This window comes from Oratosquilla oratoria, chromosome 19 (assembly GCF_046742065.1).
Source record: "Oratosquilla oratoria isolate Oo_2021 chromosome 19, ASM4674206v1, whole genome shotgun sequence".
In the NCBI taxonomy this organism is placed as follows: Eukaryota; Metazoa; Arthropoda; class Malacostraca; order Stomatopoda; family Squillidae; genus Oratosquilla; species Oratosquilla oratoria.
This window is the reverse complement of record NC_134795.1, coordinates 21,712,941-21,850,068: the sequence shown is the minus strand read 5'-3', so window position 1 is coordinate 21,850,068 and position 137,128 is coordinate 21,712,941. Positions and strand designations below refer to the sequence as shown.

Sequence of the window (137,128 nt, the reverse complement as noted above, 5' to 3'; positions counted from 1 at the left end):
TGTTAGCCTACGACAAAGGAACAAAGTTTGTTCGTTTGCTTGCCAAGAGACGTCACGATTGTTTCGATTAAGCTGCTGCTGTGTTGGCAGTTAGGGTCAGCAACCTGCAAGAGTTTATCACAAGGCTGGTAAATGTACGTATATACCCGTAAGCCACCAGTCCCACAGATGAGTCCTTCATTCAGTGCCCGACCACGTGCGACCTAGAGAACTGGTGGCACTGGAAGGTCTTCCGAGCGATTTATGCCTAAAGTTACATTCTATTTTTTCTAGTGCATTTGCTCTTTATGAGTTTACGTCAACAAACCGCTTTTTATCTTATTAGTGTTTATTGTGTATATTACTTTTTACGGGTTACAAAATTGTTGATATATTCAAAAGAGTGTCACTGGTACCAGTGTCCCTTTCAAGAGCTGTGTTATGGGAATCGTGGAGGTCGATAAATTTATTCATTATGGTTACGAGGAAAATGAACTGTTGCGCTTATCCCCCTAGAGACATAACCGTACGTAATACAAGAACTGCAAAGACTCGATTCACTGACGTAAGAAAACGCAACCTTGGCCGTTGGTGTAGATTACAGTGTTATGTCTATCCACAGTACGCTAATTCATCTTCATCGTTTTCCTGCAGGTGGCCAATCGGGGATCCGCGTTGGACGCGATGGACCAGGAGGTGCAGGACGCTCGGCGGCAGATCGAGAAACTGCAGAAGGGGGAGAGCTCTGCCCGACACCTCAACAGTCAGCTGACGCAGCAAATCGTAGGCATTCTTCATATGTGTGTCATTTGTTTGTATCTATAGGCAAAAAGACATTTTTACCTGCCATCCATCTTCCGTGTTGCTGAACCATGAAGGTAAATAATACAAAATGGTTACAAAACACTAGACAAAGATGTTAGGTAGAAGGATGAAAGTCACGTATACACTACTCCACCCTCCCTACTGTACACCTGGCTGGAAAGATCTGCCTCAAGGAGCCAAGGGCTGGCTAGACCACTGCGCAAACTATTGAAAATAGATATTTCCCAGTTGCCAGAGATTGAATATTAACCTAAGGGCTCATCATAATTGTATCTAACTGTATATGGTGAAGATCTTGGTAATATGACTGGATACACACATATACCTTGCGAGAGCGCATGCACACGCACGCACGCACTCACAAAGATACAAAAAACAGAAATAAAGATAGAAAAAAGTACAGGGTGATGCAAACTATCTATGTTTTCGTCAAATGGACTTTCGAAACTGAGCTGGGAAGGAAAAGCTTTGAATATGAATGGGAATATATTGATCACCTGAGTTAGACATAAGAACATAAGAATAAAGGAGACTGCAAGAGACCATAAGGTCTACACTAGGCAGCTTCGTTTTGTGGATGACGTTCATCTCATTTCAGAAATAGGGGAAGACTTGCAACATATTATGCTGATTGATCTGAACAAGGAAAGTCTAAAAGCAATTTTAGAGATGAATTAAGATAAATCAGAGTAATGTTCAAAATAAAACAATCGTAATCGATGGCGAGAATCTTAAAGGAAAAGATGATTATAATTATTCATACCAAATACTAAGACTATCTAATGATAATACAAATCACATAGGAATACGTAGCACAATTGGTTGGAAAATGTTTGGTGAATATAGAAACATCATGAGAGGCTCTCTACTTGTATGCATAAAACGCAAATGTTATAATCATTGTATAATCTATACTATGATATATGGATATGAAACAAGGAAACTGACGTAGGTGATGGCGACAAAGCTAAAGAGCTCACAAACTACAATGGTCAGAGAGCAGATTGGGATGAAATAAATATAATGGAGGCGATAAAGGGGTTGACCTGGAATCGTGCTGGTCAAGAAACCAGAAAGGACGATTCTAGATGGAGCAAGCCTATTACTGACTGGACACCGAGAGATGGCACGTGTGGTAGGAGACCAGGCAGAGCAGAAGGATGAAAGGCAAAAATAGAAAAAATTGCAGCAAAGATGCTGCTGGGGAAGTCGGTGCAGTCGTTTGGCTCATCTGAGAGTTTGGGAGAAGTCTTCGATCAGCAGTTGGTTCTAAATGGCAGAATTGCTAATCACTCTACTTTGATCTGTTTTCCACAGGACAACCTGGAAATGCAACTCTCCGTTCGCGAAGACGAAGTGAACGATTTGCGCGATTCTCTGGAGGCGATGCGCAAGGCCAACAAGGACGAGCGACGGCAGCGCGCAACGAGGGCTTTCAAGGTATTTTTGCGATATTTTCCCACAACATAAGGTATACTGTTTATATATATATATATATATATTTATTTATATATATATATATATATATATATATATATATATATATACATATATTTCTTTATCAACCACAATTCACTTTAATTCTAAGCCATCTAGGCGCATGCAGAAATTGTAACGGTACGCCCAAGGACTCGAACCTATGCGTCAAGAACGTTACCAGTGCCGAGTAACTTAGACCAATACATCATCAAGGGATGGTGTATTGGTCTGAGACACTCGGCACTGGTAACGTTCTCGCCGCATAGGTTCGAGTCCTTGGGCGTACCGTTACAATTTCTGCATGAGCCTATATAGCTTAGAATTAAAGTGCATTGTGGTTGATAAAAATGTATCTCTAAACACTGGGACCCATTCAGTGTTGTATATATATATATATATATATATATATATATATGTACACATGCTGGTACATTGTGACAAGTTGATGAAGGTGGGAAAAGAAGCTTCACTCCAGTCACATTCCTCTGAAGAAGCATAGAGCGAAACCGGTCAGGAATAAACTCAGGAACTCGGGACTAGACCCGTGACTTCTTTTTCCACCTTCATCAATATGTACGCATATATCACCCAAGGTCCAGAGAATAATTTGGACCTTCAGTAATCAATGATGTTTCCGTACACACACACACACACACACACACACACACACACACACACACACACACACACACACACACACACACACACACACACACACACACACACACACATACATGCATGCATGCATACACAACATCAGGGTCTATCCTTTGCTTCTTCAGGTGTCGGAAGGCATTGCCAAAGAACGCGAAAGTCTGGTGTCGCAGCTGGACATCCTTCGCAACATGAACTCGCAGTTGCGTGACGAGTTCGATGTGATCGAAAGGTCGCCCCGACCCACGGCCTCCGACCAAGGAGAAAGGTAAGGAAACCTCAGCTGAGGAGCGTCTGTCTGGGCCATTAACACCTCCAGTATAGTAGTAGTCAGGGAGCATAGTCAAACAATTGTTCATTTTGTGATAAAATCATGAAATTAGGCACATATATAGAGTTGCATGTTGTAAACGTTTTCAAATATCGGGACACTTGAGATGAAGCTATCTCATGAGTGACCAAGAAACGGATATTTTGCTTGCCCCGAAGGTTATACAAAGTTCGTCTTCATTTGACAGTGACAGAACTAGCCTCACTATCAGAACTACCACATCTATATCTACAGTTCAAACAAGGATCTGATGGTGGCCGTGCTGAACAGCGTGGCATGCATGTAGCATTAAGCGAGTATCCGCCTCTTCATGTGTACATGGAGCAAGTGATCCTGTACTCTCTAGGGCTGGAGCAGAGAGTACCTGCTGTCCATCTTTCACCATTAGCACCTTTCCACTACCATCATCAAGGGAGTCAATGATTGCCTCCGAAAGTAAATGGAAGAGTTCCACTTTGTTACTGTCTACACGCAAGAAACTCTGTTAATTTCTTGGAATGGTTGCTAACTTGTCAACTTGCCTTCTCACACCTTTGCAGCGTTTCTCTCTGGCTGTGGATTTCAGCGAGTCAGGATTGTAGTTGTCCCATACAAGGTCAAGGCGTGAGCAATGTTGAAGCTGTCCTTGGATATAAGGAATGAAAAATTGGTTTGCATATTCCTCAAATGCCTTGGCTGTACCAGGTTTCAGCATCGAAGGAAGAAGTCTGCTTTTCCTGGTGTTGCTATTTTTGCTTGTACTAGAGCTTGTGTCCAACCACTTCCTTGCAGCCAGTCATCTCCTGTTTTCAAAGCTGTCATTTCAATATGCAACCCACCAAACATCACAACAAATTGATCTTCCCCATATTTCTGTGGCCACTTCCATTGTTTTACCAGAGCATACAGTGGATGATCGAATGTCAGAACTGAAATCTGTCATGGAGTGAGATACTCCACTGCACTTCTGACTACATCCACGGAGTGCCTCATCATTGCCATGGTATGAGCACTTTCTTGGAACAGGTGTAGTAGAGCAGTTGGGGTGACGATGTAGGTCCCTGCTCATGGTGGCTTGCATGATATGCTGACCATGATGTATCTTCTCATTTCTCCCCTGCTTCATCTTCAAGAGTACACCTCACACTCTTCGGCATTTGTTCGGCTTGTCAGTGTTTTTCTCAATGCCACCGCTCTTCAAGGAGGCTAATGATGTCGATGGTACAGGTGCTCCTTTAAAATGAGATACAATTGGTGATACTTCTGTGTACAAGTTTGGCAGCTGATCAACATTCTTCCTGCTCCCATCACCTCCTATGATGACAATGCCACTGTCTACCCCATCACTTTCAAAAATTGGATGTTGCAGCAATGAGATTCCAGTTCCGTGAAAAGAATCCTTGGCTGTGGTGGCAATGGGGTTAGGGTCAATGTTATCAACAGCCGCAGTTGTGAACAGCTGGCCACGCATTGTTGGAGGGCAAACAACCTACTCCATGTGAAGGCGTTGATACACACTATTGCCTATTTCTACTGATAATCGTTGGGCACGCTCATAGGAGCTACTGAAGCCCAGGTTGAAGAGTCGCTTCACCAGCTCCTTGCGAAGTTGTACATGTCGCAGCATGCCAATGGAGATGGGAAAAGCAGTTTCTTACGTGGTACTATGCCTGATGGATGAACATTCTTGGAATTTTGCAGATGAGTTTCCGGATGAGATTTCTTGCAGTTTTCGTTTGTGCTTGACCGCATTTTAATCATTCTATAGAGAATTGAGTGCACTCCGAAGAAAATGTCTCTCAAAACTAGTGGCATATGGTGGCCATTTTGGGTAAATGGCTGCCGTGACTGACAGAGACATAATTTCAAGCGCCTCAACATCTGAAAATGATGATGACATATTAGTCTACATATCTGCCATTTCCATGCTTTTATCGCAAAATGAACGATTGTCTTGAATTTTTGAGTAATGTCCCCTGACTATAGCAAACTCTTGAGCAGTGGTTCTCAATCGGGGATCCAAAGCCCCTTGGGGTTGGGTTTCGTAAGTCCTTCCAGTTCGGTCCACAGGTCAAAAGCCAGTAGTAGTTGGTGGATGGTAAGTGATTTTTTTTCTGTTGAAATGATTCGTAAGAGTTTGAGAAAAAGTACTAATTAAGCAAGCAAGCTGAGAAACACTATAGGATTTAGTCTAATGCTAGTTTCATGTACTCAGATGGGGAGGGAGGCTCGATTTCTTGTGACCTTCCCCAGCTTGACATCCAAGTTAGCTCGATATCTTGTTTTTCACTCACAAATATGACCCAATTACTCTGAGTTCTTAAGCAAATCTCTTGTTCCACTCCTTATGCATTGGTGGCCTCGAAGTGAACAGGAAATTTGGTTTCCTGTTTGTCTTTGCCGTTTCTTTCATTATATTGTTTGTTTCTCTTTGGCAGGTGCAGCGACATTCTCGCCATGGGAAGTAATGACGACCAAAATTCCGCCTTCACCGCCACTCAGACGACCGAGGAGACCTCGTCGACTACGACATCTTCGAAGACCCCCTTACCCACCTTAGGCAGGCCCGTCCCCACGCCGCGAACCGCTGTACCAATTTCACTTGCTCTTGTGCCTGGACGACATGCCGAGAGTGCGGACGAGACGTCGCTACAGTCTCAGAAGTTGGGGTGAGAGAATTCGCGTGGCTATGGTGGAGGTTGCTTTGTTTGCGGTGAAGGTATCTGGTGTATGTAGCGTTTGAGCAAAGCTGATCGGTGAGACATGCTGGATAAAGGATATAAAGAAATGAGGTCTAAATTTTGACTGCAAAAGAAAATATATCACGAGATTAGTACGTTGATATGAGGACCACCCATTTTTCTTTTTTTTAATTTTCACATCAAGCAGTTTTATCTTTTTATACTAAACATCTCTTTTCGTCCACGTGATTTTTTTTTTATCAAGGAAAAAATAATATATATAGCAACCTTTACTATCATTCAGTAGCTTTTGAGATGATATAAATATTTTTTGTGTGATTAGGTCCGATTACAAAGGTTTTCATAACTTCGCAATCAGAATACCACTCAGACTGAATCTCTCAGGCAAGAGGAAAAAGCTGTTGTCCAATCGCGACTGATAGACAACGCTATCCAAAATTACTTGATAATCTTGTGGTGTGTACGCGATGAAAATAGACCTTCAGGAGTAACTCCCCACCTCCCCACCCTCCCTTGCAGTGCGAAGTCTGTCCTTGAGCTTGTCCCCCGGGCTAGGGTAAGACTGCTTGTGGGCGTTGCTTTGTTGGAGAGGCTGATCGACATTAGCCTTAACTCCTACGATCTGAAGGCCATTTCATTTATTCGAATAAGACCGTTTGGTGTCGGCCAGGATGGCATGTCCCCGCGTAGTATGAAACTGCACCTGTAGACTGCTGGAGGATTCATTGCCAGTGGGTTTCTTCAGCATTCACTCCCGGGACTTCTCCTCAGATAAGTAAGATTCAGACGAGAGGACAGTATGTGAAGACACCATCAATCCTTTCAACTAGTTGCAATGGTAAAGTACACTAAAAGGGGACCTTTCGTTACATAACGAGGTTGGAGGAAAAAAGGAAAAAGAACGAAAAAAACAAAACAAAAAACACTAAGGTGTTTGTCCAGTTGAATCCCAAGACTTTGAACTGAAGTGCATTCCATCACCCCTGTGGGAACTTCATTCCGTTCGATCCGAAAATATTCTTCGTAGATTTCATGGAGGTTAGCACCAAACCCTTTTATTCAGCCGAGGGCAGAAACCCCAAGCTGAAATGACTAAGTTAACCTCGATCAGCTCCTTCGAGGCTTTGAGCCGGTGACACTCTGTTGTTGACAATTCTATTCAGTTGAGGTCAGACCCCAAGGCTGAAGACGGTAAGGGCTCATCAGTGTCATAAAACGTTCTGCCTCGTAGCATCAACCTACAACATAACTTACATCTGCGACGTCTTTCGAAGATATGAAAATATGTGCGAACCTCGCTTTCTTTCTTTCCTTCATTATATCCTTTTATTTCTTTATTTTTATATTTTTTCATGCTCTAATATACAGAAATAAAAAGAATAAGTTTTGACCATCCATTAAGTCAAAGGCTATACACTATCTTGAAAACCGTGTCACAAAAAATATGTACAAATTATATGCTCAACTATACCTTAATATTATACGATAAATATGTAATATTGCTTGAAGCTTTCCAGAAGGTGTCGTCTCGATGCCTAATAAAAACCGTGTATGAAAAGGGTAATTATCTTTAAGTGTTGACATAGCTTGAAGTCGTGACTTGTGTAATAAAGATAATCCTCAGAAGTATTAAAGACATGGCAACTTATATTTTGTTATTGTAGTTTTTATAATTTATTTCTACCAGGGTTGTTATTCTATCTATTTATCTTTATATACACCAAAAGGCATCCCACACACAAGGGAAGTAACCAGTTAAGACATGTATCCATGCTCCACTCTTCCCACACACATTTGTTACCCTTTAAAAAAAAAATCTATGAGCTTCTCGTTGGATGCAGGGCCATCTCTTTCTCTCACCCACTACCTGAGTCAGAAACAATGCACCAAGACACACCACATCCACAGCAGGCAGGGACCTAACAGCTGAAGCTGGTTCCCTCCCACCACCTCATTTAGATGATGACCCTTCCTATTCATCCCCAAACTAATGGAGAGGACGAGAAATGCCTTCGGTCCGTGTGAGTTTATCACTCACATCCATTCTCCACTCACACCTCTCTCTTACCCCCTCCTTCCCCTGCTCAACAGACATCTCCCTTTTACCTAAGACTCCCTTCATCCCATCCATCTATCTCGTTTTCAGTCTTCCTCTGAAGTTCACTACCTTCCATATTCTTTTTGCTAGACTTTCTTTACTCATTCTTTTTACTTGACCAAATCATCCCAGTATCATTTGATCAACCCTATCTGCTAACTTTCTTCCCACCCGCTCTCTCCTCCTCATTTTTCACCTGTCCAGCCTTGTAATCCCCACCATACTTCTCAAACTTTTAATCTCAAACCCATTTAATTTCCTCCCTTTTTTCTCCCTTACATTCCAAGTCTCTGCCCCATACAGTATTGTGGGCACAATCATCCCTTCATGATTTTTTTCATTAGTGTGGTTAATAAATCCAAAAATAAAACTGTTCCTCGAAAATCATATCTCAGCAAATTCGACTGCCATAACAAATCCGTCAATCAACATCTCTATGGTAATATAAACTTGCAACGTTTTTACTCAAATGGAATTAAGGCCATGCAGGTGTTGCAAGATGATTGAAAGAAATATTCAATCCCTTAGATGTTCAGCGTGCACACGCACACACTCGCGCATTTTAGCTACGGGACGTCAGATCACGGCCTCTCCAGAAAACTCGCGCGGGATCTATTGTGTCGTACCTCATCCGCGGTCATTCGGACGAGCCCGAAAGGACACCTGCAGCTGCCATTGCCAACTGCAAGTCGTCATACGACCGATATATTTTTCTATATGTTCCATGCTTGTATATATATAAAACCTATGCATGAATAGTGATTGTCCACACTCATTTAATGTATTGTACATTGTAGAAGTAGATTAAGCTGTAGATAGTAGAGAATAAATTGTACATAACATTTTAATTGGCAACAGCCACCATTGGAATTGATATACAAAATAGTACCATTGGCAACCGCCAATGTTTTCCTCGTTTAATGATTTGAGTTGTAGATCAGTTTAGAAGGATATACTAAAGAAAACAAACAACAATTTCGCTTGTCTCAACGCCTCTAAACCCAATGTAGACAGGTTCACTCCATAGAAATTTATAAAATAGTCCATGAAACGGATGGCATTATTGATCCTAGTTGGTTTATATATCCCGAAGACAATACCCAAATCCACACAAAAATATCGGTAAAAGAAAAGAAAAAAAAAACGTGAGAGCAGATACGATGGCCACAGAATGTTTTTCATTTTCTGAGCAAGCATTACATAAAGGCTACCGGAAGATATGGCAGCAATGTCAGGAGATTTGGTCATACCAGAACGAAATCTTTAGGCTACAAAGTATTCCCCTGGCTTGAAAATGCTCATTAACGAATCTTTGGCCTGTTGGCTTGGGAACAATTACTGAACCGAATAAAGGTCTGACGTCAGTCGAAATGAAACACGTGAAAAGTTTATAGTGTAGATGAACTTAATGCCACTGGTAGATCCTCAGTCCAACAGTGATATCCATATCTAAATAATTACAAAAATATATATATATTCGACAGGACCCAGTTGTACGTTTCACTTCCTTACTCAGTGCAACCCAACTTGGAGGATATTTATTAGATGAGATATAACTTTGATGATTTCCACTAATTATGCACATACCCTCACGGGAATAAAAGAAAAATGTTGAAGAACTAGATGTTTGACGGATTTTTACTTATTTTATTTTATTTTACTTTATTCTTTTTCATTTTATCTATCAGTTTATTGATTTATGCTTTAACTATTTATTAATTTTTGTTTATTTATTTATTTGTTTATTTATCCACTTATCTATATATCTATTTATTTTTTACCTACTTATCTATAAATTTACTTATTAATTACTTAGTTATCCAGGTATTACTGTTTTCTTCTGTATTACACGGTGGCCAGGCGTTTTCCTTTTGAGCAGTCTGTCTTTCGTCCTGTGTCACCTTAAAAAAAAAAGAACGCTAATTTGTTCTTGTATTAGTGGCCCATCTAAAGGAATATATAGGTTATCTCACGTACACCAAAACAGGGACTACTCATGGCCACAGTAACCAACGACGCATTTATATTCTTAATTGTATTTTATCTGCTTCATATAATTGTGGCATTACACAATAAATGTCAAAATGTTATGATGCTGTGTCCTTCATTTTTTCATGTTTAGAAATGACCACCTATAGACAAAAATACGTACACACATACACACACGCACACACACACACACACACACACACACACACACACACACACACACACACACACATCACAAACACACACACACACACACACACACTACACACACACACATCACAAACACACACACACACACCACACACACACACACACACCACACACACACACACACACACACACACACACACACACACACACACATATATATATATATATATATATATATATATACAGGGTGCGGCAACATAACTTCCTTTTTCCAAAAGGCAATAAAACAAGATGTATAAATCAAAAAGGTTTTAATTTTGTTTCATAATTATAGTATATATTTAAAGTTTTGTTTCACACAGTTTTGAAAATCATATCAGGTAGGTGACGTCCCCCATTGTCCATACACTGCATATACCGATTTCGGGTGTTTGCCATGACCCTCACCAGCGTATCAGCGGGTATATTGGCAATTTCTTCTCGGATGTTGGCCTTCAAGTCTGGTAGGCTTCTCGGGCGGTTGACATAAACACGGGATTTCAAATATCCCCACAAATAAAAATCACAAGGGGACAAATCGGGGGAACGGGCTGGCCACTCCAAATCGCCCCTTATTGAAATGAGGCGCTCCGGAAAATGTTCCCTCAAAACAGCCATCGATGCCCTTGAAGTGTGAGCCGTTGCTCCGTCCTGTTGAAACCAAATATCCCCTAGGTCCAATTCTTCAATTCGTGGAGAAATAAAAAAAAAAAAAAAAATCCTCCAACATGTTTACATACCGGTCTGAATTCACTGTCACTGTGACCTCATTTTCTTCAAAAAACCAAGGACCAACAATTCCAGTGGAGGAAATTGCACACCACACTGTGACTTTAGGTGAATGCAAAGGCCTTTCATGCAATTCATGGGGATTGGTGTCAGCCCAGTAGCGCATGTTTTGTTTGTTGACGCATCCAGTCAAATGAAAATGTGCTTCATCACTAAAGTAAACAATAGCGTTTTCAGGAACGTTTTCGAGAAGTGCCTCACATGAGTTCCTGCACAATCGCCATCTTGTAAGGATGGTAATGAAGGTCATCGTGAAGTATTCGCCTCACTGAACGATCAGAAAGTCCAAGGGCAGAGGCATGTTTGCGCGCAGAACGCCGTGGGGATTGCAAGACTGAAGCTCTCACTGCCTCAATGTTCTCAGGTGATCTGATGAGCCGAGGTACTCCAGTTCTTCGTCGTGTAGTACTCCCAGTTTGCCTGAACGTAGTGACCCATGTAACAATTGATTTCCGGTCCGGAACAGGGCCTCTCGGGGCTACATTGAAACGATTTCGAAAGGCGCGCTGGGTTGCAATAACAGACTGACGATTCGAAAAGTAAGCTTCGACGGCAAACACACGCTCCTCACTACTCCAACGCATGATAGCGACTAACTGTATTTCCAAGAAAACTTTCAGAACGGCCCTGTCAAATGAAACCACGCCCACCCCGCTACTACTTCTACAGCCAGATTGCCACGCATTATAAAAAAGGAAGTTATGTTGCTGCACCCTGTATATATATGTATATATATATATATATATATATATATATATATATATATATATATGTATATATACATATTGGAAATTGGTATGTTATAACACATATGTAAAAGTTCACTATTAACCCACTATCGGAGAAAAAATGACGGAAGTACAGGGAAACTGTATATTTCGACTACTATCTGTAGTCCTCTTCTGCTGAAGAGGACTACAGATAGTAGTCGAAATATACAGTTTCCCTGTACTTCTGTCATTTTTTCTCCGATAGTGGGTTAATAGTGAATATATATATATATATATATATATATATATATATAATATATATATACAGTACACACACACACACACACACACACACACACACACACACACACATATATATATATATATATATATATATATATATATATTCTTGTATAGAGTTTCAATACGTCTAACTATAGACTTGGCTTCAGGAGGTAAGTTTGCTATCGCTGGTCCAAAGGACATGATTCGACCTCATAAGGGAGAAGAGTAGCGTTTTACTGGAGCTTGACGTTTCGTACACTGTGTACATTTTCAAAAGCAATGACAAAGGTCAGAATACATAGACTTATATACTAAAAGAGAGGATCATAGTGAACATAAAGAGAACCAATAGGAAATTGTGGTGTGAGGGAACCTATGGGAGAACAGAACGCCGTATACGGGTCAGCCAATTAGGGGCTTGGAACGATGCGTCAGGGAGTAGGGGTCATCAGTCGCGTATTAGACTTCGGGCGAAGCACATCTCTCCTAGCGGACGGTATGACCATGAATTCCTGTGACTGAAGGTTGATGGTGGGCATATTGTCTCGTATGAGGAGGGCCTCGAGGATCTGTAGCCGTCTTGTATCTTGGGCCTGTCCTATGATTTTAGTGTTTTCAGCCATGGTCTGTCTGGTAAGAGTAGTGTTGTGGTGAGATTCTGTGTGTGTCTTAGGTGTACAATTTTGTAAGTGTAATGTAATTCTTCTTGAGAGTTTAGTTGTGCAGTATCCTATGTATGAAGAATGAAGGGACTCACAGTTCCCTTGTTTACAAGAGAATTCATACACTAGATGACTGCGTTGCAACTCAGAAGGAGCGGGGAAAGGGTTATTCTTTAGTAGGAAATTCGAAGTTTTCTTGTTTTTGTAGTAGATGACGAAGTCCACCCGGTCGACAGGATTGTCAGGTTTGACATGACGTTTGATGATTTGCCTGATGATTCTCTTCAGTTTTGTACTCTGTAGTTATGTGGGATTTGTAGAATAATTTGATGTTTTCGCCTGAATTGGGGAGGACTGGAGCTTGGTCGTACCATTTGTTGATTTGCCTTTTGATGACCTTGGAAATGTCTTGGTTGGAATAGCCATTATTTACTAAAACTTGTGTGGCTCTTTCAATTTCTAGATTAGCACTTTTCCAACTGTTGCAGTGCGTGAGAGCCCTTCTGATGTAAGCACTGATGGTGGAGTCTTTTAAGCGTTGGGGGCACTCGCTTTTCCCATTAAGACATAGGCCCGGGTTGGTGGGTTTGGTGTATACGGAAGTGTTGAAATGTGTCTGGTTCTGTGCTACGAGTACATCAAGGAAAGGAAGTTTACCGTCGGCACTGGACTCGATTGTAAAATTGTAACAATCGAGTCCAGTGCCGACTCCATTGTGGGAGGTGCCCACGATTCTACACGAAGGTATGGATAAGAAGACCAGAAAATCTATAGAAGCTGCGTACATCACCACTCGTCCGAATATCAACAATAAGGCTGGGAGCTTCACCTGGGCCAAATCTTCAGCGAATATAGCGCTTCATGATTGGCTGTCTCAGCGGGCCAATCAGAACACAGCGCTATACGCTCGCACACCCCCTTGAGCCATAAGACGGGTTTATAAACTCTGTATGTTTCTAGTATGCTCATTCCTTTGAGAAAGTCGTTAGACGAAACGTCAGGAATAAAAGCTTCACCTCCAGTCCATATTTCCTTTACCGTGTCTATACAATAATAGAAATAAAAGAAACATACAAAAATACAAAAAAGGAAAACAAAATATAAAGTAATAAATTACACACACACACACACACACACACACACACACACACACACACACACACACACACACATATATATATATCACAACTAACACCACAGTCGGACGAAAGAAAGAGTTGCGTAAGCGGAACTATATATTTCGATTGCTACCTGCAATCCTCTTCAGTAGTACAAAGTGGCAGGGAGGAGGCTATCTTATGTAGCAACCTCTTACAAAAGAAAGGGAACACGAGAAAATACAGAACATCACTGCCCCAGCCCTAGTTGACCTGAGGCTGACACGAGGTCGGGTCAGGGGGAGGGGGAGGAAGCTTGTTGACAATATTTTTGGTGATGAATAGTCCTGAAATGATGTCTGGGGTCCATTGACCCTTGGAAATATTCATCGTGGGCAGATAATCAATTAATGTTGATTCCACCATTTTCCTTCTGAACCCACACCCCGATTTGTAAATGAGATCAGATTTCTCCCAGTCCATCCGATGATTAAATTTATCAACGTGTTGAAACACTGCTGAATTTATTTGGCCATATCTAATCGACCTTTTGTGTTCATTTAATCTTGTCGGTAGGTCTCTTCCCGTCTGGCCAATGTATGAAAGGTCACAATCTTTACATGGAAGGGAGTAAACACCTGGGATATGTTCTTCCTTCAACCTCTGGTGAACATTAACAACTTTTTTATTAATAGTGTTAGGGTAGTTATGAATTAAATTTACTTTCTCTTTGGGAAGAAACTTGGACAATTGACTGATGGACTCTGAGAAGGGGATGACTAGGGGATTTTGTCTCTCTTTCTTTAACTTAGTGGAAGGGTGTTTGAAAAAACTTGCTCTGGCTTGACTAAGGGCTTTATCCAGAAACCAATGAGGGTAGGCTAATTTTGTTAATTGGGACTTGATGGAAGTTAATTCGTGTTCTAAAAATTGGGGGCTACAAATCCTAAAGGCTCGGAGAAAAAGTCCCGAAGCTACACTCCTTTTAATGTGATCTGGGTGATGACTGAAGAAATGGAGGTAACTACCTGAATGAGTGTTCTTTCTAAAAACAGTAAAGGCAAGCTTATTCCCATTCTTCATGATTAAGATGTCTAAAAAGGGGATTTTATCATCTTTTTCCCATTCCACTTTGAACTTGATGTTGGTTGTTAAATTATTAAGTTTATCTAGAAAAATATCAAAGGGACCCCAACTCTCATCCCAAAGAGTGAAAATATCATCAACGTATCTTAACCAAATCATACCTGGGGGTTTAATTGTTGGAAGAAGAACACTCTCAAAGTATTCCATGTAAAGATTAGCCAGAACAGGAGAAAGATTCGAACCCATGCTACAACCAAACTTTTGCCTGAAAAACCGATTTTGAAGAGGTTGAAGGAAGAACATATCCCAGGTGTTTACTCCCTTCCATGTAAAGATTGTGACCTTTCATACATTGGCCAGACGGGAAGAGACCTACCGACAAGATTAAATGAACACAAAAGGTCGATTAGATATGGCCAAATAAATTCAGCAGTGTTTCAACACGTTGATAAATTTAATCATCGGATGGACTGGGAGAAATCTGATCTCATTTACAAATCGGGGTGTGGGTTCAGAAGGAAAATGGTGGAATCAACATTAATTGATTATCTGCCCACGATGAATATTTCCAAGGGTCAATGGACCCCAGACATCATTTCAGGACTATTCATCACCAAAAATATTGTCAACAAGCTTCCTCCCCCTCCCCCTGACCCGACCTCGTGTCAGCCTCAGGTCAACTAGGGCTGGGGCAGTGATGTTCTGTATTTTCTCGTGTTCCCTTTCTTTTGTAAGAGGTTGCTACTTAAGATAGCCTCCTCCCTGCCACTTTGTACTACTGAAGAGGATTGCAGGTAGCAATCGAAATATATAGTTCCGCTTACGCAACTCTTTCTTTCGTCCGACTGTGGTGTTAGTTGTGATTTATAAATGTGTTACTACATTTCTCACCTGTGATTGACCCACCACGATGGAGCTTCTTTCTTCTATCAACAACATTTTTCATCACTACCCCGACCTCAAACATCCCTACAGACGTTTCGAATCTTCCTTGATCGCAAGCAAGAAAAGGAAGAACCAGAAAACTTTTCTGTCCAATTGTTTGGCGGAACAGGTTTGCCCCCGGTCGTTTGGTTTCCACAAACACAAGCAATTGGGTTACAGTTTTCCCACTTACATCAGAGCCTTTTTATCGGATCGGATTCAATTGGCGTCATTAGACCTTGACAACGCTTTTCTTCACCTTCGGTCCACCACCAGAGAACTTCTTTTCCATTGCCGGGATGAACACGTCTTCAAGTCACTTCTACACAGAGCCCAACAACAAGCCAGTGTCGTAAGTGACAAACACATTGTGATCCTCAATAAGAAACTTTTTAGGTTATGTAATAACAGCATTTGGTCTAAGTTTGCTTCTTCTGATAATGTCGTCAATCTTTCTAGCACAGTACTTTCAAAATCACAATTAGAAGTGTTAGGTCTTGGTTTGAATTTTGCTTTAAAACCGGAAAAACACAATGCTATGGACTTCCTGGTAGGTTTTGATAAGTTCTTGTCCCATAATAATTATGATAAAGACCTATTATGTCTCAAAGGCGTGCTCTTGAACAGCATTTCAGATTGTTTCAAGGACAACAATGGTCTACCCAAACGTTACCAAATGGGTATAGAAGAATTAAAAAAACTAAGTAACATAATTATCACCAAGGCAGATAAAGGGGGTAAAGTAGTTGTTTTAGACCTAGACTCGTATGTTGAAAAAGCTATGGAGCTTCTTAATGATCAAAATACATACGAGAAACTCACCAAAAACCCCTTAAAAGACATGGCTGCCTCTTTTAATAAGCAAGTTCGTAAGATCACCACTAGTGAACAAGTGTCCAAACTTAAAGTTTTTACTCCCAAGCTCCCTTATTTTTATGGCCTCCCCAAGTTACATAAAGAGGGTACCCCATTAAGGCCCATTATTTCCAACAGGGGTTCTTGTTCCAGCAAACTCTCTAAATGGCTTGCGGGTTTATTATCACCATTTGTGGGCAAATTTTCCAATTCCCATTTGAAACATTCAGAAGATTTCATCCAGAAAATAAAGGAGATTAATATAGTAGGCCGTCGCTTATTAAGTCTTGATATTATCTCATTATTTACGAACATTTGTGTTGATGATGTTTTGTCCTTTCTAGAAACTAAGCTACAACCATTCCAAGACAAATTCCCCCTTCCGGTTTCCAAAATCATTGCTCTTGTACGCACCTGCGTGTCATCTAATGTCTTTTCCTTTCAAAATCGGTTTTTCAGGCAAAAGTTTGGTTGTAGCATGGGTTCGAATCTTTCTCCTGTTCTGGCTAATCTTTACATGGAATACTTTGAGAGTGTTCTTCTTCCAACAATTAAACCCCCAGGTATGATTTGGTTAAGATACGTTGATGATATTTTCACTCTTTGGGATGAGAGTTGGGGTCCCTTTGATATTTTTCTAGATAAACTTAATAATTTAACAACCAACATCAAGTTCAAAGTGGAATGGGAAAAAGATGATAAAATCCCCTTTTTAGACATCTTAATCATGAAGAATGGGAATAAGCTTGCCTTTACTGTTTTTAGAAAGAACACTCATTCAGGTAGTTACCTCCATTTCTTCAGTCATCACCCAGATCACATTAAAAGGAGTGTAGCTTCGGGACTTTTTCTCCGAGCCTTTAGGATTTGTAGCCCCCAATTTTTAGAACACGAATTAACTTCCATCAAGTCCCAATTAACAAAATTAGCCTACCCTCATTGGTTTCTGGATAAAGCCCTTAGTCAAGCCAGAGCAAGTTTTTTCAAACACCCTTCCACTAAGTTAAAGAAAGAGAGACAAAATCCCCTAGTCATCCCCTTCTCAGAGTCCATCAGTCAATTGTCCAAGTTTCTTCCCAAAGAGAAAGTAAATTTAATTCATAACTACCCTAACACTATTAATAAAAAAGTTGTTAATGTTCACCAGAGGTTGAAGGAAGAACATATCCCAGGTGTTTACTCCCTTCCATGTAAAGATTGTGACCTTTCATACATTGGCCAGACGGGAAGAGACCTACCGACAAGATTAAATGAACACAAAAGGTCGATTAGATATGGCCAAATAAATTCAGCAGTGTTTCAACACGTTGATAAATTTAATCATCGGATGGACTGGGAGAAATCTGATCTCATTTACAAATCGGGGTGTGGGTTCAGAAGGAAAATGGTGGAATCAACATTAATTGATTATCTGCCCACGATGAATATTTCCAAGGGTCAATGGACCCCAGACATCATTTCAGGACTATTCATCACCAAAAATATTGTCAACAAGCTTCCTCCCCCTCCCCCTGACCCGACCTCGTGTCAGCCTCAGGTCAACTAGGGCTGGGGCAGTGATGTTCTGTATTTTCTCGTGTTCCCTTTCTTTTGTAAGAGGTTGCTACTTAAGATAGCCTCCTCCCTGCCACTTTGTACTACTGAAGAGGATTGCAGGTAGCAATCGAAATATATAGTTCCGCTTACGCAACTCTTTCTTTCGTCCGACTGTGGTGTTAGTTGTGATTTATAAATGTGTTACTACATTTCTCACCTGTGATATATATATATATATATATATATATATATATATGTATATATATATATATATATATATATATATATATATATATATATATATATGTACATATATATATATATAATATATATATATATATATATATATTAGGGATATACAATACAAGCGAAAGGAAATCGTGAAGGGCAAGCACGCTACACTGGGATAGGTTTTCTCAAATTCGCCGTTACTCCCCAGGAAATACACTCGTCGCCGGTGAAACGACTTTGTATCAAGCCAGCGACTACTCTTTGAGATTCGGTCAAGGAGTCGAAACAGCATAACTTGTGAACCTCAACTTCGGCTACACGAGTATGTGCTACGTTTCTCTGATATTGACTGCACTCATGGAGTTGTTTCCATAGCCTTCTCTTATAATTGTATATTCACTTCTTATTCTCTTTAATTACTCATTTTACCTAATATACCATTTTTTCTTCACATTCTCTCCTTCCCTCTCTCTCTCTCCCTCTCTCTCTCTCCCTCCCTCCCTCTCTCTCTCTCTCTCTCTCTCTCTCTCTCTCTCTCTCTCTCTCTCTCTCTCTCTCTCTCTCTCTCTCTCTCTCTCTCTTTCTCTCTCTCTCCTTCTGTCTCTCTCTTATCTCAAACGCTAAACCATTCTTTTTTCGACATCCTCTACCACTCATTCTTGACACAATTTTCCACGCCCGAATTGTAGTCTTTTGTTAATTAAGGGTGAATTCAATACTGCTGTTGTGGCAGTAATACCTTGGTAATTTGTTGCGGCCCTGCCGGCCTCCTTTACCTTTCCAGGCAGGAACGACCAGTCTCTTTTTACAGTCAGATAAAACGGTACCGGACTGCTACATGGCAGACAGCACCCGCGGATCATGCCCCATTTCCCCAACCTAAAATAGCGACACTTGTCCACAAGGATTGTCCACATGGATAGAAACTCTGGTGAATTATACTTCACAAGAAACTACAATATTTCATCTCCGGATTTAACCTTACTTATAGTCTCTCTAACTTCAGAAAGAAAAGAGTTTTACCTTTTGACAGCGTAACAACTATTATCCGAACACCAAACAAGGGATACTAGCCGCATGATTAGCCATTACAGAGAGTCAAAATACAACTACACTGTTCGGACAGTGCTTACCTGGTTTGGAAGCTCGGTAAGCAGGCCGGTTAGTTCTACGGATTTACTCTATAGTCAGCGCAAGGAGAATTGGCCGATAAGGCGTGGCTAGGAGATTTCCCGGTGTTGCCACATATGGGCATCCATGGCGAGAACGTGCGTGTGGATGCAATGTTTTCTGAATGCAGTGTGAGGGGGGCGGGGCCAGAGATTAGATGTAGTGGCAACGTTGCTCTCGCATGCACTTATGCCATATCTACACTTAAAGAAACGAAACCTTTGTATAGAAAACATTGCTTTGATTTTTATCTCAGTGGTGGTGTGTGACAAAAAATTATAATATAATCATATGAGGCAACATTATAAAATTATAAAATAGAATTATATAATAAAATAAAACTATAAAATAATTATATGTGGCACCACAGGGGAACTCCCAGTGGTCCGCCCTAACGGCCAGATCTCAGTGCATAGGGTAAATCCCAGCCAGTTGTCCTGTCCAGGGCCAGTCGTGATCTGCGCCAAGAAGGAAGGCAACTGACCACGAAGGCTGTGACAGTTACCACTACATCAATTTTTGGTCGTACAGTAATATTTATAATGTGAGAGATACATTCGATATTAAACAAAAATGTATACACTTATGACACATAGAAGGACATAGCATATTTTAATAATACATGGTGAAAAATAAAATATAAGGATAATTCCTTCTGTGGACGGACCAGGTGTCCTAAGAGGTCAAGGTCAGGTCGCCCTAATTCCATTGTTAATTAAGTGGGATTTCGGTCAGGTTCTGGTTAGACCTAACGCTCAACAGCAGTTTGGTGGTGCTGCTGCGACATACGCGATGTCGTCTGGCTTGATATCTACCTTCTCGTAGTGTGACGTCCTGTGACGTGTAATTGTGACGTCCTGTGACGTCTAATATATCTTCTTCCAGCACAACAACAGAGTGCATTTTCCTTGAAGGATAGGGTGTTCCAGGACTGAAAAAGGCAAATATGATACCGATCTACAAGAGAAGTAAGAAGGAACATCTGAATTACACTAGACTCCTTCAGCGCTACAACCAAGATATGCAAAAGAAATATTTGGAGAGAGAGAGAGAGACCTGTGGTAGATATTCCATCGAATTCAGAAAAGAAAGTTCTAGAATAACGAATCTGCTCAATCTTATTCGAGAGTGGTTGATGAGCTACTGGAGAAGGATATCGATAAAGCGCCAGACTAATGTTTAAGCTGAAAGATGTTGAAGGGCTTACAGGAAACGTACAGGAAAGAATGAAGGATTTCCTGAGAATCGGGGCTTCGTGCGGTTGGCATAGGTGGGGAGGGGGCAGCGAGAGGAGGAGACTTAGTGATCTTCCTGAAGCTTGTGCTTTTCTAGGTAAATACAATTAGGTCAGTAGACACACACATATATGAAGAAAATTTTGAATTGTTACAAGAGCTAGACAATATATATATATCTCTGGAGCCATTTGTAGAAAAGAAATCACTACAAAAAAAAAGGAAAATATCATCTGCAAGGTAAATGTAAATACAGTGGTCAGATCTCACATATGGAAATCTAACTACCCCTCTGATATTGACCTAAACATTTGAACTTCTACATCTTTCACTGTCGCAAATGCTCGTCTCCACTTTTAGATAAACATTTATCTAAATCTAGTCTTTATATATATATATATATATGTATATATATATGTATATATATATGTATATATGTATATATATGTATATATATATTATATATATATATGTATATATATATATATATGTATATATATGTGTATATATATATATATTTATATATATATATATATATATATATATATATGCATCTTTTCAACCACATTAATTAATTTTACACAATCGAGACTGACGAGGAGCTCGATGGAAGCATATATACGGAAACTGATACGTGGTCAAGCTAATGAATCTAACCCAGCTCAGGCGTAACAAGTGACACTGACTTAGCCCATTGCGCAATGGGCTAAGTCAATGTCACTTGTTACGCCTGAGCTGGGTTCGAGTCCTTAGCTTGACCACGTATCAGTTTCCGTATATATGCTTCCATCGAGCCCCTCGTCAGTCTCGACTGTGATGTCATGGAATTAAAGTGAATTAATGTGGTTGAAAAGATGAAAATCTGTTCACTGGAGACCATTCAGTGTATATATATATATATCATATATACATATATATATATGTATATATATATATATATATATATATATATATATATATATATATATATATATATACTCGATGCTGCAAGAAACATTGTCATGGAGTGCAGGTCCAAATATCATCATGTGATCAATATGTTTGTAAGACGTGAACTACTTACATAACTTGCCTTTATCTATTGCAGATCATCCGAAGTTTTGCCTTCTCCTGATTGTGAATACGATGACGATTATTTCACGGTAAGATCTTATAGACATTTTAGAAGATTGAAAGTAATTTATATTAGTCTTTATTATCAGCGAACTTCCTACTGCATCTATCTGTTCCCTCCCCCCAGGCCAATAGGGTAAATTGGGATAACAACCGATTTGATCACCGACCTCACTTTTGATACTTATGCGACCTTCAGTCCGCACGTCAAGGAAAACAAACCTACTAAAACCAATCGCAAGCACGGGCTTTGGGCAACAGAAAGAAACTCTAATCACAGATTAAAAACAATTCATAAGACAACACACACGATTAAGTTTCCACAGTTTGGTTCCCAACAATCTACAAAACAAACGTAGACACTTTACAAACTATACAAAATAATGCTACAGCATTCAACCCATCTCAGTCATCTCACCAAGTCATACAAGCACAACCAACTTACACATATACAACCGACCACCAGTTCCATACAATACATGAAAAAAACATTTACACCTAGTTTACAAAACAAGTTCTTCAAGACAGGCCATCAACCTCAATTCATCCCCTTCACCCTCAGCCGATAACAGCCCCACATAAAAACCTTTCGCAAGTTGCTTCTTCCATATTTTTGTTTTTACTCACAACAATCATCAACCTAACCCCCATTCTATTTTTTTCTATCTCACCTCCAGATGGTGTAATTATTATTCCCCAGCTACAGATCAACATTTCTTGGAAACTTATTTCTTGTTAAATGCAAAACATCAGGTTCATTAATCATCAAATAGTCTCTATTTTCCAATCTTGACAAAAGTAAGCCACCTACGTTCACATGAGCTACTTTCAGTTTTCTTGTAGTGCTGTCTGCATTATTAGATTCTCTTCTCTTTGTGTGCCTTCCTTTGCTTTTGTAATCAAATAATTACTCATTCTATACAGCAGTGATGGCCTATTCTTCCACTCATTTCCAATATCTTGCATTTCTTCACACTGAAATTAATTTTCCATTCCCAACTCTAATCATATGAACCTGTTCAGGTCTTCTTGTAGTACCTTACATTCTTCTATGTTCTTCTCTTTCATGATCTTTGTCTTAGGTGCGCGCGCGTACGCGTGTTTGTGTATTTACCTAATTGCACAAAAGAAAGGAGCAACGCTCGTTAGGTCCCATCTTATGCTTTCCTATTTATCATACTTAGTCTCAAACTCATGTACAGTTCCAACTTAATCTATATCCTTGATTTTCAATTATCATATTTAGATTTGAACTCTTGTATTGCTCGAGCTTGGGCTATATCATCTAAGCTGTTACTAGTATTTATGCATCTATATAGAAAACTGCATTTCTTCACATTCTTTAGGTATGTAATCTTCCTTGAATTGTTCTTATGACCTCTCAAAATCCTCCTATCCTTAATTAAGAGATTTCATCTGTCAATAGTCTACCCCTTTTGGGAATCTGAATACTGTAATCATATTACCTCTTTCTCTTGGATCTCTCAAAGTTGGCAGACTCAGTGCTTTTAGTCTTTCCTCATATGATTGATCTGCCAGGCTGGGAACCATTTTTGCTGCTACCCTTTGTATTCTCTTGAGCTTTATCAGCGTGAGGACCATACCACTGACATATTCTAGTCTTGGATAGATCAGGGTTTCGATGAGTTTTTTAATCATCTCTTCATCCATACAGTGAAGAGTCATTTTAATCTTCTGTAGCAGTCCTTACGTCTCTCCCTTAAACTTGCTGATATGTGTGTCAGGTGATAAGCCGCCTTTTATGAGCAGCCCCAAATCTTTCTCCTCTTTTGCTTTTATAATGGTTTCTCTTCCCATGGAATATTTTACGGGTGGTATTTTGCCACTATTGCCCCTTGCCAGTACTTTGCATTTTTTGTATTGAAATTAATTTCCCATTCTAAGTTCCATGCAAAAATAGTGTCTAGATCTTTATGAAATAGACTACGGTCCTCGTTATTCCCGTGATTTTTGCACCATCTGCAAACATATTGTGACAGCTTGTAGTACCTTCCATTATGTCGTCATTGGCATAGACAAGAAAGATCATTGGTGCAAACACTGAACCTTGTGGAACTCCGCTCGTTACTGCTCCCCACCTTGACATTTTATACTTCACTACTGTCCTCGTGTATCATTCCTTCACAAAATCTTTCATCTATTCTAGTAGTTTGCCTCGCAGTCCTCCAAGGTTGTCCAATTTCCACATAAGTCGACTGTGAGGTAGGCTACTTTATCAAAATATTTCTTCAGGTCGAGGTACACACAGTCCACCCACCCCTCTACCTCTTGCAGCACACCAGTCTTGAGTAAAATATCTAAAGCTTTGACACACACGACCTTCCAGATCTGAAGCCAAACTGACTGTCAGAAATTCATATCTTCAAGGTAATTGGTCCATCGATCTTTCACAATCCTTCCACATAATTTCACGACTGTGCACTCTCCTTACTTCCATCTTTGTGAACTGGTACCGCATTTGCCCTTTTCCAGTGGAGTAGCATTATGCCTTCTTTCAACGAACATCTACAGTAAGACTGTGTATCTTGTCCGCTCGTTGATCCCTACAATTTTTAAGTACTGTATCCAGTTTGAGATTCCGTCAGGTCTTGAAACTTTTATCACATTCAATGATCTCATAAGATTGAACACTTGTGTGTGTGTGTGTGTGTGTGTGTGTGTGTGTGTGTGTGTGTGTGTGTGTGTATTTACCTAGTTGTACCTAGTTGTATTTTACGGGAAGGGGAGCTATGCTCGTGGGGTCCCGTCTTCATATCTCATTTTATCTAAACTATTTTTAAATTCATGTATTGATTTTGCACACACCACTTTCTCATCTAACTTGTTCCAACTGTCTATTGCTCTGTGAGGAAAGCTGTTCTTTTTAAAATCTCTTCTATAGCTGTCTTTTTTTATTTTCTTTCCGTGTCCTCTTGTATTTCTGTCATCCCATTTTATCAGATTCTCTCTATCAGTAATTTCTATGCCTTTCATGATTCTGTAAATAGCTATCAAATCTCCTCTCTCTCTTCTTTGCTCTAGTGTCTGTAGTTTAAGTTTTTGTAGTCTCTCTTCATATGATAGTTTTGAGAGTGTTGGTGCCAGTTTTGTAATTGCTCTTTGTATTCTTTCAAGTTTTTTTATACATTTTTTTGTACTTGGTGACCATATCGTTGCTGCATATTCCAATCTTGGTCTTATCAGGGTGATTAGGATTTTCCTCACCATTTCTTCATCCAGGTATGTAAATGCCACTTTGATTGTTCTTATTAAATTATAAGTTTCTCCAAAAATCTTATTTATATGTTTCTCAGGTGACATATTATTCATAACAATGACTCCCAGGTCCTTCTCATTTTCTACTTTTTTTATTCCTTCTTCTCCCAAATTATATGATCCTGTTATTCTGTTTTTGCTTTTTCCAAATTCCATTATACTACACTTTTTTGTATTGAACTCCATCTCCCACTTCCTACTCCATTCTTGTACTTTATTTAGATCTCTCTGTAGTGATTCACAATCTTCTTCAGTTTTCACTCTTTTCAGTAATTTTGCATCATCTGCAAAGAAGCTCATATAGCTTTCAATTCCTTCATCCATATCATTAATATATATAGCAAACATTATTGGGGCCAGAACTGTTCCCTGCGGGACACCGCTTATTACTTCATTCCATTTTGAGTGCTGATCTCTTATCACTACTCTCATTTTTCTTTCTTGCAAAAAGTCTTCCATCCAATTTAGCAATTTACCTTGTATTCCTCCTTCATATTCTAATTTCTTAAGCAACTTCTTATGTGGTACTTTGTCAAAAGCTTTGTTTAGGTCTAGAAATGCACAATCAGCCCATCCATCTCTTTCTTGTATTATATCTATTAGCCTTGAATAGAAACATATTAAATTGGTGACGCATGATCGTCCTTGTCTGAATCCAAATTGCCTTGGATTTAGTACGTTGTTTTTTTCCAAGTATTTTACCCATCTACTTTTGATAATTCTTTCACATATTTTTGCTATTGTACTTGTTAGAGAGACTGGTCTATAGTTGGTAGGTTCTTCTTTATTTCCTCCTTTATATATAGGTACTATATTTGCTTTTTTCCAATCTTCTGGAACTTTTCCTTCTTTTAAGGAACTGCTTATTATGCTATGTATTTTGTCTGCCAGTTCATTCCTGCATTCTTTCAGAATCCAGTTTGCTATTTCATCTGGCCCATGCGATTTTCTGACATCAAAATTACCCAAGTGTGTCAATATTTCATTCTTTGTTACTTCTATTTCTTCCATAGGGGGGACTTTTTCCTTCCACTCAATCTCTTCAGGTTGTATATTTTCCCTTGTAAACACTGATTTAAAATGTTTGTTCATAATTTCTGCCATTTCCATTTCCTCAGTGTATTCAACTCCTCCTTGTCTTAATTTCTCTAAGTCTTGTTTGTTTTTCAGTTTATTGTTTACAAATCTGTAGAATAGTTTTGGTTGATCTTTACACTTTTCTATAACATCTTTTTCATATTTTCTTTTTTCCTCTCTGCACTTTTGTACATATTCATTTCTATAACCAGTATATATTTTCCATTTTTCAGGTCTTCTGTCTTTTTTCCATCTGTTCCAGGCTTTGTCTCTTTTGTCCTTTAACTCCCTACAACTTTTGTTGTACCAGCATTTTACATATTCTTTTTCTTGTTTTTGTCTTGGGACATACTTTTCCACTCCTTTTTGTAAATTTTTGTCAAAATATTCCATTTCTCTTCCACTGTTGTTTCTTCTTTGTATATTTCTTCCCAGTTTTCTTGTTGGAAGAATTCTCTTATTTTATCAAAGTTTGTTTTTTCATACATCATTCTTCCTTTTCTATATTGTTCGTTTCTTTTCATATATTTTTCTTCATTAAGTTCCAGTTCAATCAATATGTGGTCACTTTTACCTATTGGTGTTTTATATTCAATCTTGTCCACTATTCTAGGTTCAGATGTAATTATTAAGTCTAGCCTCGATGGTTCTTCTTCATTTCTATACCTAGTGTTCTCTTGTATCCATTGTGTCATTGAATGGTCAGTAATCATCTCAAGTAGAGCATTTCCCCATGAGTCATCACCACTCTTTACTGTCATTTCTTCCCAGCAGATTTCTTTGCAATTAAAGTCGCCCATCATAACTATTCTTCCTCCGTCTTCCATTATTTTAGTTAATGCTATCTTTGTGTCCTCTAACATACTTTTATGTTCACTCTCCTCCCATGAGGCTGTTTTCGGAGGCACATAATTGATCACAAATTTTCTGCTCTTCTTATCTCGGTCTTCCACTTCTATCATAATCATCTCTACTGTATTCTTTCCATATATGACACCTTTCACGTTTATATCCTTCTTAGTCAGGAACATAACTCCACCCCCTTGTTTTTTCTCTCTGTTTCTAATCCAATAATTGTATGTATCATGTCCTACACTGTTGGGTGGTAGTGGGCCTTTTAATTTTGTTTCTACAATTCCCATTATGTCCGGTTCTTTTTCTTTCAAATAATCATTCAGTTCATTCAATCCTGTTATCAATCCATCTATATTTGTGTAAGACACTCTTAGTTTTCTGCCACTTCCATTGTATTCTCTGTTTCCCTTATGTTTTTCTTTAGTATGTCGAACTGCTTTATTTTCATGTTCACTACTCTCCAATAGAATCTCTCTTTCTCTGACTCCGTTCTTTCCTCGTTTTTTGCCTTAGCTTCAATTCTTTTCTGCTTTTCTGCCTCTCTTTCCTCCTTATTCATTTCTCTTTTTATCCATACCTTTTTATATTGATCATTTGTTGCTAGTTTCCCTGTCTTGGATAGAATTTTCTCTGCTGTTGTTTGTGACCTGAATTTAATCTTAATTGGTCTGGTCTTATCTGTACTATATTTTCCGAGTCTGAATTTTTCCTCAATTTCCTTTATAATTTCTGGTTCATCTTCCTGGACTAATTTTAATAAACTGCTTACTCTTTCATTTTCCTCCTTGATTCTTGCGGTTCTATCTGGGTTATGTTTCTCTTCCATTCCTAATATAATTATACATTTCTTTTTGTCAGCTAATTCTCTTACTATATTCTCCTTCTGTCTCATCACTTTAATAACTGAGTCTTCATTATGTTCTTTCAATTGCTGTTTGACTATGTCAGTGAATGAAACCTTATTCCCTTCTTGAGTTATTCTCCAATTTTTAGCTTCTGTAGCTATTTTCTCTCTGTTTTCATTACTATTCTTCTTCAATTTCTCATTCTCCTCCTTTACATTTCCTAACTGTCTTTTTAGGTCCTCTATTTCTTCAGTTAAGTTTCTGTTAGCCTTCTCTAGTTGTTCCAACCTTTCAATTCTTTGGAAAATGGAGTCTACGTTACCTAACTTACGCTCCAAGTCCTCGATCACCTTATCAACTCTCTCCTCTAGTCTTATCAGTCGGGGGGGGGGTTGTGTCCCCCCCACCCTCTTTAAATCCCTGGAACATATTCTCGTCACTTTCTTCTGTATTGCTCCTCTCTATACTTCTAATCTTTACATTTTTATTAGACATGTCATCCTCACTCAGTCGTTTGTTTACCTTCCGCTTGTCTGGCTGGGCCAAGTCTACTCCCTCCTCATTTCCTTCCATTTCCCTCAGTAATCCCTCCCCTTTTCCTCTTTCCCTACTTTCCCACTACTCCACGAGCAATTTCCCCCCCACCCTGCAAAAACACTAGGCACTTCTCTTTGCGTTGGGATCCACAGACTTCAGTTTTCTTCAGAACGTCATCCAAGCCGTCCATTCGCTGAAGTGTGTGTGTGTGTGTGTGTGTGTGTGTGTGTGTGTGTGTTATAAGATTAAAAAATTATGTACAGACATAAGCAAACGATATGAGAATATTCTACCGTCATCATCACATTATTTTTCCTGCTATGCCCTTGACCTTAAACTAGACTCTAAACACAAGTTACGTTTACTCGTTTCCCCAGGGAAGTCCCGGAGGTGTGGACTCTCATTTGGTGCTGTTGGGGCCCGGAGGAGGACCACACTTGATCTCAGATATTCCCCAAAGAGAGCAAAGCCTCATGGATGAGATCCTGTCGAGACCTATGTTGTGCTCTCAGTGCGGAGGCCAAATGGGTGAGTTACCTGCATAGATTTTTTTTTTCTCTTTCTCTCCCGCTCGCACAACGTACCTTGTCGTATTTCACTGTTTCTTATTCTAAAAATATTCTACTTCGTCCTTCCTGTGTCTTATTTCACTCATTTCTACTTATTTTGCAATTCAATCAGTATTTGTGGTGTCATTTTTCTTTAGTGGCGCTTGTGTTATACTTCTATTTTATTGGAAGTACAGAAAAGTATATTTTTCTTTATATACATATATCTAATTTGAGACTAACATATATACTATAAGTTTTTTGTTTTTCAATTTTTAGATAACTTTTCCATAGAACTTTGTATTAGACATAATGTATTTTAGTGATCATTGTTCTATGGGAAAATGAAGGGAAGATCCAGAGGAGATCTCGATGCGTCACTTTCCTTGTCTCGCCTTCCGCAGAGTCCCGTCTTTACCTCCCAAAGTTTTCCCATACTGAACCTTGTAGAACTCCGCTCCTTACTGCTCCCCACCTTGACATTTTATACTTCACTACTGTCCTCGTGTATCATTGTTCTACATGTTTATTAAAAACGACATGGTATTCTGTAAGTGTAAGGACAATAGCTGTGTTAGTATGAATAAAATAAATTGACCCACTGACGGTGGATTTTTTTTTATGGATATCTATTCTTGTGAAAAATGATGTGATGAACATCGAATAACAAAAATGAACAAAATCATTGTATACAGAATAGCTACTCTTTTCAAGTAGGATGTAAAAGATTATTTCCAACGTTTTTGAACTTCGTTTATGAACTATATGTTTACTCTTATAGTTAGCTTTATGTATTTACTGTATACTCTAGTCAAGCCTATAATGTGCACGACAGTGGATCATGGGCTGCTGTGGGAAAGTTCAATATGTATTCCACTCTGGCGGATGATGAACTTCGGGGAATCGATAAAGAATTTCTTTATTTGCAGTCAAGTATGCGATAGTGTACACAGAAATAGACTGCAGAATGTAGGAGTAAATTTAACTGTTGGTAGATAATAATCAGAATGGTTAAAAGGTTATGTAAAGACATTAATGGCGATATGAGGGATTACTTCCGAAATAAAATGAATATGTTTAAGCAATGATTAGAATTATTAATCTAATTCAGACCTACAAATCCACTACTATAAGATTTTTAGTACAACATTTCCACATTGTGTGCACTATTCATCATTATTTTCCATTTTAGGAGACTACGACGATAGCAATACCACTGGGCAAGTCACTGAATCTGATGACAAGGCTTATGAAAGCAAGGAAACCCAGTCTACAAACATGGAAGAGGATACTAACGACGAAGAAGAAGCAACAAAATATACGGACACAAACCAATATCTAGAAGAAACAACTGGGATGGAAGATGGCGGAGATGACAAACAAGAAGGGATGTATAAAGTACTGAATGAACATGACTTCAGTACTTCTGCGATTTGCCCCGTATGCAGTCGGGAAAGGTGAGACAATATTTTAGTGTTTACCTCGTTTTCCTAACTGTGGTATACAGTAAAGGATGAACGCTCGTGGCCTGTCTCATACTCACTAATTAGCATGCTTCGCTCAAAATTTCTTTTGTGTATTTACCTTGGTTAATTTCCCTTTGCTAATTTTCAAAACTTACGAGTTACCTCATTTGTTGTGATTTGCGATTTAAATCTTAATGGTCGCGTTCCCTTTATTTATTATTATCATTATTATTAATACTGACCTAACCTAATCACATTTTCTTTGTTATATGCGCACTTAAGTTAGCTTCCAATATCATGGATATAATTTCTCTTGCCTATTACAGTTCCTGCTCACTCCATTCGAACCACGAAGTAATATAGGTTTCTTTCCAACATTCTACTACAATGACTTCCTTTTTATCTACAACATCCCTGAGAAGACTTTCTTTTCTCTAGGATGTGTGTGTGCCACCATGCTCATATGTTAGATTCACGATTGACTGTTTTATATTCCCGGATGAAAGCTCAGAGCTCATGTATGGCACGATCAATGGGTAATACTTTGACCTTACACACACACACACACACACACACACACACACACACACACACACACACACACACACACACACACACACACACACACACACACACACACACACACACAATCTCTTCAGGTTGTATATTTTCCCTTGTAAACACTGATTTAAAATGTTTGTTCATAATTTCTGCCATTTCCATTTCCTCAGTGTATTCAACTCCTCCTTGTCTTAATTTCTCCAAGTCTTGTTTGTTTTTCAGTTTATTGTTTACAAATCTGTAGAATAGTTTTGGTTGATCTTTACACTTTTCTATAACATCTTTTTCATATTTTCTTTTTTCCTCTCTGCACTTTTGTACATATTCATTTCTATAACCAGTATATATTTTCCATTTTTCAGGTCTTCTGTCTTTTTTCCATCTGGTCCAGGCTTTGTCTCTTTTGTCTTTTAACTCCCTACAACTTTTGTTGTACCAGCATTTTACATATTCTTTTTCTTGTTTTTGTCTTGGGACATACTTTTCCACTCCTTTTTTGTAAATTTTTGTCAAAATATTCCATTTCTCTTCCACTGGTGTTTCTTCTTTGTATATTTCTTCCCAGTTTTCTTGTTGGAAGAATTCTCTTATTTTATCAAAGTTTGTTTTTTTCATACATCATTCTTCCTTTTCTATATTGTTCATTTCTTTTCATATATTTTTCTTCATTAAGTTCCAGTTCAATCAATATGTGGTCACTTTTACCTATTGGTGTTTTATATTCAATCTTGTCCACTATTCTAGGTTCAGATGTAATTATTAAGTCTAGTCTCGATGGTTCTTCTTCATTTCTATACCTAGTGTTCTCTTGTATCCATTGTGTCATTGAATGGTCAGTAATCATCTCAAGTAGAGCATTTCCCCATGAGTCATCACCACTCTTTACTGTCATTTCTTCCCAGCAGATTTCCTTGCAATTAAAGTCGCCCATCATAACTATTCTTCTTCCGTCTTCCATTATTTTATTTAATGCTATCTTTGTGTCCTCTAACATACTTTTATGTTCACTCTCCTCCCATGAGGCTGTTTTCGGAGGCACATAATTGATCACAAATTTTCTGCTCTTCTTATCTCGGTCTTCCACTTCTATCATAATCATCTCTACTGTATTCTTTCCATATATGACACCTTTCACGTTTATATCCTTCTTAGTCAGGAACATAACTCCACCCCCTTGTTTTTTCTCTCTGTTTCTAATCCAATAATTGTATGCATCATGTCCTACACTGTTGGGTGGTAGTGGGCCTTTTAATTTTGTTTCTACAATTCCCATTATGTCCGGTTCTTTTTCCTTTAAATAATCATTCAGTTCATTCAATCCTGTTATTAATCCATCTATATTTGTGTAAGACGCTCTTAGTTTTCTGCCACTTCCATTGTGTTCTCTGTTTCCCTTATGTTTTTCTTTAGTATGTCGAACTGCTTTATTTTCATGTTCACTACTCTCCAATAGAATCTCTCTTTCTCTGACTCCGTTCTTTCCTCGTTTTTTGCCTTAGCTTCAAGTCTTTTCTGCTTTTCTGCCTCTCTTTCCTCCTTATTCATTTCTCTTTTTATCCATACCTTTTTATATTGATCATTTGTTGCTAGTTTCCCTGTTTTGGATAGAATTTTCTCTGCCGTTGTTTGTGACCTGAATTTAATCTTAATTGGTCTGGTCTTATCTGTACTATATTTTCCGAGTCTGAATTTTTCCTCAATTTCCTTTATAATTTCTGGTTCATCTTCCTGGACTAATTTTAATAAACTGCTTACTCTTTCATTTTCCTCCTTGATTTTTGCGGTTCTATCTGGGTTATGTTTCTCTTCCATTCCTAATATAATTATACATTTCTTTTTGTCAGCTAATTCTCTTACTATATTCTCCTTCTGTCTCATCACTTTAATAACTGAGTCTTCATTATGTTCTTTCAATTGCTGTTTGACTATGTCAGTGAATGAAACCTTATTCCCTTCTTGGGTTGTTCTCCAATTTTTAGCTTCTTTAGCTATTGTCTCTCTGTTTTCATTACTATTCTTCTTCAATTTCTCATTCTCCTCCTTTACATTTCTTAACTGTCTTTTTAGGTCCTCTATTTCATCAGTTAAGTTTCTGTTTGCCTTCTCTAGTTGTTCCAACCTTTCAATTCTCTGGAAAATGGAGTCAACATTACCTAACCTACGTTCCAAGTCCTCGATCACCTTATCAACTCTCTCCTCTAGTCTTATCAGTCGGGGGGGGGGGTTGTGTCCCCCCCACCCTCTTTAAATCCCTGGAACATATTCTCGTCCCTTTCTACTGTATTGCTCCTCTCTATACTTCTAATCTTTACATTTTTATTAGACATTTCATCATCGCTCAGCTGATCGGGGGGTCTTTTGTTTACCTTTCGCTTGTCTGCCTGGGCCAAGTCTACTCCCTCCTCATTTCCTTCCATTTCCCTCAGTAATCCCTCCCCTTTTCCTCTTTCCCTACTTTCCCACTACTCCACGAGCAATTTCCCCCCCACCCTGTAAAAACACTAGGCACTTCTCTTTGCGTTGGGATCCACAGACTTCAGTTTTCTTCAGAACGTCTTCTAAGCCGTCCATTCGTTGAAGTGTGTGTGTGTGTGTGTGTGTGTGTGTGTGTGTGTGTGTGTGTGTGTGTGTGTGTGTGTGTGTGTGTGTGTGTGTGTGTGTGTGTGTGTGTGTGTGTGTGTGTCATCGTGGTCTTGAATCACGTATTGGACTCGTGATCGACAGCTCAGCTATTACTCTCCCGGATGAGAGCTCAGAGTTCATGTATACCCGATCTATAGTTATTGCTGTGACCTCACACACACACACACACAAACACACTCACACACACACATACACACACGCACGCACACACACGATTCGGTGGCACAGTTGGTAGAGCGCTGAACTGGGAAGCAGAAGTGCTCCCAGTAACCAGTTCGAATCCTGCCCAGGGCCGAAATTATTTCGGTATCGCTGTGCCTCGGGTCGTTACTCTGACTCTCGTGGGCGGGGAGTTGGGTGTGTGTGTGTGTGTGCAAGGTCATAACATTACCCATAGATCGGACCTACGAGCTCTGAGCTCTCTTCCAGGAGGGAAATAGCTGTCGATCACGAGTCCAACACGTGATCCAAAGACCAAGTGAATACACACACACAAAACTCCTTGTCCACGAGAGTTGGAGTGCCGGCATGCATTGCAACGAACAATACTAAGATTATTTCAGCCCAAGTCGGGAATCGAACTCAAACCCCTGGATTAGTGGTTGTGAACAGTACCACTGTCCCTTCGAGCAGTGTGTGTGTATGTGTATTTTACCTAATTGTATTTACCTAGTTGTATCTTACGGGAAGGGGAGCTACGCTCGTGGTGTCCCGTCTTTGTATATCGCAATGTCTACAGTAGTTTGCTCTTAAATTCGTATATAGTTTTTGCACACGCTATTATTTCGTTCAGTTTGTTCCAGACATCCACCACTCTGTGTGGAAAGCTGTTTTTTTTCAGGTATCTTCTATAACTGTCTTTTTTGAGTTTCTTTTCATGTCCCCTTGTTATTCTCTTGTCCTGATTTAGTAAGTCTTTTCTATCAAGGACTTCCGCGCCTTTCATGATTCTATAGATGGTTAACAAGTCGCCTCTTTCTCTTCTTTGTTCCAGAGTCGGTAGTCCCAATTTTGACCATCTCTCCTCATATGACAGTTTTGAAAGTGTTGGGGCCATATTCATAGTTGCTCTATGGATTTTCTTTTTAATTCTTTTTAGTACTGGGTGTCCACAGTGTCACTGCGTACTCCAGTATTGGCCTTATTAGTGTGACTAGTATTCTCTTCACCATTTCTTCGTCCAAGTAGGTAAAAGCCACCTTTATTGATCTTAGCAAGTTGTAGGATTCTCCGACAATTTTATTTATCTGGTTGTCAGGGGACATGTTATTTGTGATGATTACTCCCAGTTCTTTTTCAGATCCCACTTTCTTTACCTCATTTGTACCAATCTTATATTGTCCTGATATTCTTTTTTTACTTTTTCCAAATTCCATTGTGCTACATTTCTTGAAGTTGAAGTCCGCTTCCCACTTTTTACTCCATTTTCAAATCATGTATGTGTGTGTGTGTGTGTGTGTGTGTGTGTGTGTGTGTGTGTGTGTGTGTGTGTGTGTGTGTGTGTGTGTGTGTGTGTGTGTGTGTGTGTGTGTGTGTGTGTGTGTGTGTGTGAGCGCTTGTCTATGAGAGAGAGAGCAAGGGAGAAAAGGAGACCCATCGTCAGGGATCCCTTGTTTTGTCTGACGCCTAATTTTTCATTCCAGGTATCCCGTGTTCATCTCCATGCCCTCTGTGTACGACCCCTCTTCTCCTACATTATACTCCACTACCCTGCTGATCTTCATCACTGGAGACCAAGGTCAATCATCCGAATCTCAGCGTTTTGTGCCTCAGGAGTTTAAGATATTGCCTACAGTTAGCAAGAACTCCTTATGTACTCAGACGGAATTCGAGTTTGGTAATTGCTCAACGGAGTCTCAAAGTGTAGTTTCCCAGGGACCTGAGGTACTGCTCTCTGCCAGAAATGTGACCTTCGGTACTCAAACTGAACTCGATTTGTACGAATTTCAAAGAACCACTTTGGGCACCCAGACAGAAATTGATTTCTCTGATTTGTTTAACGGTTCTCAAACTCTCGCCCCCCTCAAATCGGAGGCAGCTTCACATGTAAACAAAGCCTCCCTGGGTACTCAGACCGATGTCGATTTTCTTTCATTGTCTAATGCTCCTCAAGGTCTGCCTTTGGTTGAGAAAAATTCCATAGATACACAAACAGAACTCGATTATTTTTCCTCCTCGAAAGCCACCCAAATTTTTGTTTCTCAAGAACCGGAGGGGGCGCTTGCTGTGAGCAAGCACTCCCTGGGTACTCAAACGAACTTTGACTCTTTTCCCTCCAAACACGAGAAGGTCTGTAGGCAACTTAATGTCATAGAGAAGGAGGTCCTGACGTCAGACCATCTTGTGATCTCCGATGAAACAGACGCAGAGACATTTGACCACGTACCTGAAGAAATGGCTGACCGTGTATCTTTCACCGATTTCCTCGAGGAGCATCTCTCTGAAATCACTTGTGATTCTCGCACCTTTAGTGACAACGAAGACACTGCCGTGAATCAGGGCAACAATATTTTCCACAATATCACGGAGAAGGATGGGTCTCTTGCAGAGGTCAAGGAGACCAAGAATCTCATGAACCTGAATCGTATTAGGGAAGGCAAACCCGACGACTCCAAATCATTGCCAGAGAATGTACATATAAATCATGAAAACAATGGCAACAACAAACTCGAGGAACTTGTGAAAAACGAAGCAAAAGATGCAAAAAAGAAAGTAAAATTTGACGTTAAAAATACTATAAAGGAAGATGTAATAACAGAGCCTGTTGATGGAGAAATAAATAACAAAAAGATGAACACTCGTGTTGAAATATGGGAGAAGGCTGACAATGAGAGAAGCGAGAGAAACACAGATGTGTCTACTGTGAAGTTACCATCAAGTGAAGAGAGAAATTCAGAGAACACCCAGGTTAATGCCAGTTCTAGCGAGGACTTATGGGGTATTGGAACCGCACCGCGGATGTTCAAGGTAGTCTTCCTTGGAGATTGCAGTGTTGGAAAGACTTCCTTTATTCACAGGTAAAAAAAAAAAATAATAATAATAAAAAAAAATGGAAATACTTATTTCCAGCTGAAAAAATGGTCCGATAGCAATAATAAAACAAATGACTTATAGTGACAGGGTTAATGCACAATAGCCACCTCACAAATTCTATCCTAGCTGATGTCAAAAAAAATGATTGAGCTTAAGAGGGTGCACCAAGAAAGAATGGAATGAGATCTATACTTTCTCACATTATCCAAGAGGGCATAAGAATTATTCTTCTCATATGGCCTTCCTTCAGCTAATTGGATCAATTTGCTACTACCTAGTTGGAATAAAATTTGTTAAAAAAAAAAGTTAATTTCTTCCGTGGTGTGCCGCCTACAATTTATTGTGGCAAACGTCAAACGACTTTCATTCATATGAATGGAGGGCCCAGGTCTAAATGGAGTCTCGATCATACAGACTCCGTTTAAGCTTAGTCCTCCCTGTTTGTTGTAAAGTAACATCGTCTGATATTTGCCACAGTGAGCTCTATACAGTAGACCAGAGTATTGAAGAGGATAATGGGCTCCTGTATTACGAACGATGATTCACAATTTAAACATTTCGCAAGAAGTTACTAGTATCTAGATGATGTCAGACTATTCTGTTCACCGATTTGATTATCTATAGTAGGCTATAAAAAAAGGGCTCAAATCATTTCAGTTTAATTGAGGGAAATGGAAACATACTTCTCAACAGCACTGTCCATTGATAGGAGAAACACCCGGAAAAAGGCGATCGCACATGGTAGCTCCAAGCTTAGATTCATTTAGACAAACAAACGGCGATATGCTGTAAAATCCATTCTTCTTCGTCTGTGTTGCGAATCCATGTGCCCATTGCAATCTAAACGATTGGTTTGCATTTATTGTTTTTCATATTTTCATTTGGTATAATAACATCTTTCTTTACAATCTAAATGTTTATTCACTACAGAGCATCAACAGGGGTTTTCGGAAAGAGTTTCTCATCCACAGTGGGGGTCGACCTAAAGACAGTAAGCGTGGACGTCGGGCGGACGCGGGTCGCTCTCCAGCTGTGGGATACGGCGGGACAAGAACGGTATCGCTCTCTCACAAAACAGTACTACAGGTGAGGGTGCAAATATGGAGGTCAATGAACATGAAACTATACAAACCCACAGATACATGAAACGATTTTAAGGAAGTAAATATTCACGCTTACACGAACACGACAGATAACTTGGTATTGAGAGAAGGTAAGTCTGAAGCAATAAATCTCAGAATTATAACTAAGGAGAAAGATAAAGGGGACTTGATAGTAACATATGTCTCCCCTAAAACGGGGGCATAAAGTGAATCCAGAAAATTTTGTTAGACATCATTTTTCACTTATGAAAATGATTTAACAGTGACATTATAAACATGGTAGGTGACTTCGACTGTAAAGAGGTGAACTGGGAGAAGCAGAAAGCAATTGAATGTTAAGATTCTTGTGGTCATAATCTTTAATACTGCTATGAATAAAACAATGGTCCACAGGGTCAAGAGTATGGCAATATTAAAAGACGACGCTCCGGCGAAATTAGAATTGTTGCTTAAAAATAATCCAATGATACCAGTTCTTTAAAGTATATATTCCCTATAAGAAAAGATGATCATGTAGTGTTTGAATGTTAGTTGGCAGAAGATACAGAGCCAAGAAATAAATTATACAGACAAGGCATATACAATTTTGGTAAAAAGGGTTGATGAAAGAATACTGGGATGGCTTGGGCACAGAAAAATGAGTGAAGAAAGAATTGCAGTGTGGAAGGCAGAAGTGGATAGAGTGAACTTGAGGGGAAGACTGAGAATGAGATAGATGGATGGGGTGAAGGGAGTCTTGGATAAAAAGTGAGTGCTTGTTGAACAGGGAAGGGAGAAGGCAAAATATAGTATTGGGTGGAGAATGGTTATGGATGAATAATAAATTGACGCGGCGCGAAGGGAAATCTTATCATCTTTATCTATCCGGTAGGGGACGAGGAGGGAGGGTCACCACGTAAATGAAGTGGTGGGGGTAAACCAATTTAGGCTGTCAGGAACTGCTGTGTATGTGTTGTGTCTTGCTGCGGTGTTTTTGACCCGGTCAGTTGGGGGGGGACAGGGATAGCCCTGCAAAAACACCTGGTTGAAATGAAAATACCATGGAAATTCCTATAAACCTGTCTTAAAAGACCCAGCTCACGAGCAGCATAAACAGCTGCGGATCGGAAAAAAAAAATACAAATTAGTGCTTCTGACCAGCATGAAAGCTAAATTGTGTGGAGGGAATGTGAAATGCTAGTGGATTATGCTCCATGAAAAAGAACGAGCATCTTGGCAGACAAACAGTTTAAATTCCACAAATGGAAGATTATGCATCGAAACTGTTAAGCTTTTGTTGTAGAACATTTGGTGGATTGTATGTACGTATATAGATCTAGACAAGCCTTTTGTTAATGTACTTTACAAACTATTAATGTGAAAACTGAAACACATTGAAGGACTTCCTTATCTCCTCAGACACTCCACATGACAATCATCTAGCCCAGGTGCCTTATCAGCTTTCATCTCTTTCAATGCGTTTTGCATCTCCTCTTTTGTTATAACCTTACCATTCTCTTTTCCAATCACACTCATTTTCCTGACGCGTCCCACTGCCACAAGGTCTCACTACAAACCTCTACATTCAACAAAGGCCTGAAATACTTTATTCATCTTCCTCCTTCCACTTTCACTTCCGCAGTATCTGTCATTTTGCACCTTCTAGCTTTTCCTTACCCAACTCACCACTTATTATTTTTCATTTCCTTCCAAAACGTCTTCTTATTCTTTTTAAATTTCTACCCCACGTTACATCTGTTCTCCTCTTGGTCTTCCTCACATTTCATTTTTCATCCGCCCTCTTTATTCTGCACCCCTAATATAGCTTCCCATTTATTTTGTCATTTGGTGATTCACTTATTTATTTATCTATATACTCATCTATTACCCCAGGTTATTCTCGTCTCCCTCGAGGGCCTTTACCATTTGCATATTTACGAAAATTGCAAGCCCTCTTTGTAATGTCGACAGTACTTTCGCAAGCTGGTCAGTGTATGTATTCACATTTATACATCACAGAAGTAGTCCAAGATTAGAGCTCTGAGAAACTCCACATCTCTCCTGCTTTAAGCAGAGGAGATGTGGAATTAGAGCTTTGTCATTCAGAACAAAGTGCTGGTTATGATTAGCTAATTCTAGTGTCATGTGATGCGAATTTAATTGTCTTTCACGTTGGATAGCCAAATGTTCACTAAAACCCAAGACTTTTGAAATCTATAACGTTCCCACTGAAGTAAAAATCTAAAGTTAACCCTTCTTAAGCCTGGTATTATCCTTACTCCGATATTTCTATATAATTTTGTCAGTTTTATAGGTTGTATTCATTATACTCCAGAGTACATTCCGGATAACAAATTCACCCGGAATTGTCTTTCATCTCTACAGGAAAGCAGATGCTGTGGTTGTGATTTACGATGTAACAAATCTTCAAAGTTTCCAGCACGTCCTAGACTGGGTCGGCGCTGTAAAGGTGAGGAACTAAGAAAGACATTATCATTGATTGAATCACTACATTGTTGGTTCGAATTCGAGTTCAAAATTTTTACTGGTACCACTTAATCTAGTACTACTTGCCGCATGGTTGGGTTGCAGGCGACTAAGCCGCCGCCCCGAACTGGTTCCCCGCCATGAGAAAATTAGGTGTGTAAGAGATCCAGATAAAAATCATGCAAAGGGCAGACGGACCCTTTACGAGTCGATGGCCATCTAACTCCGTTATGGGTCACTAGTCCATGTGTTTACTGTGTGTAGCATCTTCGCAGGGCCTGGAGATAGGAGTCCAGTAGGTTGAGTGATACTCCAGTGCTGCAGACGCAGCGACATGGGTTGAACGGTGAAAGGAAGTCGAAAATGCTGCACCAAATGAAGCCCTCCACATTCTATGTGAGGCACTAGCAACCGGAACCAACCTCAGCCGAAAAGACTGGGTCACTCAAAACCGAGCAAGAAGCAGAGTCGTGAAAACCAACAATAACTTGCATAAGTGGGGTCTGGCCCCCTCTGCTGAATCACATCTTTCATGAGTGCTATCTAAGACCATCCTACACTGACATCAACCTATTAGAGGCGAACCAAACTACCCTAACATGGATACAATGCTGGAGCGATAAGGTATGGTGATGATCACTGGCAGTGATAGAGTTGGCCATGAAGTATAGACTGTCCCCCATAATTATGGAACCAGTTCTCTCCTCCCGAATTTAGCAAAGCCCAGAGAGTTGAGGATTACTGGTTCTTGGTCTCACAGGCAAAAACCACACTGATAGACTTAATATAACAATACCACAGGAGTGTCAAAGCAGACCGATCACATATTTGTTAGTATTGAATGACCCAATACAGTTATAAAGTTGACCAGATTGTTGAATTCTTTGGGACTGATCATAGCCACATCACTTATGCTGCGTAATAATTCAAGTCCAGGAGAATCCAAGGGCAATCAACCTGAATTGTATCTGGAGAAATTCAGGGAATATGAGTGTACCCAGGAGCATGTAGTAACGACCTCTGATCAATTCAAAGTGCGTGACACCCTTTAGGACCCTGAACAGTTGTGGGATACCTTCAAATATGAAATTATGGAGGAATGCATTGGAGAGCGTCGAAAGTCGAGGAGTAATGTGCCATTGCGTGAAACAATGGAGAGCATAAAGATGAGCCGTACTGTCTGGTTGGCTGGGACCTAGACTGATACAAGACTCAGAAACAGCAGATGAGAGCTCTCATGAGGATATATAAGGTGAGAAATGTCAGGAAAATGGCTGAGGATTTTAAGGACCATTTTAATGTGAATGACTACCTGCTTACCAAGCCCTGAAGAAATGCAAGTGAGCACTGTCCGAACAGCTGATGGGCAATTAGTGTCAGATGTGGAGGGGTGTCTCTTTGACGAGTCCTTTGAGCAGCTGTACATGAATTACACCATGGACAGCCAGCTTCTTCTGGCTGGTGTATGTGGCAATTGCCGATCCTCTCATAGGTGAAATTCCGTTCTATTTGAGAGGTAAAAAAAAAAAAAAAAAAAAAAAGCTCCAACTAAGTTAAAACGTGAAAATGCGGCCGATATCTGCAATGACAGCACTGATTTGTAAAAAAAAAAGAGGACATTATTTGTGAATTGAATGCAGCGATATTGGCCAATTGGTAACCCAGTGCCATTTTCTCAGATGGGAAAAAGAAAACTGTCCCTGGCTGGAATGGGAAAGAGGATTGATAGGACTGTAGTGACTTTCATGGTATTACATTGCTCAGGGTGTTGGGCAAAGTGGCCTCTCACCTATAACTGGGATAGGTTTGTTAGAATCTGCTAAAGTATCAAAGGCCTGAACAATCAGGGTTTATACTAAGCAAGTCAACAATTGATCGGACCCTAGTGTTTTGTGTTCTTGTGGAGGCTGATGTGAGTTTTGGCAAGGGTTGTTTGCAGTCTATGTTGATTTCAATCAATTGTTTGACGTAGTGCATTGTGGGGTGCTCTGAGATATTCTGCATATCCATGGGATTCCTGTGAGTATTGTTAACCTGATATCTGGCTTATACTAGAGAATGCTGTGAATTACAGAGGAATCGTGTCCTGTTTCTTTCCTGTTAATTCAAGAGTGAGGCTAGGATACATGTCCACCTTCATATTTTTTAGCAAATTCACAGACTGGGTACTGGGCAGAGTTGTTGATCAATGTCATTGTGTGGTATCCATTGGCAACACTTAGGTTACTGACCATGCGTTTCTCTATGATGCTGTACTTGAGGAGTCATTGTAGGACCTGGCTGCAGCTCTCGAGTTACTTCACAGGGAGGCAAAACTATTGGGACTCCAGGTCTTTTGGACCAAGACCAAGGTCCGGGTGTTTGGGGGCTTATTGGATAACGCTGTCCAATCTATCCATACATATGGTGAGGACACTGGTGTCCTGAAAAAAATTGCATACCTCAGTAGTGTAGTTCATAACAGTGGTGGGTCATATCAAGAAGTCCTTCATAGGACTGACATTGTCCATAGTGTTTACATAGGACTTAGAGCAAATTTTTTAAGTCATTTGTGCTTCTTGTATGTCCTGTGAAACATGAACATCAAATGCTGACTCGAAGAGGTGTCTCTACCTCTTTGGTCACAAGTGCCATCGGAAAATCATGGAGTATTGTTGGATGACTACATATTAAAACAGAGACTGTTGCATGGAACTCAGTTTAGGTCTGTTGCCACCATATTTGTGACCGTCAACTCCAGCTATGAGATCATTTGGCATGATTCCACTCTACAAAGGACAAACCTCAGTGGAGGAGACAAAAAGAACATATATAGGACTCATGGCTGAGGTAAATCGAATGATCCTGCCAAGAGCTGTTTGGAGTTAGAAGGGTGACTGAAATGTGAGCTTTCTCAGAGAAACAGAGTGGATTAATGATGGCATGAGAGTGAAGCCACATTCCCCAGTGTACGTTGCAACTGATGATACAAGAACTTGACATACCTTGATCCTTGTATTTGTGGTTACCTGGTTATGTCCCTGCTTGTAATGCTGCTTTTTTTTGTGTCCATCATCATAGGAGGACACAGGAGAGATTGTGGTGGTGGTCATCGGCAACAAGAAGGACGCAGGTCACCTCCGCGTTGTGGCGTGTGACACAGCACATACTTTTGCTAAGGTAAGCGGTACCAGGCAGTTCCAATTTTAAGGAAGTATTCTTTCTCCTATTTTGTTTATCACCTTAAACATGCATACACATGTACACTCATGCACAAAACTGAAAGATCACGTATACCGAACTTGCTAAGTTTTAATTTGAAAGTGGTTAATGTGCTGCAAAAAATGAAAGGCCGGGTGAATTGCATTTATTCAGTACTGGAGAAAACCTATGGTCCCTCACAAATGACTACTATGGAAAATTGGAGGGTATTGAAGGACTTTGAGGAAATACATTAGAATAGATAAAGACATTCGGGGTGGAGAGCAGTGACTGGCAGAATCCCACAAAGGCTGATACTGATACCATATTATTCACATCTTAAACAACCTAAATAGGGCAGTGGGCAGTGGGCAGGATACAGGGATGACCCGTCATCCACGAGGAGCTAAGATGGGGGGATGAGGGTGGTGGATGGGAGTTGAATGGGTGGAAGTAGACAGTAGGAAGTATATATGTATTTACCTAGTTGTATTTTGCGGGAAGGGGAGCTATGCTCGTGGTGTCTCGCCATTGTATCTCGCAGTGTCTAGTTTGCTTTTAAACTCATGAATGGTTTTTTCACATACTATTTCATTATCCAGTTTGTTCCAAGTGTCCAAAACTCTATGTGGAAAACTGTTTTTCTTCAGTTCTCTTCTATAGCTATGTTTTTTTATTTTCTTTCCATGTCCTCTTGTGTTTCTCTTATCCCAGTTAAGTAAGTCCTCTCTATTAAGTATCTCTGTGCCTTTCATGATTCTGTAGATGGTCAATAGGTCACCTCTCTCTCTTCTTTGCTCCAGTGTCGGTAACTCCAGTTTAGCCAATCTCTCCTAGTATGATAGGTTTGCAAGTGCAGGTGCCATTTTTGTAGCTGCTCTTTGGATTCTTTCTATTTTCTTTATATTCTTTTTGGTACTGGGGGACCACAATGTCGCCGCATACTCTAGTCTAGGCCTTATCAATGTAACCAATATTTTTTTTATCATGTCTTCGTCCATGTATGCAAATGCCACTTTTATTGATCTTAGCAAGTTGTAAGTCTCCCTGACAATTTTGTTAATCTGTTCATCATAGGACAAGTCGTTTGTGATAATTACTCCCAAATCTTTTTCAGATCCTACTTTCTTTACTTCCTTGGTTCCAATTGTATATTTTCCTGATATTCTGTTTTTGCTTTTTCCAAAATCCATTATGCTACACTTCTTAGTATTAAAGCCCACTTCCCATTTCTGACTCCAGTTCCATACCCTATTTAGGTCTTCTTGCAGTGCTTCACAGTCCTTATCTGTTTCTACTTTCCTTAACAGTATATATATATGTATATGCTGTAATGATTATAATTCATTTCATATTATTTTTGTTTTGTTATCATTTGTCTGTTTTGATTTTCATTTATTATTAGTTATATGTCAATTCAAAGTAAATAATAATGAATTGAATTCATTATTATTTACTATTTACCTGTTTGTTTATTATCTAACTATACCTATGCATTTATTTATGTATTTTATATGTTTTTTACATTATTATAGTTTTTATTTATTAATTTATTATTATAATTTTTTTTCGCATCCGACCTAGTTATGGACCTAAAGGTCTCCTGTCGGCATGCTCCGCCTTTGTAATCCTTTGTAAATAGGATGGTGAAAGGAACAAGAAAATACACTAATGAACTATGAATTTGGTAACATGGCTGAAGAACAAGGCACCTATAATAAATTCCCATCAGCATCTAATACTGAGATTGGGTTGCTTACGCTATAGTGTTCGCCGGCTGTACACAAAGAGAAAAGTCATATTGATGTAATGCCTACACACCCGTATAATAACTAACACTTAATATCTTAAATCCCAATCATGCAGTGAGTGACGGAGGCCACACCGTACTAATACGACATCAAACTATTTTTGGTAACCTATTTTGTGTATGATGTGTGGACACCTGGCATACTCATATCAACCTGTTGTATTGGAGTCCTACATTATAATATGAATTGAATAAAATTGTAAATATGAGAGAAATTCGCTAATGACAGCGACATTAATCTGATCATTTTTATGACAGTCGCATGTAGGATTCGAACCCACTGCTTTCGGCCACCCATAAGATTATCTTCACAAAGCCTAATCCCACTACACCACAGAGACTTAAAGTCTTGTAACCTGGAATCGATCTGATTCCTGAGGATAGGTGTTTACTTGCTTCTCAATCTGCAATTTACCCCCACCACTCCTCTCTTTCCTGCCACATGGGACCCCAAATACCTAAAACTACCCACTTCCTCCAGCCTGTCTCCTTTAAGACTTCCAACTCACTGCCATTCTCTCCCCTCATACATCTCATCTCCTTACTTTTACCCACATTTACCTTCAACTTTCTCCTATTGCATACCTTCCCAAACTTCATCACTAACTGCTTTAATCCTCCTGACCCTGATACAAGCTCAGTGTCATCAGGAAACAACAGCTGGCTCAACTCTTATTTTTTCTTTGTACCTCTATGTTTCTTTCACACTACTTTGGAACCAATCCCTGAAATCTTGCTTCTTTTCTTCTAATACCTTCATTTCATCATCCTACTACTCATTTATTTTCATTTTATTTCTTCACATCCTCTTATTCCACTTACCATCTTTTCCAACTTTGTCACTTCCTCCTCTAAATATCCACATTCCTTCTCTACTCCCACCTTTACTCTATCCTTCACCACTTCTTACACTTTTCTCAGCTTCTCCTTGTACTTCTGCTCCTTTTCCTTGTCATTTAAACAGTTTATGCTAAGCACCTCTATACCTTCTGTACTTTTCCTATTTCTCCACCTATCCTCCACTCTCAACTTACCTTCCACCAAAAAATTTATTTTATATTCTCTCACTCTCTCCCCTAATAACATGGACATCCATAACTCTTTCTACTCTTCTTTTGGATACCACTACATAGTCCATTAATGCCTTATCAACCATCCTCTCCTATACTTATCTATCTATTATTATCATCTATCCTTTACATATACAACACTAATAAACTTTTCACGCACACAAAATGAAGCATACATGGATTCACCTCACATGTACTGCACTCATACATACATATACTAGAGGCTTTTTCCCTCTTATGTGGGAGGTAGCCAAAATCAAAGACATAAATCTACTCCCACCCATTTCATCCCCACCTACTCTGCTCCCATTCACCACCCATCCCTCCCTCTTTCTTGGCTCCTCCTGGATGATGGGTCATCCTTGCATCTTGCCCACTGCCCTGAGTCAGAAGCAATGTAGCAAGACACAGCACATCCACAGCAAGGCCACTTCATTTAATTGGCAACCCCTCTCTCTATCCCCTCATGCAGAAAAAGAGAAGACGGGGAGAAATCCATTGAGCCATGTCAAAATGAACTGCACTCACCATCATAAAACTAGTGCATAAAGAACTGGAACTGGTCATCACACACCAACTCGTTCACACAATAACACACTAACACAAAAATATAATTCTAATGTATTGTGAAGGGTGTATGACATTTAGGGTTCTGGCATAGAATTGTGTTCCTGTTTTTTTCATGTGTTGTTCTACGGGGAGGATTTTGGGTTCTGTATGCAGGGGCAGTTTTGGTACATCTTGTTATTATTTTTGGTGTTCCATTCTGTAAAGTTTATCAATTTTTTTTTCATATTGCTTACTGTTGGGAATCATGCTGTAGAGGCATAGTCTACACTGATTCTTATGAATTGATTGAATATGGTTATTAGTTTCTTTTTATTGTCCAAAGTCAACGCTTGCAATGTATTTAAGTATGTTTGTTTTCTTGTTGATTTTTGCTGTCAGGTTTTTGATACATGAGCTGAAAATCATATATGAGCATCAAATTTGAGGCCTGGAATTTCTGGGTTCTTTTCCAATGAAATTATTTGGCTATCCAATTTTACTACTGCATTTTTTTTTTCTTCTTCCATGGTTGTCTGATATGAGTAATGTCACTCTTGATTTCTGGGGTGAAGCTTCCGTTCATTACTATTAGTCATTGTTCCAGTTTGTTCAAATAGACTTGGGTGTTCTTTACTGCAATTTTGTATATACTGTGCTAGGTTACTATCAAGTCATCTGAATTTGAGGGAGCATTGGTCTTTAGTTCTAGTTCTGAGTGACTACATTGTATAGCAATTTTGTTTCTGATACTTGGTTGTTTTGGGTTACTCTGCAATGTCTTCCTGCTATAGAATTAACCTGCTTTTGTTGTTGTTATGTATGTCAGTCCCTATGATCTTTTTGGTTAGTGTGTCTGGGGACCATGATTGTTCTTTCTGGTGGAACATATTATTTATTGAATCTTCCCAGCATTTGTTGTAATATACTTGTGAGCAGTGTGCTGGTAGAGTAGCCTTCATTTAAATTATGTTAATATATGCTTGAAAGCTGAGGCATCTAACAAAACATTTACTATCTCTGAATATAGATACAAACCCAATGTCTTAGAACTAGAGTATATCCACTAACATACATACATACATACATATACCAAGGCTTCCCCCTTACAAGGGAGGTGGCCAAAAAGGAAAAGGCATAAAATCATTCCCACCCATTCCATCCCTGAATACACTCCACACCCCTCCACCCTCCCTCTTATCTTAGCTCCTCCTGGATGACGGATCATCCCTGCACCATGTCCACTGCCCTGGGTCAAGTTCCAGTGTGTGACCTTTGGTGGGGTTATGTAAAGTACACTGTTGGTATCTAGTTCAAAACAAATCTGTTTATATTAAAAAAAGTGGAGGACAGGATGTTGCAGGTTTAATTCATTCATGTAGAGTTCAAGATTGAGGCTCTCTTTTGTCCTGAGTTCACCATTAATATTTATCTGACATGAGTCAGAACATAGATTTCAGAAATGCATCAGTGTGTTTAAAGGGTTATCATAATGTTACATTAGTATGTCTAAACATCAGAGTATTAATTAGTGTCTGTCTTCCCAAACAGAACCATGAGTTCCATCTGTATGAGGCAAGCGCAGTGACAGGGGAAGGTGTGGTCGAATCTTTGAAACACCTGGCAGGACTTCTTCTGATGCAACAGGACCACAACATTGAAACAAGTTCTGTCCTTACCCTCCATGGCAAAGAGAACACCAAGAAGAATAAGTGCTGTTGAAAAGATTCAGCTGCATCACTGAATTTACTTGCCTTGAGGCCACATCTATTGTTTGATGAACCTTAATGACTGGAATTATGGAGACTACAACTGCTTCATTGACATATTTGTCATATGTGCCATATCTTGGTTTACTTTATGAACACCACACTGATAGGTTAAGATTTCCTTGTTAAACTATCTCTAACTTTAGTACAACAGCAAAAAAAATGTAGGATTAACTTGTTAATATTCCTGTAAACAAAACACTCACATGACTAAGATTTGCCTTTAATCCTTCGGATTCAAAGACTGGCCTTCTGGTCTGGAATTAACTTAAATAGAATACAAGAATCATCAATGAGTTAAAGGAATTAATTGGTCTTTTATGTTGTAAAGAGTTAGACTAATCTTTTTTCTGATTTTTTCTCTACATATAGGCTAAGCTGGGCTTTGCAGTTTCATATATTTTTGCTAAAGATAATAGACAATATCATGACAACTTAATATTAATTTATGAATAGGCTATGCCACTGTATGTTGTATGTTAAAACAATGCTTTATCCCCACAGACCCAGGGGTTTTTATGATCTGAATAAAATAAGTAGCCATTAGCCAAAAAATCTAAAATTTTTATTACCATTCACAACTTTTTAATCTCTTTTGGTTGCTGCCAGGTTAATTAATTCAACTGAGGATAAACTACACAGTGAAACTGTTAAACCTATCTCAGTCAATCCCTTTACAGTTATTATGACTTGTTTGATCTGGCCTCCAGCAGGCAATCTTATTCAGCTGAGGGAAATCAAATGTGAAGTTATAGGGTTCACATACAACATGGCAAAGAAATGGTTAATCAAGATAGCTTCTAACCCCTTTAGATATAGTTCAAAGCCCATTACAAATACCTGGTGTAAAACAGAACAAAATATTTCAACCAGATCATCATATGAAAGGGGTCAATTGAGATAGTTTTCAACCAATTTAAAATAAGGGTTTCTTTAATAAATGATAACCAACATTTGTGCACTCATGACCCTTTTCCAAAATCTGTTACCAGACATACACCAGGTACTGTGTTATATTAAAAAAAAAAAAAAAAAATCATACATATACCAACAGCTTTCTCCCCCTCACTAGGCAGGTAGCCAAAGTCAAAGGCATAAATCCACCTCATTTTTCACTCTATCCAACCTAACTGACCCCTACCATACTTCTCAGGCATTTCATCTCAAGCACATTTGAACTCTTATTCTCTTATGTTGTATGTTTGTCCCATACAGAGATGTTGACAATCACTCCTTCATACAATCTTCTCTTAGCATCCATTCCCAAATGTCTATTTCTCATTACGTTTTTTAATCCCCCCAAGGCATTTACTTGCTTCTCTTAATCTACATTCTACCTCCACTCCTCCCTTTCCTGCCACATTCACATCCAAGTATCTAAAGCTATGAGGTAGTTTCAAACAACTCTCAGTGCCTTTCTTTAGGCTTTATTCGTCTGCCATATCCTATTATTACATGTTATAATGGGTTCGGTATACGGTAATTTCAATTTGCGGTAAGGTTTTCAGGAACACATATGTACCGTATAACGAGGACTTACTGTACTCAGAGTAAAAAGAGAACAAGTAATACAGCAGCGACTTTATATTTTATGATGCTGTGCATGAGAATTTGACTTGTACTGAAGTGGTTAAGGCTTACCTCCAACTCACTACCTCTCTCTCTCCTTGTACATCTCATCTCCTTACTTTTGTGTCATCAGCAAATTACTAGCCCACCTCCCATTTCCTTTCACTCTCACTAACCATTTCTAAACCCCTGCCCCTCACCCTTGCATTTACCTCCCACACCATCCTATCCATGTACACATTGAACAGCCATGGTAAAATTACACAACCCTGGTACAGCCCCACATTCACCTCAAACCACTCACCATTTCCAACCCTAACACAAGCTCTACTAATCAGGTCATAACTTTTGACTGCCCCTAACTACTTTCCCCTATCTCATGCATCAGCAATTCCTCCCACAATATCTTCCAGTCAACCCTGTCATGAGCTTTCTCCAGATCCGCAAAAGCCCAAAAGACATTCTTACCTTTTGTCTATAATAATGATGTGCAATAATGATGATAATAGCAGTTGTTGCCTCCAATTTCACTATATGCAAAACCTGCAACCCTCCAGTGGTCGGCAATGGCCTCTGAACAAAGGGGTGAGAAATTATAGTAAAAAATGACAGGGATCTTGGTATCCCATCTGTAGATCAAGTGTCAACCCCTTAGAGCTGCATCTCCAGGTGGATCCAAGTGTCTTGAAGACAGACAGCAGGGAGATAATTCTCCGACATCCATCTTGCAGGACCACCACTTGCAGGGTCCTATCATTCCTTCCCTGAATAAAATAACCTGGCATTTGTTAGAATAACAACTTTGACCCCTTCAAATTCAAATTCAAGGGTTCTTCTAAGACAAATAAAATCACCTGGCACTACACAAAACTTACTTCCTCAGACCCAATGGTTCTTCAAAGATTAATTAAATTGTCTGGTATTAGCCAGACAAAATCTCTCTCAATCGGTTACACAATCTTATTTACCTAATTAGGCATTTATTTTTTTCCAGCATTCATCTCTGTTTCTGACTAAAAGGTCTCCTGTTGGCATGCTTTGCCATTGCAACCCATTGTGTGTCATGGCATCATAAGATACAAGGTGTCAGAAAAGTTCCAGGATTGGTGTCACAATAGATTTATTTCAAATCCAAACTACAAACTACAAGTTTTCCCCTCTGAAGTAATCCCCCTGGAGTCTAATGCACTTTCTCATCCTTCTTTGCCATGCTTGCATGCACTCCTGGAAGGATTCTTCTGGGATCCTCCACAGCTCCATCATCCCAGCCTTTTTGATGTCGTCCATATCTTCAACACGGGTTCCCTTGATGACACCCTTGAGCTTGGGGAAGAGAAAAATATCACACGGAGCCAGATTGGGTGAGTAGGGAGGTTGCTCCATCCAGCACGGTGATGTTCTTCTTAGCCAGGAACTGTCGAATTTTCAGGGCACTGTGAGCAGGTGCATTGTCATGGTGAACCATCCATGAGTTGTCCTGCCACAACTCTCGCCTCTTCTCGAACACTAAACAAAGCAAACACCCTAGTATCTCTTTGTAGACATGCTGGTTGATTGTCAGGCCCTGTGGCAAGAACTCGTAGTGGATGATGCCTCTCACATTGAAGAATGTGATCAACATGACTTTGACTTTGGACTTCAACTGCCTTGCTTTTTTCGGCCTTGGCGATGTCAGACTCTTCTACTGAAGGCTCTGGCATTTGGTCTCTGTGTTGTACTTAAAGATCCATGACTCATCACCAGTGATGACTCTCCCTAGCAAGTCTGGTTTGGTTTCAAGACAATCAAGGATATCCTGACACACTTGCATGTGTCTTTCCTTCTGGTCATTGTTCAGCAGTTTTGGTACCATCTTTGTGCAGACTTTCCACACATCAAAATTTTCAGTGATAATCTTCTGGATGTTGTCCTGATCAATGCCCAGCTAATTTGCGTTCAGTTGAACAGTCAGCCAATGATTGATATGCACCATCTGCCTGATGCACTCAATATTGGCCTCAGTTCTGCTCACTGAAGGCATTCTGCTCCTGGGGTCGTCTTCCATGTCCTCGCATCCCTCTTTAAACCTCATGCCCCACTCAAAAACACATGAGTGTGACATCATCTCATCTCCATACACTTGCTGCAGCAATCCCAATGCTTCTGACGGAGTTTTCCCCAACTGGACCAGAAATTTCAATTTTGTTCGTTGCTCTGTGTTCATTGCTTGATGAGCTGAAACAGAGAATATGTCTATAAAAGCATGTGGATAAAAAGCTCAAAAGCTACAGAGAGCTGAGATCACGTTCATATACTCCAGGGGGATTACTTTGAAGGGGAAAACTTGTAGTTTGTATTGAAATACATTTTTTGTGATATCAACATAAAATTGGCCTAAAAATAAGACACCATCTGCCCAAGATGCATGCATGCATTATACACAGACAATTAATCTGTTGTCTTGGTTCCCTCTAGCCGGAGATCCAGTCCCTGGTTTAGTTCATAATTCACTAAGTGAAGAGATTTTGTGGAATTGTCTGAACTAATTGTAAGGCTTTTATTGCATTTGGACTAAGGCATTTCAGATAGATGTTTAAAATTTTATCTGGGCCTTCACCATGGACATTTTTCAATCTCTTTATTGCCACTTCCATATCACTATTTACGAAGGGGAGAGGGCAACATCTTTGTCTAGTTTGAGCTTTCATAATTCTTTTGTTAGTTTCCTATTTTCTGAGTGGTAGATTTAAAACTTGCTTTGGAGAAGTGGTTGATGATGATATTGCATTAATATAATTGTAGATACATACATATACCAAAGGCTTTCTCCCCCTTACATGGGGGGGTAGCCAAAAAGAAAAAGGCATAGAAACCACTCCCACCCATCCCCTACATATTCCACTCCCCTCCACCCTCCCTCTCATCTTTATTATGATGTCTTTTTGTAAGATTAACCACTTCACTCTGGGCCAAAATCTCGCGGGCAGCATTAGCTGCCAGACGTACGATGTTGTGTCATAATACTCGCATCATAAAAAATAGTCACCGCTTATATCGATCGTTCTCTCTTTCACCCGTGAATTTTGATAACCATAGAAAATGTGATGAAGACAGTTTAGAGAGTATGTCATCATGCAGGGGCAACTACAATAAATATAATCAAGACGCCGATATGGCAGCCTCGCGTATCCACTTGCTCCTTGTGCCGCCTACGTAGGCGGCACCGTATGGAAGAGGTTAATAATGTAAAAGGTGCAAATAAAAATCTGGAAAGCTTATGAATGCAGAGAAAATTTGCTTGGGTTGTAAGAAAACATGTTATATCTTTATATAGTATAAAATCTATTGTGGATGATCAATGGTGTTATACAAAACATATGTTAAAAAATTAACAATATAAAATATATACATATCCATCCTTATGCTTGTGGTTCTAACATGCAAGATGAAAATGACTTCTTCATATCCGATTTTTTTTCTTGCATACTTCATATTGCAGAAAGACCCTTCTGGCATGACAGGGGAACTTACTAATTATATGAGGTTTGATGACTCTTTTCATGAAATTTACAGCTATAGATACAAATAAATATTTTCAGATCACTGAGTTGGAGACCTTCATATTATATCATGATTCAACTTTCATTTGAGTGGACTCCGTTGTTTGATCTTCTGTTGTCATGATTGCACCTATTGGGCTACTCTGGGTAAACAGAACTGGAATGTCTCCAAGCTTTGGGTTCTCCTTTTCAAGTAGTCGTATCCATGAGAGCAATGAGTCTCGACTTGAAGACCCTGTACAAATACAAAGGAAATTGTTCATGGCAGAGTAAACAGTTTATTTAAAAAAAAAAAAATATATATATATATTCTTTGAAATGAAACTAACATATGGGCATTACAAGATTATCAACTGTATTGCAAACTATAAATGCTGGCTAATTAAAAAAAAAAAAAAAAGGATAGTGGATGGTAGGATAGTCAAAAGGGTGTTATTGGATTATGCAGTGGAACCCAAATAAGAGAGGGGGGGGCGGGGGGTCGCCGATTTAATGAAGCGGCCTTGCTGTGGATGTGCTGTGTCTTGCGACACTGCTTCTGACCCAGGGCAGTGGACAAGGTGCAGGGATGACCCGTCATTCAGGAGGTGCTAAGATAAGAGGGAGGGTGGAGGGGTGTGGAGTGTATTCAGGGATGGAATGGGTGGGAATGATTTTATGCCTTTTTCTTTTTGGCTACCCCCCCTTGTAAGGGGGAAAAAGCCTTGGTATATGTATGTATGTATGTACCCAAATAAGAGGGTTGGAAGAGTTCTGGAAACAAATGCATTCAGGGGAGAGGCCAGTGGATTGTTAGATCATTACCTGGTAGCAAAGAAATTGAGAGATGTAAAATAGAGATTGAAAGAAAATGGAGGCCAGGAAGTGTTGATGATGAGTATACATACATACATACATATACCAAGGCTTTTTCCCCCTTCCAAGGGAGGTAGCCAAAAAGGGAAAGGCATAAAAACACTCCCACCCATTTCATCCCTAAATACACTCCACACCCCTCCCACCCTCCCTCTCATCTGAGCACCTCCTGGATGACGGGTCATCCCTGCACCCTGCCCACCGCCCTGGGTCAGAAGCAGTGTCGCAAGACACAGCACATCCACAGCAAGGCCGCTTCATTTAATCGGCGACCCCCCCTCTCCGTCCCCCCTTGCATATAAGGAGAGGACGGGGAGAAATCCCTTCGGGCTGCGTCAAAATTTACTCACGCATACTGCCTTGGTGGATTAAAGAGTGTAATGAGGAATAGACATTTGGGAATGGATGCGAAGAGGAGACTGTATGAAGGAGTGATTGTGCCAACAGCACTGTATGGGGCAGAAACGTGGAACATAAGAGAAGAAGAGAGAAGGAGTTTGAATGTGTTTGAGATGAGGTGTCTGAGAAGTATGGCGGGGGTTACTAGGCTGGATAGAGTGAGAAATGAGGAGCTGAGGAGGAGAACAGGGGTGAAAAAGGATTTGGGAGATAGGGTTGATGAAAGAATATTAGGATGGTTTGATGATGAGTATATTAAATTAAAAAGCACTAGAGAAAGAATAGTAAAGGCTGAGAAAAGTATGGGAAGTAATGAAGGATAAAAGAGAAACAGGAGTAGAAGAAGAATAGGTATATTTCAAGGAGGAAATGTTAAAAGTGCACAAAGATAGTGTGTGGGATGAGGAGGATGGGAGGGAGCAGAAGAGGCAGCAAATGGTGGTATCAAGAAGTGAAAGTGGTTGTGGTAGAAAAGAAGTATTTGAAAATTGGTTGTAAAGTACAATTAAGTATATGAGAGGTACAGGAGAATGAATGGAAGCAAAGCACAAGGCAAGGTAAGCTAAGAAGAGACCAGATGTAAGGTTGGGTAGGTGCCTGGTGGAGAATTTGAAAAGAATAAAAAGATGTTCTAAGAGGAAGCAAAAAGAGTGTTAAACTTACTTAGACATACTAGAACAGTGGCTAAGATAAAACAGAATGGAGGCCTACTCTCAGAATTCACCAGTGACACTGATCAACCCAGACAACCATGAATCACAGAAACATCTAACAGTGAAATTGAATGGCGAACTCCTTTTGGACAAGAACACAAAATCCTGGGCCTCACCTTTGATACTTATATTACCTTCAGCCAATGTATCAAAGAATGAAGAGTGAAAATCAACATGAAAACAAACATACTAAGATAAATAGGAACACAGATTTTGATTAACAGGAAGAAAATATAATCATAGTCTACAAACAAATCACAAGAACCACACTGAGTATGCCTCCCTTTCATGTCTCCTTACCCTCAAGAAAAAAAACATGGACAGCCTGCAAACTACACAGAAACAAACCATCAAATAAGAATAATAGAACGTATTAAAACAACCCCCAACAGAAAGTTTACAGAAACCAAATGCCCCCCTAAGGAACAGCACAAGAAAATAATAGCCACATAGTTCTTTGCAAGAACTCTTAATCCTACCATCCACCCCAATACATGGGAAAAGAAAGAGAGAAAGAGAGAGAGACAGGAGGAGAGAGAGGAAGAGAGAGGGAAAGAGTGAGGGAGGGAGACAGAGACAGAGAGAGAACAAGAGAGAGCATGAGAGAGAGAATGAGAAAAAGGGAGGCAGGAGAGAGAGAGATAATGGAGAGAGATAACAGAGTGAGACAGAGAGGGAGAGTGAGGCTAAACCATTCCAGTATTCTTTCATCCACCCTATCTGGCTCAGGAAATATACAATGTAAGAAGGGTTGGATTGGGGAAGAGAGGAATTAGAAATAAATACAGAGGAAGAATATGTGGAAACACAATTTTCTGGCTTGAGAGTAAAATGGAGGAAAACAGAAGAGTTCAAGAGATGTACAGATGAAATGAGACACAAGGTGGCACACTGCGAGCATGAAAGTGGTGAGAGAATGGGACAGAAGATTTGAAAGAAGAAGAAGAAAAAAAAAATAATAATAAAAAAATCTTGGAAGCAAGATCAAGTTAGAGAGCCACAGGAAGAGATAGAGATAGGAAGATAGTTAATGAAGGAAGAGATGGTTATATAAAGGTAGACGGGGCATTCTAGTCAATCAATCAGTTGCCCTGGTTTTCTCTTACAAGAAACCCACAACCACCCAGGAGCCTGGTCACAACCATAACTTTAGCCCATAAATCAGTCAGTGAGGAGTTTTATAAATTAAAAGGGTGAGGACTTCTCTCTTCTAAGTCTAGCTACTTTGCTTTGTGGGAAATGGCATGCAGGTTGGGGGGTTGGGGTGAATATGAACTTTTGCAAAAGAAAAATGAGGAGAATTTTCTTATACTAGGATCTAAATAGCAGGTTGGAACTATTCCTAACAAATAGAAATTATTCTCATAAAAAATATCTTTACCAGTTGCACATATGGCAAGAATATATCCATCATCCTGCTGATGTACACTCTGTAGTCTGGTCACTTCCTTCTTCTGCTCTTCTACTGGCTCCGTATTGAAAATTACCCTAATTTTGCTTACATCTGGACAAAATAAAAACTTCTTTTAGATAAAGTAAAACTAATATATAGAAAGTGTGCAAAACTATTCACATACTGTATATATTCTGTTCTGAAGACCTAAATTATACAAGAAATATAGCAACCAATCTAGATGTAAGCATAAATGGCATTAGGCAAAAACTAAGTGATAGTATTTTCAAACACTGTAACATAGTGGCATCCTTCATACTTATGTTTTTGCTACTGCCAGACAATTTTAGTTATCCAGCTGATACTGTTTGATAACAGCCATTACAATCAATCAATCACTGCCTCAAGTTTCACTACATAGAAAACTTAGCCCACAGTAGCTGGCAATGGTCCTTGGAACCTCCCACAGATCTCTTTGGGAAGAAACTTTGGACTATTGTCTATGTTGTATCAGTGTAGGACAGTTTGTAAATACCAATAATGAAATTGGCATAAATTATCAACATAAGATACTTGTAAGTCTTATAAACTCATGTTATCCTACATTACCATCTAAATCCTCTGAGGATGAAGGAGGCGGTGTGGATGGAGGTTCTGCGCGAAGAATGAAATACCCAAGGCACTGGTCACGTAAGTATATTCTAAAAGGTCCTTCCACCTGCAGACATTGTTTATAGATATCTTATTACATAATACATTTCTCAAGTCTTGCTTAACCTCCATGACTTATCTTTTCAATTCTTGATTCATCTCTACAATATGGTAACAAAATTTATACATTTTATTGAAACTGATGCCAAACTATTTAATTTTGGGGTGGCCTGGGTACAAATTGTGATACATATTTAAGGCTAGGTATGATAAATTGGAGAACAGGAGACAGGACCTAATGAAAATTGCTTCTTTCCTATATACTTTAATTAAGGGCAAAGTTGGCTAATGAAACTGAATCCAAGTAAGTGAAAAGTTAGGCATATAAGTGAAAATAATACAAAGCATGACTATTAGTTATTTGAAAAAAATAACCAATATGGTGAATGAAAATCTTGGTCTAATTATCAGTAATCACCTTAATCAATTTATGTATTGTACTTCTGCCTCAAAGAAAGCAAATAGGATATTGGGATTGGTAGCACAATCTTTTGACTTCAAAATCCAGCTTTCATCAGCCAGCTATATAGATCACTGGTCTGCCCACACTTGGATTTTGCTGTGTCTGCATGGTCCCCAGATCTCATTAAAGACATTGATAGATTTTGAAGAGTGCTGTGGTAAACTACAAAACTCATACCATATATAAGAGGCAAATGATATGAAATCTGCCTGGAGTGAAAGGTCTTCTGTTGACATGCTTTATCAGTGTAACTCATCATAACATGTAACATATACCTTAGAAGAATATAATAATTTGGCATGAACTTGAACAAATCTGTACAGCAAATCCTTGTATTGACAGGCTAATTCTACATAAAAAAAAATTCTCCAAGAATACAATGACAACAAAAATAATTTTCATAGATTTCTGCAACTCTACTTCTTATCAGTCTAACCAAAAGCCAATCAAATATTACATATTACATTATGTAAAAGAAAACAATAAATACTTATAGGTTTACTCTCTTACCTTTACTGATTCTTCAACTGGTAGCTGCTCAATAATTTCCCTCTGAGCATAACTCTGGCCACTTACAATCCAAGTATCATCAACAGAATCTTCTACTTCCTTTGTCTGGTGTGTGAGAGAGAGAGATATATATATATACATATATATATATAGAGAGAGAGAGAGAGAAATATATATATATATATATATATATTATACATACATACATACATACATACATATACCAAGGCTTTTCCCCCCTTCCAAGGGAGGTAGCCGTAAAGGGAAAGGCATAAAAACACTCCCACCCATTTCATCCCTAAATACACTCCACTCCCCTCCCACCCTCCCTCTCATCTGAGCACCTCCTGGATGACGGGTCATCCCTGCACCCTGCCCACCGCCCTGGGTCAGAAGCAGTGTCGCAAGACAGCACATCCACAGCAAGGCCGCTTCATTTAATCGGCGACCCCCCCTCTCCGTCCCCCTTTGCATATAAGGCGAGGACGGGGAGAAATCCCTTCGGGCTGCGTCAAAATTTACTCACACATACTACCTCACCCCCCACCCCCCCGCCCATTCCTCCTCATGCAGTCACAACATCATCCATATACAACCATTCTCCACTCACCTCTGTCTTCCGTCCTCTCCCTTCCTTCCTCAACAGACATTCCCCTCTTCCCCAAAGCCCCCTTCACCCCATCCATCCACCTCATCCTAGGACGTCCCCTCATGTTCACTCCCTCCACATCTGCCTTCCATACCTCTTTTACTAGTCTTTCTTCACTCATTCTTTCCATGTGTCCAAACCATCCTAATATTCTTTCATCAACCCTATCTCCCAAATCCTTTTTCACCCCTGTTCTCCTCCTCACCTCCTCATTTCTCACTCTATATATATCATACATACACATATACATATGAGTATATAGGTTAGGTTAGGTCAGCTTTTCTTTAATGATAAAATGAAGGAAATACAGTTTAACCCCTTCCATACGGTGCCGTACACGTAGGCGTCATGGACTTAGATCTCGGTGGCAGCAGCCAATGCCAGCTGTACGACGTGTCGTAATAATACTCGCATCATAAAATATAGTCACTGCTTATATCGATCGTTCTCTCTTCACCCGTGAATTTTGATAACCATAGAAAATGCGATTACAAAAGAATTAGAAAGAATGTCATTATGGAGGGGCGACTACAATAAATATAATCAAGACGCCGATATGGCAACCTCGCGAATACACTCGCTCCCCATGACGCCTACGTGTGCGGCACCGTATGGAAGGGGTTAAGCTGACATATATTCAGGATTCAATCTAGAACCTGAGTGTCAACCTCAACACTCCTTGAAGATGGAGGTAAGGGTGTTACAAAATTTTGAAGACACATAGCAGGGAGATGATTCTCTTTGATGCCTATCTTACAAGACCACCAACTGCATATATTCATTGCTGGTCCAACATTATTAGACATAGGCAATTACATAGAATACAAGGAAGGGTATTCTTATCATCATACTTACTCCAGTGCCTATACTTACATCCCAAACAACTATTTCAGTGGTGGGGTCCACAGAACACATTCTCTGAACACCCAGTTTTGCCAATTCCATTGCATCACTTGGTACTTGCTCAGGTAATGCCCATGGTGATGCATTCTGGCAAATAAAGAAGGATTGATCACTAAGTAGGTGTGTTTTAAGAATTAGTATAAAGCCCCAATTCTCTTATTCCATAGTAAAAATTATTCTGAAATAAGAAAATTACCAAATTCTACATTTTGTATATATGTATATAGAAATATATACATATACAAAATAACCAATCAATGGGGACCAACAACATGATGATATAGTCATTCTGAACCTTCTCTTCTAGTGCCATGGAAAATACCTAGCAAACCTCTGATCCACCTCCACCAAATACCAGCCTCCGGAAACATGTTCATAATCATATCACTCACCGCTCCATTAACACACTGAAAGACAACACACTGCTGCATGCCAGATCCCCTGACATCCACCCTTCTGAATCCTCTCTCCCACGAAAGGACAGAGTCCACCTGGCCAGGCTGCAGTGTGGCCACCACCCAGCACTTCTAAGCTACCAGAACAGGCTGGATGACCGCATTGTGAACAGCTGCCCAGGATGTAACACTTCACCCCATACCATACAACACATAATGGAAGACTGCATTATACACAATCATGCATGCAAACAACACAACATACACTCTATAAAGGATTTGTGGGAAAACCCAGTTTCCGCTGTGGCATTCCTTGGGGAGATGGGATTGCTCGGACAGACAGTCTAAGGAACGACAACAACAACAACAACCTCTATGTCATTTAAGCAACACATAAAAAACAGAGACTAAATGCATACTTGACTTAACACACTGAAATCAATTATAGGTACATTTGTACAAAACAAAGAAACTAATACTACAATATATAAACAATGCACATGCTCACTGATGAATTATGTGAGCCCCACATGAGACCCTCTGAGACATACCACAAGACCCTTCAAACCATACAAAACCAAGTCCTAGAGATAATTACAGGCTGCACAAATACAATATCAACAGATCATCTACACAATGAAACAAAAGTCCTCAAAGTCAAGGATCACCTTGACATGAGAGGCACACAAACACTTGCTGCAGCCTCAACAAACACAGCACACCCATTACACTACATAGGAGAACATCCACTCATGCCAAGAAACATAAAAACAACACCCAAATCCCAATATCACACACAAATACTTTGTTCTCTTCTTCCAAAACTTCCAGGCACCAGCCTCCGTAAACATATCCATAATCATATCACTCACTGCTCCTTCAATAAACTGAAAGACAACATATTGCTGCATGCCAGACCCCCTGATATCCATCCCTCTGAATACTCTCTCCCCTGTAAGGACAGAGTCCACTACTTGGCCAGAATGCAATACAACCACCATCCAGTCCTTCTAAGCTACCACAAGAGGCATTGCAGATAATTTTTATAAAGTAGCAGTTGCCGACAAGACTGACGAGTTAAACACCATTTGAGGATGGAGACTTTATTTGTATGACGTTTCGCTTATTACAGCTTTTTCAAGTACAGGCACTTGAAAAAGCTGTAATAAGTGAAACCTTGTACAAATAAAAGCTCCAGCCTCAAATGGTGTTTAACTTGCAGATAATTGTTTAGGGTACAACACTTCACCCTTTAGTATAGAACACATTATGGAAGACTGTACTGTGTACAATCACGCTTGCCAACAACACAATATACACTCTTTTTCTTTATACCTCTCATATGATTCTCTCATCCTATTTTGCAACCAATCTGAGAATATTGATTTCTTCTCTTCTACAATTTTCTTTGCTTCATCATCCCACCACTCACTATCCTTCCTTCTATTTCCTTCTGTCCTTATTCCACACACCATCTTTGCACACCTTGTGACTCCCTCCTTGCAACATCCCCATTACTCTATTCCTAGTTCTATTCTATTCTTCATTCCCTCCCACTCCTCTCTCAGCCTCTTCTTGTACTCCTTCTCCTTTCTCATTTAAGCAGTTTACTCTAAGCACCTCCCTACCTTCTGTCCTTTTCCTCTTTCTCCATCCATCCTCCACTCTCAATTTACCTTCCACCATAAAATAATCTGATATTCCCCACTCTTTCCCTCTTAGAACATGTACATCCAAAATTTTTCCTACTATTCTCCTGGGTACCACTATATAGTCCATTAAAGCCCTATCTACCACCCTTCCATCCACCCTCTCCCATGTGTATTTATGCTTGACTTTCTCCCTAAAAACTGTGTTTGCTATCATCAACTCTCTTGACACATCTTCATTATCAACTCTTTACAAAAAAAAATTTCTGGCACTCCACACTTCCCAACCACTGTCTATTGGTTCATCTCCTACCCTAGCATTGAGATCTCCCAATGCCACTACATTCACATTCCTCCCTAAACTCTCTATGCACTCATTTAAATCTATCCAAAAAGCCTCCCTTTCCTCTACACTCTTCTCACTACCAGGCCCATATGCACTTACAAAGACCCACATCTCCCTTCCCAGTTTCACCTTCATCCACATTAACCTTATAGAAAACTCTTTCCACCCCATCACATGCTTGCCTATCTCTTCACTTACTAGTACAGCCCTCCCTTCTCTCCCTTGTCCTCTCTTCATTCCTGACACCCTCCCAACTACACTCCCAAATTCAAACTTGTCCCTCCCTTTCAACTTAATTTCACTCAATCCCAACACATCCCTCTTTCTTCTCACAAACATACTACCCATCTCTTCCTTTTTACTTTCATCTGTACCACATCAGTGCACATTAAAATACTCAAACCTTAGGGTTCTAGTTGGAAAACTCCTCCCAGACCCTCTTATGCCTTTGCTTTTTTTTTTTTAGGAATGTCCCCTTTGGGGCTACAGAGAGTAGGATGCCTAGTAATATCCCTGTCCTGTTTTTGTTACCTTTTATGACATAAATGAGAACACTTGGTGGCAGTATTCTTTCTCCCCTACCACAGGGTTCAGCAAAAAAGGAAATGTACAATCAGAGAAGTGGTATGGGACTGTATCAAGAGTGGGGGGACAGTTGCAATATAATAAAGTAGCATAATTTCTCTATGAATAGAGATTTCCTCTATCAGAGATAAAATGATGTGTGGGTCTGGTCTGTAGATGTGCCCCATATAGACCCTTAAGTATCAGCTGCATGCTACCGAGTAATTTTAACCTCACAATAACATGCAGTCAATACCCAAGACAGATGTATATGCTCCATACATGTGTATATACCCCAGACAGGTGGTATTTAACTTGATTCCCTTTCTCTATAATTTACTTCCACCCCAACTCCTCCATTCCCTGCTACATATGACCCTAAATACTTAAAAAAATACCTTTCTCCAGCCTCTCTCCTATAGACTTACCTTCAATCTACCGTCACCTTCTCTCCTTCTACATGTTATTACTTTACTTTTGCCCAATTTACTTTCAGCTTTCTTCTCTTACATATCTTTTCAAACTTTGCCACTAACTGCCTCAGACATTTCTCTGACCCAAATACAAGCACAGCTATCCACAAACATTAACAATTAACCTTCCACTTCCCCCTACTCTCAATTACTAACTCCAATCCCACCTAATCAACCTCACATTTACCTCCTGTACCCCATCCATATACACACTGAACAACAATTATGACATTACACAACCCTGGCACAGCCCCAACTTCACTTCAATCCATTCACTTTCTCTATTCTGCACTAATTGTAGACCTAAGGGAAAGCCCAAGGATCAATACTGACTACAGTGAAGTTGTGAATTTCCAGTCAATTAAACTTGAAGCAACAATTATCATATCATCTATACCATTGTTGATCATTATCAAGCAAAGTTTTCTACTAATTTAAGTGCAGTATGCAAATATAGTTATGCAATAAAGCAACACAAATATCCACCAAAATCCTGCATAAAGATGTCATATCAGACCTCACTTCTTCTAAATTATCATACTACCCTAATCTGTATTGTTATAAGCACATCTTCCAAAAAAATTGATGCTGAAAGATACAAAGATGGGTCACCATGAGCATAGCTCCCTTCCCATATAATACAACAAGGTAAATACAACTAGAAAAACACAACACTTAACAAGAAAGCTTGAAGAGATAATGGCTAGACATAACTGCCCTCAGCACATGGGATGATTAGTATTGTGCTGGCACATATACTATCCTAAGTCTGCATTGTATATAGAAATTAGAGCTAACCTTAAATTTGGGCATCCAGTACATCATCCTGGCATATTTCCTCACTGGATGAGCTGTCTTGCCAAATGTGTTGATAAGAATCATTTCCATTTCACTGTCTGGTATCACACCTGTTTATATTACAGTATAAAGTAGAATAAAGAAATCAATTAACTTTTACTTCACCAAAAATGTACATGACAGTTCTGAATCCAGAGATCTCTGGTGGTGTATGTGTGTGTGTGAGGGGGAGGGGATTAGACAGGTGTTTAAATTTTGTTGGAACATATTTACATCAATAAACACTGATTGTGGGGTACATATACATACATACATATACCAAGGCTTTTTCCCCCTTACAAGGGAGGTAGCCAAAAAGGAAAAGGCATAAAATCATTCCCACCCATTCCATCCCTGAATACACTCCACACCCCTCCACCCTCCCTCTTATCTGAGCACCTCCTGGTACTTATGATATATCAAATAATATTTTTGTGTCCAGTAAAATAGATATTTTGTTTGAAAACACTTAATAATTATTAAGACAACATTGCACTACATTTATATATCAATCAATCTGTTGCCCCTGGTCTCTTTTGCAGAAGACCTGAAGCCTTTAGGTAACCGGCAACAGCCTTTGGGAAAGTCCACAAGTCACTCAAGGAAGATATATTATGTTACTGTCTAAGAACTGTTAGTGTAGGGCACTGTAGTATGAGGTGTTCTGTGCACTCTGTGTGCTGGTTGCATCTGGAGCAGCTTCAATTTGTGGCCAGGCCTATTTTGTCTTGATACTCTTTCAGTACTGGATGGTATCCTGAGCACAATCATGCCAACCAATAAGGTTCTCACCAGATGCAGGGAGGCTTTTTCTGTGGTGCTTATGTCTGGGGGCTGTTGGTAGAGTATTGAGTGTAGTGGTCTGTCTTGAAGCTTGTTTAGTGATCAGAGTGTATAAACATTTTGTGTGGTACAGGTGGTAGGTTGTTAAAGTGTTTGAGTAGTATATTGCTGGTGAAATATTTTGTTGCATTCTGTTGGTGGTACTTTTGAGAATGTAGTGTCATGTGTAGTATTAAGGGTTCTAGCATAAAAATGTGTTCCTGCCATTTTGTGGTGTTCAATAGTGCAGAATGACCCAAACAATAAAATTTCAGAATAAAAAGGCTATACAATGAAGTCCCTAACAATCCACTCTCCTAACTCCAAAACCATATCTAAACACCAATATTCTCTCATATACGACATGAAAACAGTAGACCAGCACAGTAAATACAAAATAGCAACAAGGAACACCTAAGTCTACTTGAATAAACTAGCATAATGGCTCAACAATAAGAAAATGGAAGCCTCAACCCAAAAATCAACAGTGATATTTCTTGCACCAGACAACCATGATTAGATAAAAACACCCTATTGTATCACTAAATGGACATATCTTTCCACTGGAAAGAACCCTAAAACTCTGGGCCTAACATTTGATCTCATATGACTTTCAGTCCATATATCAGACCTGACTGCAAAAATCAACAAGAAAGCTAATCTATCTAAAACCATCACAAGCACAGATTTTGGACAATAGAAAGAAACTCTAATATAACCATTATGCAACTTATTGACAGTAGCAGCTATGTAAATCACCTTCCATAATCATATGTAATACTGGTGCTAGGCATATTCATTTGATAAATTCAATTATTTGTACTCACAGAGACATGAATTAATTATAGACTAAAATTTTATAACATTTTATTTTTTTATTGCCCTAAATATATGTGTATGATCACTATTCATAACCAAATCATTATTTTTTTACCTTATGGCCTCACATTCATGGCAGAAAGTAAAAGTCTGGGTGGAATGAAAAGTGTCATGAGAAATAAGGAGTTGGAAATGAGTGCAAGGAGGATTGTATGAAGGAGTGATTTGATTGACAGCAGTATAGAGCAGACTTGGAATATATGTGAGGCCAAGAGGAGGAGTCTGAATGTCTTCAGGATGAAGTGTTTGAGGAATATGACAAGTATTACAAGAATGAAAGAGAATTAAGGAAGACATAAGTGTGAAATCTAAATACATTTGAGATGAAGTGTTTGAGAAGTCTAGGAGTTGTTATGAGGATCAATCAATCAGTCAATCAATCCATTGCCGCCCAGATCTGTTTTGCAGGAGACCCATGGTTCCTAAGTAACTGGCAATAGCTACTGGATTGGCCCACAAGTCACTCATGGAAGAAATATTGTATTGTTGTCTGGGTATGGCTAGGTTGAAGTTGTGTAAGATGAGATGTTCATTGTCTTCTGTGTGATGGTTGTATCTGAGACTGTTCATATTGTAGCAAAACCTATTCTGTGTTGGTGCTGTTTTAGTGTTGGATGACCTAAATGTAATCATGATAGTGTGACTTTTGCTTCTCTTGAGAGATTTTTCTGTGGGGATAATGTCTGGAGGGGTCTGATGGAGTAGGGAGTTTGGTGGTCAGTCTTGAAGTGCTTGTTTTGTAATCTGAGTGTGAATGTATTTCTATATAGATGTGTGTGGTGCAGGTGGTAACTTATTATAAATGTTTAAGTAGTATGCCACTGGTATGTTTTTGTTGTTGTTGTTGTTGTTGTTGCATTCAGTTGGTTGTGTTTGTGTGATACAGTGATAAAGGTGAATAGCATTGAGGGCTTTTGCAAAGAATTATGTACTGTTCCTATAATTCTTATGTGATGTGCTATGGGAAGAATTTTGGTTTCTATATAGGAAATGGAATGGGTGGAAGTGGTTTTTGCACCTTTTTCTTTTTGGCTACCCCCCATGTAGGGGGAAAAAGCCTTTGGTATATGTATGTATGTATATATAGTTGCTCTATTGGGGTAATTCTAGTACAAACTTACCAAAGTTTTCCATTTGCTCAAGGACATCAATGGCACATTGCTGTTGCTTTGGATAGTGCATGAACTCTGCCTGAAACATGTTCTGAGGGATCATCTTCCCCTTTGGCATCAAATCAACTAGCTTCTTGTACATCTGTATAAAAATGCCAAACAGATATGCATTTATATTTTTCTTTTTAACAAAGTAAAAACTTTAATTTTGACTAAATGCTAGTTAAAATTTCTTGAGTTTAATAGAATGACTGCATGTTTACTATCTTTACCTCCACATCTTTATGAACTCCAAAGGTCTCCATGTTTTGCAGAGCAGCATATATAAATTCCACATGGCCTCTCATGTGACGATCCCTTTCTCTAAAAACTTCTACTGCTAATTCAAAATTTTCTTTGTTCCTTTTTGCCCGATCAAAGTACGACAGAAGGGATACTCTTTTTTCATCCTCAGGAGACCTGAAAGAAAGACACTGCTGTAACTATAGTTATTTTGGGTAACTTTTACACACACTTTAAGAAATATGTTCAACTTACTTTTTGGCCATTCTCATAGGTTTTGTTGTTATATGTCTGACAGATGGTCTACATGTTGCAAGATTCATCTGAAGCTTGTAGGAATGCAACAGGGATTGAACAAGTTGAGCAGAATGTGTACTCCTCATTGGTATACCAAGCCAGAACATATTCAATTGTTGCTTCTGTACCCAAAGCCTTCACATGAGACTGATGGACCTAGTTAAGTAACCTGTACAAAAGAAAAAATAGCTGCATGAAATTTTAGACTATTAATTTCCTTTTAACATAGTTAATACATTAATACAAGAGCAACATAACTAAAACACATTCGAAAGTTTAGGTAATGTAAATTAAACTCATACAAAAGTCTACCTTTATCTTGACTTAATATGTGAGCTACTTTATACTTGTTACTTCTGATGAAGTCCAGTAAACAGCTGGCCCCCTTATGTGATCTCCAAATACTTTTAGAAGGCCTAAGATCACTGGAAATGCATGCAAGTTTTATATCGCTATATCCTTACTAATATTTTTATTAAGGCTCTGTACAAGGGGTAGGAAATGGAGTTCCTTGCATAAAACAAGTGGATTGTACTGTGTTTTCACTGACAGATCATCATCACTTCTACACTTAAGAACAATACTGCAATACAATTGTGTTATATTTTAGGTTTGTAGTGTCAGTTCAACTAGTAGGAAATTGACATGTATGAGTGTATGGTATTATGCTGTAGGAATGTTAATGTGTCACATTTGTTGTATATAATGTGGAGCATAGTTTGGAAAGAAGTCCCATCTCTTGAATAAATGCATAGAGAGATATTGATGTTGGTTAACCTAAAATTAGGTGTTGTGTGATCATTATTTGAGGGGGGACAAAGAAGGAGATGCATGAGACTGTTGCAAGGTATTGTGTATGTAGAGCTTTCTATTAAGATGTAAGGTATAGTAAGGGGTAACCACTTATGAGAGGGCTGTCTCAGGAAATGAGATGGCCATGGGTAAGATGAGAATACTCTGTGCTCAACCATATCAATGCTGTCTCAAAGTGTTGGTTATGCTGGTGAGAGGTGGGCCATAAGTGTCTATGGGGTCTGATAATTTCAAATGGTTTATTGGGTGTTCTTCCTAGCATTTAATGTGGGCTGGAAGGTGGGAAAGTAGTCTGTTGCAAGTGTGAATTGAAGGCACTGAATGGGACTGATGCTGCATCCTGATCTGCCTTGTCAGATGAAATGGCATCCAGCAAGAGGATACAGATTTGAAACTGGAGGAGACACATGATCCAAGAATGGATTTTGTGGATCAATGGGTGATAGGAGTGGAGGGTGGTGAGTGCTTCTAGGATACTTTATGAATCACAAATGATTATATAGGGTGGGGATTTGTGAATAGGGTGCAGGGTAGCAAGAATAGCAAAAAAATCAGTTGAAAAATTGAGGTGAAAGGGAAATGGGTTCCAAATCATGTGTCTGTGGGAGATATTGCCACATAACCCATTCTATGGTCAAAACAAAAGCAGTCTGTGTAGATATTAATAACAGAGGAATGGGAGGACAAGTCTAAATGAGATTCTTGTCAGATTTCAATTTACACACACACACACACATATATATATATATATATATATATATATATATATATATATATATATATTATATATATATATATATATATATATATATATATATATATATATAATATTTTTTTTCTCCAATTAGTATTTGCCTATAGGTAATTCATTAAAAAGATGCTAAACTCAGGAACCCTTATCTCTTTTTCTCCAGTTTTCATACCTAGCTATGAATCAATCTATGGTTTTAGTATAGACTATAAAATCTTTTAAGCTAGTCCAAGATATGGTGCATTTATTTGATTTTTTCATATCTTTCAGATATGTGGTTTCCTTTGGTTTGTTCCCATGACCGTATGGCACCCTTTGTCCTAAACCAAGAGATCTTAAGCAACACACACCCTTCACACTACATTTCACAAGCATCACCAACAATATACATACATACATATACCCCTTACATGGGGTGGGGTAGCCAAAAAGAAAAAGGCATAGAAATCACTCCCACCAATTTCATTTCCCATATATTCCACTCCCCTCCACCCTCCCTCCCATCTTGGCACCTCCTGGATGACGGGTCATCCCTGCATCCTGTCCACTGCCCTGGGTCAGAAGCAGTGTTGCAAGACACAGCATATCCACAGCAAGGCCGTTTCATAAATTCGGCGACCCCCCCTCTCCGTCCCCTCATGCAGGAAAGGAGAAGACGGGGAGAAATCCCTTCGGGCTGTGTCAAATTTTTTCTCATACATACTTCCTCACCCCCCCATCCCCCACCCACTCCCCCTCATGCATCACAGCCTCATCTATACACAATCTTTCTTCATTCACCCCTATCTTCAGTCCTCTCCTGTCCTTCCTTTACAGACATTCCTCTCTTTTGTAAAGCCCCTTTCACCCCATCCATCCATCTCATCCTAGGACGTCCCCTCATATTCACTCCTTCCACCTCTGCCTTCCACACTTCTTTTACTAATCTTTCTTCACTCATTCTTTCCATGTGTCCAAACCATCCCAATATTCTTTCATCAACCCTATCTCCCAGCTCCCTTTCTACCCCTGTTCTCCTCCTCACCTCCTCATTTCTCACTCTATCTAGCCTAGTAACCAACAAAATGCAACAAAAAACTACACCAGCAGCATACTATTCAAACATCTATAATAACTTACAACCACACAAAACATCCACACAGATACACATTCCCACCCAGATCACTGAAAGAACCCTTTAAGAAAGACAGCCAAACCCAATAGTCCAGCAACTAACCCCAAATATAAGCCCCAGAGAGAAAATCCTCCTGCACCTGACAAGAACCACACTGGAGTGCCTATGCTCAATACATCATCCAACTTTAAGACCGTACCAACAGAACAGGTCTGGCTACAGATTCAAACTGTTCCAGGTGCACCCACAACACAGGGGACACAAACCATCTTGTACTACAATGTCCCACTTAACAACAACACCATATCTCTTCTCTAATCGACTTATGGTCCTGCCCGGAGACTGTTGCCAGTTTCCTGGGGGCTGTGGGTCTTCTGCAAGAGAGAACAGGGGCAATGGATTGACTGATCGATTGGACTAAGAGCACTAATACAGAGCAGCATATAATTCTCCAACAAAATAAAACAACCTAAGCAATCATTAACAGTTACTACAGCAGAAATAGTCATAATCAAACCATATATAAAGAAAAGTAGATACATCACAATCATCTACATAACACCCTCTACATCAACTACTCAGGGCTAAATCCCCAAACTCAAACCTTTCTACATACTGCATTTCCAACCATATACTGGTAAATGACATGAATCCACACCATCCCGTTAATCTAATTACTGTCCAAAATCCTATAAATGGAAAAAAAATAATTGTGTAAAATACACCATCCCTGCTTGCCTGTGATAGGAGAAAACATTGATAACTACAAAAAAAAAATGGATAGGCAAATACAAGAGTTCTACCTACATTGAAAATAAGTATATGGGAACTTAGCTAGGGAAAATATTTGGGTCACATTTTAATATATTCATAGAAAGTATGCAACTTCCACAGATAAATACAAAAACACTAATTAATAAAATTATATATTCAGGGATAGTATAAGTATACATCTCTAGGGCTACTATATTCTTGGCAATTTCTTTCTGATATTCTGACAAGTAAGATCGATCAACTCACTCTCCATTCAAGCATGCTTTGGGAACCTCCAGTACTTAGTGTTAAGAATAAATTTTATTAAAATTTTAGAATCACACAAACAGATTATTAACATGAAATTTATGTTGTCCAATAGCTCCTAACCTAATATAAAATATCCATTCCATTGAAAAATAGAACTTTGAAATGCAAAAACTAAAGAAGTAAAAAATGAGGTGGCATGATAATGGAGTAATACCCAATTTTATAGAAGTAATACATCTTAAATATAAATCCCTGCATGCATTATAGGAAAACAGTAGTTTTAATTTAACTTTAATATAAAGCCCTAAAGGATTGGTTGAAGGGAATTAACCTTTTAAATGAAAACTTCCTTATACTGAATAAAGCTTGTTCATATTATGATATTGGCCAGAATAAGCTCATGAACAGTGAGTAGGCTATATCACACACGATTCATCTCTCAAGACATTGATAGATCCTCAATTCCTTTGTACAACCACCATAATGTTTGTGGCAGCCATACACAGTGAAATGGTTAATTTTGTAAGCTAAAGTACACCTTCTGGATGGAAATTAATGTCACAATAATCTAAACAGTCTAATGTAAATGAATGTAAAATGTTCTACCAGTAACCATTACCATGTCTATATGCCTTTTCCCGGTATTCTCAAATAAGTTTTATTTTTCATAATATAGAAAAATACGCATGATCATTCCTGTGAATAGACTGGGTTTATAATTTTGAAGATTACGTAACAAGTGAATATACTTATGTTTTCTGACTTTAATGCTGGAAGTAGTACGGGATATATACTTCGCAAGCCGCTACATTTGTTTACATTCGATCAGCTGACTCCTTCGATCACTGTATATGACCGGATTACCAAGTAAAACTGGTGGTACTCTGGGTGTTTCTTTTGGGGGACCATGTACAGCTATTTATCATGTATTATACAATGAATACTCTAATTGTTTTTCTCGCTGATGCACACATATTTACTTGATGAAAATAAAGTTATAAATATGCAGTGAACATAATCGTGATCGATTGCCTACTTTGCAGCTAAGCGAAAACCCTAGTCCATTGGGGATCGGGTGTTTTGGGGGACTCAATGTATCATGGTAGCATCTAATTTATCATGGCTTACATACTTTTGTTGTTGTTTTCTGATTGATAAATATGTACTGACTTTATAAAAATTAAATTTGTGAGTATGTAGTAAACAAAATTATGACCTATGTACCTATTATCACACAGATCAAGGACGTTACCATAAAAACAAAATGTTTGATTAATGGCCAGGGCCAATCATAGCAGCAAACTTCATACTTCGGAATCAGCGTTGTGGTCTACCTTGTCACTAGACACGAGGCAGTCCACCTGCCTCTGAGTAGAAGGTCGGAATCTACATTCCGCTGGATCCGCTTAGGATATCGATGTGGGTGCCAAATGGTACGTGCGTGGAGAGACCATCACGAACGCCTCAAACTCTGTTGGACCCACATGCCATAGCCCCCTCCACCACTACCTGCTGAAGAGTAGAGTCATGGCCATTCTTGGCCTACGAGGACTCAAGCCGCCACACACCGTGGCACCTCACCGTCTCCCCTTCCGAAGCAACTCTCCGCTTCTCGGGGGCACATTTTCCTCCCAGCGCCGCTAGCAATTGAGGAGTACCCTACCCTGAGATCAGGGCGCCGTCGCTTATAAGAGTGGCAATGAGCGGACAACAAATCGTGTATGTGAACTGTCCCGGACCACCAGCAAGGTTGGGGTCCAAGCAGGTAAAAAAAACTGTCTCCGTGTGTGGTGAACAGAGCCCCCACATGTGCGTCTACACTACATTTTGGCTTATAGTAACGTCGCTGCAGAAATGGGATGGGCAAGTAATTTATATGTTGTGAAGAAATAGCTGGCCTTCGGCCTTATATTACTATCGTGTAGATTAAGTCCCTATTACGCCTGCACTACAAACATTTGTATCCTCATGAAAGCACAACCTAGGCCCTGCCGAGCCATGTTTCGGTGAGGTTGGGTCGTTTGCTACTTTAGTGTAGGCAAGCAGTGTATATAAGGAGCTTAGGTTGTAGTCTCCACATGCAGTTCTCTACAGCACTTGTAACCAGCGGTGCGCGACCCAAGGCCTCGCGGTCAGAGCCTCGGAGCCCCGACCGCCCGACCCAGCCTAGGTCGACACTCGCACTAACTAGAATAAAAACCCATGAAACTCACTCGAGCTTCATTTACTCCCTCGTCACCATAACCACACATAGCGTTCACTTAATGTTACACGTGTCCCTTTGGCTGGGTGTATACGATGAGGCAAAAGAAGGGAAGGGCCTCAGGTTTAGTTGGAGAGATTGGTGGATTTTGATCATAATGTTGAGTACAAAAGATGTGAGTTCATTATTCTATTGGAATTAACATACGAATGAAAGAATGGGGCATATCATATTGCACATTCCTAGGCTTTGGTCCTTAAGGGACCCAAGAGTTGACCTAAATATCGTTTCTCAATTTCCTTACAAAACATCTTTTTATTACTTTAAAACTTTTCTGCCATACTCTTACCCAATTTCGCATCTGCTCTCCTCTTTGTATCCTTTATCTTATGCTTTACTTCTCTTTTCTTTGTACCTTTCATATGATTTCCTCGTCCTATTTTATAACCAATCTGTGAAAGCTCGCTTCTTCTCTTCTACAACCTTCTTTGCTTCCTCATCTCACCACTCAATAACAGTAATAATAATGATAATAATAATAACAATAATAATAATGATAATAATAATAATAATAATAATAATAATAATAATAATGATAATAATAATGATAATAATAATAATAATGATAATAATAATAATGATAATAATAATAGTAATAGTAATAATAATAATAATAATAATAATTATAATAATAATAATAATAATAATAATAATAATAATGATAACAATGATAACAATGATAGCAATAATAATAATAATAATAATAATAATAATAATAATGATAATAATAATAATAATAATAATAATAATAATAATGATAATAATAATAATAATAATAATAATAATAATAATAATAATAATAATAATAATAATAATAATAATAATAATAATAATAATAATGATAATAATAATAATAATAATAATAATAATAAAAACACGCGCATGCAAGAAACGACTATACAAAAAACCGCTGGAAGAACGGAAATTTGACAGGGGTGTTGTAGATAAATGTAAAGATGAACCGAAACTGTTTTAAAGGTTTATCAGTGGTAAATTGGGGTGGGTAGCGAGGTCTTTGAGAAGCCCTCAGATCAGGTAGAAATAATAGATAAAAGTTTCCAATCTATCTTAACAAAGAAAATAATTTATTTGGAGGAAAGCGAAGGGAGTAAGAATTCGAGTTTAGAAGATACAAGTGTAGAAGCGAGGAAAGTGCTCATTTTTTTTTTTTTTTTATCACTGGATGTGTCAAAAGCTTCAGGACCTCTGATAGGATCTCAGACTGGATATTCAAAGAATGTAGGGAACAACTGGTGGACACGATTCACAGTCTTTTTGTGTGTTCGATAAAAGAACGCTTGGTTGGAAAATGGTTATTGTGGCACCAGTTCACAAAGGTGGGAGTAATGAGGCACCACTAGATTATAGGCAGGTATCACCGACCAGCACAAAAGTGAAACTTTGTGAAAGGATTGTGAAGGGCATTTTGACAGACAGACAGTCAATTTGGCTTCAGATCTGGAGGGTCATGCGTGTCAAACTTTGAAATGTTCTACTCGAGGGTGAAAGGTGATGTGCTCAAAGGGAGGGAGAGAGAGGGTGGGTGGAATGCTTGTACCTCGACCCAGAGAAGGCTTTTGATAAAACACGTCACAGTCGACTTGTGTGGAAATACGAGGACTAAGAGGCACACCATTCGAATGAATGAAATGTTTTTTAATTAAAGGAATGTACATGAGGACCGAGAGAATACAAAGGGCATAAACCAAAATGGTCCTCAGCCTGGCAGATAAACCATGCGGGTTTTAAAAGAATGGGCCTGCCAACTTTGAAAGATCGAAGGGTAAGAGGTGATATCATTACAGTACGTTATTCAGCTCACTAGAAGGGGTAGACTGCATTGGCAGAAGCAATTTCATAATTAGGGTTAATAGGGCTTTCAGTGGTCATGAGGACAAATAAATGAAGACTACATGCCAAAAGGATATGAAGAAATACAGTTTACCATATTGATACATGGACAGTTGAATAGTTCCGAAGGTGATATGACCCAAGCTGGAATAATACATGAATTAAAATCTAAATATGATAATTGGAAATCAAAGATATAGACTAAGTTGGAACTATATATGAATTTGAGGGTACAACTTTAGCATGTGATCTATATCCCCGCATGTGATCTACAACTACAAATTACAACAGAGTGTGATCTATATGCCGAATGTGACCTAGAATAATACAGACATACTAATTAAGCGTTTGATCTACGTGCGAATGTGATCGGACAAATTGCACTGCCTTAGTCCGGATCCTTTCCTGTATACTGCAGATATGTAATCACAATCATCAGGTAAATATACACATTTATCAGTGATATGAGTGGAATAGGTAGCTCTGCAAACTTATTTGCAGATAATGCCAAGATCGTGAAGAAAGTGAAATGAAAAAGGAAGAGGATTGTAAACTGCTACAGGAAGACTTAGATGTGGTTGAACGTAGCCGGTAGAGGAAGACGAATGAAAAAAGAATCACGACGGGATATGAAAAAGTGAAGGAGGAAAATCACTTCGTGCTTTTAGTCAGGGATGACGCCTCACCAGAGTCATGTAAAGGGAAAAGCAGGAGAGTTGGTGAAGAGTACAAGAGTGGCATTTCATTATACGGATGAGGGTATGGGGAAAGAAAAAACAATTGAAAGTTTGATTCGTCCCAGTTTAATATATGCAGCGGCGTAATGGCCACCACAACGAAAGAATTATACGTAGAAGGAGTACAAAGGGGAGCGACCAAGATGATCCCAAGCCTAAGTGATAAGACATATGGTGGGAGACTGAGAAAACTTGGCCTTCTTGCATTGGAAGAGCGCAGGCAGAGAAGAGCCATGGTAAAGATATTTAGATAATAAAAAAAAAAGTTATGGAAAAAATACACATAGTGGATGAAAGGTTGACAAAGAAGCCATGTTAAAAAGTTGTGAATGGAAGATGGTTTAGAGTATGTTAGGAAGTGATTCCATGTCATAATGCCACCGGTCAAAATACCAAATTCAAAATCCCGCAATGATGTCTCGCACTATGAGTAGGGCCTGACATAATGTCTATAGAACTATAACGCAAACTTTGGTGAATAGCTATGAAATAAACGTTATGGCATTTCATCAATAATTTCAGTACGTTTGAGTATTCTGTGTTTTTGAAGATTGAAGGAGAACAGTACATGGCTAATTCCATTTTCCTTTGATCAAAGCGTCCGTATGATTATGTAAAGACCAAGGACCAAGGACTACTATTATTATAATACTAGTCCTTGGTAAAGACCTAAAAACATCATTCACCCTTTAATCAAATATATTTACATATTCACTTTTAGAATAAGTAAAAATATATATATAATGTGTGTATGTGTATGTGTGTGCGCGTGTGTGTTGCGTGTGCGTGTGAGGTGACAGTATTACACACACACACACACACACACACACACACACACACACACACACACAAACACACACACACACACACACACACACACACGCATGAGCTATGAGCTCTCTTCCAGGAAAATTATAAATATTGCTCACGAGTTCAACACGGGATCCAAGACCTTTGGTAAATCTCACCTTCAAGGAAAGTGTCAATGCGCGCGTCGGGCACACGTCCGGTCAAGAACAAGCGCTGGCTTTAATTAACATCTGCCCTCAACTGAATGAAGGCGCCTATCTATATAGTGATGGGCAGTCTTACATCGAGTCTCAAAGCACCAAAGTCTTTTCTGATTGCAAAGCTACCTTGGCCTTTCACAGGAAAAACATCAAATTCTCGATTAACCAGATGAGGTTGAATAACTTCTGCACGAATTCAACAAAAAAGATAACAAGTCAGTCTATTCAAAAGTAAAGGACAGAATGACAGTTGGGAGGGTCGTTTACTGCCGTGGCCACGTCACTTCAAGTGAGAGACGAGAAGGGGAAAGGGGATCCACATTAGTCAATATTTGTAGGGAGCTGGGTAGGTCTGGGTGGAAGGCCCTTCTGCCTACGAAACAACGGTGAAGTCCTTATCGCACGGCACAGACCCGAGCTGCTTCCTGAGGCGACAGGATATGTGTGTGTGTGTGTGTGTGTGTGTGTGTGTGTGTGTGTGTGTGTGTGTGTGTGTGTGTGTGTGTGTGTGTGTGTGTGTGTGTGTGTGTGTGTGTGTGTGTGTGTGTGTGTGTGTGTGTGTGTGTGTGTGTGTGTGTGTGTGTGTGTGTGCGTGCGTGTGTGTGTGTGTGTGTGTGTGTGTGTGTGTGTGCGTGTGTGTGCGCGTGCGTGTGTGTGTGTGTGTGTGTGTGTGTGTGCGCGTGCGTGTGTGTGTGTGTGTGTGCGTGTGTGTGTGCGTGCGTGCGTGCGTGCGTGTGTGTGTGTGTGTGGCGCGCATGCGACCGAAGGGGAGGGGGGGCAGTTACCCCCCCTCCCATAGAAATCCAAGGCGTGTTTGAAACTTTGCTTCCCTACAAAACTTCCTGGCCCCTCCCCTATAAAAAATCCTATTCCCCTATGCGTTATTCCTGTCGGCGTTGCACGAACATAATTGACTATAGCCTCAAGTAGTACATTCGGATCGCCATCTCCGGTGTCTGCCCACTGCTCCAGAGAGTCCTCCGCTTTTCCACGAGGCAACCGGAGATGATCTAATTTGTAGGGCTTTTATCCTTCTCAAAGTTTCGCTCTCACGACAGTTGACGACAGGACCCACGACCGACTGGTAGGTGGCGGCATTGGTGTGTTGAATCTTATAGTCTTTCTCACTTTTGATTTTGGTAACACCCGTGCAGCAATGACCAACGTTTCGAAGTTCATGCAGGTCTCCCTTCAGGACACCCGCGTGCAATAGGTACTTATTGATGATGTCAAAGTGTTATCTTCAGTACTGATCGTGTCATGGAAAATAGTCCAGACAGACATTGAGAGAAATCGTAGGTGATATTGAAATCACGAAAGGAGGCTCACTTGTCAGTGTTAGAAGCATTATCAGTATCGTAAACAAGTAGTAATGACCCTGGAAGGGTATCCGGGCCACCTAAGCGTTCGGGTTCTCTTCTGTTCCCCTCTGTGACCACAGCTAACTTCCACTTAATGGGGCTATTACAAGATGGTCACCACCTGTTCTACTATAGAGGTAAGGACAAAGAAAGATCTAGTGGAGTAGGATTCTTCATCAACCGAGAGGTTGCGGGTAACGTAATCAAATTCAGTAGTTTATCGGACAGGGTAGCTTGGATTGTGATTAGGCTTTGTAAAAGGTACACTCTAAAAATAGTTCATGTCTATGCACCAACTTCACAGAGTTCAGACGAGGAAATTGAGTCCTTCTATGATGATTTAAATCAAGTAATGGATCAAGAAAAGAGTAAGTACACTTTGGTAATAGGAGACTTTAATGCTAAAGTAGGGAAGAAGATGGGAGATGAGACGTGCATTGGGAAGTTTGGAGTAGGTGAAAGAAATGACAGAGGTGAGATGTTAGTCAATTTTGCAGAGAAATGCAATATGGGGATAATGAACACTTTCTTTCAAAAGCGTGTAGGTCGTAAATGAACGTGGAGAAGTCCAAATGGAACAACAAAGAACGAAATAGACTTCATATTAGGAGATGAGAGCAAAAGCGTTAGCAATGTTACGGTGATAAATAAAGTCAACATAGGGAGTGACCATAGAATGGTAGGATGCACAGCTAAATTCAACTTCAGAGCCGAGAGAAATAAACTAGTTTTAAAAAGGAAAATAAGCCTTGCAAAGGTTAAGGATAATAAAAAGAAATTTCAGTTAGAAATTAAAAATAGATTCGAAGCTCTAAGAACTAACGAGGACAGCGTGGAAGATATCAATGTGAATTTAGTGAATATCATTAAGGAATCAGCAGAGAAAGTAGGAAGTACAAAAAAGATTAGAGAAAACAAATACTCCAAAACTACAAATGACCTAATTAAAAGAAGAAGGAACATGCAGATTAAAAGCAGTAGAGACGATAGAAAGAGTAGAACTAAACAAGCTTATCAACAAAAGGCAGAGATTAGAGAAAAGAAAGAGAAACATGGACGAAATAGAAGAAACAAAAGGTAAAAGTATTAAAGTGACCGAGCGTAGACATGCTTTAGGAAGACAGCAAATGATATGTTTGAAAGATAGAAATGGAGAAATAATCAAATGTAGAGACAAAATGGTAAAAAGAGTAGAAGAATTTTACCAAGAGCTTTACTCTTCGAAGGTCGTAGTTGAGTCAGTAAATTTATGTGTAGACGTAGTAGTGTGCCAGCCATTACAAAGGAAGAAGTAGAATTTGCTCTAAAAACTATGTAAAGAGGAAAAGCACCTGGGGAAGATGGTATATCAATAGATCTATCGAAAGACGCTGGTAAATTAGTTCATATTAAATTAGCTGAGTTGTACACCCAGTGCTTACGTCAAGAAAGCGTTCCGAATGCGTGGTGCAATGCTATAGTGATTTTGCTTCATAAAAAAGGAGACCAGAAGGACCTTAGTAACTATCGACCGATTAGCTTGCTATCAAACGTATATAAAGTATTCTCCAAGATCCTCACAAATAGACTGAGTCAAGTTTTAGATGGAAACCAACCGAGAGAACAGGCAGGCTTTAGAAGCGGATATTCAACTCTAGACCATTTGCAGGCGATTAACCAACTAATCGAGAAAACGACAGAATATAATATACCTCTGTGTTTAGCTTTTGTAGATTACGAGAAGGCCTTTGATTCAGTAGAACAAATAGCAATACTAAACTCGCTACGCAAACAAGGTACAAACGAACAGATCGTAAGAGTTTTAGAAAATATTTATTCGAAAGGTACCGCTATAGGTCGACTACATAAAGACACAGAAAAGATCAAAATCGAGAAAGGAGTACGGCAAGGCGATACAATTTCACCCAAACTATTTACAGCTTGTTTAGAAGATATTTTCAGAAGGTTGAGTTGGGAAAAGAAAGGTTTGAAGATTAATGGCGAATATTTGAACCACCTAAGATTTGCAGATGACATCATTCTTATTTCAGAAAGAGCAGACGACTTGCAAGATATGCTGAGCGATCTAAACAAAGAAAGTATCAAAGTAGGTTTAAAAATGAATAAGAGTAAAAACAAAGTAATGTTCAACACGAAAGTTCAAAGTAAAGAGATTGTAATTGATGATGAGAGTCTTGAGGAAGTTGAAGAGTATAATTATTTCGAAAGATCATGATAATGAGATAAAAAAGATGCATTACAATTGGTTGGAAAATATTTGGTAAGTATAGTAAAATCCTGAGAGGCTCTCTACCTTTATGTTTGAAACGTAAAGTTTACAACCAATGCATTCTACCAGCAATAATCTACGGATGTGAGACTTGGAAGCTGACGAGGGCGATGGAAACAAAGCTAAGGACTGCACAGAGGAGAATGGAGAGATCAATGATGGGAATAACACTGAGAGACCGAAAGAGAGTAAGTTGGGTGAGAGAGCAGACTAAAGTGAAAGATATTGTGGAGGCAGTAAAAGAGAGGAAGTGGAATTGGGCAGGTAAGTTGGTGCGAACGACTGATGAGCGATGGAGCAAGTGTGTTACTGAATGGACGCCGCGAGATAGGAATGCTATGAAGGAGGCCTTTGTTCAGCAGTGGACTCAGGATGGCTGATTTGATTGATTGATTGATTGAATGGGGCTGTCGATCGATATTTTCAACCGTCTGGTCATGTTCTTGTTCGCCAGATTTTGTTGACAACATCTGGTGCTACTTTAGCGTGTGGTCTACATGTGCGATTACTTATTCTTTAGTGTATGATCTACATATGAATCTATGATTTGCATGCACGATTTTTTTCAGCGTGTGATCCACGTTAAATAATTTGGTCTATATGCACGATTCACCTGAGGTGTATGATTTATATTTCAAATGTTATAAAGAAAACAGATTAAAATATTAATATACAAATGAGACACGAACTACTACATCGTGTGATTTACGTGCGAATGTGATCTGACAAAGTGCACTGTCTTAGTTTTTATAATAAAATGTGTTATTCGTTATTTTTAAAGTATGAACAAATCACATTTTCAGTCATATCTTATTTGAATATAAAATTTTAAATCATTTTCTTCATAGTTTTTATATAAATCACACACTTCAGATAAACCATGCATGTAGATCATATTCTTCAACACAGATCACATGCTAAAAAAGAATCGTGTATATTAAACATAGTCTTATACGTAGATCGCACACTAAAGAAGAATCGTGCATGTAGATCACACGCTGAAGTACATTGATTCCTTTCCTGTATACTGCAGAGGTGTAATTACAATCATCAGGTACATATACACATTTATCAATGATATGAGTGGAATAGGTAGCTCTGCAAACTTATTTGCAGATAATGCCAAGATCACAAAGAAAGTGAAATAAAAAGGAAGAGGATTATAAACTGCTACAGGAAGACTTAGATGTGGTTGAACGTAGCCGGTAGAGGAAGACGAATTAAAAAACGAATCACGACGGGATATGAAAAAGTGAAGGAGGAAAATCACTTCGTGCTTTTAGTCAGGGATGACGCCTCACCAGAGTCATGTAAAAGGAAAAGCAGGAGAGTTGCTGAAGAGTACAAGAGTGGCATTTCATTATATGGATGAGGGCATGGGGAAAGAAAAAAATGAAAGTTTGATTCGTCCCAGTTTAATATATGCAGCGGCGTAATGGCCACCACAACGAAAGAATTATACGTAGAAGGAGTACAAAGGGGAGCGACCAAGATGATCCCAAGCCTAAGTGATAAGACATATGGTGGAAGACTGAGAAAACTTGGCCTTCTTGCATTGGAAGAGCTCAGGCAGAGAAGAGCCATGGTAAAGATATTTAGATCAGAAAAAAAAAGTTATAGAAAAAATACGCATAGTGGATGAAAGGTTGACAAAGAAGCCAATGATGTCCCGCACTATGAGTAGGGCCTGACATAATGTCTATAGAACTATAACGCAAACTTTGGTGAATAGCTATGAAATAAACGTTATGGCATTTCATCAATATTTTTAGTACGTTTGAGTATCCAGTGTTTCTGAAGTATTGAAGGAGAACAGTACATGGCTAATTCCATTTCCTTTGATCAAAGCGTCCGTATGATTATGTAAAGACCTAAAAACATCATTCACCCTTTCATCAAATAACTTTACATATTAATTTTTAGAATAAATAAGAAATATACATATAATGTAGGACTATGACTGACCGACGTCATGTGAGATTTTGAATTGGGGATTTTGACCAGTGGGACTATGACCTTACACCGTTAGGAAGTATAGCTTTCCACAACGATGTGTTTATTTGCGAAACAAGTCGTTATCCAGGGCAACGGCACAAACGAACTTGAGGCAGGTGGAGGCAAAGAGGCGGGACCCCATGAGCACAGCTCGTACCCAGTATAGTACAACTAGGTAAAAAAGACTAAATAGAATAGGTAAATGCATAAAGACACACATGGGCAGAAACACGTACATCCACACACACACACACATGCATGAGGGTGGCTAATGGAACAAGATCGAATTTGTATATACTAATTAACACAACAGACAAAACGTACGTACGCTTGGAGAGGGTATAACTTTTGGTCATGAGTCCAACATGTGATCCAAGACTTGCGGTCTAGAACATCCGCTAGGGTAAACATCCGCTAGGAAGCGTTTGGCGGCGGATTTAGGCAAGATATATGGTCCTGCCCTCAACTGAATGAAGGCGGCTGTCGTTGGCCAGAGGAAGATATAGCAAAGAGCAGTCTTACATCGAGTCTCATAGCACCAAAGTCTTTTCTGGTTGTAAAGCGACCTTGGCCTTTCACAGGAAAAACATCTAATTGTCAATGAACCAGAATTGGGTGAACGACTATCGCACGCCGCCGCTGAAAAAATATAAAAAGATATTCAGAGGTAAAATCTCTCAGAAAATTATTCAAGCATGTTACATAAGATGAGGAAAATATTAGGATTTTATGTGTAACTGGTAAATATATATTACTGAAAATCTCATTCTCATATAATATGTAGATGCATCCATTATCACATGCATTTGCAACACAGAATTCCCTGAGAGTTTTGCTCAGAGTCACGAGTAAGAAAGAAGATATGTCATTTTGTGCTAACGAAATTTCGCCAGCTGGGAAAGCTCGAGCATTTTTTTTTTAAAGAGATACCCTTATCGTTCTTGTGCGATCTTTAATTAAGATCGTGTGATCTTCATGCACGATTCTTCCTTAGTCTGTGATTGCATGCATGGTTCGCTCAGTCCTGAAGCTTTTGTCACATACAATGATGCCAAGTCTTGATTGAGCACTTCTCTCACTTATACGTATATCTCTTTAAAGCCCGAATTCTTGCCCCCATCACTTTCCTCTAAAAAAAAGAAGAAAAAAATCCTTTATGAAATCGGATTGGAAAATTTCATTCATTATTTCTCTCTGAGCAGAGGCCTCCTCAAAAACCTGAACGCCCACCACCACAATATACCAGTGAACACCTGTAAATGGTTTCGACTCATTTTTGCAATTAACAAAAGTAACCCTTTCAAAGTTACTTTCTTCCTCCCTGCGGATTCTTTTATAGTCGTTTCTAGCTTGTGTGCGTGTGTAATTCATTCACCATGGTCTTGGATCACGTGTTGGACTCGTGATCTGACAGCTATTTCCCCCCCGGAAGAGAGCTCCGATCTCATATATGACCGATCTATGATTAATGCTCTGACCTTACATGCACACACCCACCCAACTCCCCGCCCATGAGAGTTGGAGTAACGACTCGCAGCGCAGCGATACTGAAATTATTTCAGCCCTAGGTACGCGCGCGCGCGCGTTTGTTTATGTTAAGTACAAAGGCAAGGGTGCAGGGTGCAGGGATGACCCGTCATCCAGGAGGTGCTCAGATGAGAGGGAGGGTGGGAGGGGTGTGGAGTGTATTTAGGGATGAAATGGGTTGGAGTGTTTTTATGCCTTTCCCTTTTTGGCTACCTCCCTTGGAAGGGGAAAAAAAGCCTTGGTATATGTATGTATGTATGTGCAAAGGCAATATCAGACGCGTCAGAATGAACTGGCAGCTACTTGTTATTTTCTGATCACCTCCAGATGATTCTAATCTCACCTGTGTTCCACGACAGAAACACTTTTTTAATTGGAGGCAAGTGAGGCCGGTGTTCCTGAACTAAGCCTTTGCTTGCACGATCATCCCACATAGTTTTGTCCATAATGGGATGGTTTGGCATTCTCACGCAATTAATTGTTTCCCCTTTGTGTTCCCATTTCGATCCCCTCCCCCCCTAGCACCAGTCGATCGAAGAGGAGGAAATCGAAGGTCTTCGTTCAGAGACTCAGGAGCCATGACGGACCTCATCAAGGCCGAGAACGCCTCCAGTTCACACGACGACAGCTTCTGCCTCGAGACATTTCCAAATCCGATGCTCATTTTCGGAATCGTCTCCATCTTCGTCATGAGCGCCGTCGGCACGCTGGGCAAGTACTCCCTCGCTTCACCTGCAACATCTTATCCTTCGAACCGTGCCATGTTATATTGCAGCCGTAACAGTCAGCTCGACGGAGCGTCCTCCATCACCACTGATTTTATTTTTCCTTCGTTCCTTCTGTCCACAGCCAACGGCCTGACCATTGCAGCCTTGATCTGGTGCAAGAGCACCCGTCGGCCGTCAGTTGCCATCGTCATCAGCTTATTCTTTGCCGAACTTCTATTTTGTGTGGTGATCTTGCCCCTGATTGGCTCGGCCTTTTTACAGGTAGGTACAGCGGGTCTTCCGCGCCCTTTTGGACCGTGTTTCTCAACAGCCGGGGTTCCGCGGAGCCTTAATTAAAGGCAGCCGCAGAAACCTACCCAAGGATCCAAATGACGGGGAATTTACCATTTTGAAAGTCTGATTATACCGGAGTTAACTTTATTTTCCGTTTCGCAAATACACACAGACTTTTTTCTTTTATTTCTGTGTCGTGTTTGTACAACGAAAACAATATGATGATAAACAACAAAGAGCTTTTCAAACACATCTTCCGTTGCTGAATATTCATGATATTTCTATGTAAAACTGTTCCCATATGATTAGTATTTCTTTTGATAAAAACAATATGTAATAAGAGCTAAAGGTCTATCTGTATAGTTTCGGCAACCAAATTTTGCCTCCTCTTACAGATACTATATTACGGTGAAGTTCGAGCGTCACAGGACACGGTGGTGATCATTGGCAACATCTCCAGGATGTTGGATCAAGTGGTGCTGCACAACATCGCGGCCATCGCCTTCTACAGGTAAGTGAGGAGCTTTTATCAACCTCAGTTACATCAAGAACACACGAGAAATCGAGGTTGTGTTTTCGTAGTAACATGGTCTAATGTGACGGTCCCTAAGGACAGAAGTACCGGTAAAGCACAGTCCAAACTCCAATATCTGGGTTCAGCCCCTTTTCGTGAATACTCACGGGTGCCCCTGGAAAACCCACCGAGCTAGACGTCAGGGGAGGGAGGGTCCGTTGTTACACGCATGCGACCACTGCGAGATCTTTTCAGTTTAAGTGAACATGTTTGTGGCGAATAAAAATCAGTTTCTAGTCCAGTTACTGCATCTGCGGTTGTGTTTAGATATCATGAGGATCCATAAATTGATGTAGTCAGTCAAAAACAATAGCATGAACAGGATAACTTTTGGTGGTTGATCTTGTTCCACTGTGGAAATTTCTGGACTTCACACACTTTCTTCCCAAATTTCTGCCACTGTAATATAGGGCCCCGGCAAGGTGTGTGTGTGTGTGGGGGGGGGGGTGGCACTGCCCCGGGGCGGCACATTTTGGGGGGCAGGGGGAGGTCACTTTTGGTGTAAAGAAGGTAAAGCAAATTCCCCCTAATGTATACTTTTAATGCAGGATTTATTTATCATGAGTTGTGTGTATGAATGATGTGTGTCTAACCGTTGTTTTGTGGATGAATGTTACATGTGAATCGTGCTAGTGACCATCAGATGTGGAAGGTGGTGGTAGTGGTGGTGTGTGTGGGGGGGGGCCACTTACCCATGTCGGGGCCCTGCTGTAATATACGTTTTTTTTCGCCAGTAAGATTTATTTCCTGCATTACTATCCTCTAATGTCCAGGCTGATCGCTGTCTGGTTCCCACACTTCTACAAGCGAATGAAGACGTCACGCGCCGTCTCAGCCAGCGTCGTGGCAGTTTGGGGTTCCTCTTTACTTGCAAAGCTCCCGATCAGCATCCAGGTGAGTCCAAGTGCTTCTTTCCTCTTCCTCCTGCGGTTCCTCGCGTGCAACAAAATTATTCATGACAATGCGTGACAAAAACATAACAGAACCGTGCAAGGGAATTTCACAAAATGTAACGAAAATTCCTAATTGTAACAGTAACTATTATCCTTGCCCATCCAGTACACCTACGGATACGTGCGCTTCTGCAAAACTCAGATGCGCTTCAAAGTGATCGGTTCATCTTGGATGGGAATCTACTTTAGCATGTGCTACGTTCTGCCCGTTCTGTTTATCTCGGCCGCCTATGTCGGAATTTTAAGGAAGGTAAGCGGCGTTGCCGTGTGCACGATGATTACAATTATTTCTAACGAGATTGTCAGTAAACAAGTGACAGTTCAATTAGGCAATGCATGAGTAGACGTTAGTTGTGTACCGGAATTCAAAATGAAGTAACATTCATTCTAGTAATATACAAGACCGACGGTAGTATTCATCAGTTATACCAAGTCCACTACTGAACAAAAGCTTCTAATTTTTTATTTCAATGAGCTGCACGACCTGGATAACCTCTGCCGCGTCATCCCTGCAAATTTCTCAGTCTCATACTTCCATCTTTCGTCTGATCTTCGCTTTCTATGTTTGATGTTTTGCAGCTTCCAGTCCATTGCCTCATCTGTCATCCTCCTTCCCGGCTGCTGTCTCCGCCCCACGATGCCTTTCGCTCCAGTCTGTTCTCTTATCCACCCTGCCTTGTCCTTCTCCTGCTTTTCAGCTTTATTTCTGGCACTGATCTCTTCGTGACTTTTATATGCACTCCTTAGCTGTCTTCATCGCCTTGATCAACTTTCAAGTTTCAGATCCATAGCTTGGGTTACACACTAAACTCAGCCTTTCAGACACACTGGTAAAGAATACAGAAGTTACTTAACTTCCACCATTTAATAGGATTTTCTAGATCTAGGTTTCTATTTGCTTTGGGATACCCGTGAGCCTCAAGTATTGAAGCGCATTGTAAATATTCTTTTGTTGTTTGTAAAAATCCAAATTTGGGGTGCATGCATGCATGTAATGGGAAAGAAGCCAGTTCTTGGTAGGTAGATAGATAGATATATAGATAGATAGGTAAATATGTAGGTAGGTAGATAGATGGAGAGAGAGATAGAAAAAACCAACGAAACTTGATATATTTTCTTGCCATCTCATCACCTATCCTCATGCTCTCGAACCTATGGCAGATAGCTCTAAGTCGTCGTTTGTATGACACTGGGCACCCTGGAGAGAACTTGACAAGCGTGAAGGAACGGGGCCGCCAGCCATGGAGAGAATCCGCCACGAAGTCTGTTTTGGTTGTCTCCACGATGATGTTTGTGTGCAGTACTCCACACTGTATCATGCACGCCTTGGAGCCATATCCGTGAGTTACGTACTTAGTTTCGTCTTGACACAAGTATGCCATGCAGTGTACTCGTAAATATATAGCCCATTCACGTCCAGGAACATTCCCCATTTTGAATAAGATCGTCTGATGTAAACCAGGACCAAATAACCATTTATATAAGATTTGACACATTTAGTGCGAATGGATTAGGTCCACAGTGCAGTCGAGATCGTTGTATATCCCATTCGACCAGGAGTTCCTCCAAGTGAATTAAATCACCTGACATTGGCCAAAACAATATTATGTATCAAACTTTATATACTGAATGCGAATAAGTCAACTCAGTGTCAAATACTTATCTCTTCTTATTAAGGAACCCTGTTAAAACTTTTTTTTTTTTGGGTGGGGGTGGGGGGCTAACACTTGCTCGGATCTCAGCCTTGCAGGTTCATATACACGGTTTGTTGTCCACACGATGCTACTGCTGTTATTAGCGGGGGCACCCTGATCTCAGGAGGGGTTACCTCTCAACCCCAGGCAGGCAGCAACAGGGGGAAGGTGTGCCCCCAAGAAGCTGAGGGTGGTTGCCTCGGAAGAGGAGACAGTGAGGGGGGGGGGGTGAGGTACCGCGACCTCTATAAGTGGCGAGTTGAGCCCTAGGCGAAGGATGGCTCCACCACGATCTAGCAGATCTTGGTGGAGGGGCTGTTGCACCTCGGCTCCACAGAATTTGTAGCGTTCGTGATGGTCTCTTCTCGCGTGAATCCCTTGCCACCCACAGCGATATCCTAGGCGGATCCTGTGGACGGTAGATTTCACCCTTCTACCCGTAGGCAGATGGACTGCATTGTGCTTAGTGACTAGGTAGTACCACAGCGCTGATTTCGAAGAATGAAGTTGGCTGCTGTGGTTGGCCCTGGCTATTAATCTGGCCTTCTTAATAATGACGCCCTTGATCTGTATAATCGTGGTTGCCAGGGACAGCGTCATTTTGCTGAGCCTAGCCGCTGCCTCGGCAACACCATCCACAATAGTGTTCCTTGGAATCCCGATGGGACTGGAGATCCAGTGAAATGTTGCGGATCCTCCATGTTGGTCCAAAAGGTGGTGCGAGTGCTGGATGGCGATCAATAAGTAGATGCCATACGTTGTCTTCGTGGACCGACCAAGTGACGTCAATAGCACCCTCTGAGTCTGTGTGGATCACGACTGCCCCCCGCCCAGCAGAGAGAGCGTGGTCCAGGGACTTGGAGATGACAGCAAGCTCCGTCTGGAGGGTAGAGCTTCCGTCACTCACTCTCTATAGCGCGGTCATCCCATCTGCGGTTGTAAAAGCCGCGCCACGCCACACCTTCCCGTGAGTGCCCGGGTCCACAGAACAACCGCCCGTGTAGTACGACGAGCTCGCTGGGGAAGTGATTGACCTTACAGCCTCAAAGAAGGACCAGGGGTGGGTCGTAGCCGTGCCGAGACGCAGTCAGCCTTCCTTCCTTCCTTTGAGGTGGAAAAGTTGAAAGCTGACGCAGAGAGATCACCATGGGGGAGTGGGCATAATCTGAATGAAGAGAGTCTAGACTCTAGAGCACGTCGCCAAACCAATTCCCGGGATTGAAAGGTGCGGATCGCATTGACGGCACCTAGGGCCTTTCATGAGTCATCGGTGGGCTCTCCCTCGGCTTCGACATGTGGAAAAAAGCTAACCCCCCCCCCCAAACAAAAAAATCTCATCAGATCAGCCACGAAAAAATCGTATTTTTGTGGGTGATCACTATTCAGTATAGTAATGACGACATCGAGCGCTATGTTTACCCACGTGTGACGCGTTTGTGTTGTCATTGAAATCAAGTTTGACAACTTCCCATTTTCGCTTTGGCGACTTGTCCATTTGCCTATTTAACAAATAGAGTATTAATGAATATCTCCTGATAACATTTAACAGGATTCGTTGTATTTCCATTTCAGGGGTTTATGGGACGGATCAGCCTGGATCGTGATTCACTTGATCTACTTTATTCAGTTCACGGCCGACCCAGTCATCTACATTGTCATGAATGCTCAGTACCGGAAGGCTCTTAGTGGGCTCGTTGATGTCCTTCTGTGCCGGTCCAGCCAGCTGCCCTTCCCTTCCATGGGTTCATCCTACACACCCAGCCAAAGGGACACACAGACACAGTTGTAGGCATTGAAGTCGACCCAAATGAAGTGTAAGCGTTGGCAGCCATCCAACATTACAGAAGACGAGAGACACATTTTTTTTTTGTGATATAGTTGTGTACTGGTGCGATCATAACTTGATCAAAACAATGGTTATGCGCAAAGTTAATTTTCCAAATCAGGGCTGGGCATCCTTCTTAATTAAGCGGGCGTGCCGAAATTGGCCAATTTTCAATGCATAAAGTTTCTCGCGTACCACCTGAAATTGCTGGTATCACATTAGTCTTTACTAACTTTTAACTGTTGTGGGAACCTATTCAAATATTAAACAGATACACAAATACATACACACACATACAGGGTGGCACAGTGGTTAGAGTTCCCGGCTGCCACTACGGTAGTCCGGGTTCGAAACCCGCCCAAGGCTGAAATAATTTCAGTATCGCTGCGCTGCAGGTCGTTACTCCAACTCCCGTGGGCGAGGAGTTGGGGTGTGTGTGTGCGTGTAAGGTCACAACAGTACCCATAGATCAGTCATATATAAGCTCTGAGCTCTCTTCTGGCAGTGTGATACCTGTCGCTCACGAGTCCAACACGTGATCCAAGACTATGGTGAATCACACACACACACACACAACGGGAGAAGCAAAATAAAAGAATATTGTAAGTGATTTGTAAGTTGTATCAGACTGAATGTAAAATTTAGTGGAGTATTTTTCACTTACAGGTCGTTTTTGCCTTTATGTACAATTCTAGCTGTCATATAAAGTCACATACATCAATGACTCAGTTCTTAATATCAGCAAAACAGTATACTATAAAAGTGATTTCACATATCTTTAACATAAATTTAAGTTTATGGCAAATATGCCGAACAGCAGGCTTCACCATTTCCTACATAATATTTCCAATGTGGTTACTTCAGATAGCTAGAGCCTTTTGTGGTATGACATTTATATTTTACTTATATCTAATTTTGAACCCTCATGTAGCTGAACGTGGATTTTGTTTACTGATGACGTCATAATTTACCATACATGAAAGAATATGTAGAATTGTAGTAAAGGAAGCGCGCCACTTTTGGCCACATCTGTCTGTCTTTTTCATTTTAATTCTTTGCAAATACGATCGCGACCAACAGGAGCGTTCGATGGAAGCATATTTGGAAACTAATACAGTCGGGCTGAAGACTCGAACCTAGCCGATAAGTAACAATTGGACAGTGACATTACTAAGAGCGCCATCAAGAGAGCCAATAAATTAGATATATTTTCTTATATATGTATGATTGAGTTATATATACACAAATTTTATACTCAACTCACCCCTGCCAAGATTAACCATTAGTAGCATGTGCGCAAGTGGGACAGTATAACACACACTGCTTCTATTGAGGTCCTGTTAGTTTCCATTGTGTTTGCTGTACCACATTTCAATTTCTGCATGTATGCCTGCTTGAGGTTCTTGATGTTGATGGCTTAGAATTAAAGTGAATTGTGGTTGACAAATGTAAATCTGTTCACTGGGACCCATTCAGAGTTGTACAAATACTTTCACGCGTTGTATACTTACTACAGTAATTGTACTATCGTGGTGGAGATGGGTTGAATGCAAAATTTCGTGTACGGGTAACTCGAGCATACAAATATATAAGAAAAGTTGCGCTCAGCTTATAACTCTCTTGATGGCGCAATCGGTTGTCACTATCACTTGTCACGTGCAAGTGGAGGTTCGAGTTGTCCACTCGCCCTTGTCTCTAGTTTCATTTTCTGCAGGTATACCTCCTTGAGGTTCTCGATGTTGATGGCTTAGAATTAAAGTGAACTGTTGTTGGTTAAAGGAAATCTGTTCACTAGGACCCATTCAGTATTGTACAATATATATATATATATACATATATATACACACACACATATAAATATTTGTGTGTGTGTGCTTATTTACCTATTTGTATTATATGGGAGAAGAGCTATGCTCATAGTGACCTGCAATTGTCTCTTTCCGCATCCAGTTCTTTCTTAAAATCATGTATAGTTTTAGCACTCACCATTTTCTCTTTCAATTTGTTCCATGTATCTATTACACTGTGTGGAAATCTGTTCTTTTTCAAATTTCTTCTGTAACTGTCCTTCTTAGGTTTCTTCTCGTGTTCTCTTGTATTTCTTCTGTTCCATTTAAGTAGGTCATCCCTATCAAGGATTTCCGTCTCTTTCATAATTATGTAGATGGTTTTCAAATCGCCTCTTTCTCTTCTTTGTCCCAGAGTTAGTAAGTTTAGATTATCTAATCTTTGTTCATATGTCAACTTGCTAGGTGTTGGTGCCATCTTTGTCAATGCTCTTTGAATTCTTTCTAGTTTCATGTTTCTTTTTTCACAAGGTGTCCATAGTGATGCCGCATATTCTAATTTTGGCCTTATCAGTGTAATTAGTATTTTCTTTATAATTTCCTTGTCCATGTAGTCAAAGGCCACTTTCATTGATCTTGTTAAATTGTAAGTTTCTCCAACTATTTTACTAACATGTTTGTCTGGTGTTATGTTGTTTAAGATAATTACTCCTAGGTCTCTTTCTGAGTTTACATTTGTAACTTCCTTTGTACCAATTTTGTATTGACCGGATATTCTGTTTTTATTTTCCAAATTCCATTATACTAAATTTCTTATTGTTGAAATTCACTTCATTCTTTATACTCCATTCCCAGACTTTGTCCAGCTTTTCTTGAAAAGATTTGCAATCTTCTTTTTTACTTACTTTCTTCAATTGTTTTGCATCATCTGCAAAGAAGTTTATATAACATTCGATTCCTTCATCCATGTCATTTATATTAACAGCAAACATTATTGGAGCCAATACGGAGCCGGGGGAAACTCCACTTATCATATTTACCCAATTTGAGTTCTTTTCTCTAAGTACCACTCTCATTTTTCTTCCTTTCAAGAAGTCTTTCATCCAATCAAATAATTTTCCCTGTATTCCACCTACTGTTTCAATTTTTCTTAGTAGCTTTTTGTGTGATACTTTGTCAAAAGCCTTTTGTAAGTCCAAGAAGGCACAGTCTGCCCAACAATCTTTCTTGTATTATTTCCACCGACCTCGAGTAAAAGCATATTAAGTTTGTAGTACATGATCTTCTACTTCTAAATCCAAATTGGTTGGGATTTAGCATTTTGTTCTCTTCCAAGTGTTTAGTCCATTTATTTTTGATCATTCTTTTGCATATTGTTGCAATTGTGCTTTTAAGGGATACCGGTCTATAGTTTGTTGGATTTTCTTTATCTCCTTCCTTATACAGTATATTGGTACAATATTTGCATTTTTTTCTTGTGTATTTTATCTGTGAGTTCATCTATACATTTGTTTAATACCCAGTTTGCTATTCCATCTGGCCTGTGTGACTTTCTGACATAGTTTTTTTATTTGTGTGTGTATGTAGGTCACATTCTGTTTGTCCCCAGTACACTTTGTCACAATCAAGACATGGTAATTTATACATTCTGGGGTTGTCATTCTTAGAAGTTTTGTGATGGACATTTATCACCTTTCTAAAAATGTTATTTGGGTGACTGAATGTGATTTTAATTTGATTCCTTTTCAGTTTACAGGAAGCCTACCCATACAGGCAGTTTTTTACACTTTTTTTTAGTAATCATTCTGATAATATAAAATACAGTGTTGCCTCGGCCCAGTAAGAGCACTCAGGATATGTAGCCTGAAATTTCTCAGCTCAGAAATTGAAGTAGTATGCACTCAATTACTAAGAATAGGTTACCTGGACTGGTTTTTGACAAAAGCCCTCAGCAAAGCCAAAACTATTTATTATAGTACATTAAACCCTAGTACTAAATCTGTCTGGGATAAAATATTAAGCTCCCATATGATGATTCTATCCATGTCACTTCAAAATTATTACCCAGCAATCAAATTAAAATCACATTCAGTTACCCACATAGCATTCTTAGAAAAGTGGTAGATGTTCATCACAGAACTCCTAAGAATGACAGCCCCAGTGTATACATTACCATGTCTTGACTGTGACGAAGTGTACTAGAGACAAATGGGACGTGGCCTACCCACACTAATAAATGAGCATAAAAATTCTGTAAAATACGAACAAGAAAACTCAGCTGCATTCCTCCATTCAAATCTCTTAGATCACTGAATTGATTAGAAGAATGTATCTACAGTACTGTATATCATTGAAATTGTAGTTTCAAAAGAAAAATTGTTGAATCTTTCTTTATTAAGCAAGTTCCTAATTTCAACATAACAAAAAATCAATGGTCACCAGATGCTATTACTAATTTGGCAGTAACCAAACTTATCTCCATGAAACAAAAGGTCCGACCCCATCAAGGACTCGTGACTTGAAGCTTCCCTAGTTCCCTTTTGTAGTATTTCTAATTGTATATATGTTCTTATTTTCCTATTCTATGTATGTACCTGCTGAAGAGGATCACAGTTAGTGGTCGAAATATACTGTTTACTCTGTATCTCGGCTTTTCTTTCTCCTAGTGATTCTAAGTTTTATATATATATATATATTATATATAAATATACACACTCAGTGATACCTTGAGATATGATTGCCCAAACGTACAAAAAAATTGTGATACGATGTACAGTACTCGTAAAATTTTTGAATGTGTTTGAGATGAAATGCGCAAGAAGTATGATACAGGTTGCTAAGTTAGATAGTGAGAAATGAGGTGATGAGGAGAACAGGGGTGGAAAGGGAGTTGGGAGATTGGGTTGATGAGAGTATCAGGATGGTTTGGACACATGGATAGAATGGTTGAAGAAACATTAGTAAAAGAGTTATGGAAGGCAGGGATGGAAGGAGTGAACATGAGGGGGGGACATAGGATGAGAGGGACGGATGGGGTAAAAGGGGTATTATGAAAGAGGGGAATGTCCGTTGAGGATGGATGGGAGAGGACAGAAGATAGGGGTGAATGGAGAAGATGTATGGATGATAATGTGGTGCATGAGCCGAAGTGGGTGGGGGATGAGGGAGTATGTGTGAGAAATAAATTGATGCAGCCCAAAGGGATTTCTCCCTGTCTTCTTTTCTGCATGAGAAGACAGATAATGGGGGGAGGGGTTGACGATTTAATAAAGCATCCTTGCTGTGGATGTGTTGTGTCTTGTGACACTGCTTCTAACCAAGGACAGTGGGCGAGATCCAGGGATGACCAGTCATCCAGGAGGTGCCAAGATAAGAGGGAGGGAAGAGGGTGGAGGGGAGTGGAGATGTTATAGGGATGGAATGTGAGGGAGTGGTTTTTATGTCTTTGTTTTTTGGATACCTCCCTTATAATCATAAAGACGAAATGCACACCTACACTTGAAGTGCTTAAATTACTCACAGGTACAACATTTGCATAACAAAGAAACAACCATAACAGTACACAAACAAGAGACACTAATATCTCTCAATTCAACAGAATTAGGACAGTTTTTGATGTGTCAAAATGCAATTTTTTGAAACCCAAATCTCCTCCTTAGATGACAAACTGTCTGCAAAGATGGATGTGATTCACATTTTGTGAAAACTGCCATAACCCTGTTGAATTGTAAGACCCCAGTGTATAGAAAGTGTTGAATATACAAGCCCCCATGGATCTCTAATCTTATGGAGACACCACAACACCAGAACAAAGCTCTAAAGATAATTATAGGTTGCACAAATGAAACTCCTACAGACCATCTACACTATGAAACAACAATCCTCATTCAAGGATCATCATGACATGAGAGGCACATTAACACAGCTCACTCACCACACCACATGGTAGAACATGCACACATGGCCAAGAAACATCAAAATAACACCCAAATACCTATATCACACACAAATATTCTCTTCTCTTCCTTCACAACCACCAGATATCCACCTCCAGAAACATATCACTCACTGCCCCATCATCAGATTGAAAAGAAACACACTACTGCATGCAAGGCCTTGACATCCAACACTGAATCCTTGCTCCCTTCAGAGAAGAGTCCACCTGGTCAGGTTGCAGTGGCCAACATCCAGCCCTTCTAAATTACTAGATGCAGATGGATGAATAAATCATGGTTATCTATCCAGGATGTAACACTTCACCCCACACTGTTAAAGACTGCATTATGCATGCCAACTACACAATATATACTCAAAGATCTATGGGGAAACCCCATTCCAGCCCAGGTGTTCCTCAGGGAGATGGGACTGCTTGGCCAGACACCCTGGGGTATATCATCAATCATTCCAATTATAAAGGAGGTCGCCAAGTCAAAGGCAGCTCCGATCCACCACCCCAGTTTCCTTCTCATCTTAGCTCCTCGTGGATGAAGGGTTATCCCCATTTCCTGGTTAAGAACCAATGCAGCAAGACACAGTACATCCACAGCGAGGCTGCTTCACTTAATTGGTGACCTCCCTCTCCATCCCCTCATGCAGACGAGAAAATAGGCTATGCCCTAGTATCCATGCACAGCCATTCTCCATTTGCCCCTATCTCCCTTATTCAACACATTCCCCTCTTGCTCAAAAGCCACTCTTTCCCATCCATCCATCTCAGTATCCCCCCCCCATCAGTTCATTCCATCCACCTGTCTTCCTATGTTTTTGCTAATCTTTCTTTACTCATTAGCCCTATCTGCCATCACCTTTTCCACCCCCCACTCTAACATTGTAACCCCTACTATAAAGTACTTTACATTTCATCTCAAACTCCAAGTCTCCCCATACATTAACTTTTCTCTCTCAACCTACAATTGACCTCCATTTCCTGCCACATGAGACCCCAAATACTTAAAACTATCCACTCCGGCTAGTTTCTCTTTTAAGATTTTCTTCCAGGTCATTGCTATCCTCTACCCATCACCTTACTTTTAGATTTGTAAATTCATGTGGGTGGTGGTGGTATACCAAGTTTCAAATGTAATGCTCAATATAAAACGAGACTAGAAAAAGCAATGCATAACCCCAATGGAGACATTTGAATTTGATTTGTGGATGGCACTCTTTGCAGGAACAGCAGAGTACTTGTAAGGTATATTGACGGATTTGAACAAGTAAAGTCTAAATGTAAGTTTGAGGATAAATAAGAGTACAACTATGTGTTCAACTCAAGAGTTGCAGGTAACAATTACTTTGATCAGATGCTAAATCTAAAGATCAAATATGAATAAAAAAGGCCCATCACAATTGGCTTAAGTGTTCAGTAAATATCCTAAAGGTCTCTCCTTACTTGTCTGAAATGCTCTTACAGATGCTATATGCCGGCTATTATCTACAGATAAGAGACTTTGGAACCGAAGGGCACTGGAGACAGCTTGCACGGAATTGAGACAAATACTGGGAATAATGTTGAAATACAGGATGAAGACAAGTTGGGTTAGAGGGGACTAAAGCAAAAGACTTGCAGGGGATACAGGAGCAGAAAAGGAATTGGGCAGAGAAACTTGCCAGAAAAGGAAGCTAGTATATTATGGACTGATGCACAGAGGAAAATGTAGAGCAGATATGATTAATGACATGTTGGCAGACATATGAATGACTCTGGGAAGTGTTTGGGAAAGACCTTTGTTCAGTAGTGGATTCAGAATGACCAATTGGTTATCATGACTACTGGTTTATGGCACTTCTAATTTTTATATTTTGTTTTGGTTTGGCTAGTCAAAGGTTGAGCACAAGGAAAAAGATTTTTGGCCAAGGGGGTGTTGGTCTATTGTATACATTTCTATATTGTAGGGGGGTACTTTGGTTTTGGTTAGTAGTTCTGTTTTCAGTGACCAATGGGCAGTCTTTTGAGACATTGATTTATGGAATTTTTGGCTTGAAGGCAAAGCACTGGAGCCGGTAGGCCATTCAGCACATGGATATGCATTTGATGTTAGGGATGGGGCTTTTGATATTGTTTTGGTTACTATTTTGTGAAATGAAGGTATGGTATAGCCACCGATTCCAAGAAATATGATAGGGTTCTACTAGAGATTCATTGGACTTTTTTATTTTTACCCCATTGAACTGCAACACTTTATCCCTAGGATGACAAGGTGATCACTGTTGCAGTTCGTACACATGAACGGGTTCAAACTTGGGATACCATATGCAGAGGATGAACAAAACTCATGCCTGTTAGGCAGTGCAAGTTATGTCCAGTGTCCCAAGTGATGGCAGTTGAAGCATACAATAGGACATTTTATCTTTTGCTTCATATTTTAAGTTATCTAAGCTGGAAGTTGTGGTTCATCGAAAAGAAAGTATTTTAGAAGTGTGGGAAGGTGTCTGGAAAAAGTAAGGGGTGCATAGATCCTAATGGAAGTAGAGTGGAAAGGTAGTGTTAGATTTCTTGAATGCAAGGGAGGTTTAGGTAGTGTGACAGCGGGAAATGGCAGGGTTACAGACAGAAAAGAATAAGGCTATAGGGAAAGGATTCCTCAGTTGTGTAGGCTACTGCCAAGATGTGCTAATCCCCATCCTTAAATGGGGTATGCAATCATGCTCAAACATTGGAGGGCTTATGTTTGTTGTATAATGGAAATGGGAACATATGTTTGGAAATAATACGAGATCCACTTGTTCATCCCTTGTGGTTGCAGCCATTGTATATATGTATACCAAACTGTTCCTTGCATTCCCCATCATACTTTGTGTTCATGCAAGGCCCATGGCAGTTTACATTGTAGTTAACTAGCACTTTTATCCTTTTAGATCTCACTGATGTCATACTTTATCTCGTATTTCCTAATTTGGTTTAGTTTGAGGCTAATTGTATTTTGGTCAATAGTCCTGCTTTTTACAAGTTCCAGAGATTACAAGGGTATTGGTGTTTGTCAACCACAATTTGGTGTAGTCATTGCAGGGTGTTGTGTAATTTGGTAAATGGGAGGGTTGTCTCCTATAATGTGGTGGTAATATGTTGGGAGAGGTGGGGGTGTATGCAAAGGAAAACTTCCATTTGTGTCTTATTCCAGTAAATCATGGGGGTAATGAAAGAATAGTAAAATTACATGTTTATACTGCAAAAAATTACAGACAAGTGTTGCCATATGCACAATCTGATGTATTAGTGATCACAGGCCTCCAAGAGTATGCCATCATCTGCAAAGAAAATAGCTGTATAAATATTTGAAACCTGGAAAACAGTAGACATGACAAAACAAAACTTTTGCTTATATATTTTCTTGAGAGTGAGAGTGAGAGAAAAGCAAGAAATATTGAATATCTACCAAAATAATTGTTTCACTTGAAATTTTACATGCTAATCTCTTACGTACGAAAATTGGGCATCTATCTGTTCATCCACTGGCCACTCATTTTGCCATGACAAAACTGTCATATTCAAAACCATTTACAATATGACAAACGAAAATAAAGCACTCAACTGTATGGGTATACAAGAAAGACTAACCTAGTGTTGTATACAAGCACTCCATTCCAATCTGGCACACTCCTCTCTCTCATGCACATCAAAACTACTTACTAGCTAGTCCACTATAAAAGGTCCTCCAGTCATTGCACACCATGCCACCCACCCAACCCAGACACCTTATCAGCTTTCATCCTTCAATGCTCTTTGTATCTTGTATCAACCATCCATTCTTACATGTACAAGCCTGGGTGTCTCAACCTCTTCCATATGATGATACTGGTGTCAGCATCTTTATTATATTTATTTTGTAGTTGTAGCCAAGTGACCCCTGAATTCTGCGAACTGGCTTCATCACATTTTGTCAATTATTACTCAGTGAAAGAGAAGCAGTGACTTTATATTTTATGTGAGTATTGTGATGCACCAATCATCGTACCTCAGGCATCTGATGCTGCATGTGAGAATATGACTCATTTTGAAGAGATTAACCTCTTCAATAAGAGTCAAATTCTTGTGCGCAGCATCGGATGCCTAATGTATGATGCATCACACTACTTGCATTACAGAAAATGAAGTCACTGCTGCTGTATTAATTATTCTTTCACTATGAGTAATGACAAAAAGGAAACACGATATAACCAGTCCGCAGAATTCAGAGGTCACTCAGCTACAACTACAAAATACATACAATGAGACGCTGATGCCTGCAGCCTTCCATACCCACTCTCACCTCACGACACCTATGTAGGCATCATCATATCGAAGACATTTGTATGCTAAAAATTTGACTTAATTTGTTGAAAATGCATGGAAAAAATTCAAGTATGCACAATACACTGCTGAACTAAGTGCCATGTGGCATCATTTACCATTTTTTTTCTTAAAAAATATCTTGAGCAGGTGATGTCCCAACTTAAAGGGACATGGTGTAAGACTTGCTTTCAATTTGATGTTTACATATTTTTTTTAAATTTATAAACAAATTTCGAAAGATACACCAGCCTAAACATAGTGAACTGAATTGAGGCAAGAAAGTGTAGTCATGTGTACTGTGTAATGCTCAAGCAAGTGTTCCTACTGACTTTATTTTTTTCATTTTAGTGTTTATTATAATGCAACTTGTTTCACTGTAGGATGAAACCAAGTAAGAGAGAACTGCTAGGGCCAAGAAGAAATGAGCTTATTGTGAGGAGTGATATCCCGCCAGCATTGCCTAGTGACACACATCTGGCGACACTTCCACTGCTCAGCTGTTCAACTTCTACAGGCTCCACAGCTTCTACAAAACATATTTCAAGATTACGTGCAAGGGATACAAAGTCTTACAAAATTTCCTGTGATGAAAAAGGTCATAGAAAGTCACATACAAGTTGCCCTGTCTTGTGACCTATCAGTTTTGTGTACTTGGGGGTTCATATTCTTTATATTTCATTACTACAACTAGGTAAACAAACATTACACATCTGGAACCAACCTTTCATAAATTAAAATCTTCTAATATATACAAAGGATGAGGAGATCCAGGTTACTTCTTCAAAAGTTGGTGACGCACTAACACAAATGGGAGTGCCAGACCTGAACCAAAGAATACGGTGAAGAGGGCAGTCAACCGGAACCTATTCTTGATCTGGAAGGGTAGGTTCTGAAAAGAAAAATTACAAGTTTTCAAGTAATGGAAAGCAATACACATTCAGAAATTAAATTTGTGTAATCAAATAAGTCAGCTTTTGTGAAAATCAATGAAAGGTGTGCTGTTTAAATATTACTTGTTGGATTTTTTTTTTTTTTTTTATTATACAGAAAAGGATCAATGTTATTCAAGAGGTTACATCACTCTTAAACAACAACTCTCTATTTGGAAGGCCAACCCATGTGGAGACCTGACCTCAAGATGTTCATTTTAATATTCCTCATTGATAATGATATCCATTTTTCCAATGATAAAATTCTATGCAGAAATGAAAATATTTATGTACAAAAAATGGAATATACTTTTTTCATTTCAAACAAGTTTACGTTCTTGTGTTAGCAACATACCAAATGTTATTTGATATGTTATAAAGCAAAACAACTAATTTATTGGGTAAGGGTGTATAAATACGAGTCCAAAAATTCTGGCAGTCACTTTATCAAGATGTCAAACCTGACCCTTGAAGTCACCATCAAACTTAAGAGCACTTTACCCTCCCTCTATTCCTGATATACTAAAGGTCCCTCACCACTGGTAAACTAACCAAAGAAAGGATGAGATCTAATATTGTCCCAATATTCAAGAAAGGCTCTTGCTACTCCCCCCCTAAACTACTGTCCAATTAGCCCGACTTCCATTGGTTGCAAAACCAGAGATTTGTTAACGAGGCACTGTACAGATTTCTTTATTCTAATGACCTACTCTGACCACCAGTATGGTTTCCGCCACGGCAAAACAGTTGATCAATTGTTTATTTACAATGACACCACTTGGTTTCATGGAGATTTCATCATGGATGTTGTACCATTTGATTTTAGCAAAGCATTTCACATTGTGAGCCATCCTATACTTATCAATAAACTCTTGACTACTTGGAATCAAAGACTCCCCATTGACTTGGATAGCTGATCTCCTACAGGGCAGAACCATGCACAGTTCCATATCAGGCTGTACTATTGCTCTAAAAAAAGTCATCAGCAATTTGTAGACACATTTTGCATCTATATTACAACTCGAATGACTTAGTTTCTTGTGGAAACTAATATTAAGGAATGGTGAACAAAATTTCTTCAACCTTCCCATTACCCCGTACTGAATAAAAAAAATTGTTGAGCACCACACACTATTTTTGTGAAACTTTGTTTTTCTCCATATTCTAACCTAACCTTAAAAAGCAGTCCAGGCTGAAATGCATCTTGCATACTGGACAACTATGCCACTGCTTTGGTGGCAGGTAGCAGGAAGGTTGTGGGAACAGTTTCTTTTTATACATACAATCAAGGGCTTTTCCCCCTTTACAAGGGGTATAAATCCACTTCCACCAATTTCATCTCCAATACTCTACTCCCATTCACCACCCCTCCCTCTTTTCTTGGTTCCTCCTGGATGATGGGCCATCCCTGTATCTCGCCTACTGCCCCCGAGTCAGGAGCAATGCAGCATGACACTGATCCACATCAAGGCCGCTTCAATTGATCAGTAACTCCCTCTCCATCTCCTCATGCAGAAAAAAAAGATGGAGATTTCTTCAGGCTGCATCAAAATATCATTAACCTTTATCTCAAACCACTCACTCTCTCCATTTCTAATTCTAACACAGGCTTTATTACTATTGTAAAAACTCTTTACTAGTCTTAACAGCTTTCCTATTCCATATATCTGCAATACCTCCCACTGTACCTTACTGTCTACCTGCTACAAGCCTTTTCCAAATCCATAAAGACCCAAAAAAATAATCCTTACTTTTTCCTAAAGCTTTCCCACAAAGCACAAGACAATCCCTTAATATTAACCTCTTCAATACAAGTCAAATTCCTGTGCACAGCATCAGAAGCCTGATGTATGATTATTGATAACAATACTCAAAATAGTCATTGCTGATTTACTAGTTCTCTTCCACAGTAAAACACAGAAAATGCAATCAAACCAGTTCATAGAATTCAGGTCACTCAGCTATACATACATGTACCAAATGCTTTTCCCCCTTACAAAGGAGGTAGCCAAAAAACAAAGGCATAGAAACCACTCCTGCACATTCCATCCCCACATACTCCACTCCCATTTATTTTGGCTTCTCTTGGATGACTGTTCATCTCTGCCTCTTGCCCACTGCCCTGGATGGGTCAGAAGCAATGGCACAAGATGGCACATCCACAGCAGCATGGCTGTTTCATTAAATCAGTGAACCCCCCTCTCTGTCCCCTCATGCAGAAATGGAGAAGACAGGAAGAAATCCCTTTGGGCTGTGTTAATTTATTTTTCATACATACTCCTTCACCCCTCATCTCCCAACGACTTCCTCTTGTGCATCACACCAATCCATACTCCATTCACCCCTATCTTCTCCCGTCCTTCCTCAACACATTCCCCTCTCTTTCAATGCCCCCTTTTACCCCATCCATCCATCTCATCCTTGGTTGCCCCCTCATGTTCACTCCTTCCACAAAGCTTTCTTCACTCACCAGTCAGTCCATCACTGTACCTCCTCTTTTTCGACATTCTGCACAAAACCTATTCAACCAAGGTGCCTTTCTTTCCTTATTTCACCTCCATTTTGCTCATTCACCAATGACATGAAAGATACATCTTAAGTACCATGAAGACTCCTCAATGGCAGGAAACCGACATTGAAGTAACTCAAAGTAGCCAATGAGTGGGGGTTGAGCTTTAACACTGACAAATGCAGTCCTACTCTGTCAGAGGACATATACACCTAAATGCCATTAGTTCAGTCTACTTGATGAATAATGCTGATCTGTCCAGTCAAGAGCCCTTACATGCCTATGTGCTGCCCCGTGGCAAAATTCTCAGTGACCCCCCACACCCCAACCATCACCACTTCCCATCTCCATTCCTTACTGCCTATTATAGCTATTGGCTTGAGAAATAAACAGATTTTAAGAACACTATTCGTCCCTATTGCAGAAAGGATGAGGGAAAATATTTCATACTGTTGATTCTAACGAAATTTGTATATTACGGTAATTCAGGACTCCTTTGACTTTTTTTTTATTATTATAATTAGTCAGCCTTGTGGGTGGCATCCAGACTAGAATTGCAGTTCCTCTAAATGTGCTGCTCCTGGGCACATGCAACCCCCTCCCCCTCCCGATGTGAGGGCACTGGTCCAGTCTCCACTGCACTCCACTCAGATTTGCTGCATAGTGGTCAACAATACCCTGAAATTTCACTCATCATTTTGAGGAAGGCTGCTCGGCTGGTGAATGACTTGCAGGAGTCCACTTTTTGCTGTGACATATTTTATGCTCTCTACATATCCCACACCAGACTTACTAGAATTTGGCTCAACTGTATGGAATACAGTTCAGTGTAGATGGACTAAAGAAATACATGGATTATCTGAACACAGCTATGGAGACTAAAAAATTTGAACACATACTCTGTAAAGGGCTGCCTGATCAGGGTAAATTTTAGTTCTGCACACCTACGTGATATAGCAACAGAAAAATGATTAATTTTGTAATTATAATAATAAACGTACATACATATACCAGGGCTTTTCCCCCCTTACCCCGTCTGGGGTATTGGCTGCTTGTTATTGTGGCAAAGTAGCATGCAGTCGATACTTTAGGGTCTATATGGGGCGCCCCTACGGACCAGAGCCACACATCATTTTGTCTATGATAGAAGAAATTCTGTTCATAGAGAAATGATGACACTTTTATACTACGACTGTCCCTCCGTTATGCTGTCCCCCAACCCCTTGTTGCTGTCCTGTACCATTTCTCTGAGTATTCTCTTTCTGATTGGGGGAATTCCCTGTGGTGGGGGAAAAGAATACTGCCACCAAGTTTTCCCACTTGGATCGTAAGAGGCGAGAAGAAAGGGACGGGGAGAGGGACTAGGCATCCTTCTCCCTGTAGCCCCAAGGGGCAATTACCTAAAATGAAAAGAAAAGGCATAAGGGGTGCTGGCGGGCCTCGGGCCAGCACCCTAAGGTTTGGGTCTTTTAATGTGCGTGGATGTGGTACAGATGAGAGTAAAAGGGAAGAGATAGGTAGTATGTTTGTGAGAAGAAGGTTGGATGTGTTGGCTTTGAGTGAAACTAAGTTGAAAGGGAGGGGTGAGTGTATGTTTGGGAGTGTAAGTGGGAGGTTATCAGGAGTGAAGAGAGGGAGAGGGAGGGAAGGGGTGGCTATTCTAGTAAGTGAGGAGATGGGTAAAGGGGTAGTGGAGTGGAAGGAGGTTTCCTCAAGGATAATGTGGATGAAGGTGAAACTGGGAAAGGAGATGTGGGTCTTTGTAAGTGCATATGGGCCGGGCAGTGAGAAGAGTATAGAAGAAAGGGAGGCCTTTTGGATAGATTTAAATGAGTGCATAGAGGGTTTAGGAAGAAATGTCAATGTAATAGTGCTGGGAGACCTTAATGCTAGAGTGGGAAATGGTCCAATCGATGGAGTGGTTGGGAAGTGTGGAGTTCCAGGAAAGAATCGTAGTGGAGAGTTGATGGTGGAAATGTGTCTAGAAAGAGAGCTGATGATAGCAAATACAGTGTTTCGGAAGAAAGTCAAGCATAAGTACACATGGGAGAGGGTGGTGGAGGGAAGGGTGGTAGATAGAGCGCTAATGGATTATGTAGTGGTAAATAGGATTATGATAGGAAGAGTTAAGGATGTACATGTGCTAAGGGGAGAGGGTGGGGGAATATCAGATCATTTTTTGGTGGAAGGAAAGTTGAGAGTGGAGGATAGATGGAGAAGGAGGAAAGGGACAAAAGGTAGGGAGGTTCTTAGAGTGAACTCCTTGAATGAAAAGGAAAAGGAGAAGGAGTACGAAAAGAAGCTGAAGGAGGAGTGGGAGGGAGTTAAGGATAGAGCAGAGATGGGTGTGGAGGAGGAATGGGGATGGTTCAAGGAGGGAGTCTTAAAGTGTGCAAGGATGGTGTGTGGAACAAGAAGGACAGGAGGAAATAGAAGAAAGGGTAGTGAATGGTGGGATGAGGAAACAAAGAAGGTTGTAGAAGAGAAGAAGCGAGCATTCACAGATTGGTTACAAAAGAGGACAGGGGAGTCATATGAGACGTACAAAGAAAAGAAAAGAGAAGTAAAGCGGAAGGTAAAGGAGGCAAAGAGGAGAGCAGATGTGAAATGGGGTAGGAGTATGACAGAAAATTTTGAAAGTAATAAAAAGATGTTTTGGAAAGAAATTAAGAGAGGAAGAGGAGGTGAATCAAGTAGGGAAGAAAAGGTAAAAGGTACAGATGGAGAGTTGATAATGGAAGAGATGGCAGTGAGGGGAAGATGGGCAGAATATTTTAGGGAGTTGCTGAATGTGAAGGAGGATAGGGAGGGAAAGATAGCTGCAGTGGGAAATACGAAGAAAATGAGAGTGATGAGTGAGGAGAATGGAGGAGAAATAAGGAAGGATGAGGTGAAGGCAGTTGTAAAGATGATGAAAGCAGGTAAGGCACCTGGTCTGGATGGATGTCATGCAGAATGTCTGAAAAAGGGAGGTTCAGTGATGGTGGACTGGTTGGTGAGATTATTTAATGTTTGCTGGAGAGAGGGTAGAGTACCGGAGGACTGGAGTAGTGCCTGTATAGTTCCTCTTTACAAGGGAAAAGGGGACAAGTGTGAATGTAGTAATTTCAGAGGGATTAGCCTGTTGAGTGTAGTAGGGAAGGCTTATGGGAGAATCTTAATTGAGAGGATTAGGAGAGGAACAGAAGGAGTAATTGGTGAGGAACAGTGTGGATTTAGGACGGGTAGAGGTTGTGTAGATCAGATCTTTGTGGTAAGACAGATATGTGAGAAAGCTATAGGAAAGGGGAAGGATGTTTTTTGGGCTTTTATGGATCTGGAAAAGGCTTATGATAGGGTAGACAGAAAGGCACTGTGGGAGGTTATGCAGATTTATGGGATAGGAGGAAAGCTTTTGGGAGCTGTCAAGAGTTTTTATGTGAGTAGTAGAGCATGTGTTAGGATTGGAAATGGAGAGAGTGAGTGGTTTGAAGTAAAGGTGGGACTTCGTCAAGGATGTGTTATGTCGCCCTGGCTGTTCAACTTATACATGGATGGGGTGGTGCGAGAGGTGAATGCTAGGGTAGTGAGTCAGGGATTGGAGATGGTTAAAGAAAATGGAGAAAAGTGGGAGGTGAGCCAGCTGTTGTTTGCAGACGACACTGCGCTTGTGGCAGGGTCAGAGGAGGGATTGAGGAAGCTGGTGGCAGAGTTTGGGAGAGTATGTGATAGAAGAAAGCTAAAGATAAATGTGGGTAAAAGTAAGGTGATGAGATGTACAAGGGGTGAAAGTGGCAGTAGACTGGAAGTGAACATTAAGGGAGAGCGACTGGAGGAAGTGGATAGTTTTAGATACTTGGGTGCAAGTGTAGCAGGAAAAGGTGGAGTGAAGGTGGAGGTAGAATGTAGATTGAGAGAAGCGAGTAAATGCCTTGGTGGTTTAAAGAGTGTAATGAGAAATAGACATTTGGGAATGGATGCGAAGAGGAGACTGTATGAAGGAGTGATTGTGCCAACAGCATTGTATGGGGCAGAAACGTGGAACATAAGAGAAGAAGAGAGAAGGAGTTTGAATGTGTTTGAGATGAGGTGTCTGAGAAGTATGGTGGGGGTTACTAGGCTAGATAGAGTGAGAAATGAGGAGGTGAGGAGGAGAACAGGGGTGAAAAAGGATTTGGGAGATAGGGTTGATGAAAGAATATTAGGATGGTTTGGACACATGGAAAGAATGAGTGAAGAAAGACTAGTAAAAGAGGTATGGAAGGCAGATGTGGAGGGAGTGAACATGAGGGGACGTCCTAGGATGAGGTGGATGGATGGGGTGAAGGGGGCTTTGGGGAAGAGGGGAATGTCTGTTGAGGAAGGAAGGGAGAGGACGGAAGACAGAGGTGAGTGGAGAATGGTTGTATATGGATGATGTTGTGACTGCATGAGGAGGAATGGGCGGGGGGGTGGGGGGTGGGGTAGTATGTGTGAGTAAATTTTGACGCAGCCCGAAGGGATTTCTCCCCGTCCTCTCCTTATATGCAAAGGGGGACGGAGAGGGGGGGTCGCCGATTAAATGAAGCGGCCTTGCTGTGGATGTACTGTGTCTTGCGACACTGCTTCTGACCCAGGGCGGTGGGCAGGGTGCAGGGATGACCCGTCATCCAGGAGGTGCTCAGATGAGAGGAAGGGTGGGAGGGGTGTGGAGTGTATTTAGGGATGAAATGGGTGGGAGTGTTTTTATGCCTTTCCCTTTTTGGCTACCTCCCTTGGAAGGGGGAAAAAGCCTTGGTATATGTATGGTATATGTATGTACCAGGGAGGTAGCTAAAAAGGAAAAGGCATAAAATCATTCCCACCCATTCCATCCCTGAAAACACTCCACACCCCTCCACCCTCCCTCCCATCTCAGCACCTCCTAGATGACAGATCATCCCTGCACCTTGTCCACTGCCCTGGGTCAGAAGCAGTGTTGCAAGACACAGCAAGGCCGCTTCATTAAATCGGTGACCCCCCCCCCTCTCCGTTCCCCCATGTAAAGGAGAGGACGGGGAGAAATCCCTTCGGGCTGCGTCAAAATTTTGCTCACACACATTACCTCACCCCCCATCCCCTTGTCCATTCCACCTCATGCATCACAACATCTTCCATATACAACCATTCTCCATTCACCCCTGTCTTCTGTCCTCTCCCATCCTTCCTCAACAGACATTCCCCTCTTCCCCAAAGCCCCCTTCATCCCATCCATCCATCTCATCCTAGGACGTCCCCTCATGTTCATTCCGTCCACATCTGCCTTCCATACCTCCTTTACTGGTCTTTCTTCACTCATTCTTTCCATGTGTCCAAACCACCCCAATACTCTTTCATCAACCCTATCTCCCAACTCCCTTTCCACCCCTGTACTCCTCCTCACCTCCTCATAAACAATTTTCTTGACAGAAATCTATAACAAAAGTTGCCAAAACCTATTTACTAGCGAAGTCACGGCAGTTGAGTGATATGCTGTTTTGATAGATGCAGAGGCCAAAGAAATGAAAGGTCTATTCTAACCTACCTAACCTATATATAGAAATTCGGTACTTCAAATTCTAAACATCATCTAGGTCATCGTTGTCATGGATGGTGACAGCCTGATTATTATTGTACCTTGGGCAGAATGCCAGGTTCTCTCAAAGTCCAAGGAAGCCCCACTCTCTTTGTAAGAGTGCTAATTAATGTCACCTGGAGTTGGAGAAGACCCAGTCCACAATGTGAAAGCTATCATCTGATAGTGACTGGACTGGCATGGCATCTGGACCATATCCTAGTGGCTTTTGTTCATTAAATTTGCTTGTAGCATTTTTTTTTCTGATAAGAAAATCATATTTTGTTCATGTATTATAATTTACAAAATTAATATTTAATTTTCTAATGCTATATCGCATTGGTGTGCATAACTAAAATAATTATAATACCCTGATCAACAATAAAGTAAGAAAAATCAACAATTGTGCCCAAAAGCTTTCAATCATTACAAAAATTGCTGACATTGGAAAAAAAAAAACAAGCACCCAGAGGAGAACTAAGCTATAGAAAATATGGTCAATTTATAGGTTCACCCAACCATAGAATTTGATGTGGCTTATGCATAACTTCAATACTTAATTACTTCAAAAGTACACCATTCATATCAACATTTCTCACCAGAAACACATAAGCCACATATCAAATTCTATGGTTGGGTGAAACTATAAATTGTCCAGGGGACAATTTATAGTTTCACCCAACAAAGGCACAATCCCAAATTCTTCTACAGTTACTGTAAAAAATTCTTGAAGACCAAAATCAGATGGGACCCCTAGTAACCGACCAAGGAACCACAACAGATGACCCCCAAGAAACCTGTCAGATGCTGGCACACCAATACAACAGTGTGTTTAGCATACCAAAGGCACAAGCAGAAATCCATGATCCTGTGACATTTTTCAATGAGGAGACAATCAATCAAAACCAACTCGCCGACCTTCAAGTCATAGTAAATGACATCATAAAGGCGATAAAGGAGCTAAGGATAAATTTGGCCGCTGGACTGGACAGCATTCCGGTGATCCTACCCCTAAAATGCAGTGAGGTCTTAGCAGTCCCAATCCATATGTTGTGGCTGTCTTCCATGGACAAAGATAAGATCCCAGCACTACTGCAACAAGCCATAATAAACCCAATATATAAAGGAGGAGACAGGACTTTGCCCAAAAATTATCGACCAGTTGCCCTCATGTCCCACATCAAAGCAATTTAGAAATGAGTTCGGGACAAACTGTTTGCATGCCTTGAGGAGAATAACCTTATAAAAGAGAGCCAGCATGGTTTTCGAAAAGGTCAGTCCTGCCTCTCAAACCTACTGACACATTACGACTGGCTACTAACGAAACTGTCAGAGGGGAAGAATGTTGATGTAGTATTTCTAGACTTTGCAAAAGCCTTCGACAAGGTAGACCATGGAGTCCTCCTCCACAAGGCAAGGGACCTAGGAATATGGCTTCACAACTTCCTGACAGACCGTACCCAAACAGTCGCAGTTGATGGCTAGAAATCCGGCGAAATCAAAGTAGTAAGCAGAGTACCACAAGGCCCCTTTCTATTGAATGACAAATAGGAGTGGACTCGACCCTCCCGTCTTTTACCAACAATACCCACATCAGTCGTGCAGTGCTGGAAAGTGAAGATGTACGCCATCTACAAGATGACCTTGATATAGTCTATACTTGGGCTAATGATTGTAATATGCAGTTCAATGAAGAGAAGTTTGAGGTCATGAAATATGGCACCAACCAAGAAATTAAAGATTACCGAACTGTACACAGAGGAATGACAATTACACCCAAAGGACATGTAAAATGTCTGGGTATCTATCTAGGTGACAATGCCACTTTCCAGCACCACATCACGGAGACTGGAAAGGGCACAGGGGATGGCCAGCTAGGTATTATGGACTTTCTCCTTAAGAGAGGCAAAGGTAGTGCTAACTCGTTGGAAGGCGCTAATTTAACCTATCCTGGACTAATGTAGCCCGCTCTGGTCTCCACATGAACAAGATGACCAGAGGCTGTCCAAAGAATTGACACCAGGCATATTAGAGGGATGAAGGATCTTAATTATTGGGATTGCTTGAAAGCACTGGAACTACTCCCAACAAAGGAGAGAAAGGTATAGGGTCATCTATACATGGAAAATCCTGGAGGGCCTTGTTCCTGACCCCTCGCCCTCAACAATCAAGCCATACTACAGTGTAAGCCACGGCTGCAAGTGTGAGAGAAACGCTCCCACCAAGAGCTCCAGAGAGGGTTAAGACCTTACTGGCACCCAGCCTAGGCCACAAAGGCCCAAAAATTTTCAATGCTCTTCCAAAAGAAGTCAGAGAACCAACTGCCTGGTGGACAGCTTCAAGCATGTGCTGGCCAGATTTCTATGGAAGGTTCCAGACTATCCCCAGTGCCAGGGTACACAGACTGTTGTCTTCCAACACAAAAACAGACCAACTGGCCCTTGTGAGGAGGGATAGCAGGACTGGTAGTGGCGGTAGATCACTATGGCTATGAGGACGGACCTTGGAACTTCTCCAAGTAAACCAAGTAAAAGCCGACATTGTATATATTGATTTGGCTCCAATTCAGTGCAGCAATTCAAGATCTCCATCATATGCACCTAGGACATACCCAGTAGTGGGATTCAGCCAGTTCTTACCTATTCGCTAGAACCGGCTCACGCAAATTTGTCAGTTCGGCGAACCGGCTAACTGGCAAACCGACTAGTTGCTCAGCTGGTCAGTGGTCTTCTGCATCTCATCCGATAAGTACCGGGACGGTATGTTTCGTAACTTTCGTTAGTGATTTATTGCATAGTTTATTTACACAAGTGGTTACCAGTTTTTTTTCATGTATATAGTGCTTGGTTTCTCTGTATATTTGTGTTATTAAACTACATTTTATTATAATTATGGACATACATACATAGTACATACACGCACTCTCATACACACTCCTTAGGCCTACCCACACAAACATGTTTGTTTATAAATAACACAAATGCATTGCACACATATACTCATGTACATGTACACATATGCACACGTGTAAGCACATACATAGCCTACACATGCACACACTAGCCTAGTGCAGGTGTATTTATTCGATTTGCCATCGAATTTTTTGATCACGAGACTAACTATAGGTTGGCACCCAGGTCTATACCCCATTTTTTTTCCACCTGACAATTTTTCATGTTTTTCGTATGTAAATATTTGAATATTTTTTACGTTTGGCAGCCACAGATGCATTTTAAATATAATATTGTTAGTTTTCCATATTTCTAGTTAGAATATTTAATTGATAACAATAATATAAAGAAAATGTGGCTAAGAAGTGGTTGCAAATTAGTGTCAGATGGAAATACACCGACTATAACAGAACCGGCTGACGAAAAATTTGAATCCCACTACTGGACATACCCTATTTGAATTTACACATTAGCTTTCTTATGAAATGTATAAATAACATACAAATTATCCACTGCATTGTACCAACCCTCCTTATGGCACATAAATCAGCCCTGTTATCCAAATTACCGTCTTTTGTGTTTCCCAAGATGGGCTAGCATGCCAGCAGTTTTGGGCTACCCACACTTATACAACTTGTCTTGACTATCCCTGACCCACAAATATCAAGTCAACCAGGTAAGGTGAGAACCAAGTGAGCAAGACTATACAGATAGGTCTAGTGTGCGAGCTTAAACCCTTTAAGGCTTGCAATAGAATTTATCGACATTGCTAATCATATGAAGGAAAAACTATTAGAAAAAAAATCCTAATTCGTGTTCAAATTTTATAATTATAAATTCTCTAATTAATGAAAATTCAATATCCACCGTACTATATAGCTACACCCCAAACGAAATTAAATGCATCGGCTCCTGACCAGTTCCTCATCAATTCTTATTCTACAAACTGATGCTTTGGTATTGCGTCACTAGTTTCCCAAATATGCACTTCAGTAATATCACGTATTTCTAGACAATAATACATCCGTGGCAATACACTCAAAAAACAATAACATCAAAATGAAATTATAAGTACAATTTCATGAAACTCTAATCCAAATCAACAAATGTAGGAGTCTGATAAGGATTTAGGATTTCGCCCCAATTCCGGCAACAAGAATCTCTCAGCTGATCCGAAAACATTTAACTGAATAAAAATCTGCTATTCTACTTACACCTCCTGGAATTCCACCATCCCCTCCTCGTCGAACTGCAGAAGTCATAAGACTCCTAGAAACAACGGCGAGCCTGTTTGCAATCATTTTGCCAAATTATATGTACTTTTTCTTGCAGTTATTACGGTCCTCTCCGACGGTCTAGGTAGAACAAGTGAACGGCACAACGTCTGTCCTCTAGCCAAGCAAAAGTAAAATGAGATACTGAAATTAAATTTATCAAAATTTAAAACAATTTGATTTTGAAATTATACTACATAATATTGTTAAGAATTTATATTTATAATGAAAAATATATTCCAAAATTTGAAATAAGTATAAACACTATAGAGATTATCTATTTTTATTTTAATCACATCAATTCTTCATTTTAAAAGTATAAAATGTTGTTTGATATAACAAAAGACATAATACAATGGTTCTATTAAATAAATAACCTTATCTAGCAAATTTTCAGATATTATAAATAGGAATTTGTGTTTGTTAAATTGTTTTACTAGTCTGTGTGTGTTTTACTAGTGGTAAACAACAATACTATCATGTAATTATATGTTCACGCTAAAACTTTGTCTGTCGAAAATATACAAGCTTATTCCGTTTTTACATTTGACCTGGTATAGCTCTCGTCACGTATGCAAGTACACTACATGATACACATTGCCCTCTATTGGTGTGCGTTAAGAACTAGTAATAGAAAATTAGGACTCGATATTAGAATATTGAAGAAAATGCAACTTACAGGACTAACTATAAGATTATATGACCAAATATACTGTACGTATTGTGATTCAAAAGTACTTACTTGTGCGTCGATGACGTCTTCGGTTTCGGTCGCTCCTGGGTGGGCCCTTACATTCCTTTGCGGCACTTAACTCTCCACTTCTCTAGCCTAATTCCCTACCTCCTAACCATTAATGCTAGCTTATCGTATCCCCCTTTCTGGGTACTGTACACTCCACTCACACTCGCATTCACCACCACCCACGCGCGGTCCTTGTTCGGCACCGTGCCACCCAAGCCTACGTGAGGCCACCCCCCCGCATTCGGGTGGGAAGGGGGATACCAGCGCTCATGCCCTTTGACCCCTTCTCCCCCCCCCAGAGAGGGGGGGAGGGGGTGCCAACCGTCCGTCCCCATCCGCGCCATACACACTCACGCTCACACGACACCCCCCCTTGATCTAGAGATCACCCTACTCCTCGTCTTCTCCTTCCTCTACATCGTAGTCCTGTAGCCACCTTGGCGGGCGTCTTTCGCGCTGGGGTCTCTGAGACACCCCATCCTCTTCTGTTGTCGCCCCGTGGCCTTCCTCCTCATCTTCTCCTTCACTCACTACCCGCCGTATATCCAAGATATGTCGCGGCACTCCCTCAACAGAAACATTGTTCCGGGAGTTCACCTCCGTCACTGTCCCTCTCGTCCACTGTGACGTGCACTTCCTGTCCTTTGGTCTCACCCATACCTCGTCCCCCACCTGCACTGAGGCGGGGCCTTCTTCGGCGTTGGCCGGCAGTTTCGGTCCCTGCAGCGGATGGCGCCAATCATATTTGAACACAGCCTTTTGCGGAACCGAGCGGTCGTCTTGGCCTGACCTGGGGGAGATATTATACCAGAAAACTGCCTCCGTCGGCGGTATTCGCGCCCTCTCAGCTATGGCCTTAATTGTACGATGGTGTCGTTCTACTATCCCATTTCCGCTCGGCCGGTACGCTGCCCGGAAGAAGCGTCTTGTGTTCCACTTGTCCAATGTACCTTTCAGTGCCTCCGACCGAAACGCCGTGCCGTTGTCCATCAGGACTTCATCCACTGGGCCCCGCTCCAAAAATACCTCGTCCATCACCCGCGCAATCTCTTCTCCAGTCTCCGCCTTCAGTTCTCGCCAAATGCCGAACCGCCCTGGGCCGCAGTCGACCATCGATAAGTATCTGGTGCCTTGATAGTGGGTTACGTCAATTGCCAGCCGCCCCCAATTCTCTTCCACGCAGAGCTCCCCCGCTGAATGCGGTCTGGGGGCTGGGTTTATGGACTGACAGCGGGCACACGCCCTCACCGCATGCCGCACCTCTTCCCTTGATATGTTCGGATTAACCTTCCTTGCCAGGAACAATGACCTATCGACCCCTAGATGATGCGTTTCGTGCAACTCTTTCGCACGAAAGGACCCAGCGGCGCACATCTCGAGCTTCTCTTCCTGTTCTTCCTTCGCTTTCAGCCAGCTCCTCTTTACTCTGGTAAGCGCGTCCGCTTTGTTCGCCTCCGAGGATACCTTCCTCACCCTTATCTTCATGCCGAACTCGTCGATTAACTCTCTCAGGATCCCGAGGCGGCGCTTCACCAGGATCTCTGCAGCTCCTTTCGTGCGTACTCTCTTTTCAGCCGTCAGCACCGAGTTCATCCACCCCGCTACCGTGGCTGAGTCCGTCCTGATCTCGATCTCACGCAGCCCCCATTTCAGCGCCAAATTTGTTCCTTTTATGACCGCGTCCAACTCTGACACGTTAATATGGTGGTAGTCGTCCTTCTTCCGCTGCCACGCTCCATCTTCGACTATTACGTTCCCTATCTCCAAGACGGCGCCGGTTGCGATACTACTCGCGTCGCACCATACTACGCCATGGCTCTGCTGGGGCGCGTTCCACTGTCCTCTCACAGGATCATCGTGCATCGTCCTCTGGACAACGTCGTGCATCATGGTTAGCGTGTCCTCATCAACCTTCTCTCCCCAATCTTTCGATCCCGCCCTCCTCTTAATGTAGCTACATGCCGTACGAAGCCATCCGGCGATCGGGTAGTGGCCCACTAATTTGCCACACAGGGAGAAAAGTTCTCGTTTACACATTTCGTCCGTCACCTTCGGGATCTCGTTCCCTCGCTTGAACATCAGCGTTCCTGCCGCGTTCCTTTCCAGTCGCAGTCCCAACACCGCTCCTCCCTCCAACGGCTCCGGTTCCTTAGCTGTCAATCCGTATCGAGCCAGATGTTCCACCACGTTCGACGTCGATACTATGCCATCGTCCACCAGTATGTCGTCTAGGTACGAGTCAGTGCCCTTCTTCATCGCTTCAGTCTTCCCCAGTACCGTCTTCAGGATTCTCGTCATGATCCTCGGGGCCGAGCTGAGCCCAAAACCAAGTCTGGTCAAGCAGTAAATTCTCCCTTTGTATTTTACTAGCTGGTACTTCCATAACTTCTTAGTCACGTGAATTTGCAAGTAAGCCGCCCGCAAGTCTACAACGGCGGACGCCCCCCTCCTTCGGCGCCACCTGCGTAGGGTCTCACTACATACATCTACAAAATCGTCGCCAGTATGACACTTCACGAACTGGTTCAGCTCTCGGAAGTCCAGCACCGGTCGTACCTTTCTCTTGGTTGGCTGCACTACCGCCATCAAGGGCAGGATTCCGCCCTCCACCGGTTCCTCCCAGGGACTCAAGATTCCTTCCTCGATCCATCGCTCCACTTCGAGGTCAAAGTCCTCCCTCACCCCCTCTCTGAGGGTCCGTGTGTAGCAGTCGACTTTATTCTTCAAGACGGGCGAGCTTTCCTTCGGATACCACTCTACTTCCCACTTCCGGCCGTCAAATTCCGCCCGGAAGTCCTCGTCCTCAATCGTGCACGGCGTCGCCCTCTCCTCAGGGTCGAGCTTCGGGCCAGCACCGCCCTCCGCGGCTCCCATTGCCATTCCTACGTCCTCACCCGGCCTCGGTCGGTTCTTCATCCTCTCTTCCGAGTCCTGCCTCATTCCAATCCGTACGAGCCCACCGATGAACGTGACTTCTCCAAGCTGGGTAATTCCGTCCATTCCCTCCAGAATCGTTCTAATGACGAGCACTCTTAGTCGTATCGGGATACCCTCCACTATCATTTCAATTTCCTGTTCGCCATCGCATATCGTCTCTCTCCCGTCGACTGTCGTCAGGGCCACATCTCCCCGTCTGAACTCTTGAACTATATCGGTCCTCACGATCGTGGTTGAACAGCCAGAGTCTATCAGCGCCCTCGCGCGTCTCCCTCTCACCCAAATATCCACGATCGGCATACGACTGAACGGTGTCCTTACATTTCCTCGGCGGCCCCTCGCATAGTGGCCGCCGATGTCCCGTTTCCCTGACTGCAATTTCGGGCCATGTGCCCTGGCTGATTGCACGAGTAACATGTAAGCTCTACCTCCTTACAGTCCCTTGCCAGGTGACCCAGTCTCCGGCACTCGTAACAACGGACCCTCGACAGCCCGCGCCATCTGTTGTAGTCACCCCCGAGCTCACCCGTTCTCCCTTCTCGGTCCGTGACCACTCTCGCCCGCGCGCCTTCTCCCGCCGAGGGCACTCTGCTTTGTATCTGTTCGTTGGCCACGGCCACCATCGGCCCTTCATCCTTAGCCTTAGTCAGGAGCCTGGCGCGGGCTATAAGTTCGCTCATGTCTGCCTTTGCTGCATTTTCCATTGCCTGCAGTCCAGTCGATATGTAATCCGGAAACCCATTCACGAAAGCCATCCTCACTACCATCTCCAGGGAGTTGCCTTCGAGATTAATCAGGCCTGCCAATCGCCTAATGTCATTTGCGAACACGTCAACCTGTTCTCCCGTCCACCGCATTCGCCGTAGTTTGCAGTACGCTTTGAAGGGACTCTCGCCAAAAACTCCCAGTAACATCTCCTTCACCTTTTCCACTTCCTTTTGATCTTCGGTTGTCATCTCCATGTAGACGGATAAAGCCGCGCCCTCTAAATTTAGCGCGATGTAACTCGCCACATCCCTCACTCCCGTTAGCCGCGCGACCAAGGCTGCCTTTGTTAGCCACACGGAGACATCTCCTGTCCCGTCAAACGGCCTTAAGGTGACACTATTCACCTTGAACGGTTCTTTTTCACTCTCAGGTCCGGACATTGACGGCCCGTTTCCACTTGCGGCCGTAGTCATTTTTGCAGTGCCTAGATAGCTTGTGATTCAAAAATACTTACTTGTGCGTCGATGACGTCTTCGGTTTCGGTCGCTCCTGGGTGGGCCCTTACATTCCTTTGCGGCACTTAACTCTCCACTTCTCTAGCCTAATTCCCTACCTCCTAACCATTAATGCTAGCTTATCGTATCCCCCTTTCCGGGTACTGTACACTCCACTCACACTCGCATTCACCACCACCCACGCGCGGTCCTTGTTCGGCACTGTGCCACCCAAGCCAACGTGAGGCCACCCCCCCGCATTCGGGTGGGAAGGGGGATACCAGCGCTCATGCCCTTTGACCCCTTCTCTCCCCCCCCCAGAGAGGGGGAGGGGGTGCCAACCGTCCGTCCCCATCCGCGCCATACACACTCACGCTCACACCACACGTATTTAAGGTATTATACTGTAAGCAATACCTAAACAATATAAGATTTTAATATATATATATTTCTTAAACGGAGGATGGCCCACCCTTGCCGTCCTGTGATCATTATACTATTCTATACTTATTTTCAGTGACGGCTCGTACCTAAAATTAGTGGGGTTGTTGCTCCAGAAAATGTTTAGCCTTTGTTTTAATATTGTATAAAAGGAAACAAACAGGTATAAAAAGAAAATTTATTCAGAAACTTGACAAAATCCTAAAAATACGAAATAATTGTTGTACTTAATTAATGAACTTCAACAGCTTAAGTTTTCACAGCTGTCTCTCCATGAGAAAGTTATAGTTAATAGAAGAGGTCGTTCAACACCTGATATTCAAATATCTCAGCCAGGCATAAGCAATAACAAAAAATGCATTCGTAGCCTTAATTCTGAATGATACCAACGGAAAAGTTGGCTTTGCAGTTGTGAAGTAAAAAATGCACTGTTTTGCTTCCCGTGTTTGTTGTTTGGAGCTGATGTAACATGGACAAAAGATGGTTTTAGAAATAGAAACAAAATGAAAGAAAAAAAATGAAAACCATGAGAAGTTAAAGAAGCGCGTTGATAATGTGGTTTCGCTGTCACTTTTAGGAACTGTAAATTTTAGGGAGAAACTTATGAGGCATACAGACTTTCAATCAATGAGCAAATATAAAGGTTAAATAGAACCGTGGAATTTTGTCCAAAATAATAGACTGCATTTTCTTTTGTGGAAACTTTGAAACCCTTACGTGGACATGATGAAAAAGACGATTCAGTAAATCCATGGGTATTAACCCCTTCCATACGGTGCCGCATACGTAGGCGGCATGAGGAGCAAGTGGATACGCGAGGCTGCCATATCGACGTCTTGATTATATTTATTGTAGTTGCCCCTGTGTAATGACATACTCAGTCTAAACTGTCTTCATCAGATTTTCTATGGTTATCAATATTCACCGGTGAAAGAGAGAACGATCAATATAAGCGGTGACTATATTTTATGATGCGAGTATTATTACGACACATCGTACGTCTAACAGGTAATGCTGCCCGTGAAAATTTGGTCCATACTGAAGAGGTCACCTCAACCAACAAAGTTAGGAAAGGAGTTGGAGGTTTAGTTATAGAGATATCTTTATAATATTTTTATGTTTGAGTATTTTTTTAGAACAAGACAAAGTTTATGTAAATTTTGTCCAAGTAGTAGATGAACAAAAGGATGGCCCTAAGGTGGGTAACCAAGCAAGATTGCATTTAAGCTACATTGGTTTTAAGTAATATAGTGTTTGATGCAATAATTTAAAGTACAATTACTAATGAATGGGGAAGATTGGAATGGTAGGTTCTAAGGAGAAGGCAGAAGGAAGGAAAGATACTTGCTCTAAGATTTAACTAGTGGAGAATTTGATAAATGGTTTGGTTACAAGTTTGGACTTGAAATATGTATTAGGATGGTTGATTTATGAAAATACAGCATTCAGCAAATGTTATGGATCTGTACTCTGTGCAAGTTAAATAACCTAAGATGGTAGATGATCTGCAGGAGGCAGTGAATAGTTGAATTTGCCCCCATATTAAATTGACTGAGCTTTCTAGTACGAGTACTGATGAGAATCACAATACAGAGGTATTGAAAGACATTTCCATTATTGATACAAGGATTTCACAGATTGGGAACCTTGTGGTTGATTTTCCAAATGAGAAGTATACTGGTAGTGACATGCTTATATGCTTATGCAAGCCTAAACATGTGTAGTGAAGTAATAAGATCAAATTGATAGCTGATTAAACTGTAATAAGATACTGGTTCTATTCTAGTAGCACACTAATAAAAAAAAATCATTAGTATCTTTTTTTATTCATTTATTTTTTGAAAGATTACTTTTTTCTATGGAATTTCATTTCAATATAATATTACCAATTATATATAATAATGATGCCATTTTATTCTAAAAATAGGTTAGGTTAAATATCTGCACTTGTGTGTTTCTGAAATTTTACAGCACATCCCTAGCAGAGCCACTTTTTTACATGGCAACCCCTCCCCTCCCTCCCTGTCCCCTCATGCAGAAAATAGAGAAAACAGGGAGAAATCCCTTTAGGTTGCATAAAAAAAATCATTCATACACAACCATCCTCCACTCACCCATATACTTGCCTCCATCCTCCCTTGCTCAACAGCCATTCCTATCTTGCTCAAAGACCCTTTCATCCCATCCATTGATCTCATCCTTGGATGGGGTGAAAGGGTCATGAATGAAAAAATGATGAAATTAAAGATGATGTTATTTTAGGTATTTGTGGTAGCAACAAAATAGATAATTTTCGACACACATAAATACATCAAGTGTATTTGAAGAGAGAAGTGTCACTTAATAAATGCCAAATATTGTTAGGGTTTTCTAACAATTTTAAAATCTAAAGTAGAGTCTAATTTATAAGTACTGTTAACAACAGAACTCCTGTAGACATGACCACAACCAATACATTCATCAATCAATCAATCTGTTGCTCCAGGTCTCTTGCAGGAGACACACAGCTCCTAGGTATCTGGCTTGGGTCACCAGGAAGGCCCATAATTCACTCAGGGAATAAATATTGTGTTGTTGTTTAGGAATTGTTATTGTGGGGTGAGGTGCTCTGTGTCTTTTGTGTGGTGGATGCACATAGGACAATGGAAATAAGCTTACATGCTTTTTTGTGTTATCCTCTGCATTTGTAATTGTTACTTCGAACTATGTGTTCTTTTCATTATCTGCATTTCATGTATATTGATTCATTGCCAAATAAACTTTATTAATTATTACTATCATCATCAATTATCATCATCAATTATCATTATCATCAATTATCATTATCATCAATTATCATTAATTATCATTATCATTATCATTATCATTATCGTTATCATTATCGTTATCATTATCGTTATCATCGTTATCTTTATCATCTTTATCATCGTTATCTTTATCATCGTTATCTTTATCATCGTTATCTTTATCATCGTTATCATTATCATCGTTATCATTATCATCGTTATCATTATCATCGTTATCATTATCATCATTATCATCATCATCGTCATCATCATCATCGTCATCATCATCATCGTCATCATCATCATCGTCATCATCATCATCATCATCATCGTCATCGTCGTCGTCATCATCATCATCATTATTATTATTATTATTATTATTATTATTATTATTATTATTATTATTATTATTATTATTATTATTATTATTATTATGTGTTAGTACTGTTTTAATACTAGAAGGTGTCCTAAATGCCATATTATTTCTGCAGAGGTCTACCATATGCCCTGTCATTTTTTCTATTCTAATTGAATTTACCTCATCAATTACACAACTTCTTGTTGACTGAAGATCTTCCATAAAGGTATGCTTTTTCTGACAAAGTATTTTTTGGTTGCATAATGTGTGTATGCTCCCCTTTTTCACTATATATGGTCACTTAATGATGGTGGAAAGATGAGTAGCTCAAGTAAGTGTAGTATATTAATTTTGTTATAAAATAGTGCTCTTATTTTTTGTGTGTCAATATTTTCTGAAAAAAAAGTTTAATGAAAAATATCTTTAAAAAGCAAAAATTAAAAAATTAAAATACATGCGAGTTTTTCATCTTTTACTTAGATTATGTTAGGTTGGGTTTGAGTAGGGTAATTTATTTCTTACCCAAAAATGAGAGGAATCAGTATTTTGATTTCATTCATGCAATTCTGGTGATATTTCACTCATTCTTCCTGCCAACCCTGGGGGTTGGGGTGCAGGGCTACACTGTGAGGACATAATGTGGAACTATAGGCACACAGTGAATGCTTTTAAGTCTAATGTGTTTTCCTGGGGGTACCCCTGGTCCTATAGTATTTCATGTGATTCCAGTGATGCTGATATTCATTAAGATTGCAAACCATTTAATCTCCCCATAACCTGACCATGTTTGTTCTTTGGAGTCTACCCCAGCCTCTGTGGAGGTGAGGGGAATCATGAGGGAGAGTCTTATATTTATTTAATTGTAGTATACAGGAAAGGAGCAACGCTCATTGGGTCCCATCTCCTATTCCCTAATTTTCTAACATCCCTAGACTCAAATTCATGTACAGTTCCAACTTAATCTATATCTTTGATTTCCAACTATATTTAGCTTTGAATTCATGTACTGTTTGAGCTTGGGCTATATCACCTTCTAAGCTATTCCACATATATATACATCTCTCTTCACATCTTTTATTAATTTACTTCCATGACCTCTTAAAGCCCTCTCATCTTTAATCAGATCTCTTCTATCTTCTTTAATGACCTGAACACTGTAATTATGTCATCTCTTTCTCTTCGATCTTTCAAAGTTGGTAGGCCCAGTACTTTAAGTCATTCCTCATGGCTTATCTACCAGACTGAGGACCAGTTTGGAGAGAGGGGTGGGGTGAGGCATGCAAGTTAAGAATCGAATAAATAGGCATAATACCACTCCCGCCCATTGCATCCTCACACACTCCATTCCCATCCACCCCCCTCCCTCCCTCTCTCTTTTCTTGTATCCTACTGGATGATGTGTCATCCCTTCATCTCACCCACTGCCCTGGGATTGCATGTAACAAAAAAGCTTTGGGGAATCTCACCCATGACTTTCTTTCCCCGTAACAAGAATGTCTGTGAATTCCAAAGACAGTAATGAAAGATGCAGCGTTTGTACCAAGAAACTAGCATTTCACTGTAATATACCTTGACAAAGGTCTTCGAAAACCTACCTGTCGGGCAAGTTTGGACCAAATCGGTCACCTTCGAATTTGAGATTTTTTGGATTTTGGGTCATTATGGTCACTTGCTCCGATTTACCCGCCATCTGACCCACAGGTCGAGGGCGGCTAGGGCTGCCGTGGAGTCCAATTTGACACCACTGAGGCCAACGGTATGGGTGCCAGAGGCCAAAAGGTGATTACTGGGTGAAAAGGCCCACATTTGGAGGGGTGCCACTGCCACGCCCTTGGACTCAGGCTGCTCATGTTTACCTTGCTGTGCACTTTGACCGACTCTCTCCCTGTGGGGCAAGTTTGGAGCAAATCGGTGACCTTCGACTTTTCGGCTAAATTGATGGGGTATCCTTTGAGATTTTTTGGATTTTGGGTCATTATGGTCACTTGCTCCGATTGACCAGCCATCTTACCCACAGGTCGAGGGCGGCTAGGGCTGCCGTGGAGTCCAATTTGACACCACCGAGGCCAACGGTATGGGTGCCAGAGGCCAAAAGGTGATTACTGTGTGAAAAGGCCCAAATTTGGAGGGGTGCCACTGCCACACCCTTGGACTCAGGCTGCTCATGTTTACCTTTCCGTGCACATTGAACGACTCTCTCTCTGTGGGGCAAGTTTGGACTACATCGGTGACTTCAAATTTTCAGCTAAATTCATGGATTTTTTGTATTATGGGTCATTTTGGTCACTTGCTCCGATTTACCCGCCATCTGACCCACAGGTCGAGGGCGGCTAGGGCTCCCGTGGAGTCCAATTTGACACCACTGAGGCCAACGGTATGGGTGCCAGAGGCCAAAAGGTGATTACTGGGTGAAAAGGCCCAAATTTGGAGGGGTGCCACTCCCACGCCCTTGGACTTAGGCTGCTCATGTTTACCTTGCTGTGCACTTTGACCGACTCTCTCCCTGTGGAGCAAGTTTGGAGGAAATCGGTGACCTTCGAATTTTCGGCTAAATTGATGGGGTTAATCCTTTGAGATTTTTTTTGGATTTTGGGTCATTTTGGTCACTTGCTCCGATTTACCTGCCATCTGACCCACAGGTCGAGGGCTGTTAGGGCTGCCATGGAGTCCAATTTGACACCACTCAGGCCAACGGTATGGGTGCCAGAGGCCAAAAGGTGATTACTGGGTGAAAAGGCCCACATTTGGAGGGGTGCCACTGCCACGCCCTTGGACTCAGGCTGCTCATGTTTACCATGCCGTGCACGTTGACCGACGTTCTCCCTCTGGGGTAAGTTAGGACCAAATCGGTCACCTTCGAATTTTCGGCTAAATTGATGGGGAGATTTTTTGTATTTTGGGTCATTTTGGTCACCTGCTCCGATTTACCCGCCATCTGACCCACATGTCGAGGGCGGCTAGGGCTGCCGTGGAGTCCAATTTGACACCACTGAGGCCAACGGTATGGGTGCCAGAGGCCAAAAGGTGATTACTGTGTGAAAAGGCCCAAATTTGGAGGGGTGCCACTGCCACGCCCTTGGACTCAGTCTGCTCATGTTTACCTTGATTTCCAATTTGACTGACTCTCTTCCTGTGGGGCAAGTTTGGACGAAATCGGTGACCTTCGAATTTTCGGCTAAATTTTTTTGGATTTTGGGTCATTATGGTCACTTGCTCCGATTTACCCGCCATCTGACCCACAGGTCGAGGGCCGCTAGGGTTGCCGTGGAGTCCAATTTGACACCACTGAGGCCAACGGTATGGGTGCCAGAGGCCAAAAGGTGATTACTGGGTGAAAAGGCCCAAATTTGGAGGGGTGCCACTGCCACGCCCTTAGACTCAGGCTGCTCATGTTTACCTTGCTGTGCACTTTGACCGACTCTCTCCCTGTGGGGCAAGTTTGGACCAAATCGATCAACTTCGAATTTACGGCTAAATTGAGATTTGAGATATTTTGTATGTTGGGTCATTCTGGTCACTTGCTCCGATTTACCCGCCATCTGACACACAGGTTGAGGGCGGCTAGGGCTGCCGTGGAGTCCAATTTGACACCACTCAGGCCAACGGTATGGGTGCCAGAGGCCAAAAGGTGATTAATGGGTGAAAAGGCCCAAATTTGGAGGGGTGCCACTGCCACGCCCTTGGACTCAGGCTGCTCATGTTTACCTTGCTGTGCACTTTGACCGACTCTCTCCCTGTGGGGCAAGTTTGGACCAAATCGGTGAGCTTCGAATTGAGATTTTTTGGATTTTGGGTCATTTTGGTCACTTGCTCCGATTTACCCGCCATCTGACCCACAGGTCGAGGGTGGCTAGGGCTGCCGTGGAGTCCAATTTGACACCACTCAGGCCAACGGTATGGGTGCCAGAGGCCGAAAGGTGATTACTGGGTGAAAAGGCCCAAATTTGGAGGGGTGCCACTGCCACGCCCTTGGACTCAGGCCGCTCATGTTTACCGTGCCGTGTCAAATTGTACTCCATGGCAGCCCTAGCCGCCCTCGACCTGTTGGTCAGATGGCGGGTAAATCGGAGCAAGTGACCAAAATGACACAAAATCCAAAAAATCTCAAAGGATTAACCCCATGAATTAAGCAGAAAATTCGAATGTGACCGATATGCTCCAAACTTGCCCTACAGGGAGTGAGTCGTCAAAATGCACAGGAAGGTAAACATGAGCACCCTGAGTCCAAGGGCGTGGCAGTGGCACCCCTCCAAATTTGGGTCTTTTCACCCAGTAATTACCTTTTGGCCTCTGGCACACATACCGTTGGCCTCAGTGGTGTCAAATTGGACTCCACGGCAGCCCTAGCCGCCCTCGAACTGTGGTTGAGATGGCGGGTAAATCGGAGCAAGTGACCATAATGACCCAAAATCCAAAAATCTCAAAGGTCACCGATTGGGTCCAAACTTGCCCCACAGGGAGAGAGTCAGTCAAAGTGCACAGCAAGGTAAACATGAGCAGCCTGAGTCCAAGGGCGTGGCAGTGGCACCCCTCCAAATTTGGGCCTTTTCACCCAGTAATCACCTTTTAGTCTCTGGCACCCATACCGTTGGCCTGAGTGGTGTCAAATTGGACTCCACGGCAGCCCTAGCCGCCCTCGACCTGTAGTTGAGATTGTGGGTAAATCGGATCAAGTGACCAGAATGACAGGGCATATGGTAGACCTCTGCAGAAATAATATGGCATTTAGGACACCTTCTAGTATTAAAACAGTACTAACACATAATAATAATAATAATAATAATAATAATAATAATAATAATAATGATGATGATGATGACGACGACGATGACAATGATGATGATGATGATGATGACGATGATGATGATGACGATGATGATAATAATGATGATGATGATTGTATCATCACTATACGATGATATTGGTTCAAGTTGTTTGTACGAACCATTTAGGATGACTTGTGCATTTGTACGTTTATTTTGTATTGATTAAAGTTATTTGTATCTATTTAATGTACTGTAATTATTGAATAAATGCATTGTATCATCACTATACGATGATATTGGTTCAAGTTGCTTGTATGAACCACTTAGGATGACTTGTGCATTTGTATGTTTATTTTGTATTAATCAAAGTTATTTGTATCTATTTAATGTACTGTAATTATTGAATAAATGCATCACATGTTTATTCCTTTGGGATCTTGTATACTGTATTTGTGTAGGGAACCGTTTCTGCGCGTATCGCTGTGCGTTTGTTCGCGTGGATATTACTAGGGAGGTGACGCTCATTACACCGACATTCTCGTCGGTGATTTCAAGGTGTAAGGCGGGCTACGGTGAGGAACCAGCGTCCGAGGTGAAAATGTGAGGACTTAGGTTCCTGCCCGGTGATGGTTTGATTTTCACACTAGAAGGCTTGGAGCACTAATGTGAGTTATGATTTCTAAATTTTGTAAGATGTGATAGGAGCGTTGTATTACGGTTAACAGATTGTTTGCGTAAAGTAATACGGATTTCAATATATTGCTTGTATAGAATATTTCTTTGTCGCGGCTCGTGCCGCTTAAATTCTTCTTATCGGCTTAAGAAACCTGCACAGCGAAGCTATAGCGATAATCCCATACCACACTCCTGGTCATATGGCCATTTCCCGAAGGTTGAGTGTGGTTTGAATTTTCCGCCAAAATCATCGGAAATTTAAAATTCCCGGCTCTGTGCAGGCATGCGCATTGTCGACCCCACCTCCCCCTCCCTATTCCCTCCCTTCTTACCTGGCTAGCTCGAGCCGGACGTCGCGTCACTTCAATGAGAAATGAAGGCTTCGCCTGTGGGAGGAGGGAGGGACCCTAAATCTGTGCAGGTTTCTTAAGCCGATAAGAAGAATTTAAGCGGCACGAGCCGCGACAAAGAAATATTATCGGCTGAAAGAAACCTGCACAGCGAAGCTATGCATGAGACGAGGACAGGTGGGAGGAGAGGTGAAGCCTGAATCAAACCGTTATTACGTGTGTCTTTCCTATGGGAGACTTATTCATTTTATCACTCAGTAGAGGGGAGACAGAAACGTCAAGTACCCACGCCGAAGAATGTGACATGCACAACATTGCACTGTTCACACAATGCGTAAATTATACGAAATTTGTATCCTGTTCAACGGTTCCTGGCCCCTCCCCACTCCTCGGTCCTCCTTTGCCCCCTCCACTTTTTTGAGATGAGAGGGGTGGAGCCGTTTCCATGGCGACACATGGGACAGGGGCGACTGAGTGGTAGAGACACCGTGTCCCCAAGGGAGTCGTCGATGTCCAGTCCCTAGGTCCCGCACCCGCTCCACAGAGTGGGTGCGGAGAAACTCCAGCGACCGGCGTAGGGCCCCCGACCGAAGCCAGGGACGCAACAACCTGTGGAGTGCTGAGGGTATCGGCCCGGGCAGGTCACGCGGGAGAAGCAGTATGCTCCTGTCGACCTCCCGTACCAGCCGTCGGCGCCCCAAGCGGCTCAGTGGAAGGGCCGGGGTCGCGAAGTTGAGGCCCCCCCCCCCCGCCACCGAAGGAGGGAGGACGTGTGAGAGAAGCACGCTCTTTTGGCGCAGGGGAGCACCCGAAGGACGCTGACTGTGTCCCACTCAATCCCGAGCCAATAAAGTCTGTGTGGGAGCAAGGGCAGACCCGTCCCAGTCCACCCCGAACTCCACGTCCGCCAACACACTCAGAGCCATTGAGATGTCGGCCGATGCACCCTCCCCGGTGGGCAAATGCATCCACTAGCCGTCTAGGAACATGAGTGTGGAGACGCTTGCTTCCGTCCAACGTACGCCTACCACTCTCACTAGTTTCGTGAAGATCCTCGGGGTAAGCGAGAAACCGAAAGGGAGTATGCGAGGCCAAGTTCGTTTCCGAGCGACCTCGTCCGTGGGCGTTAGTCAAGAGGCTTCGTCCTGGGTGAAGACGTTCCCTGAGCGTCTCCCACGAAGACGGGCCTGGACCCTCGGTATGTATCCAACTCACCCCAAGTCTTCCCGCGGGAAGTTCTCGAAGCCCGTGGCGAGCGTCTTCATCCAATAGTGTGCTATGGCAATTTGTGACGTCTCGTCACCCACAAGCGGACTTCTATATGTTTAATACCTAGTGACATCATGTGATTGTACTGTGACGTCACCGGATTGATCATGGCGCCATAGGATCGTCTCGTGACGTCACAGGGACACAAATTGACGTCATAGGACTACATGGTGACGTCAATTTATCACAATGACGTCATCATACCGTGACATCACTGAGTCACAGTGAGCGTTGAATAAATTTTGACATGGTAAAATTCTGGACCATCATGACTGTAGATTAAATTAAGTTGAATAGGAAAAGTCATGTTCATGTTGACCTGAGTCACAGTGGGCGTTGAATTAGTTTAACATGGTAAAATTCTTGACCATCATGACTACAGATTAGCTTAAGTTGAATAGGAAAAGTCATGGTCATTTCGACCTAAGTCACAGTGAGCGTCGAAATTAATTTTAACATGGTAAAATTCTCGACCATCATGACTGTAGATTAAATTAAGTTGAATAGGAAAAGTCATGTTCATGTTGACCTGAGTCACAGTGGGCGTTGAATTAGTTTAACATGGTAAAATTCTTGACCATCATGACTACAGATTAGCTTAAGTTGAATAGGAAAAGTCATGGTCATTTCGACCTAAGTCACAGTGAGCGTCGAAATTAATTTTAACATGGTAAAATTCTCGACCATCATGACTGTAGATTAAATTAAGTTGAATAGAAAAAGTCATGTTCATGTCGACCTGAGTCACAGTGGGCGTTGAATTAGTTTAACATGGTAAAATTCTTGACCATCATGACTACAGATTAGCTTAAGTTGAATAGGAAAAGTCATGGTCATTTCGACCTAAGTCACAGTGAGCGTCGAAATTAATTTTAACATGGTAAAATTCTCGACCATCATGACTGTAGATTAAATTAAGTTGAATAGGAAAAGTCATGTTCATGTCGACCTGAGTCACAGTGGGCGTTGAATTAGTTTAACATGGTAAAATTCTTGACCATCATGACTACAGATTATCTTAAGTTGAATAGGAAAAGTCATGGTCATTTCGACCTAAGTCACAGTGAGCGTCGAAATTAATTTTAACATGGTAAAATTCTCGACCATCATGACTGTAGATTAAATTAAGTTGAATAGGAAAAGTCATGTTCATGTCGACCTGAGTCACAGTGGGCGTTGAATTAGTTTAACATGGTAAAATTCTTGACCATCATGACTACAGATTAGCTTAAGTTGAATAGGAAAAGTCATGGTCATTTCGACCTAAGTCACAGTGAGCGTCGAAATTAATTTTAACATGGTAAAATTCTCGACCATCATGACTGTAGATTAGCTCAAGTTGAATAGGAAAAGTCATGTCCATTTCCACCTGAGTCACGGTGAGCGTCGAAATTAATTTCAACATGGTAAAATTCTCGACCATCATGACTGTAGATTAGCTCAAGTTGAATAGGAAAAGTCATGGTCATTTCGACCTGAGTCACAGTGAGCGTTGAAATTAATTTCAACATGGTAAAGTTCTTGACCATCATGACTATAGATTTAGCTTAAGTTGAATAGGAGAAGTCATGTCCATTTCGACCTGTTTTTTTTTTTTTTTTACTTATATCGATATCAATATCAATATATATATATATTCATTTATTTATTTATTTTTTATAAAAATAATATTGTACAATTCACATAGTGCATAAATTCTATGTAGAATATTGTATCTTGCTCAGCGGTTCCTGGGCCTTCCCCTACCCCTCGGTCGCCCTTTGCCCCCCCTTCTTTTGCGAAGAGGGGTGGAGCCGTTCCCATGGCGACACATGGGACAGGGGTGATCGAGTGGTAGAGATACCGTGTCCTGAAGGAAGTTGCTGATGCCCAGCCCCCGAGGTCCTGCACCCGTTCCACAGAGTGGGTGCGGAGAAACGCCAGCGATGCCGCGAGGCCTCTGATGTTGTGGGCGTGGGGGGCATGGCCCGGGTCGGCCTTCCGGTGCCCTGTTGGTGGTGTCAGCTAGCCAAGACAGGAAGTCCAGAACTGTGCTAGCGGAGATGGTCACTATCGCGTGTCTCCGAAGGAAGTCCTGGAATCTCCGGTTGGGAGGGTTGTTGGATCTGGATGACGGTCGGGACCGTAGCGAAGACGCGGTCTGTCGCTTCCTGGTCGAACAGACCACGGGAAAGGGGAGCTGCTCTCACCACGCCCCGGCGAGCTATCTCCGGGGCCGACCGCGCTGCAGACTGACGAGCTGCCAGACGAGCCGCGGTGAAGGCCCTCGCTGCTGGGGGTAGGGCTGATGACGCCATGTTGGCTGTACCCTCTGCCACGGTAGAGAGTGCCGCCAGGGTGTCTCTGCATACAGAAAACACGCGAATCAAATTAGTAGGGCGAGAAGGATCCCGATCCCCGGAGGGTGTAATAAAGTCACATCGCTCAATTGTAGAACGTATAACATATGCGAAGCCGAGGTCGTTTCCGAACGACCTCGTCCTCGGGCGCTAGTCAAGAGGCTCCGTCCTGGGTGAAGACGCTACCCGAGCGTCTCTCGCCAGGACAGGTCTGGACCCTCTATAGATTGAAATATCCCACTCACCTCAATTCTTCCCGCGGGAAGTCCTCAAAGCTCGTGGCGAGCGTCGTCAGCCAGTTCCTCATCATCGCCATTGCCGTGACGGTCGAGATGGTAGAGGCAAGGTCTTGTCTGGTCGAGGCCTCCGTCGTCAGCAACTTAGCCTCCGGTTCACTAAGTTGCTGGGGGAGGGCGGGGTCCCTGCCCGAGTGCCACAAGCAATCGCGCAGGCCCTCCGGCGCGAAGGGTGGTGGCAGGACGACGGGGAATGATGAAGGGATATGCCGTCGAGGAGGAACCGTCTTGGGTTGGTCTTGGGCCCGCTCGAGAGCAGGGATGTCTAAGGCTTTCTCCCCTTTCTCCTGCGGGAACCAGGCGTTTGGGGAGAGTGCTACCGCCGGTGAGTCCCCCGACCTGTCGACAAACATATGCCCATCAGGGTTTAAACGAGGGTTCTCCAGGAGAGCACCTAATGCGTCCAGAGTGTTAGAGGTGGAAATCCTGGAGGGCGTGGAGGCCGGGGCGGAGAGGGGTCGAATCTTATATAGAACCTTAGCCCCCTCCGCGTCGTTGGCCCACTTTAGGATAACGTCATCTCTCCTCCTCCAGCCCTCCAGTAGCGAGTAGTCGGGAGACCAGGCCACTAGCTTGTGATCTTCTCCAAACGAGTACTCCCAGGACCGGGGAGGTCACACCATGAGAAGGGGTGAACTCAAGAGTCCGTCATGGTAGGAGGATAAGGTAAAGAAGAACTGTAGTGGTCCTCCACCCCGTCCAACCCGACGGACGTCTGATTGGGGGGTTCCTCCTGAGAGGGGCCTTCTAGTCCTATACCTGTCGCCGGCACGGAGGGGCGGAGGGAAGGACCAGGAGGGAGAGTGGGAGGGGGGGCTAGAGCCGTAGGTTCAATAGGAGGTTGCTCTGGAGAGGGGTGCGTTATGATTTGCGCGGTCTGAAAGGCCGGATAATGTGATAGGGCCGATTCAAGGACGGGGCCTATCAGGGACGGAAGGAGGGCAGCCACTTGGGCAGCCAGAGTTCCCTCTCCCCTCGTTTCGTCCCCCGGCTCCCTGCCCTTGTGGGATTTACGGCGAGGAAAAGGAGAGCGAGGAAGGGAGGGTGAGTTGGGGGGAGAGGCTGTGGAGGGTGGGGACAAGCTGAGCGTCCTGGACCTCGGTGAGGCAGACCTCTTTTTCGAGCGAGATTTCCTGCCGGGTTCACGTGAGTGAACTAGGGAGGAAGACGAGTTCGTGGGGGTGCTTGACAAAGCAAGCCGTAAGGGTTTTAAGGACCCTTGATGGTCGGATGTATGGGGCTGCCGAGAGGCCTGAGGACGCTCGGGGACACCATACTCCGTAACATCAGACTCGTCCCCTTGTACTCCGAGAGGCCCAGGTTGTCCACCAACGGAAGTCTCGGAGACATAGGGAGACGGATGGCGAGGGCGAACGAGGCCCAATTCCACGCCTAACGCCGGATCCGCCCACACCAGGGGGGGGGGGGGGTCGTCAGCGGATTTCAATTTCCGAGCTCTGCGCCATGCCTCCCGAAGAAGTTCGAGGGCGGCTAGCTTGGAACGGGTTTTGGGAGGAGCAGCACGAATCTCCTCAACCCGCGCTTTGCACACAACGCAGGCTAGGGGGTTAAAGCCAGCTTGTGAGAAACAAGGGGCATGGCGGGAGCAGAGGTCGTGGTGGCCGTCTGACGAGATCCTGGCTGTGCAGCCGGATTCCACACACAAGCGTTTGGTCTGAAAATAGAATAATGATAATCATAGAAGGGGTGTCCCAAAGGTGTCTGGACACAACACCGAAGGGGAAAAACTGCAGGAGAACAGGTAGGGCTCCCTACGAGAACACACGAGCACGAGCAGGAACCAGACTTACCGGCATGAAAAGAAGGTGGGTTGTGGAGTGACCGACTCGTCTGGTTCCGCGATGCTAAGTGACGCGACGTCCGGCTCGAGCTAGCCAGGTAAGAAGGGAGGGAATAGGGAGGGGGAGGTGGGGTCGACAATGCGCATGCCTGCACAGAGCCGGGAATTTTAAATTTCCGATGATTTTGGCGGAAAATTCAAACCACACTCAACCTTCGGGAAATGGCCATATGACCAGGAGTGTGGTATGGGATTATCGCTATAGCTTCGCTGTGCAGGTTTCTTTCAGCCGATAATATGATTTAGATGAATACTTACAATAGCTTAATGTTGGACTTCTTATTTGTTACTAATGTATATATATTTCATACTATTGTAACTGTCATTGTAGTTACGTTTATTCAAAAGATTTATTGATGGTTATTTAGAGGATTATCCTCGTTTAATTCCAATGTAAATTTGTACAAGTGTTTTTTGTTGTTGATGGTTTCAATACTTTTCACGTTATGTATACTGTGGATTTATGTAAGGATATTTGTAATATACCCGCAGGTTGAAATACATGATTACGACAGTCCACGGAGTTTTAGTGTGAAACAATGATAACGATGATGATGATAATGATGACGATGATAAAGATGATGATGATAAAGATGACGACGATGATGATAAAGATGACGATGATAAAGTCGATGATGATGATGATGACGATGATGACGAAGACGATGATGACGATGATAATTGATGACGATAATTATAATTGATGACGATAATTATAATTGATGATAACGATAATGATAATTGATGACGATGATAATTGATGACGATGATAACGATAATAATTGATGACGATGATAACGATAATTAAATTGATGATAACGATAATGATAATTAAATTGATGATGATGATGATAACGATAATGATAATTGATGATGATGATGATGACAACGATAATGATAATTGATGATGATAATGATAACGATAATGATAATTGATGATGATGATAACGATAACGATAATGATAATTGATGATGATGATAACGATAATGATAATTGATGATGATGATGATGATAACGATAATGATAATTGATGATGATAATGATAACGATAATGATAATTGATGATGATAATGATAACGATAATGATAATTGATGATGATGATGATAATTGATGATAGCAATAATGAATAAAGTTTATTTGGCAATGAATCAATATAATATACATGAAATGCAGATAATGAAAAGAACACATAGTTCGAAGTAACAATTACAAATGCAGAGGATAACACAAAAAAGCATGTAAGCTTATTTCCATTGTCCTATGTGCATCCACCACACAAAAGACACAGAGCACCTCACCCCACAATAACAATTCCTAAACAACAACACAATATTTATTCCCTGAGTGAATTATGGGCCTTCCTGGTGACCCAAGCCAGATACCTAGGAGCTGTGTGTCTCCTGCAAGAGACCTGGAGCAACAGATTGATTGATGAATGTATTGGTTGTGGTCACGTCTACAGGAGTTCTGTTGTTAACAGTACTTATAAATTAGACTCTACTTTAGATTTTAGAATTGTTAGAAAACCCCAACAATATTTGGCATTTATTAAGTGACACTTCTCTCTTCAAATACACTTGATGTATTTATGTGTGTCGAAAATTATCTATTTTGTTGCTACCACAAATACCTAAAATCACATCATCTTTAATTTCATATTTTCATTCATGACCCTTTCACCCCATCCAAGGATGAGATCAATGGATGGGATGAAAGGGTCTTTGAGCAAGATAGGAATGGCTGTTGAGCAAGGGAGGATGGAGGCAGGTATATGGGTGAGTGGAGGATGGTTGTGTATGAATGATTTTTTTTATGCAACTTAAAGGGATTTCTCCCTGTTTTTCTATATTTTCTGCATAAGGGGACAGGGAGGGAGGGGAGGGGTTGCCATGTAAAAAAGTGGCTCTGCTAGGGATGTGCTGTAAAATTTCAGAAACACACAAGTGCAGATATTTAACCTAACCTATTTTTAGAATAAAATGGCATCATTATTATATACAATTGGTAATATTATATTGAAAAGAAATTCCATAGAAAAAAATAATCTTTCAAAAATATAAATGAATAAAAAAAGATACTAATGAATTTTTTTTATTAGTGTGCTACTAGAATCGAACCAGTATCTTATTACAGTTTAATCAGTTATCAATTTGATCTTATTACTTCACTACACATGTTTATGCATGCATAAGCATATAAGCATGTCACTACCAGTATACTTCTCATTTGGAAAATCAACCACAAGGTTCCCAATCTGTGAAATCCTTGTATCAATAATGGGAATGTCTTTCAATACCTCTGTATTGTGATTCTCATCAGTACTCGTACTAGAAAGCTCAGTCAATTTAATATGGGGGCAAATTCAACTATTCACTGCCTCCTGCAGATCATCTACCATCTTAGGTTATTTAACTTGCACAGAGTACAGATCCATAACATTTGCTGAATGCTGTATTTTCATAAATCAACCATCCTAATACATATTTCAAGTCCAAACTTGTAACCAAACCATTTATCAAATTCTCCACTAGTTAAATCTTAGAGCAAGTATCTTTCCTTCCTTCTGCCTTCTCCTTAGAACCTACCATTCCAATCTTCCCCATTCATTAGTAATTGTACTTTAAATTATTGCATCAAACACTATATTACTTAAAACCAATGTAGCTTAAATGCAATCTTGCTTGGTTACCCACCTTAGGGCCATCCTTTTGTTCATCTACTACTTGGACAAAATTTACAAAAACTTTGTCTTGTTCTAAAAAAAATACTCAAACATGAAAATATTATAAAGATATCTCTATAACTAAACCTCCAACTCCTTTCCTAACTTTGTTGGTTGAGGTGACCTCTTCAGTATGGACCAAAATTTCACGGGCAGCATTACCTGTTAGACGTACGATGTGTCGTAATAATACTCGCATCATAAAATATAGTCACCGCTTATATTGATCGTTCTCTCTTTCACCCGTGAATATTGATAACCATAGAAAATGTGATGAAGACAGTTTAG

The 137,128-nt window shown here is 40.9% G+C and overlaps 7 protein-coding genes across 17 annotated transcripts in view; 3 read left to right on the top strand and 4 right to left on the bottom strand.

Annotated features, from left to right (window-relative positions):
- Positions 1-9,513, top strand: part of LOC143035787 (EF-hand calcium-binding domain-containing protein 4A-like) — a 29,931-nt gene extending 20,418 nt beyond the window's left edge. For all 7 annotated transcript variants that reach the window (XM_076202742.1, XM_076202749.1, XM_076202744.1 and 4 more), the window contains exons 7-10: positions 634-762; positions 2,122-2,244; positions 3,066-3,205; positions 5,686-9,513. In XM_076202742.1, the coding sequence (XP_076058857.1) occupies positions 634-762; positions 2,122-2,244; positions 3,066-3,205; positions 5,686-5,920 (627 nt within the window). In that variant the 3' untranslated portion in view covers positions 5,921-9,513. The remainder of the gene's footprint in view (positions 1-633; positions 763-2,121; positions 2,245-3,065; positions 3,206-5,685) is intronic.
- Positions 9,514-16,077: 6,564 nt separating this feature from the next.
- On the top strand, positions 16,078-49,396 carry LOC143035566 (uncharacterized). Its single transcript, XM_076202433.1, has 9 exons — positions 16,078-16,130; positions 21,893-21,947; positions 28,886-29,036; positions 30,249-30,513; positions 35,370-36,743; positions 37,690-37,845; positions 40,227-40,311; positions 43,389-43,487; positions 48,486-49,396. The coding sequence occupies exons 1-9, from the start codon at positions 16,078-16,080 to the stop codon at positions 48,654-48,656; spliced, it is 2,409 nt and encodes an 802-aa protein (XP_076058548.1). The 3' UTR covers positions 48,657-49,396.
- Positions 49,397-51,953: 2,557 nt separating this feature from the next.
- On the bottom strand, positions 51,954-52,905 carry LOC143035565 (protein GVQW3-like). Its single transcript, XM_076202432.1, has 3 exons — positions 52,869-52,905; positions 52,284-52,486; positions 51,954-52,196 (listed from the first exon to the last, which is right to left on the bottom strand). The coding sequence occupies exons 1-3, from the start codon at positions 52,903-52,905 to the stop codon at positions 51,954-51,956; spliced, it is 483 nt and encodes a 160-aa protein (XP_076058547.1).
- A 654-nt stretch (positions 52,906-53,559) lies between these two features.
- ECSIT (evolutionarily conserved signaling intermediate in Toll pathway, mitochondrial) lies at positions 53,560-72,641 on the bottom strand. 5 transcript variants are annotated; one of them, XM_076202736.1, is made up of 10 exons: positions 72,528-72,641; positions 68,022-68,232; positions 67,757-67,943; positions 67,494-67,626; positions 64,633-64,742; positions 60,378-60,494; positions 58,856-58,960; positions 57,781-57,889; positions 57,160-57,282; positions 53,560-54,046 (listed from the first exon to the last, which is right to left on the bottom strand). In XM_076202736.1, the coding sequence occupies exons 2-10, from the start codon at positions 68,168-68,170 to the stop codon at positions 53,880-53,882; spliced, it is 1,200 nt and encodes a 399-aa protein (XP_076058851.1). In that variant the 5' UTR covers positions 68,171-68,232; positions 72,528-72,641; the 3' UTR covers positions 53,560-53,879. The 5 variants fall into 5 exon arrangements, with proteins under 5 accessions (XP_076058851.1, XP_076058852.1, XP_076058853.1 ...); XM_076202737.1 differs by having other exon boundaries at positions 72,514-72,603; XM_076202738.1 differs by lacking the exon at positions 72,528-72,641 and adding an exon at positions 72,384-72,504.
- Positions 72,642-78,614: 5,973 nt separating this feature from the next.
- On the top strand, positions 78,615-95,245 carry LOC143035784 (G-protein coupled receptor moody-like). Its single transcript, XM_076202735.1, has 8 exons — positions 78,615-78,709; positions 85,300-85,488; positions 85,627-85,766; positions 86,174-86,289; positions 87,126-87,246; positions 87,412-87,555; positions 88,467-88,645; positions 90,572-95,245. Exons 2-8 carry the CDS (start codon positions 85,356-85,358, stop codon positions 90,786-90,788), a joined length of 1,050 nt encoding a protein of 349 aa, XP_076058850.1. The 5' UTR covers positions 78,615-78,709; positions 85,300-85,355; the 3' UTR covers positions 90,789-95,245.
- A 4,511-nt stretch (positions 95,246-99,756) lies between these two features.
- Positions 99,757-114,228, bottom strand: LOC143035783 (cytochrome c oxidase subunit 7C, mitochondrial-like). The gene is made up of 3 exons (XM_076202734.1): positions 114,035-114,228; positions 101,602-101,769; positions 99,757-99,856 (listed from the first exon to the last, which is right to left on the bottom strand). The coding sequence occupies exons 1-2, from the start codon at positions 114,119-114,121 to the stop codon at positions 101,653-101,655; spliced, it is 204 nt and encodes a 67-aa protein (XP_076058849.1). The 5' UTR covers positions 114,122-114,228; the 3' UTR covers positions 99,757-99,856; positions 101,602-101,652.
- A 998-nt stretch (positions 114,229-115,226) lies between these two features.
- On the bottom strand, positions 115,227-117,716 carry LOC143035564 (uncharacterized). The gene has a single exon (XM_076202431.1). The coding sequence runs from the start codon at positions 117,714-117,716 to the stop codon at positions 115,227-115,229; it is 2,490 nt and encodes an 829-aa protein (XP_076058546.1).
- Positions 117,717-137,128: the final 19,412 nt, after the last annotated feature.

Excerpts from the sequence above, each read along its gene's own strand:
- LOC143035784 (XM_076202735.1), top strand. The coding sequence starts at position 85,356 with ATGACGGACCTCATCAAGGCCGAGAACGCCTCCAGTTCACACGACGAC. Across the intron at positions 86,290-87,125 it reads GCGGCCATCGCCTTCTACAG|GCTGATCGCTGTCTGGTTCC; the intron begins GTAAGTGAGGAG and ends TCTAATGTCCAG. Across the intron at positions 88,646-90,571 it reads CACGCCTTGGAGCCATATCC|GGGTTTATGGGACGGATCAG; the intron begins GTGAGTTACGTA and ends TTTCCATTTCAG.
- LOC143035783 (XM_076202734.1), bottom strand. The coding sequence starts at position 114,121 with ATGATTGCAAACAGGCTCGCCGTTGTTTCTAGGAGTCTTATGACTTCT. Across the intron at positions 101,770-114,034 it reads ATGGTGGAATTCCAGGAGGT|AACCTACCCTTCCAGATCAA; the intron begins GTAAGTAGAATA and ends TTTTCTTTTCAG.
- ECSIT (XM_076202736.1), bottom strand. The coding sequence starts at position 68,170 with ATGTTCTGGCTTGGTATACCAATGAGGAGTACACATTCTGCTCAACTT. Across the intron at positions 67,944-68,021 it reads CCTATGAGAATGGCCAAAAA|GTCTCCTGAGGATGAAAAAA; the intron begins GTAAGTTGAACA and ends TCTTTCTTTCAG. Across the intron at positions 58,961-60,377 it reads CTGAAATAGTTGTTTGGGAT|ACAAAGGAAGTAGAAGATTC; the intron begins GTAAGTATAGGC and ends CTCACACACCAG.
- LOC143035566 (XM_076202433.1), top strand. The coding sequence starts at position 16,078 with ATGAACACGTCTTCAAGTCACTTCTACACAGAGCCCAACAACAAGCCA. Across the intron at positions 36,744-37,689 it reads AAGACTTCCTTTATTCACAG|AGCATCAACAGGGGTTTTCG; the intron begins GTAAAAAAAAAA and ends TATTCACTACAG. Across the intron at positions 37,846-40,226 it reads CTCACAAAACAGTACTACAG|GAAAGCAGATGCTGTGGTTG; the intron begins GTGAGGGTGCAA and ends TCATCTCTACAG.
- LOC143035564 (XM_076202431.1), bottom strand. The coding sequence starts at position 117,716 with ATGGCAATGGGAGCCGCGGAGGGCGGTGCTGGCCCGAAGCTCGACCCT.
- LOC143035565 (XM_076202432.1), bottom strand. The coding sequence starts at position 52,905 with ATGGAAGTGGCAATAAAGAGATTGAAAAATGTCCATG. Across the intron at positions 52,487-52,868 it reads GAGATTGAAAAATGTCCATG|CTCATCAAGCAATGAACACA; the intron begins GTGAAGGCCCAG and ends TCTCTGTTTCAG. Across the intron at positions 52,197-52,283 it reads CCAGGAGCAGAATGCCTTCA|CTGGGCATTGATCAGGACAA; the intron begins GTGAGCAGAACT and ends AACGCAAATTAG.